Source organism: Aquarana catesbeiana, linkage group LG08 (assembly GCF_042186555.1).
Source record: "Aquarana catesbeiana isolate 2022-GZ linkage group LG08, ASM4218655v1, whole genome shotgun sequence".
Lineage (NCBI taxonomy): Eukaryota > Metazoa > Chordata > Amphibia > Anura > Ranidae > Aquarana > Aquarana catesbeiana.
The window spans coordinates 255,897,329-256,000,032 of record NC_133331.1 but is presented as its reverse complement, the minus strand read 5'-3'; the positions used below and the strand labels follow the sequence as shown (position 1 = coordinate 256,000,032).

At 41.6% G+C, this 102,704-nt stretch overlaps 1 protein-coding gene across 4 annotated transcripts; it reads left to right on the top strand.

Annotated features, from left to right (window-relative positions):
• Nucleotides 1-23,763: 23,763 nt before the first annotated feature.
• On the top strand, nt 23,764-92,753 carry LOC141106341 (membrane-spanning 4-domains subfamily A member 4A-like). 4 transcript variants are annotated; one of them, XM_073597036.1, is made up of 7 exons: nt 23,764-24,125; nt 45,230-45,343; nt 68,869-68,925; nt 69,713-69,820; nt 72,632-72,754; nt 90,930-91,040; nt 91,311-92,753. In XM_073597036.1, exons 1-6 carry the CDS (start codon nt 24,000-24,002, stop codon nt 91,032-91,034), a joined length of 633 nt encoding a protein of 210 aa, XP_073453137.1. In that variant the 5' UTR covers nt 23,764-23,999; the 3' UTR covers nt 91,035-91,040; nt 91,311-92,753. The 4 variants fall into 4 exon arrangements, with proteins under 4 accessions (XP_073453137.1, XP_073453136.1, XP_073453138.1 ...); XM_073597035.1 differs by having other exon boundaries at nt 90,930-92,753; XM_073597037.1 differs by lacking the exons at nt 90,930-91,040; nt 91,311-92,753 and adding an exon at nt 75,822-84,856 and having other exon boundaries at nt 45,260-45,343.
• Nucleotides 92,754-102,704: the final 9,951 nt, after the last annotated feature.

The window sequence follows — 102,704 nt, the reverse complement described above, 5'->3', positions numbered from 1 at the left end:
AATGCAGATGTGTCACACACACCCCCCTCTATGATATCTTACAATACGGTATGATTTTACTGTGGAAATTTAAAGATACTGAGCCCCAAATACCAACCCATTGGCTACATAGTGATATAATTGCAAATTGGGTTCAAAACCAATTCTCCCATTGGATCAATACGTTTACAATGCAGATGTATCATACACTCCCCTCTCTATGATATCTTACAATATGGTTAAATTTTACTGTGGAAATTTAAAGATACAGAGCCCCAAATATCAACCCATTGGCTATATAGTGACATTTTTCCAATACTTCTAAATGGGTTAAAAAAAAATTCTCCCATTGGACCAATGCGTTTACAATGCAGATGTGTCATACACACCCCCCTCTATGATATCTTACAATACGGTATGAATTTACTGTGGAAATTTAAAGATACAGAGCCCCAAATACCAACCCATTGGCTACATAGTGACATTTTTCCAATACTTCTAAATGGGTTCAAAAAAAATTCTCCCATTGGACCAATACGTTTACAATGCAGATGTGTCATACACACCCCCCTCTATGATATCTTACAATACGGTATGATTTTACTGTGGAAATTTAAAGATACAGAGCCCCAAATACCAACCCATTGGCTATATAGTGACATTTTGAAAATACTTCTAAATGGGTTAAAAAAAAATTCTCCCATTGGACCAATACGTTTACAATGCAGATGTGTCATACACACCCCCCTCTATGATATCTTACAATACGGTTAAATTTTACTGTGGAAATTTAAAGATACAGAGCCCCAAATACCAACCCATTGGTTACATAGTGACATTTTTGCAATATTGCAAATTGGGTTCAAAAAAATTTCACCTATTGGACCAATACGTTTACAATGTAGATGTGTCATACACACCCCCCTCTATGATATATTACAATACGGTAAAATTTTACTGTGAAAATTTAAAGATACAGAGCCCCAAATATCAACCCATTGGCTACATAGTGACATTTTTCCAATACTTCTAAATGGGTTAAAAAAAAAAATTTCCCATTGGACCAATACGTTTACAATGCAGATGTGTCATACACACCCCCCCTCTATGATATCTTACAATACGGTATGATTTTACTGTGGAAATTTAAAGATACAGAGCCCAAAATGCCAACCCATTGGCTACATAGTGACATAATTGCAATATTTCAAATTGGGTTAAAAAAAAATGTTTCCCATTGGACCAATACGTTTACAATGCAGATGTGTCATACACACCCCTCTCTATGATATCTTACAATACGGTATGATTTTACTGTGGAAATTTAAAGATACAGAGCCCAAAATGCCAACCCATTGGCTACATAGTGACATAATTGCAATATTTCAAATTGGGTTCAAAAAAATGTTTCCCATTGGACCAATACGTTTACAATGCAGATGTGTCATACACACCCCTCTCTATGATATCTTACAATACGGTAACATTTTACTGTGGAAATTTAAAGATACAGAGCCCCAAATACCAAACCATTGGCTACATAGTGACATTTTTGCAATATTTCAAATTGGGTTCAAAACCAATTCTCCCATTGGACCAATACGTTTACAATGCAGATGTGTCATACACACCCCCCTCTATGATATCTTACAATATGGTATGATTTTACTGTGGAAATTTAAAGATACAGAGCCCCAAATATCCACCCATTGGTTATATAGTGACATTTTTCCAATACTTCTAAATGGGTTAAAAAAAAATTCTTCCATTGGACCAATACGTTTACAATGCAGATGTGTCATACACACCCCTCTCTATGATATCTTACAATACAGTTAAATTTTACTGTGGAAATTTAAAGATACAGAGCCCCAAATACCAAACCATTGGCTACATAGTGACATTTTTGCAATATTTCAAATTGGGTTCAAAACCAATTCTCCCATTGGACCAATACGTTTACAATGCAGATATAAACACCCAAATATCTGTACATTGGCTAGTTACAATCAATATATGCCCTAAATATTAGCCCATTCATCGAAATTGATGTTTTCATAATTATATATCTATATATATATCTATATATATAGATATATATATAGATATATATATAGATATATATATAAAGAGTCCAAAGGGTTGCTGCACTTAAAAACTTTCGGTTGCTTTATTTAATGTAGTCACATTAAAAAATTACAAAGCAAGTACGTCCAGACGTAATCATGACATTAAATGCCGATATAATGCATATATGGATGGATTACGTTTCGGGCTAGTATGCTTGCTCCCTTCCTAAGATCCGTCAGAGCATATCTAACAGGTTTACTGCAATCAATCCTTTAAATACAAATTAGTGGTATACATCACATGTGGAAATAATATGGTTGATTGATTCAGTTCATAGTATATTCATCACCTATGCAGATACGTGTTTTTTACACCATAGACACAAGATCTAACAATTAGCGGCCAATATCCTTATCTCATCATTCTTATTCTCCAAATGTGTTATATGAACCTATGAAAAATACATACATAGATAGAATGAGCATACCCATATACAGACCTCCCTATTTCGAAACACATTTCTATGTTTTTTTCATTTTTATTATCACTTATAAATCAATACTGTTAAATAAACAAATAAAGATCCAAATCAACATTTAAACCATATGGAGCAATAGTATTTAGAAAATGTATCCAGTAAACTTCTCTTTTTCTCAGGGTTATTTCACGGTTACCCCCCCCTCCTATTTTTCTCTATTCCCTCTAGGACCATATACTTTAATTGTGATGCATTATGTCCATATTCCACAAAATGTCTGGCTAATGGTAGTTTTGTTAGTTTGTCACGTATTGAATATTTGTGTCTTGCTATCCTGTCTTTTACTTTTTGTGTAGTTTCTCCAACATACACTAAACCGCATGGGCACTTAATGGCATATATAACATATGATGATTGGCAAGTGTAATACCCACGTATAGGGTTATTGAATCCCCTATGTGGATGTGCAAAAACTTTTCCTTTTATCATGGAGTTGCATTGTATGCATGACAAACAGGGATACGATCCAAGGTTTTTTTGTCCTAAAAAAGTTGGTTTAATAAATTTGGATGTGGGTTGGTCCGATTTTATTAATTAGTCGGTCCCGTATTGTTCTACCTTTCCTATATGAGGACATGGGGGGATTCCAGAATTCCTGTATCATCGGATAACTAGTTCTTAAAAGGTTCCAATGTTTTTTAACTATCTTAGAGATGTTTTTAGAAAAAGGGTGGTGTTGCATAATAAAGGAAATTCTCTTTGTTTCTCTATGGGTTGTTACATTATGGTCAGTATTGAGAGATTCCGTATCAACTAAGGTTCGGGGGTATCTTCTATTGATGAGTTTATTTTTCATTTCTTTGAGTCTCTGGTCACCACACAGGGGATCACTCACGATCCGCTGTACCCTCAGCATTTGACTTTTTGGAATAGACGAGAAAACATCAGGGGGATGAAAGCTGTTAAAGTGTAATAACTGGTTACGATCTGTGGGTTTCACATACAGATCAGTACTAATCTGTGTGTTACTCAACTTCAATGTAGTGTCTAGAAAAGAAATCCTGTCTTTACCAATTTCAAAATTAAATTTCAGGCCAGGTATTAAATAGTTAATATATTTATCGAACAGAAATAGGCTCTCCATGTTGTCATCCCATATAGCGAAAATATCGTCCACAAATCTATACCAACAATGGCAATGTTGGAGAAATAGTTAATTCACATAAATAAAAGAGGCTTCTATCATATTCATAAATGCATTCGCATATGGGGGTGCAACATTTGAGCCCATCGCTGCCCCATTTAGTTGCAAAAAATGAGTATCCTTGAAGAGAAAATAGTTTTCCTCAAGGACAATTCTCAACAGTTCTAGAAGGAACAAGATCTGTTCAGCTTTATAGATACCTGATTGGGTTAACAGTCGTTGACATGTGTTAGATGCAACTGTTAAATAAGTTGATTTATGTTTGTATTGCTTTGTCAAATTATTGCTTCATATAGGAATTAAGAAACAGAGTCAGAAATCCGTGTATCAGTTCTTGAGCATAATGGACTGCTGCCTTTACTTCTTTCAAAGGCCTTTTATACAAACAATAGCATTAGCACAACCCCCCCACACAGGGCAAGGGTAAACAACAACAGGAGTCACCTGGGCTACAAACACAAGCTTCAACACCATGGCAATACAGTTACAAGAAAACAAAAGCAGCTACAATTGAGTTCAACAGCCAAAAAGTTACATTTAAAAACAGATTTACATGTAGGCATCATATTAAGTGAGAACTCTAAATTAAATCCCTGACCTTATCAATTTCCCCCTTTGACATCATCCTCTCCTTCCCCCTGGGTCCTCATGAATAAGTTCTAGTCAGTTTTTCCCCAGAGTCCTTTCCCTGACCGCGAGTTGTCAGAGGGGTAGAACCCATCTCCCTAGGTATTACCAACATCTTAAAATTCAAGAAGAGGAGTTTTATAGGAGTAGGGTGATGTCAATACACATTTATCGGTATGCCCTGTCTATTCTCCTAATTTTCCTATTTATTTTCCTGTATACACATATATTCGTGATTGTACCTGTGTCCTTTAACAGTGTAATTACCTACATCATAATACTTATTCATCTCATATCCTGAATCATTTGCTACTTTAGGATCATCTACAACCCATTTAAAATTTGCTGTTTCCTCTACCTCTATTACATTAATACCAGGAGTCCATGCATGTATTTGTAAAACAACAATCTGCAACAAACAATATGTAAGTAGATATTTCATCATGTTGTTTTCTCGGGTTGTTTCTTGCAGTGTGATGCGTGTATCCAGGTAGGCTTTCCTTCCAGCTTTACTGAAGTGGCTGTGGTCAGAAGCCTGTGTTTCTTTACATATACATAATCCCCTGGTAGCAGCGTATGTGTACCTGTTATTGAATTAGGGTCTGGAAGAGAAGAATACACACTTTTGTGGATCTTAGTTAGACGTTGTTGTAATTGTATTACATATGCAGTCAAACTATCACATTGCAATTGCATACTCTGTGGAAAGTATAAACCTAATCTAGGTGCACTACCAAAAAGTATTTCGTATGGGGATAATCCCGTTTTCCCTGTAGGGGTGTACCTTATAGAGAATAAAGCCAAAGGCAAACATTCAGGCCATGGCTTGTTTAACTCCTGCATGGCTTTTTGTATTTTTAACTTTATTGTCCCATTTACTCTCTCCACCGATCCCGAACTCTGTGGGTGGTAAGGGGTGTGAAAACTTTGTTGAACCCCTAACATGGTCATTACATTCTGCATGATTTCTCCTGTAAAGTGTGTTCCCCTATCTGATTCTATGGTTTCAGGAAGACCAAACCTAGGTATTAACTCAGTGATCAGTTTCTTAGCTGTGGCTTTTGCTGTAGCTGTTTTTACTGGATAACTTTCAGGCCAACCTGAGAATAAATCGATACACACGAGAACAAATTCAAAGGGGCCGCTCTTGGGCATTTGTATGTAGTCAATTTGCAGTCTCTGGAAGGGGTATTGGGCCCGGACCTGGTGTTTTCGTGGGGTTTTTACTCTCTGTCCTGGATTATTCAGGAGACAGATTTGGCAGGCTGCACAGTAGTTTCTCGCAGTACTACTGAATCCAGGGGCGAGCCATCCTTGGTTCACAATCCTATACATGGAATTGGAACTGACGTGTGTGGGTAGGTGAACTGCCGCTGCCATTGCTGGGTACAGAGAGGCAGGCAGGCATATTTTGCCCCCTTCCCTCCATACATTGTCAAGGTCTGGTGCTGCTCCCATTCTGACCCACTTATCTTTCTCGCTCTCCCCTGCTTGCTCCTGTAATTTACTCAGCTGCTGCCATGTTGGTTCTGGGATACTCACCTCTACCGCTGCTAAGGTCTCAGGGCTTCCTTCCCCTAGAGCTGCCTGTTTTGCAGTCAAATCTGCAAATGCATTTCCTTTTGCCTCAATTGTTTTTGCGCTCGTGTGTGCCGCTATCTTCATGATGGCCACTCGTTTAACCTTTTGAAGATTGTTCAGGACTCTCTTAATCCCTTCTCCATGTTTTACAGGTGTACCTGCTGCTGTCAGATAACCTCTAGCCTTCCATATATGGCCATAATCGTGCGCTACGCCATAAGCGTAGGCAGAGTCAGTGTAAATATTCCCTTCTCGTCCTTTTAAGTATTCTAGGGCTTGTTCTAAAGCTTTTAATTCTGCTTCTTGTGCTGACATGTGGGCTAGTAAGGGCTATGCTTAAATCACCTGTGTATCAGTCACTACGGCATACCCTGTGTGATATTTACCCTTGTCATCAGCAAACCTACTGCCATCTATGTACAAAGTGTGCTCAGCGTTTAAAATTGGTGTATCTGTAACATGTGGGAATCCCATTGTCTCCTGTTCCATGAGCTGAAAACAATCGTGCTCATTTACTTCCTTAAACAAAAGAGTGTTTAGGTACCTCATTTCCTTTCTCACTAGTACTATTAGCACTATTATTCCCCCTTGCCAAATCTGGTGACTGAAGAGGCAAAAAGGTGGCCAAATTTAAAGTTGTACAGCGCTGAAAAGTGACATTTGGAGGTAAAAGTAAAGTACACTGTAACCTTAATTGCCTAGCCATTGAAATGTGTTTGGGCTGTACCTGAGACAAGATTGCATGTATGTCATGTGTGGTGTGTACTACAACTGGATTGTCTAGAACAATCTCTGATGACTTATCTATGATAATTGACACTGCAGCTACCGCCCGTACACAGGACGGTGAACCTCTGGACACTGGATCTAATGCTGCTGAAAAGTAAGCGATTGGTCTTTGTTTTACATGTGCCTGTGTCAGAACACCTGTGGCGTGTCCAGTGATCTCAGCAATGTACAGATTAAATATCTTAGTATAATCTAAAGTGATAAACGACTCATAAGCTATTTCTGTAAGCATATACGGTACAATTTTCAAACAATCGTATAATGGCTGCATCAAAGCGCTAGCATGTGGTATCCATTGTCTACAATATGACACAATATCTAAAAACATACGCAATTGTTTGAAATTCCGTGGGGGTAACATTCCTTTTATCACTTGAACCCTCTCCTCAGTGGGATGTCTTGTACCTTGTGATATACAATGTCCCAAAAAGATAACCTTTTCCTGACACACTTGCAACTTTTTCTTATTAACCTTGCAACCTTTTTCTGCCAAAAATCGCAACAAATTAAGGGTGGTGTGCAAGCTTTCAGTCTTTCACTTATCTGTGGAATTAATCCTTCCATAAACTGTCTATTGAAGGCTCGGATCGTGACTGGCAGCTCTAAATCCATTCTCTCATCTGCCATCATACTTTCCATAGACAAGTAAAATTCTGATACAGTCTGTCCTGGCATTTGTTTCATGGGTGATATTGACCCCCTCTCTTGTTGTTTTGCCTGACAGAAAGCTTCTAATCTAGCAATAAAAGGAGCCCTTGAGTCTATGTGTCTGTCTGTCTCCAGTATTGCCATCCCCCTCAGCTCGGTCTGCAGGTCAGTCATAAACTGGTTAAACAGGGTCAGAGTCATTTTATGTCTGCATAAATCCTCCCCATCCTGCCAGGTTGCTTCATGTGTATTCATTAACTGTGTCACAAATCTACAGAAAACAGCTGGCTTTACTATAATGCATGTATCAATGCGTACGGGAGCTACAGTTTCTGAATGAAATTCTTATACTCCACAAACCTGAAAAAAAAAAAAAAAAAAAAAAAAAAACATTCTCTACCCTTAAGTACAGGATATATCTTGTGTGGTTTACGTTCTATGTCAGTATATGGGGGTGGGATGGTTGAACTAAGATTATTTAAAATTTCAACATTTTTTGTTCTTCTATCTTTCATGTCCCAACCATTACAATCTGGATTATATTTCCACCCCTCTTTTTTTTTTCTCTATTTGAAACCTTAATTAAGCATTGAATCTGACGCATCCATTGCTTCTCTAACACCTCCCCTTGTCTGTCCCTTTTTATCTCATTCCATACATCCGGGTCTAAACCCGCTGCTCCTTTCACCTTAAATTTACGAAGGACATCCTTTAAGTCCCGTGCTTCATCTTTTCCACAGATGTTTTTAATTATCTGTGGCACCGTATAGTGCACCACAATTCCCTGACGGGGTTTTGTGTTCCTCTGGCCCATTCTGACAGTCCAGCCTAGGTGGCGTGTGGGACACTTAGTGTACAATATAAAACACTTAACCAAGTTACACTAGTTCCTCGTTGCCTTTTCCTCCTAGGATGCCAGAATACTAAAAACCTCTCCTAAATGAGATTCTTGAAACCGAATTACTTTATATGCTAGTCAACTGACAAAATATTGTGATCAGACTGACGACTACAACATATACAAGCATTCCTTGAAGTGACCAGGTATCCGACTAGATCTCCGGGCTTTTGGAGATCTTATTCCCTCCTCGTATCTGGGAATCCCTCTCATACACTCTTATCCCTGCTTTATGGAGCAGACAGGGCTTATACGTTCAACCCGTCTATGGTCTATGAGTTAGATGTGAGGTTAAGCATAAGCGTCAGACCCCAAAGCTCACAAGCCCTCAAGTTCCCAATCGTGTGAGGTAAGGTGCATTCTGTTGCTTAGTTCGGCAATCCCCTTCTAACTCATACCATCCTTGACAAGGCTCATTCACTTTCTCAACAAGACAGACAAGACAAACACAGATAACAAAAACAAACAAATAATTCCAGCAATATAAACTAAAATATGCAGTAATTCTAGACTCACCACTACAGAGGCTGGTGTTTTAAAACCAGGAGAACCGTAACTGACAGAACGGATAGGCACAAATCAGGGGAGCACAGAATATAAGAAAAATAAAGCTTTTTCTTACCTGGCCAGGTTTTGATCTGTGGTTCCCGGAATGCCTATTCCTTTTTGTTCCGTCAGCCACGTTCGTCCACCTCTTGTAGTATCATCGGTGAGTCCCTGTTTGGGCGCCAAAATGTTAGATGCAACTGTTAAATAAGTTGCTTTATGTTTATATTGCTTTGTCAAATTATTGCTTCATATAGGAATTAAGACACAGAGTCAGAAATCCGTGTATCAGTTCTTGAGCATAATGGACTGCTGCCTTTACTTCTTTCAAAGGCCTTTTATACAAACAATAGCATTAGCACAACCCCCCCACACAGGGCAAGGGTAAACAACAACAGGAGTCACCTGGGCTACGAACACAAGCTTCAACACCATGGCAATACAGTTACAAGAAAACAAAAGCAGCTACAATTGAGTTCAACAGCCAAAAAGTTACATTTAAAAACAGATTTACATGTAGGCATCATATTAAGTGAGAACTCTAAATTAAATCCCTGACCTTATCACATGCCTCTATTCCCAAACTATGAGGGATGATAGTAAACAGACTGGAGACATCCCATGATATCAGGACGGAATCTGGTGACAACTTAATATCCTGAATTTTAGTCAAGAAATCTGTAGTGTCTTTCATATACGATTTGATATTTAACAATGATGGTGTTAGACATTTGTCCAAATATTGTGCTAAACGGGTTGTCACAGATTCCATACCCGATACAATGGGACGTCCCGGGGTTTTTTTTGGGTCTTTATGGATTTTTGGTAACATATATAATACTGGTGTAACCGGATATTCACACACCAAAAATTCCATAGTTTCGTCATCAATAATTTTATCCTTAACCGCATTCATAAGGATTTTTTTGATTCTTTTTTGTACTCTAAAGACTGGACTAGAATCAAGTTTTCTATATGTAAGGGTGTCACCAAGATGTTTCATCACTTCATTTTCATACATGGGGGTGTCCATTACCACAATAGCTCCCCCCTTGTCAGCCGGTTTGATGGTGATATCGTGCCGGGCTGACAAGGAGTTTAATGCTGTAATCTCATCTTTATTCAAATTATGGGGTATATGATCTCTTTTATTCCTATCACACAAGAATTTCTTTATGTCATTTTCCACTTTGTCTATATACACCTCCACTGCAGCACATGATGTAGGGGGTACTTTAGTGCTTTTCAATTTTAAACCCATATTTTTAATTGATAATGTAAGTGATTCCTTATATGTGGTAATCGACACACCTGATAAATGTGCTTTAAATCTTAATTGTCTGTAAAATCTATACAAATCCTGCTTAAGTACAAAATCATCCATTCTTCCTTTAGAGCAAAAGCCCAAACCCTTATTTAATACACTAAGTTCGGCTTCAGACAAAATAATGGAAGAAATGTTATGTACCAGGTTTTCTTCTAGTGTCTCTGTCGGTTCTGCCGTCTGGTAGTTACACCTCCCGTTGCGTCTTTTCTTGATTCTCCGGCCGCCCCTCCTGGTCCGGGTTCAGTCATGTTTGCTGGTAAAAAAGGAGTAGTGGATGCGTTGTTTGATGATCCAGTAGATGTGATAGATGAGTTGGAGCTAGCGAATTGTTTGCGCTGTATTTTCCTATGTCCTTTTGGGTGATGGTATATGGGATCCATCCAGTTATAGACACGATCACTTTTGTAGTCTTCCCGGTCCCGCTCAAGTTTTGTACGTTTGCGAAGCTGGACATTAGTATGAAATTTCTCCAATTTATCTTTGTTAGTTTTCTTAAATTCCATTAGTTCCTCCTAATTTGAACATTGTTGTAGTTGTTCTTCTAATTGGACAATCTCCTGCTGTACAAGAGTTCTTTCTTGTTGCAAAAATTGTACAGTTAATGTCATGATATCAAAGGAACATTTATTTAGAATTTGTGCAAACTTGGTTTTGAAGTCAATATTTTGTGAAAATAAAGTTGGAATTAAATGAACTCTTAATCCTCTGAGGATCATTTGCATCTTATAGTATTCGCTAGTGTTACCTCGTGTAGTTCCATTGTAATAGCTCTCTGTGTAAGCTTCTCCATTTTCTTGATTAGTTGTATTGGGGATGACTGGGTCAGGAAATCTCTGGATCCCATAGTGTCTGTGAAGATCCTTGAGGCCTCAGTTTCAGAGAAAGAGTATAAGCCACTCGTTGCCATCCTTGTGATGATTCCACACAAAATAGCTGGTGCTCGTTCTCAAGGGAAGAATATATTCAAATCATAGAGGAGAGCCGCACCCAGCTTACGATTCACTGCCAGCAATCAGGTCTTCCCATCGACCTTATATATAGAAAAAGAGTCCAAAGGGTTGCTGCACTTAAAAACAGGAATTCTGGAATCCCCCCATGTCCTCATATAGGAAAGGTAGAACAATACGGGACCGACTAATATAATCGGACCAACCCACATCCACATTTATTAAACCAACTTTTTTAGGACAAAAAAACCTTGGATCGTATCCCTGTTTGTCATGCATACAATGCAACTCCATGATAAAAGGAAAAGTTTTTGCACATCCACATAGGGGCTTCAATAACCCTATACGTGGGTATTACACTTGCCAATCATCATATGTCATATATGCCATTAAGTGCCCATGCGGTTTAGTGTATGTTGGAGAAACTACACAAAAAAGACAAGATAGCAAGACACAAATATTCAATACGTGACAAACTAACACGACTACCATTAGCGAGACATTTCGTGGAATATGGACATAATGCATCACAATTAAAGTATATGGTCCTAGAGGGAATAGAGAAAAATAGGAGGGGGGGTAACCATGAAATAACCCTAAGAAAAAGAGAAGTTTATTGGATACATTTTCTAAATACTATTGCTCCATATGGTTTAAATGTTGATTTGGATCTTTATTTGTTTATTTAACAGTATTGATTTATAAGTGATAATAAAAATGAAAAAAACATAGAAATGTGTTTCAAAATAGGGAGGTCTGTATATGGGTATGCTCATTCTATCTATGTATGTATTTTTCATAGGTTCATATAACACATTTGGAGAATAAGAATGATAAGATAAGGATATCGGCCGCTAATTGTTAGATCTTGTGTCTATGGTGTAAAAAACACGTATCTGCATAGGTGATGAATATACTATGAATTGAATCAATCAACCATATTATTTCCACATGTGATGTATACCACTAATTTGTATTTAAAGGATTGATTGCAGTAAACCTGTTAGATATGCTCTGACGGATCTTAGGAAGGGCGCAAGCATACTAGCCCGAAACGTAATCCATCCATATATGCATTATATCGGCATTTAATGTCATGATTACGTCTGGACGTACTTGCTTTGTAATTTTTCCATGTGACTACAATATATGTATATATTATATATATATACATACATACACACACATACATACATACATATATATATATATATATATATATATATATATATATATATATATATATATATATATATATATATATATAGCCAATGTACAGATATTTGGGTGTTTATATCTGCATTGTAAACGTATTGGTCCAATGGGAGAATTGGTTTTGAACCCAATTTGAAATATTGCAAAAATGTCACTATGTAGCCAATGGGTTGGTATTTGGGGCTCTGTATCTTTACATTTCCACAGTAAAATCATACCGTATTGTAAGATATCATAGAGGGGGGTGTGTATGACACATCTGCATTGTAAACGTATTGGTCCAATGGGAGAATTGGTTTTGAACCCAATTTGAAATATTGCAATTATGTCACTTTGGGGGGTCATTTACTATAGCGCCAAAAAATTCTCCTGCAGTACCAAAAAATAACTCTCAAAAAAGGCCAGGAAGACTTCAACTCTCAGAAAGTCAGCGCTAATGCAAATGGAAAGCAGCGCTATTGCGGCAATAATGCCTGTCAGATCACATATGCTGGAATAGTGGAAGTCAGTGGGGCTCGAACCTGCAAAATCCAAAGTTCTCACTGAAGGCTTATATGCAAGTTCTTTGCCATAAAAAGTGTTTGGGGACCCGGGTTCTGCCCCAGGGGACATGGATCAATGCCAATTTTTTTTTAAAAACGGCCATTTTTTCGGGAGCAGTGATTTTAATAATGCTTTGAGTGAAACAATAAAAGTGTAATATTCCTTTAAATTTCGTACCTGGGGGGTGTCTATAGTATGCCTGTAAAGGGGCGCATGTTTCCCGAGTTTAGAACAGTCTGACAGCAAAATGACATTTGAAAGGAAAAAAAGTTATTTAAAACTACTCGCGGCTATACTGAATTGCCGGCTCGACAATACACATAAAAGTTCATTGATAAAAACTGCATGGGAATTCCCCAAAGGGGAACCCCGAACCAAAATTTTAAAAAAAATGACGTGGGGGTCCCCCTAAATTCCATACCAGGCCCTTCAGGTCTGGTATGGATATTAAGGGGAACCCCGGCCAAAATTTAAAAAAAAATTGGCGTGGGATCCCCCTCAAAATCTATACCAGACCCTTCAGGTCTGGTATCGATTTTAAGGGGAACCCCGCGCCAAAATTTAAAATAAAATGGCGTGGGGTACCCCCAAAAATCCATACCAGACCCTTATCCGAGCACGCAACCTGGCAGGCCGCAGGAAAAGAGGGGGGGACGAGAGAGCGCCCCCCCCCCCTCCTGAACCGTACCAGGCCACATGCCCTCAACATTGGGAGGGTGCTTTGGGGGAAGCCCCCCAAAGCACCTTGTCCCCATGTTGATGAGAACAAGGGCCTCATCCCCACAACCCTGGCCCGGTGGTTGTGGGGGTCTGCGGGCAGGGGGCTTATCGGAATCTGGAAGCCCCCTTTAACAAGGGGACCCCCAGATCCCGGCCCTCCCCCCACGTGTGAAATGGTAAGGGGATACAAAAGTACCCCTACCATTTCACCAAAAAAATGTCAAAAATGTTAAAAATGACAAGAGACAGTTTTTGACAATTCTTTTATTTAAATGCTTCTTCTTTCTTCTATTTTCTATCTTCTTTCATCTATCTTCCTTCGGTTTCTTCCTCCATCTTCTTCTTCTTCTGGTTCTTGTTCTTCTGGTTCTTCTTGTTCTTCTGGTTCTTCATCCGGTCTTCTCGTCCGGCATCTTCCTCAGCTGCGCCGTCTTCACTTCATCTTCTTTCCTCGGGCCGCTCCGCATCCACGATTGGATGGGAGGCTCCCGCTGTGTGACGCTTCTCCTCTTCTGACAGTTCTTAAATAACAGAGGGCGGGTGACCCCGCCCACCTCTGACGCAGGGCGGGTGACCCCGCCCCCCTCTGACGTCACGGGGAATGCCACAGGGAAGTCCCCGTGCGTCAGAGGAGGGCGGGGTCACCCACCCTGCGTCAGAGGGGGGCGGGGTCACCCGCCCTCTGTTATTTAAGAACTGTCAGAAGAGGAGAAGCGTCACACAGCGGGAGCCTCCCATCCAATCGTGGATGTGGAGCGGCCCGAGGAAAGAAGATGAAGTGAAGACGGCGCCGCTGAGGAAGATGCCGGACAAGAAGATTGGATGAAGAACCAGAAGAACAAGAAGAACCAGAAGAACAAGAAGATGGAGGAAGAAACCGAAGAAAGATAGAAGAAAGAAGACAGAACATAGAAGAAAGAAGAAGCATTTAAATAAAGGAATTGTCAAAAACTGTCTCTTGTCATTTTTAACATTTTTGAAATTTTTTTGGTGAAATGGTGGGGGTAATTTTGTATCCCCTTACCATTTCACACAGGGGGGAGGGCCAGGATCTGGGGGCCCCCTTGTTAAAGGGGGCTTCCAGATTCCGATAAGCCCCCTGCCCGCAGACCCCCACAACCACCGGGCCAGGGTTGTGGGGATGAGGCCCTTGTCCTCATCAACATGGGGACAAGGTGCTTTGGGGGGCTACCCCCAAAGCACCCTCCCAATGTTGAGGGCATGTGGCCTGGTACGGTTCAGGAGGGGCGCTCTCTCGTCCCCCCCTCTTTTCCTGCGGCCTGCCAGGTTGCGTGCTCGGATAAGGGTCTGGTATGGATTTTTGGGGGTACCCCACGCCATTTATTTTTTAAATTTTGGCGCGGGGTTCCCCTTAAAATCGATACCAGACCTGAAGGGTCTGGTATCGATTTTGAGGGGGACCCCATGCCAATTTTTTTTTTTTTTAATTTTGGCCGGGGTTCCCCTTAATATCCATACCAGACCTGAAGGGCCTGGTATGGAATTTAGGGGGACCCCCACGTCATTTTTTTTTAAATTTTGGTTCGGGGTTCCCCTGTGGGGAATTCCCATGCCGTTTTTATCAATGAACTTTTATGTGTATTGTCGGGCTGGTGTTCTGCCGAGAAAGGACCCCCCTCTACTGCGCAGGCGCAGCGCCTGCGCAGTAGGAGCCGGCTGAATTAGCCGAAGCGAAATAGAGAAGAAATCAGCTGTACACGGCGCCTGTAAGAGGGTCCCCCGCGGGCTCGCTTCGCTCGCCACGCTTCGGGCACGGCCTTGCTTTGCTCGGCACTTTTTTATTCCCCCTCTAGGTCCACTTGGATGGTGGGGCTTCAGCCTGGACCCAGGGCGCAGGCGCCATGTACAGATGATTGAAGATTTTCATCTTTGGCTATTTTCGGCGGCTGCTAGTCGTTGGTACTGCGCAAGCGCAGCACTTGCGCAGTACAGGGGGGACCTTATCCGCCGAGGGAACTTTCTCGGCAAGACACCGGCGATTCAGTATAGCCGCGAGTAGTTTTAAATTACTTTTTTCCTTTGAAATGTCATTTTGCTGTCAGACTGTACTAAACACGGGAAACATGCGCCCCTTTACAGGCATACTATAGACACCCCCCAGGTACGAAATTTAAAGGAACATTACACTTTTATTGTTTCACTTTAAGCATTATTAAAATCACTGCTCCAGAAAAAACTGCCATTTTTAAAACTTTTTTGCATTGATACATGTCCTCTGGGGCAGGACCCAGGTCCCTAAACACTTTTTATGACAATACCATGCATATAAGCCTTTAAAATTAGCACTTTTGATTATTCATGTTCCTGTCCCATAGACTTTAACCACTTGCCTACCAGGCCAATTCTGATATTTCTCTCTTACATGTAAAAATCATAATTTTTTGGCTAGAAAATTACATAGAACCCCCAAATTTAGCAGAGACCCTAGAGAATACAATGGCGGTCATTGCAACTTTTTATCTAGCACGGTATTTGCGCAGCAATTTTTCGGGCAAAAAAAACAGTTTTGGGCTTTAAAAAAAAAAAACAAGAAAGTTAGCCCAATGTTTTTGCATAATGTGAAAGATGAAGTTACGCCAAGTAAATAGATACCCAACATGTCACGCTTCAAAATTGCACACGCTCGTGGAATGGCGCCAAACTTCGCTATTTGAAAATCCCCTTAGGCGACGCTTTAAAATTTTTTACTGGTTACATGTTTTGAGTTACAGAGGAGGTCCAGGACCAAAATTATTGCTCTCGCTCTAACGTTCGCGGCGACACCTCACATGTGTGGTTTGAACAACATTTTCATATGTGGGCGGGACTTATGTATGCGTTCGCTTCTGCATGCGAGCTCACAGGGACAGGGGCACTTTAAAAGTTTTTTTTTTTTTTATTGTTAATTTTACGTTTTTTATTTTAGCTTGACACTTTTTTTCCAAAAAAAATTTTTTTGATCACTTTTGTTTCTATTACAAGGAATGTAAACATCCCTTGTAATAGGAATAAGCATGACAGGTGCTCTTTACAGTGAGATGTGGGGTAAATAAGACCCCACATCTCACCTCTAGGCTTAGAAGCCTGAAAAAAAAAACAAAAAACAAAAAAAACGATCTCTGCTTCCCAGCCGAAGCGGCGCCATTTTTTTTTTAATACAGAGGCCGGGCGTGACGTCATAACATCACGCCCGGCCTCCGAACGATCATAGAGATTCCGGCGACCATCTGGTCCACCAGAAATCTCTATGCTAAACATCCGGGGCTGGCGGATCCTGTGACCGACTCACCGATCGTAGCGGCAAGTCGGTACAAGCACCGGAGCGTGGCGGGAGGGGGGGGGGACGTCCACTCTCGCCTCCTGTTAGAATGATCAAGCAGTGGAACAGCCACTATGATCATTCTTATGGTGTGCAGATTCGCAGGCTCTAAAAGACGATATCTGGATGATGTCTGTAGCTACAGGCATCACTCAGATATCCCTGCTCAAAGCCGAGGACATCATTTGGCGTACGGCGGGCGGGAAGCGGTTTTAATGGTGTTCGCACAAATTTATTTGTCTGTTCGCATGTTCTGCTGTGAACCGAACAGGGGGGATGTTCGGCCCATCCCTAGTTCTCATTAAGAATCATGGGGGTACAACTTGTCAAGCAACTCGGAAGTCCAAATTTGCCCAACTGTGAAACAAGTCATATATATTTTAATAGAAAGGAGCTCTCATTTATACTTGCATTTACATCAGCAAAGTGATGCGTGCACATGGACCAGAAGCAAATGTGTGGGGATGCCAAACAAATCAATGAACCCCACCCACACCAAATCTAACTACCAAATCCACCCCCACATTGACTAAGCACAAGTACATATCATACCCTTATCCGGAAAATGAGCCGCACCTCCTCTTTGCTAAAGAGGGACCTCGCCATGTCCACCTAGATGGAGATCTTGACCAGCACAGGGACTTCTAGGTGATTACAATGATTTATTTCTGGGTCAGAAGGCGAAACTACACTCTTTTAATCGCTGCTGCAAATATTTGATCGCAACCACTATTAGAATTTTATTATTTTTGTTTATTTTCAGATATGCAAATTTGTATTTCTACTTATGATATTTAAAGGCGTTCAATAAGAAATGGTGTCCCTGGGTTAGCAGCAGGAGGAAATCGTTCAGCTGAAATCACACACTTTCATTCCCGCACGTCAGTCCTGACTGCAGGGGCAATTTCAGAGACATCTGTGCAGGTTTCTGCACTGATATCAATACAAATTACACACCAATTAAAACAGTGCAATTGTCACCGCTTTGACATGTCAAATCGCACCAATGTGAACTAAAGCTGACACAAACACTGCCTATCCACCAGCTGAATTCATTACCTGCAATTCTCCACAGCCATTATATATAAAGATTCTACCTTTATCATTTACTTGCAGGTGTGCAGGAGCCTAGGTTTACATTGGAGCAATTTGTCATGCAATTTGAGAGATCAAATCGCATGACTATTGGCAGCAATGGCACTGTTCCAATCGATGCAACATTTTTTTTTGTGGCACCACACCAATTTCCTAAAGTAGTTCCTGCACTACTTTTGCCGATTTCTGGTGCGACTTCAATAGACATTTGTGTATGAAGCCACACGGATGTATCAAGTAGCACCTAAAATCATGCTGACCTTGCTACTTTGAAATCGTGCTACTTCAAGTGAAGTAGTGTGATTTCAAAGTAGCATCAATGTGAACCAGGGCAAAGAGATTCGTTTTTTGGTGCACAAATACATATTGAAATAAAATATAAGAGATATTGCACGTTCCCGAAACCACCACCCACAAACTAAAGAGAAGAAAGTAGAAGAAAAAAAAAAAAAAACACACCACAACAAGGCTGAATAATGTACTTTTATTTTACCAGCAGAAAAACAAAAAATTACATTTACTAGCTTCAAAAAATTTTGGACAGGATATATGGTGCTACATTTAGCAATGGGATTTTAAGGGCCCTGCTCATAGGAGCTTACAATCTAAAATTAGACAAAACCTTAGAGTGGACACAGCTTTAATTTCTGTGTATAATGGGCAACACATCACATTGTTATCTGCAAGATTATAGAAACATACTTAACAGTCATTCTTACAAAGCATTCCAACATAATATTGCAAAAGACTTATTCAAAACACCCACCACCAGCCCACAATCCACACATACATACATTGGTGACCATGTTCTGCTGGAAGTTGCATTTCGGTGTACACAATTAAACGAGATAAAAAAAGAGTAGGTCAACAGATGCTTCCAAACGATGTTTGCATGATCAGGCAGGAACAATACACACACAACATTGACAGCATGGCCACATAAACCCACTTTTGATTGAAAAAAATGCACAAGAATTTCATCAAATCTCCCAATAGCATTCCTTCTCCCCCACAAATCACAGCAAAAAACCTGACCTTCTCCGGCCAAACGAACCCCCTACTGCAGGCCTTTATATAAGAGAGGTTGTATTGTTAGCACACTGACACACCCAATAGAAGTACACGCCCACCAGTATCTTTCAATCTGTCTCTTCATGTATGTCTAAAGTGATTGCACCTGATGGGCAGGAACACATAATAGTGTTCGCAACTCTGTTAGCCCTTGGCTATGTGCATCAAATCTCCAACTACAGGACAAAGATCAAAGTCCATTTGCATCCACATAAACAAAGCAATAGTTTTCTAAGCATATGTACCCGTGCAGTGTAAACCCTAAAATTTGAATTGTCCAAGTCCCTGGGCATGATTAGTGCTAATAAACATTAACATCAGTCCCTGGCTGCAATGAGCTTCCAATATAAAGTCCAAAATTAATGTTCTTACATTAGAACCTATTTCGACAGGAGACAAATAAGTTGCCAGCATGTCTTTAGATTGTGGTGAGAAACCCACACAGGGAGAACCTATAAACTTCAACACAAGCATTAGCATGTTGGGGAATTGAACCAACATCCCAGGTGCTACTAGACAGAACTGCTACCCACTAAGCCACCAGGCATCCCCACACATGTTCTCTGCATCTCTGTGGTGTGAACCAGCCCTAAGTCCATAGCCATGCTCAGTGTCACAAGCAATATACAATATATTGGCCTAAGTATTGGGACGCCTGCCTTTAAACGCACATGAACTGTAATGGCATCCCAGTATTAGTATTGTGTTCAAAACTCATTTGGCCCACCCTTTGCAGCTATAACAGCTTCAACTCTTCTTGTCCACAAGGTTTAGGAGTGTGTCTATGGGAATGTTTGACCATTCTTCCAAGTGCATTTGTGAGGTCAGGCACTGATGTTGGACGAGAAGGCCTGACCTACAGTCTCCTCTCTAATTCATCCCCAAGGTGTTCTGTTGTGTTGAGGTCAGGACTCTGTGCAGGCCAGTCAAGTTCCTCCACCCCCAAATCACTCATCCATGTCTTTATGGACCTTGCTTTGTGCACTGGTCCAAATGATTTGGTGGAGGGGTAATTATGATGTGGGGTTGTTTTTCAGGGGTTGGGCTTGGCCTCTTAGTTCCAGTGAACTCTTAAGGCATCAGCATACCAAGACATTTTGGACAATTTCATGCTCCCAACTTTGTGTGAACAGTTTGGGGAAAGCCCCTTCCTGTTCCAACATGTTTGCACACCAGTGCACAAAGCAAGGTCCATAAAGACATGGATGAGCAAGTTTGGGGTGGGGAAACTTGACTGGCCTGCACAGAGTCCTGGCCTCAACCCGATAGAACACCCTTTGGCTGAATTAGAGTAGAGACTGCGAGCCAGGCCTTCTCATCCAACATCAGTGCCTGGCCTCACAAATGCACTTCTGGAAGAATGATCAAACATTCCCATAGGCAGACTAAACCTTGTGGACAGCCTTCCCAGAAGCTGTTCTAGCTGCAAAGGGTGGGCCAAATCAAATTTTAACCCTACGGACTAAGACTGGGCTGCCATTAAAGTTCATGTGTGTGTAAAGGCAGGTGTCCCAATACTTTTGGCTAAATAGTGTATCTGGAAAAGACTTACAATGGTGGTGGAACCCTCCTGCACATAACCACTACATTTAGACATAATTATAGGACCTGGGAGATGAGACAACTTCTCTACATGAAGTAACATGGTTGGGATTTGAACCCAGAGCCTCAGAGATACTAAGCAGAAGTTCTAACCTCTAAGCCACAGAGCTGCCACATGTGGGACCCTCCTACACATAACTACACATAAATACACATAAAAACACATAAATACTGCATTTCTTTGGACATACAAGTGATGGAATTACATCACTTGTATGTCCAAAGAGTGAGAGTAGAATATTACCCTCAATTTTTTGGGAATTACATTTTGATTTCTGATGTTGGTACACATATCACATGTTTTGGGCTCAAATTATGAATATTTGGAAATAATAAAAAGCACAAAAAATTGTGATTCATTTTAAATTTTCATCAGCAATGGTATTGTTTGTGGATTATAAAGACTCCTGTGTGAGTTTGGGGTAAAGATTGTTGTGAGATGAAGAATAACAAGTGAAAGTGACAGAGAAAAATATATTTTACCAAAACATCAAAACATTCCACATTGTAGCATTCTTAAAAACAAAATATTTTAAGTAGAAGCAACAATGTTGCAAAGGAATATTTATTTCACAGAAAGATACATTTCATCTCAACATTAAAAGGTTTTTTTTGTGAAAGTTAGAATTGTTCCATTAGAATCAATGACTGAAACTTCATTTGGACTAAATTAGAGCAGATTTTAACTCCCAAAAAATGTTCTCTAATTAGCTCTCATTTTGGTATTTACTATACCTCCAGGTAAAAAAGACACTGGAGATAAAATGAGAGTTATATTCAGGTCTGAGCATGCTCAGTTGTGTTGGCACCTAGTTGTCCAAAACGGGGAATTTTTCACTTTTCAGACTTTTAAAGATATTTCAGTGTAGAAATCACTTTTTCACACAGTTTAAAAGCAGATAATCTTTAAATAATATACAGCATATTTCAGTACCATTTAGACAATTATATCATGCTCTAAACATTATTTCCATGTGCAATTCTCTAGGTTTTAGCAGAGTAAGTGTTTGGGCACTATTTAGATTCAGGAAGCTATAGTAAATTCGATTTTGGGAGAATTTTCTCACCAGCGCTATAGTGAATACCGTTTTAGCGCGAATTAGCTATTATAAATTGCCGCGAATTAGCGCTAATTCGCGGCAATTTGCGCGAATTAGCAACCATAGCGCTATAGTAAATGACCCCCTATGTAACCAATGGGTTGGTATTTGGGGCTCTGTATCTTTAAATTTCCACAGTAAATTCATACCGTATTGTAAGATATCATAGAGGGGGGTGTGTATGACACATCTGCATTGTAAACGTATTGGTCCAATGGGAGAATTTTTTTTTTTAACCCAATTTGAAATATTGCAAAAATGTCACTTTGTAACCAATGGGTTGGTATTTGGGGCTCTGTATCTTTAACCACTTCCCGCCCGCCCTATAGCGGATTGACGTCCGGGAAGTGGTTCTGTTATCCTGACTGGACGTCATATGACGTCCAGCAGGATAACATGCCGCAGCGCGCCCCCGGGGGCGCGCATCGCGGCGATCGGTGGAGTGGTGTGTCAGTCTGACACACCGCTACACTGATCTTGGTAAAAAGCCTCCGGCGGAGGCTCTTTACCACGTGATCAGCCGTGTCCAATCACGGCTGATCACGCTGTCAATAGGAAGAGCCGTTGATCGGCTCTTCCTCACTCGCGTCTGACAGACGCAAGTAGAGGAGAGCCGATCGGCGGCTCTCCTGGCAGGGGGGGTCTGCGCTGATTGTTTATCAGTGCAGCCCCCCTGCAGATCACCACACTGGACCACCAGGGATCGCCACTAGGACCAGCAGGGAAGGGGCAACATGTGGATGGCCAGGTATGTACCCCATGGCCATCCACATGTGCCCAGTGTGCCAAATCTGTGCCAATCAGTGCCCACAAATGGGCACTGATTGGCACAATTATGTTGCAGTGATGCCCAGCAATGCCACCCTTAGGGGCATCACTGCAAATAAGCAATGCCATCAGTGCCACCCATCAGTGTCCATTCATGCCACCTGTCAGTACCCATCCGTGCCCATCTATCAATGCCCATCCGTGCCCATCTGTGCCAACTATCAGTGCCACCCATAAGTAACCATCAATGCCACCTATGAGTGCCCATCAGTGCCACCTATGAGTGCCCATCAGTGCCGCATACCAGTGCCACCTATCAGTGCCCATCAGTGCCACCTATCAGTGCCCATCAGTGCCACCTATCAGTGCCCATCAGTGCCGCCTATCAGTGCCCATCATCAGTGCCCGTCAGTGCCACCTCATCAGTGCCACCTCATCGGTGCCACCTCATCTGTGCCCATCAGTGCCACCATATCAGTGCCAGTCAGTGCAGCCATATCAGTGCCCGTCATTGAAGAAGAAAACGTATTTATTTACAAAAAGTTTTAACAGAAACAAAGAAAAACGTGTTTTTTTTCAAAATTTTCGATCTTTATTTATTTGTTGCGCCAAAAATAAAAACCGCAGAGGTGATCAAATACCACCAAAAGAAAGCTCTATTTGTGGGAACAAAATGATAAAAAATTTGTTTGGGTACAGTGTAGCATGACCGCGCAATTGTCATTCAAACTGCGACAGCGCTGAAAGCTGAAAATTGGTCTGGGCGGGAAGGTGTCTAAGTGCCTGGTATTGAAGTGGTTAAATATACACAGTATAATCTTACCGTATTGTAAATGTTAGAGAGGGTGATGTATGTGTGACAACTCTGTGTGATTACACAGTGTAATCATTATTTTATAGATTACATTACGTTATATTTAGTTTTTCTGTGTTGAATATCCAACCAAAAAAACTTGTCTGATAGCATGACCACTGATTTTCAGCTGTCTGACAAGGGGAGAGACGTTCTCCCAGCTAAACAGGGACAAGCTTCTCACATGGAGGGAAAGTTAGCCTCCAGCTTCTCCCAGCGGCTGCAGTATCTTGAAGTGACGCAGAGTGAGGTGGTCTGTCCCCGGGGCTTCCTCTGTCAAACCCTCTGCAGGCTCTCACTGCTCGGTCCGACCATCCCTCCTCAGCTCCCACACACCAGCCCCCGTCAGCAGGCCCCTCCCCATGCTCTGACGTGTCACGTCAGCATCCTCCCCTCCATGGCACGTTCCTCAGGAAGGGTTTTCTCGTGGATACATGAACTTTGCGCTGGACTTTCTATTTGTGCGATACATCTATTAAAGTCCTGTTCAAACACAATCAGCAGAGCTGACAAAAGTTTATATGTTGCAGAGCTGGAACAATTAACAATAATGATGTCATCGCCCTTCCTCCTCTGCTCATTGCTAATGCTTAAATTGTAGCTGCTCAATGTTTGAGAAATGGCTGTACCCTATATACCCTTTCATCACGATTCACCATGGAACTCGGGTCCTGTCACCCCCCACGTCCATCAAGGATCAGCTTCTCATCGCACATTCTTGAAAGTGAAACCAAGGGCTATCGGGGTGAGTGTCTATGGACTGCTTTAAAAGGGAGTGGTTTCTGGGAATCATGATCAAAAGATAGAATGGATAGAAGAATGATCCGGTGTCTTATCGAATTCAGTCCCCTATCATATAGTGTCCTCCCTGTACTGCGCAGGCGCAGTACGGAGGACAAAAGAGACGCCGAAAGTCTCCGAAGTTCAACAGCTGATCGTCAGCTGTACACGGCGCCTGCGCATTTATTCTTACCCTATGTCCAGGATCATTCCCTACTATCCAAGTGGACATAGAGTTAGAATAAATATTTGCCGAGCGCAGCGAGGCCGTGCCCGAAGCGTGGCGAGCGAAGCGAGCCCGCGAGGGGCCCTCTTACACTGCCATCGCTAACAGGTGCCCGAGCGCCGTGTACAGCTGATGGTCAGCTGATCAACTTCGGGCATTTTCGGCATCTCCTGCTCCTCCGTACTGCGCAGGCACTGCGCCTGCGCAGTACGAGGCGGACACTATTTGATACGAGGACACTATATGGCAGAACACCGGGACTGTGCAGGACTTTTGTGTTTTGGTGTATATGGCTGACTTTATTCTATGGATTTGCATTATTGCATTTATGCATCGTTTTTGGCACATTGCAGTCAGGAAAACAATACACAAAAGTAAATAAATTCAGTAACAATCTGAAATAAGCAGATTATAACCCACTGTGTAAGGAGTTTTTGGAAGTTTTAAATAAATATATACATATATACACATATTATATATATATATATATATATATATATATATATATATATATATATATATATAGCTTTCTTAGATCTAACAATCTTAAATAATCTCAAAAGTGTGTCTAAAACAAATCCATTACAACGGTGGTAGGTCGGATCGCAAGGTTTCTCGTGTAATAAGAATTTTCCTTTGCCAATTACTAATGAAGACTTAGGGCCCATTAACACTATCGCACTGTGGTAGTGAATTTTACTGTGTATCAGTGCAAGACGTGGCAATACATTAGTGTGGTGCATTTGTTAGCATGTGAGTTTTGTATGTTATGATTTTTATATAACTACTTTTGCCAAGTGTTAGCATGACGTTATTGCTTTCACATGTGGGCAGGGGCGGACTGATAACTCATGGGGCCCCCGGGCAATCAGAGATTATGGGGCCACACAGTATACACACACACACAATATACAATCACACAGTATACACATACATGTATACACAGACAGATGTAAAAAAAAATACAGATTTATACATACTGTCCCTGGTTTTACTGAGGCTGGCAACCCTGATGGGGCCCCCTAGTGGCCCAGGGCCCTCGGGCAGTGCCCGAGTGGCTCAATGGTCAGTCCGCCCCTGCATGTGGGTTACCTCCCCTCATGGCCAAAGGTCAAACTATTTCACCAGATCCCACACAGGAGGGACCCTCCCACTTAAAAGGGCAAACCATACAGCCATTGCTCCAACCATCTGAAAGAACCTCCATCCCCTGCCACCCCCTCCTCCTTTTCTGAGCTGGCTGCTCCTCTTTTTTCCTTAAGAGCCCTTGCACACTGGGGCGGTTTGCAGGCGCTATTGCGCTAATAATAGCGCCTGCAAACCGCCCCGAAAGTGCCGCTGCTTTCATTCCAGTGTGAAAGCCCCGAGGGCTTGCACACTGGAGCGATGCGCTGGCAGGACGGTAAAAAAAGTCCTGCCAGCAGCATCTTCGGAGCGGTGAAGGAGCGGTGTGTATACCGCTCCTTCACCGCTCCTGCCCATTGAAATGAATGGGACGGCGCGGCTATACCGCCGGCAAAGCGCCTCTGCAGAGGCGCTTTGCGGTGGTATTTAACCCTTTCTCGGCCGCTAGCGGGGGGGTAAAACCCCCCTGCTAGCGGCCGCATACCGACGGTAAAACGCCGCTAATAATAGCGGCGTTTTACCGCCGACGCCGCCCCCCGCCCCAGTGTGCAAGGGCTCTTACTTCTAAAGCTGGCCATACGCCTATAGATTATCTGCAGATTTTCTATGGTTAGATAGAAAATGTGCAACAGATCTCTCCATGTTCGCTAAACTGTGTGGATGGAGGAATCTCCCACTTTTTCCATCTAACCATAGAAAATCTGCAGATAATCTATAGGTGTATGGCCAGCCTTAGATAGCTCCCAACTGTCCCTGATTTTAAAGCGGGGTTCCACCCAAATTTTGAACATTATCTCTATGCATTCTCTTCCTTGCCTAGATGCTGACATGCTGTGTAAAAAAATGTAAATCGCTGTAATTACCTTTTTTTTTTTTTTTTTCTTCCTGGTTTTCCTCCCATGGGAGTAGGCGTGTTTCTAGCCTCTCCCAGACCTCCCACAGTCCCCTGGGAGCTAGCCTCAGGCTTCCCAGCATGCATTGTGCAACAGCGTCATCACAACATCTCAGTGAATGCTGGGAGCACAGCATTCACCGCATCCAGGAAATACATGCTTGTGGGCTTCAAATGCCCACAATGAAGATGGAAACCGCCTTCAGTGAATTTTATAAGTTATTCTTTACAACGAAATCGGACACAGACGGACTTATTACACAGAACATGTGAGTAGATAATCATGAGAAGAAAAGTTTGTGAATGAACGCCAAAAAAAAAAAACGATAGATAGGTGGACCCCCGCTTTAAGGAACTGTCCCTCATTCAGAACAAAGTCCCTCGGCCCGTCTTTCCTCCTCATTTGTCCCTCATTTTGGTCTGATCTATATAGTTATATATAAAATGCACTACTTATCTATCAAAAAGTGGTTGACAGTGCTAAACCTTTCATCCAATTTCTAAATTCCTTCATTTGTAAATCCCAAAAGCCAATATAAAGGAATAATAGTGATAAGAAAACACTTGGGTTTAACAATTTACTTTTGTATAATTCTCCTTTTAAAGGGTCGTGGCATGGGCTTAAACTTGTGGCATGGGCTTAAACTTCCCTCTCCATTCCCATTTAGAGTGGGTGAACGGTTCGGGCCGAGCAAAAGTTCAGCCCAAACATCGCCTTGAATTTGGATTTAAATTTGTAGGACATTCGGCGGACGCCCTGCACTGCGCACTGCACAGTGCATTTTGAGCCTTGATTGGGCAAAGCTTTGCCCAATCAGGGCGCAGTAATTAGCTAGATGTTAAGGAGCGGGATAGGGAAGCTGGCTGTGGCACCCTTAACAACCAATGAGTCAGCAGATGTCAATGGGCTTTCTCCGCTGACAGCTGAATAAAAAAAAAAACATTGCTGGCAATAAAAAAGTAAAAAAAAAAAAAACGGTGTGGGGTCCCCCCAACATCAATATCAGACCCTTATCCAAACATGCAGTCCGGCAGGCCAGGAAAGGGGGGGGGGGGATGAGCAAGCGACCCCCCTCCTGAACCATACCAGGCCACATGCCCTCAACATGGGGGGTGCTTTGGGGCAGGGGGCTCTGCCCCCCCAACCACCGCAGAGCACCATGTCCCCATGTTGATGGGGACAAGGGTCTCTTCCCAACAACACTGGGCAGTGGTTGTGGGGGTCTGCGGGTGGGGCGTTTATTGGAATCTGGAAGCACCCTTTAACAAGAGGGCCCCCAGATCCTGGGCCCTCTATGTGAATGAGTGTGGCCTAACCATTCACAAAAAAAGTGTCAAAAAGTAATGAAAACACAGAGACAGTTTTTGACAATTCCTTTATCAAGAAAAAACAAAAAAAAACAAAACTGTTCTTATATAGGTAAGGGGCGGAGTCACCTGGCGACACCACCCTCTTGTGATGTCACCGACTGTTGCATGCTGGGTTGGTGACGTCACAAGGGGACAGTGCCCCCTGTACACAGACCCCCACAACCACAGGCCTGGGTTGTCAGGAAGAGGCCATTGTCCCCATCAACACGGGACAAGGTGCTTTGGGGGACGGGGCAAAGCACCCACCCCCATGTTGAGGGCATGTAGCCTGGTAAGGTTCAAGAGGGGGGCACTCTCTCGTCCCCCACTTTCTAAACTGCCAGGCTGCATGCTTGGATATGGATCTGGTATGGATTTCGGGGGGACTCCATGCTGTTTTCTTTTAAATGTTGGCATGGGGTTCCCCTTAAAATCCATACCAGATCTGAAGGGCCTGGTATAGATTGGGGAAGGACCCCCACGCCATCTTTTTTTTTTTTACATTTTTCTATTGTCGGCAATGGTATTGTATTGCTGGCAATTTAAATGTCAGACCCTCTCCCTCCCCACCAGTACAACCTCCCTGTTAAACTTACTCACTAGGCGCAACACAGAGCCCAAATCCTGCAGCAGTGAAAATTCCTTTCTTTGGTTGTGTTATGTGACTTGAGCAGAGGAGGAGCCTTCCTTGACTCTCCAAATGAATGTGCAGCAGCAGCTCATTCATATGCAAATCCCACCACATGGTTCAATTATATGCAAATCCTACAGTGGCTCTTTCATTTGCAAATCCCAGAACTATTTGCATATGAGCTGTGGGCACAGTGTAAAAAGAGCAAAGCCTCTGTACAAGGGACCATCTGGGACCTTTCTGGGACTCCAGATAGGCCCATGGCTGTCTAAAAAAGTTCTGCACACAGTGTTTTTCATAGCAAGTCAATTTCAGCTTAGGTGTTTAGGTGATTATCAATGGCAGCCTTTGTTTTGCTCTCTATAAAGGGTTTCTTTAAGACTAGTAAACAACGCTTCACAATAAATATGCACATTCCCTGCATTTGGAACCATAATTTTCATATTATCTGCAATCATCATATGAGTGATTTGCATGCTGTACCCTTGCATAGGATCCAACTGCCTGCACAATCTTGTGTCAGAAGTGTAAAAAATGCTGGAATGTTTGGGTCCTTCTGCCCTTCCAAATTGTCAGGAAGCCAATAGTCATGCACATGTGCTGGCACACAGACAAAGGACTCTTGCGAGCAACCGTGTTGCACTCATACGTCGGCCCATCTGCATGCAGACGTGTGTGCCAGCAGGCACATCTGGGCTCCTTGGGTGCAAACACATGCACATCCACATACAATCCTGGGAATGGCACCAAGTCACTTTTTTTTCCTAAATATATTTTATTGTTGTGAATATATAACAATTTGAACACACTCCATGTGAACCCACAGAATTGACAAAAGCTGTACCTTACAAGGGCTCACTAGGTACCAGTTCACAATGCTATGAGATGATCATCTTCCCAGGACAAGGGAGGATCATGGCAACCAAGAGCATGGGGATGAGTGGATGAGCTCACAAAGGATCACTAACAGGCATCAAGGGCCGAATCCACAGCAGCAGATGGGTCCTCGAGCCATCGGACTCACACTTGAATTTTTTCTTACTGCCCCAATTTTCATAAGTGTCCCAGTAGAGAGGGAGATTCAAGATAACCAGGCATTTTCAGAAGACAATAGAAGGGGAGAAGCCTTCTTCCAGTGCATAGAGATTGATTTCCTAGCATAGAGTAGAATAATAGTAATAGGCCTAGAAGTGTCATGTTTTTGGCATTGGGGTGAGGTGAATTTTAGAGAATGTGCTAATGATGTCAAGAGTATCCAGCCAAAAGCTGAGAAATGAACGGGCTGGTTCAGGAAATGTGATATGTAACAAAACGTCCCACACCTCGCTTGAGTGCTTTCATCATATACCGCTTCCTCCCAGTCTGAATATAGATATCAGATATTCCAACCGCTGACAACAACAAAGGCAATACTTGTTTGGTTGCTGAACATGAACTGATTTATTTGAGATGACACACAAATATATACAGCAGAATGACAAAACAAACTGTAACCAGAAATCTAATTAACATGAGCTAGTTATCTAATCATTTACCCAGACCTGGTGACTCAGAGATATGACCTTTCAGGGTAGACTTGCCGTCTCCTCACTCACAACTTACAATACACAAAAGTATAAACACATCCCCGAATAGTTTGCTAGGAGACAAAGGTGTGTTAATGAACACAATAAACTATTGGGTGAAAGACCCAGGCTTTCCAGATCTCATTAATCAGCATTCCTTTCACATACATCTGTCCACTGAGTCCCAAGCTGGCAGAGACCATCATGGCCTCCTTAATAATGTCATTTTGCATTACATAACAGACTATCTTCCTTAATGCTTGTAGCTCCCTCAAATGCCAGGTCCCATAGTCAGTGGGCAAGAGGCTAGCATTCAGTCCCCTCCAAATGCCTCTGTCCCGGGTGAGTCTGTCACATTTCTCCACCATCAAAAGGTCTACTAACAAGGACCCAGACCTCCACCTGGTCTGGACATGTGTTAGTCGGGCAGAGTGAACTCGCATAGTCAGTCCGCATGATCTCCATTCTTGGCTGCAAGGAATAGTTGACATCAGTAGGTGTGGGGCAGAGGGGCCAGCGCTTCAGCTGTTTGGTTGTTAACATTCCGCGGCTCAGTCTGCTGCTGGGCAGAGGGGCCGATCACCCCAGCTTCCTGAAGCTGTAGAGACACTGTAGGTGCCAGGCAGAGGCCAGCGGTGCTCTGCCCTGTTGCCAGTAATTCAGCTGGGAGTAGAAGCTTTACTACATCAGCTTGTCACTGGAGAAAGGGGCCGACTGTCCCAGCTTCCTGGAACTCCACAGTTGTTGCCGGTGCTGGGCAGAGTTTGGTAGCACGTTGCCCTGTTGCCAGGACTTCTGCTGGGGACTCTACAACCTCCGCTCCGGCTAACCGCTGGGGCAGGAGGCTGGCTTCCTCCACTCCCAAACTGTGTAGCTGCCATTGGGGAGGTGAGCCAGCTGCTCCCTCTTCTATTCCCTAATCTGGCTGCTGGGACGACATGTCTGTAGTACTGTCTCCCACGTGCACGCATCTTTGCTGGGGAGGAAAGACCACTTCTGACTGACTACTGGGGAGGAATGATGAACACCTCCTCTTTCTTCTCCCTCTGTATCCTGATCTGCTGCTGGGAAGTGACCGCCACCTTCTCACCCTAATCGGGCGTACACACGGTCGGACTTTGTTCGGACATTCTGACAACAAAATCCTAGGATTTTTTCCGACGGATGTTGGCTCAAACTTGTTTTGCCTACACACGGTCGCACAAAGTTTTCGGAATTTCCGATCGGCAACCACGTGGTCACGTACACCACGTACAACGAGACTAGAAAAGGCCGGTTCAGAACCAAGCGCGGCACCCTTTGGGCTCCTTTTGCTAATCTCGTGTTAGTAAAAGTTTGGTGAGAGACGATTCGCCCTTTTTTTTTAGACTCGTGGCTTTCAGATCATTTTCTGCCGTTCAGTTTGTGCTTGTGGGTTTGTATCTGCTCTTCAGTGCGTGCAAGCAAGTTCCGCGTGACTTTAGGTAGTCATTGTATTCTTGTTCGTTCGTTACTGTTTTTCAGGTCGCTCTTCACAGGCCTTGCTGCTCTTCAGTGCGTTCTGTTACTTCGTTCTGAGCAGCCGACCGTTTTCTAGCCATGTTTCGTATGCGTACTCCTCGTAGAGTTCGTGCTGTGCGGGGGCTTGGTGTTGGGGTCCTGACCTTGACACAAGTCCAGTCCATGAACAGGGTGGGGAGGAGTTCATGGACCAAGAATTGGTTGCTTCAGCGTGACCAGTTCTCTCATATGCCTTTGCTCCGTGAGATCCGTGAGAATAATCCTGATGATTTCAGGAACTTTCTCAGGATGACGGACCCCGTGTTTCACCGTTTGTTGGCTTCGCTGACCCCCTATATCAGCAGGCAGGATACCTGCATGAGGCAAGCCATCACTGCGGAGCAGAGGTTGGTCGCTACCTTGCGGTATTTGGCCACAGGGAAAAGTCTGCAGGACTTGAAGTTCTCGACAGGCATCTCCCCCCAGGCTCTGGGGATCATCATCCCACAGACCTGTTCTGCCATCATACAGGTCCTGCAGAAGGAGTATATGAAGGTAAGATTTTTATCCTTTTATATCACATTTTATTGTCTTTAATGTTTGCTAATATATTGTATTTATTTCCTCATTCCCTAATTACCATGATTGTAATATGCTGTGAATGTCCCCTTTGTTCTCATGCCTGCTGGATTTGTATGTAATTATTATTTTAGGTCCTTCATACATATTTGCCCTTCAATAACCTCCCCAGCATGGTGTCTCTTGGCCCCATATTCACCTCATGTAGTCACTTAACAATGTATTTTATCAGCTCCATAGTAGTGCTTTACCCCAAACACCCCCTAAAATGTTTCTAAATGTAATTTTTGATTTAAATTCAGGCAGAGTGGCAGAGGCTTTTTTTTGTGGTGTCCCCAAATAATTTTTAGTAACCCTCCCTCCCCCCAACTGCTAGGTTAGCTGATCCCAATTCTCTATCCTCAATCATCTATCTGCTGACTTTGCCAAACCCATACACACTATACCCATCTCTTTAGTGGTCAGATTTATGGATGAATTCCCCAAAGCATGTAGTGCAAGGGCCCGCCTGTATACTTTCCAATGGTACTGTTTAAAGTTCTTGTATCCTATTATTATCTTGATAGGTAATAGCAGAATGTCCAAATGTCCTCAAATGTGTACAGTGTGTATTTATATCTTTGTATTATGACACTTCTTACCTGTCCAGTGGGCTGCCAATAGTGTAACTAAGGAGGGGCTGTTCCAAGTAATACCCTGTATTTAGGCATTCATCTCTCAATGAAGTGAAGAGGGTTACCTGTCCAAGAGTCCCCCCCCCTATAATGTTAGAAATGGCCCATGAGAGGGGGGGGAGTGGGAATATGATAGGTGTACTTTATACTTTGGCCTTGTTAAATTCCCCTTAATAAATGCTATCTGGAGGTTGCCCAAGAATGTTTGTGTCTAATCTGCTTGCCATGTTTCTGTGAAAAAATAGTAATGTTTATTGTTTTTTCCTCGACAGTTTCCTTCCACGCCACAGGAATGGCAGACTGTGGCCTCCCACTTTGCCCAGCGGTGGGACTTTCCTAACTGCGGAGGGGCAATTGATGGGAAACACGTCCACATCGTCCCACCACCTAACTCGGGGTCGTACTATTATAATTACAAGGGGTTTAATAGTATAGTGATGTTGGCAGTGGTGTCGGCTAATTACGACTTCTTGTATGTGGACGTGGGGAAGAATGGCCGGATGTCCGATGGTGGAGTCATCGCCCAGACGGAGTTCTACAGGCGTCTCCAGAATGGCAGCTTGGACTTGCCAGCTCCACAGGACAATGTGGAAGGTCTCCCATTTGTGTTCGTTGCTGATGAAGCGTTTGCGCTGGGGGACCACCTGATGCGGCCATTCCCGATGAGGACCCTCACCCCGGAACAGAGGGTTTGTAATTACCGGCTGGCCAGAGCCCGAAGAGTGGTGGAGAACACATTTGGAATCCTGGCCAGCCGGTTCCGCCTATTTCTGACACCTATCCATATGGCAGAGTATAAACTGAACTATATAATACTGGCGTGCTGTGTTCTCCATAATTTTTTAAGAAAACATTCTGCCAACTATGCTGGCTCAGTTGGGCCTGAGGCCGGAATGATGCATCAAACCACACTGACGGCGCTTGAAAGTGGCCGTCCTGGCTTGCCCTCCCTGAGTGCCCGTGATGTCCGGTTATGCTACCTGGAGTTCTTTGCGGGTAGGGGGGCTATCAATATGCCAGACAATCTGTGAAGCCTTTTTATAATAAAAAAAAAAAAATTCTTGGTGGACATTTACTGCTTGTGTTTGTTTTAGCTGACCCTGACAGAAATGTGTGGAGTCCAGAAAATGGCGTGATTGTGTAACCTTATTATACAAAGCACTGTTGGCTGTTATTTACTAAATGCAAAAACACATTTCACTACAAGTGCACTTGCAAATGCACTGAAACTGCACTTGTAGTGCAAAGAGGATTTGCCCTTAGGAAATAACCCCCATTTTCTCATAAAACAACAATTACATCACCCCAAAAACATTGTAGCGTTGAGACAATAATCCACACTTTCTTGATGAACAATCTTTTTAATACCTGCACAATCACATGTGCATTTACCCAAGGTTTTTCTGACAAACCAACATGTTTGTTGTATAATTTTTGTGGTGGCATTATACAAAATCAAAATGTGCATTTTATAGAAAACAGGCCTGTGTAAAACCAACAAGAAAGACACAAATCTTGATCTTACAAAGTTCACATTAGGTAAAACCTGAAGGCTATATCAGACATCAGTATTTAGGAACTGTGTTTGATATAGCGTTCAGATGGGGGGGAAATCACCCCTGGAAAAGCCAAATTTGGAAGATGCACACCAATTTAATAATGTCAACATGTGCTAGCTGCCATCACGGGGGATCAAGGGATGTGTTTTGGGGGAGAAACCCCTTCCTCACCGCTACTTTATTATTGAGGAAGGGGTTGCACCCCCAAAACGCGTCCATTGATCTCCCGTGATGGCAGATAGCACATGTTGACACACTGTGTGCATCCTCCAAATTTGGCTTTGGGAAAAATCACAAAAACATTTAGCACATTGTAGCACACAAAAGAAGAAAGTGATTTGGAGGGGTTTTAAACTCGCCCCAAAACATCAATGATGTTTTTATATTTTGGAATAACATCATTGATGTTTTGCTTGATGATTTCCAATTGTAAATTACACCCCATGATCTCCCCGATCAGGATCTGGGCACTTTCGGATGTGAAAGGATCTTCATCCACAACCTCACGATGACCTAAAAAGAGAGGAACCCCAAAATAATTTTTGTTTACAAAAAATGCCGCCATCCATCTCTTATCTGAGCCTGTGGTCGCAGACACTCACCTGTTGTGGTGACTAGTTCCACCACGTCTTCATCCTCCTGCACAGCTTGTGTTGGGGGGATTTCACCTTCTTCCAGAGGTGGGGGGTCTCTGGTCTCCTCGGATGAGGGGTGTCCTCCGAGTCTTTTCTCCCCTATGTAAAACAAAAATGGTATAATTAGCACACAGATATTTGATGGCAGAACTATAAATAGGAAACATTGCTTGGAAGTGGGGTACAATTGTCTATTTTAGCAGAGTTCCAAGATGTAATTTTTTAAATGCCCTTTGTCAAGCTGCAATACCTTACCTGTTTGGTACAAGCTTCCCAGATGGAGACCCCCCTATAGTATACACTGGAGCACCTGTGTGGCCCCCCTAATAAAAATGGTGTTCTTGTGTCCCACACTAGTGCTCCAGTGTCCAGATGTGAAAACAGCTGCTCAGTGTCCTCTCCTTACACACAATCTAGTTTGCATTTCATTCTAGTAACAAAGCCATCTACACAACCCAATTCTTTGAAGACAAGTATAGGGCCTCAAAATGCTGGCCAAATGCATATGGGCTAAACAATGGTATTTTATAGTCCGAAAGAAAAATGTGTGATCCGAACGAATAATGTGCCCATGAACATGAAAGTTGCCATTTTAAACTGTACAACAGTTCCTAAAAGCACATGGAGCAGCACGAACGTAATAAACATAAAGAATAGGAACACAGCACAACTACTTACTTTTTTGCAGCACTCTCCGGATCTTTCTGTACTGCTCATGTTCTCGTAATTTCAGGTCCGACCACCGCTTCCTGAGCTGATCTTTCGATCGTCGTACCCCAAATTTCCGATGCAGACTCCTGACCACTTTCGCCATGATCTTGGCCTTTCGGACATTGGGGTTGGGGTAAGGCCCATACTTTCCATCATAGTCGGCCTTCTTCAGGATGTCCACCATCTCCAACATCTCCCTAAAGGACATATTTGAGTCCTTCAATCTCCTTCTGGATCGGGACGTTTCAGGCTCCGGCCTTTCCTCCTCCTCCTCCTCCTCGTTGCTACAATTAGCACGCACCTGCTGTCTATCCGCCATATGCTCTTCCCCCACTGCGCCGAACGAAAAGGGGCGGGGAATAGACTAGAAAGAACGTCAGGGGCGGGCCGAGTTATACGCATGCGCAGTGTGTATAAAGCGTAACACACGTTTGTCTTACGTACGATCTGTGAGTAGAGGAAGGAGCATCGGAGACGCCGATCGTGCTAACGAAGGTAGGATCTAAACTTGGGCCTATACTGCTTCGAAATGGAAGCCTATATTGTAACAAGATTAGGGGAGTTTGGCCTGACATTAGGGTTTGTCTTGTGTTGTGTCTTGCAGAGAAAATGGATGGGTTCAACGACCACAATTTCCTGCCCCTGTTCATAGACAAGTACAGGGAGCTGCCCTGTCTGTGGCAGGTCAGACACCCCCATTATAACCACAAACAGAAGAGGCAGGCAGCGCTGGAGAAACTGCTGGAGTTGGTGACGCCGGTGGTCCCCACAGCAACCATCCCTTATTTAAAAGCTAAAATTGGTGGCCTGAGGAGCACATATCTGAGGGAGCGCAAGAAGGTCACAGATTCCCAGAGATCCGGAGCTGCAGCAGATGACGTTTATGTTCCCTGGCTGTGGTACTATGAGAGACTGTGATTTCTGTCAGACCACACTGAAGTCAGGGAATCACTCTCCACTCTTCCTTCCACTCTTCCTTCCACCCCAGCTGAGGCTTCCGATGTCCAACCTGGGCCTTCCAGCCAGGAAGAAGTGGAGGAGCCCAGCTTGAGTCAGGTATAGCATTGTTCTACTGATTTCTGGTCAATAAATAAATGATGTTTATTAGATGTTATTATTGATCACTAATTGCTGATTTAATAAAGTGTTTTACATATCAATAGACAGTAGTGGGCACCCAAAATTGGGACATGAATGAAAACTGCTGGGCTCAGAAGGATAGTCTGTTATATTTGTTAACATTCAATTTGCAGCAGTCAGGAGGTGAAAATTGTGTGTGATTGATGAAAAAAATACTAAAACTATGTCCCTTTTTCATACACAGGAAGACCTCAGCCAGGAGGAGGTTGTGGAATGTGGCAGTCAGGAGGAGGCGGGGATTAGTGGCAGCCAGGAGGAGGTGGGGCTAAGTGTCAGCCAAGAGAAGCCTGGGACCAGTCGCAGCCTGACTGAGTCTCAGGTTCCTCCCCTCCGCCTGCCACATAAACGAGCCAGGAAGATGACTCCCAGTCCTGTGCAGGATTCAGCATACAGGCTGATCCAGGAGGCTTCTGCATCCCTCCGAGCCTTCCCCAGTCCTGAAAAGGCCTTTGCCTGCATGGCTGCCACCAAATTGCAGGGCATGCAGGAGGGCCAACGCAGGCTCTCTGAGGACCTTATTTATAAAGTCCTACGTAAGGGGGTGAGTGGGGAACTAACACCCAAGACGGATGTCATTGAGATCGATGATCCTCCTCCTCCTCCTCCTCCTCCTCCTCCTGCTGCCACAACTCCACCACCACAGCCACAGCCTGGAAGGAAGCGTGGAAGGAAGACCAAAGAATGATGACCCTGGGTTCAGTCTGATCTGACAGAAGATGCAGTCTCTCGTATGACCACAGCCTGGGGACACAGATGTCATCTGCTGCTTTCCGGATCTCTGGGACTTCAGGACCACACTGCCCTCCCTTAGATATGGACTCCTCAGGCCACCAATTTTGCGTTTAAATAATTGATGTCTGCCCTGGGGGCCCAAGGCTTCACCCACTTCTGCAGTTTCTCCAGCGTTGCCTCCCTCTTTGTTTAGTTGTGACCCCTTAATAAAATTTTTTAGGTAAATTCTACTCTCCTGTGTGTGTTTTCATCCAAAAAGGACAGTTTGTTGGTGACGATTCAGGTACATTTCCAAAGTACAATGTGAAATTAACAAGGGACAACAACACCAAACAATCTCCTACAGATTAAATAGAACAACATATCAATGGTGTTGTGGTAACTTGTCACAAAAAAACACATACAAACATTTTCGGGAGTACAAATCAAAATCACCAAAAAAAAAAAAAAAAAAAAAGAGAAACACAAAAAAAAATCAACATTAAATCCAAAAAAAAAAAAAAAAAAAATGTTGTCAGATGTGAGAAATCAAAATATATTGAGGGAATCCAGATAAATAGTAACGAAATAAGTTTGTGAGAAGTGTGTGTGAATATGAGCATCAAAACTACTTAATTCTTGTCACATTATAAAGAAGAAGAGAGTGCGCTATATTAAACCATTTTTAACATTGCAGCGTGACGAAAGTGCTGTATCCATTGCGAGCGCTAAGTTTACCAGAACGAGCTGTCCCGTCTCGGAATTTCTTCTGAGCATGCGTGGCACTTTGTGCGTCGGAACAGGCCACACACGGTCGGAATTGACGCGATCGGATTTTGTTGTCGGAAAATTTTATCTCCTGCTGTCCAGCTTTGTGTGTCGGAAAATCCGATGGAAAATGTCCGATGGTGCCCACACACGGTCGGAATTTCCGACAACACGCTCCGATCGGACATTTTCCATCGGAAAATCCGACCGTGTGTACGGGGCATAAGCCTGCGGAACTGCCACAGATGTGGGGCAGAGGTCTTGGACCCTCTGTCCAGTGGACAGCGCATCAGCTGGTTACGTTCCTTGTTACTCCACAGATACTGCTGTTGGTGCTGGGCAAAGCTCAGTGAAGTTTGACCCTGATACCAGCTCTTCTGCTGGAGGCTCACCAGGTTGTTCTTCCTCAGCAGAAAAGTCTATCAAATCTCCTATATCTGCAACTGATGTCTGGTGATAGAGGTTCACCATCTCCTGTACGTGGAACCCAGAAGATGCTATCGGTGCTGGGCAGAGGTTAGCAGAGCTCTGCCCTGTTGTCAGCACTTCAGCTTTGGGGATGGCAATCTCCAGATTTTCCACTGCCGATTCTCTGGCATGCTGCTGGACACATTCCTCCATCCAACCTTGTCTTGTGCAGAAACAGGTTCGTCAAGGTCAGTCAGCACTTGCTGCATCCGCCATAAGACCTCTGCGTCCATAGCTGCAGGGGTTTGGCAAAGCACACTGTTACTATGCCACCTTGCCGACTCTTCAGCCAGGATTTCAGAGCTATCTGATGGTATTTCCTGATAGTCCCAGGCAAAGGGAGCCCAGCCCTGGTGCTGAGCAGAGTCTAGCAGCCATCTGTAGGCGATCTCCAGCTCCCATTCCTGAACGGCCAGAAACGCTATATCTTCCAGTGCACTTACGAGACGTTCAGTAGCTCTTCTCTGAAATCCATGATTTCGTCCAACCGCCACTCCAAATCACTCCCAAAGTTAGGTTCCCCTGTCAGCTTCACATACAACAGTCCCAGGCTGCCGTAGCCAAAGACTTCTGTTGGACTGTCATCCGCTACCCAAGGGCATGCTTGGGATACATGCCACCAGAGGGCTCTGTAGCCCTTATCTAGCCGCATCTCTGCCCAGACCAGCCTGCTTAATTCAACTGTTTGGTCCTTGTGCGGTTTTTCTCCCAAAAACAGCACCCGAAATCCAAACTGCGACCAGTACCTTTCCTGGATGGAGGGGAGAACTTTTCCTTTGTGGTGCTGCTCACTGGCTAGCGTTTCCTTCCAGAGTTCGCAGCGGATAGAATCATACCATCCCAGCAGGACCTGCTCTGATACTGGTACTCTGTGCTGTATCTGCATCTCTCTCAAACTACTTCCAAATTCCTCTTCCATGGCGGCTGGTATCTGTACATCTCCTCTCCTCTCCTGCTATCCCGACCTTGGATCCAGGTGGATGTTTGGATGTCCCAGACTGCAGGAAGTGTCCTACTGCTTGCCACCAATGTAACGAAACATCCCACACTCCGCTTGAGTGCTTTCGTCATATACCACTTCCTCCCAGTCTGAATATAGATATCAGATATTCCAACCGCTGACAACAACAAACAAGGCAATACTCGTTTGGTTGCTGAACATGAACTGATTTATTTGAGATGGCACACAAATATATATAGCAGGATGACAATACAAACTGTAACCAGAAACCTAATTAACATGACATAGTTATCTAATCATTTACCCAGACCTGGTGACTCAGAGATATGACCTTTCAGGGTAGACCTGCCGTCTCCTCACTCACAGCTTACAATACACAAAAGTATAAACACATCCCCGAATAGTTTGCTAGGAGACAAAGGTGTGTTAATGAGCACAATAAACTATTGGTGAAAGACCCGGGCTTTTCAGATCTCATTAATCAGCATTCCTTTCCCATACATGTGTCCACTGAGTCCCAAGCTGGCAGAGACCATCATGGCCTCTTTAATAATGTCCTTTTACATTACATAACAGAATACCTTCCTAAATGCTTGTAGCTCCCTCAAATGCCAGGACCCATAGTCAGTAGGCAAGAGGCTAGCATTAAGTCCCCTCCAAAAGCCTCTGTCCCAGGTAAGTCAGTCACATGATAAAAACCTCCAACTGGGTGACCCCATCTCGAACAGGCTGGTGATGTCCTTAACTTATGGAGTCTGCGAGGAGTGAATTATGCCCTTTGGAAAATTTTAAATTGAATTACTCTGTCTCTAAACCAGCTGACGGAAGGATACATCCCTTATATTGGTCCAGTCCTCCTTGTCTTATTCTGGTATATCACCCTGCCATTTTCTCTGTAGGCCAGAAAGATCTAAAAGAGTACTGAAAACAACACGTTGGAACAGGGATGGTGCTGGTTTAGAGAGTTGGTCCTTGCGCACTAAGTTTGCCAATGATGAAGAGCCTATTGTCAGTCCCTGATGTGGAAACTGGCTGTTGAAGGCATGGGAGAGTTGCAGATATCCACAGTATATCGGTAGTAGGTAGACAGATTGTGATCAAAAGGAATCAATCGCTCATTTTCAATAATGTGAGGTCAGAGAGCATTTAAAAATGGGAAAGGGAACAATTGTTCTGAAGCGGAGTGGAGGGAGAGAAGGTATGAGGGGGTTGCCTTTCCCACCTATTAACCGGGCTCTAACGGTGGTTTTCATCAGGGGGCTGAGATGATAAGGGGCCCCAGGACACCAAAATAATAAATTCCGGAGAGCTTCCAGTGAGTGTAGGATGGCTGCCTCTAGTAATGTAGAGAAGTTACTTAGGTTGGCCATTAGCCACCAGCTGGGTGGCTTTGAAGTATTTAAAGAAGTCCAGCATGACCAGTCCCTCCGGTAGGGTCAGCCTGGTTAGCATTGAGAGTTTATAATGCAAGGCCTGGGAATCCGACTCTTAGAAACTATGGTCGAATATCAAATTTTCGGGTAAATGCAACCAAGTCGGAAGTAATGGAAGTCGTAGAAGATAAAGAAGGGGATAAGGCCTACCAAAAGAGTCTACCATTTAAACGGGGGATAAAAGAATTGAACTATTTAGGAGTCAAAATATCATCAACAAAAGAGACAATGTTCCAAGCCAATTACATGACCCTCCTTAATGAGATTGGGGCTGAGTTAAACAGATTTCCGCGGAACGGACTTTCATGGGGAAGCAGAATAAACTTACTTAAAATGTCAATTCTCCCCAAAATCACATACAAAATCCAAATGCTCCCAATTGCAATTTCACAGAGTTTTTTGAACAAAATGCACACACTGTTTCTAAAGTTCATATGGAGGGGGAAGAAGCCACGAGTAAAGTATGCACAATTAGTGAATGTTAAGAGGAGGGGGGGTTGGGGGGCACCAGATATTAAAAAATACTACACAGGAAAAAAAAAAAGGCCTGGGAATCCCACAAAAATGTGAGCAACAATTGGTGAAGTTATTTAAAAAAGACTTAAGGATCCAGGTAGGTGGATTTCAAAATAGGTGTATACATTTTGGTAGAATCTTAATTTTTATTAAATTGATGCAGCCAAGCAGAGATAAAAGCTAATTTTTCCACACCTTCAATCTGTTCTTAACTTCTAATAACACAGGAAGTAAATTCAGTTCCACATAGGATTTAACATTTTGGGATACTACTATGCCAATATATGTAAAAGATTGAACCCACTGTAGCTGCACACTCAGAAGGGCCAAGGCTGGAGTCAATAAGAAAAAGAAGTGATTTATGGCAGTTAATTTTGAGGACAGAAACCCATGAAAAACTTTAGAAAACATTCAGGACTCCTTGCAAAGAGCATCGTTCAGATAGAGTAAGCGGTTGTTTGCTTTTAATATGACTCTCTCCCTCAACTAACCAACCTGGAGTCCATGGATATCAGAGGAGGTACAAAGGGCTCCAGCTGTTGGTTTTATGGCTATGGCAATTCTTCAACCTACTGTCAGGAACCATGAATCAGGCTGAGACAGAAGTCCAGTAAAAATCACACTATTTAATTAAATGGTAAAATGATATAAACAGAGCAAATGTAATCAAAACATAGCCAGAGTTCAGTAACCAGGACGGGTAGTCAGAACAAGCCAGAGAAACAGGAGTCCATAGATCAGCGAAGTACGGTGCAGCAAACTTGAACCAGAAGGGAAGTCAGCCAAGCAAAAGTCTTTCACAGGAAAACACAGCAGAGTCCAGATATGTTGACCAAGGCGAAGGCACAGAAGATCTGATCCATGCAGTTTAAATAGCTAGCAGAGCTAGCTGACAAACAGGAATTGAAGACCAGGTGAGTCACTGTGGAATAAAGAGTGCTGGCAATTAACCGACAGCTGAGCACACAGCTCTGAGAAGGAGGGGCTGAGCCCAGCCCTGACAATATACTTAGGAGGGAAGTGGCTTAAGGGCGGAGTAGGAAGCTATCAAAATTGAAGGGAAGAAAATGATCTACCCAGGGTTGCAAAGTATTTCAAATTTAGTGACTATCGAGGAGTATGGCTTTGATCTTAGCGTGGATCATCGCTCTAGTGATGCTATGTTTAGTTTCCAAAGTGCTCAGATGGGGGGTTTTCCAGGCCTTTGTGATCATTTACTTCGCAGCTGTGGTGACTTGCAGAAGTAATTTGAATTGGGGGCAGGTCTAGAGGTTTTTATTAAGTAGGCCAATTGAGAGGTCAAGGTCAAGGGTACTGTCGACTAGAGTAGAAATAATGTGGAAGATTTCGGTCCAAAATGTTTGGGCTAGGGGGCAGCTCCACCAAATGTGGAGGTGCGTGCCATGTTCAGGACAGCCTTGAAAACAATTAGAGGAGTAGGATGGGAGGTATTTCGATATCAGGGCAGGGACTAAGTACCAGCGCATTAGTACCTTATAGCTGGTTTCAGAGGCTACTATATTCTGGGAAGATTTAGTGGCTAGCCAAATGTCGGACCAGTCTTTCGTCTCAAGATGGAGGTCGAGATCGGCTTCCCATTGTGCTGCATAGCAAAGGGAGGTGTGTCTGGGGGGATCTAATAGCTGGGTGTAGATGAGAGAGATTAGGCCCCTGAGCGTGATTACAGATGTGTTTGAAAGCTGGTCTGGGAGGGAGGTGTTGGTGCGCAAGCAAGGGATAAAGAAGTACTTGAGTTGGAGGTAATGGAAAATAGTTAGGAATGCCATGGGACTTGCTGAGTGTAGGGAACGGTTTGAAGGAATCAGAGGTAGTAAATGAGTAGGCTCAGATAATATTAGTGGACGACCAGCTATGGAAGGTAGAAGGTGAGGACCATGCTGGATAGAAAGCAGGGTTGTGGAAATAGGACAAGAGGGGGTTATGCGGGGATTGGAATCCGAATTTGGCTTTGAGGTTGTCCCAAATTCGTAGCGAGTGGCGTGTAGTAGGGTTCTTTACTGTCTTGCGATCACATGGGCGAAGCCACTGAGAGAGGGTCACAGTCCATGGATTCGAAGGCAACCCAAAGGGGTATTTCCTGGGTAGCGTGGTATTTTGGTAATTGGCCAGCTGGGCCGCCTGGTAGTATTTGGCGAAGTGAGGGAGACCTAGCCCGCCTTGGAGCTTGGGGAGATATAGGACTGATTTGGGTACTCGAGGTCTGGTTTTGCCCCAGATATAGCCAAGAGCTCTACGTTGCACGATTCTGAGGAAGTGTGAGGGGATGGGCAGAACCCGGAATAAGTAAAGGATCTTCGGGAGACATTTTGGTAGCGTTAATACATCCTAACTATGTTAAAGGCAGTGTAGATCAGGAGGACATAAGGCTGGTGAGGTGAGATAGCATGGGGGGGGGGGGGGGGGGGGTAGTTGGCAGAATAGAGGGCTGCGGGGTTTGCTGTCAGTTTAATGTCTAGATATAAGTTAAAGTGGGGGGGGGGGGAGCCAGGGTCTTATAGATATCTGGCTGGCAGTAGGAGCCGTTGTATATAATTAATCAAAATTATGCTTTGTGCTGGTGCATTGTTTTACAAAGACAATTAAAACCACATATCTAAATAGGTAAAAGTGAAAGTATACAAATGACATAGGAACTATATTATAAAAAGAATTATACATGTAACAATGAAAATAATATATAAAAATGTAAATATAAAGATACAGGGCTTTTTTTCAGCGGGAACGTAGGGGAACGCAGTTCCGGCACCTCTGGTACTGAATGTATGTACTGGCTGGGGGGTGCTGGAGGGTACTTTGCTGGCTGCTGGGTGATCTGTTATCTCTGGAGGGGATCTATTGTTGCAGGGGGGCTATTGTTGCTGGGAGGGATCCACTATTGGGAGAGGAGTCTATTGATGCTGGCTGCTGGGAGATCTATTAGTGCTGGGGTGGATCTAGTTTGTTGGGGGCAAGTATTGCTTTTGGCGGAAGGTCTATTGTTGTGGAGGGGATCTATTGTTTGGGGGGGGGGCTATTGCTGCTGACTGCAGGGAATCCATTTTACGGCTTTCCTTGTTATTAACAAATTCCATACAAATTATGTAGCACCACAAAATTATACTTGGTTCTGTATTTTCCAAAAGGGGTGATACTGGGAGGTGGGTAGGGGGTGAAACCAAGGGACAGTACCAGGAGGTGGGTAGGGGATGGAACCAAGGGACAGTGCTCAGAGGTGGGTAGGCTCAGAAGCGGGGAGTACCTGCACCTAGTCTCCGAGAAAAAAAAACCCTGTATATATATATACAGTATATGCATATCTTGGTATGGGGGCTTTAATCAGAACCAAACAGAGTAAACAAATTAAATTGCAGCATTTCCAAATGAGAATTTCATCAGAGTATATGGGTGTGAGCCAGCTTCAGCTCATTGATTATCTTGCGTTAGTGTTGGACTATTATGAACTTTATATGAACTGTTATAAACTGGGAAACATTGCCTTTGCGCCTACTATGAACTTTATATGAACTGTTATAAACTGAGAAACATTGCCTTTGCGCCTACCATTACCTCCCTTTATCTAAACTGTGACAATGCCTTTGCAGGCATTACTAATTCAGTGTATGTGTTTTTCTTTCTTATTCCACAGGTTTCACAAATTACTTTGGGTATCTTTCAGATTGCCCTGGGCATCAGCTGTGCAATATTCTCACCTTCCTGCTATTCATCGTCCATTGGATATAACTTCTGGGGACCACTATCTGTACGTACAGTATGTAATCTTTGTCACAACTGCCCCAGTTACACTCATTTGTCACACTCTCAGCCATATTGTCAATGAAGATAACCATCCCTTATTTATTATACAAACAAAAACAGTTGCTATAATGGAATGTCAACCAACCTGTTAAATCCCATCAGGACCTTGTTTATTATACACACATACTGATTAACTTTTATTATAAGATCACATCTCTTTTGGTGAGTCATCCCAAGGAAGGGGTGGATGCACATAGGTATTGGAAGGCATGGTCATTGTGATTTATTTTGGCACTTTTGAGTAATCACACCAATTGTCTTATACCAATGGTTGCTAAGGCCTACAGCTAGGATTGAACCCAATTTACTGAATTATTCACTGTGGACTATTTAGGTACTGTATGTGGACAAATTTATAGGATTCATTGCTTGCCAAGGAATACTGTCAATGTGCTTTGTACTAGTTTATGTTTACTTATTGTATTTTTGTTGCACTTTTTTATTGTTTTTTCTATTCCAGTTTTCATGATATTTGTAGTAATACATATTCATTAATATTAAGAATTTTTTTAGAAAGTTAATAAGCACTTACCGTATAAGGTTACAAGTATACGGGAGGCGCATGCGTAAAGCCGTCTAAGCAGGACATGTCCGCTTAGTGCTCCGTACCGACCGGGACACGATAGCCGGAAAATACCGAGTCTCACCAGTCTACGACCCTCTTACGGTGACTGACACATTCCTGCACATGCTGATAGGATGTACAGCGCGAGGAAAGCTAAGCTGGAAACGCTGAAAGCCCAGAATACACTGGCTAAACCCGCAGCTAAAATGGCCGTGACGTCATCTCCTCACATCAGACAGCCTCATACACAGCTGCAGCTCCGGTCTCCTTTTTCCAAAAAGAACGGTGAGCCTATTTCTGACGCTGGGATGACCCACCATCACTCTACAGAATATTTCAAATGGCTCTGATCTGTTAAACCAATTTGAAAGGGTCCTACATAGAGCCTAATGCCGCGTACACACGATCGGAAATGCCGCCAGCAAAACTCAGATGAGAGCTTTTTGACAGAAAATGTGACCGTGTATATGCTCCATCTGTCTTTTGCTGGCGGAATTCCAGCCAGCAAAAGATTGAGAGCATGTTCTCTATTTTTTGGTCCAGAAAAGTTCCTATCCGAAAATGCGATAGTCTGTATGCAATTCGGACGCGAACAAAATCACGCATGCTCGGAAACAATTCGACGCATGCACGGAATATGGATTGAAGACCAATAATCATAGCCTTTATCCTTTAAACATTCTCCAATGACTTCCCTAAACCTATTGACACTAAATGTTCAAGGTCTCAACTCTCCTCCAAAACGTACTAAATCCTTTTCCAAACTCTCAGCACATGTGGTCTGCTTACAGGAGATGCAGTTTACGACTCAGTCCTTTTTTTAGCTGCAAATACCCACAGGTTTATACTGCATCAGCAGCCACTAAGCAAAGGGGAGTCTTGATTGCTTTCCATCATACTACACCATTTACTCTACTAAAAGAACTCAAGGACCCTGAGGGCAGATACCTTATAATATTTGGTCTTCTGTTAGATGATCAAGTTACTATTGTTTCTTACTATGCCCCTAATAAAAATCCTTTATCGTTCCTCTCCCATTTGTTTTCAGTAGTAGAATCCCACAAACGTGGCACACTCATACTTCTTGGTGATTCAAACCTAATACCATACCCATTTCTTGACAAATCTCTAGCTCTAACAACAGCTTTCCTATCAGAGGCTTCTTAATCAATATCCTCTTCTAGACACATGGCGAGAAAATAACCCTGCAAGACGACGATTTACACATTATTCCCATCCTTACAAACAGTTTTCCCGTATAGATCATCTTTTTGTGAATGTTAGTATCTCAGCACTCATTCTTAATTCAATTATTGTACCATGTTCTTGGTCAGACCATAATGCGGTCAACCCTTTCCTCCCTGGTCCCATGATCTAACCTCCATACTTGGTACATAAATGATAGTCTGTTGACAAATCCTGTATATCGACAAGAAATAGAAACTGCCATACAAGAGTATCTTATAAATAACAGTATCACTGATACAGACCCCCTGACCCACTGGGAAGTCCTCAAGCCATATATCAGAGGGGTCTGCATCAGCCAAGCCTCCAACAATCGTAAGATAAAACGACAACTTCACAAACGTTTCGAAGAGGCATTTTAGCTTCGGAGGACTTGCAAATTACACCCTCTCCATCAAATAAATTGATTTATGACAAAGCACGTTTAGAACTGGATCTTTTTTTGACGGAATCGGCAGAAATAATTATCCATAAATCTAAACATTCCTTCTATATGAAGGCAAACAAACCAGACACATTCCTAGCCCTAGCACTTCGAAAGGTTGATCATACCTCGAAACCTATTCAATTAAAACTAACAAAAGATAATTATACCAGTAACCCACTCAAAATTCTACACGAATTCCGTAAAAAATTTAATATACTATACAAAGACACAAATTTCTTTGATCAATCTCGTTTGACTAAGCTGTTATCCTCTATTAACCTTCCTTCTCTTTCTCACCAAGAGACCATGGACAAACCTATCCCAGTATTGGAAATCCAGACCGCAATAAAGTCACTGAAGCCCAGTAAACGTCCAGGTACGGATGGCTTTTCCGCTACCTAATTTTACCCCCTCTTATGATTGAAGCCTTCAACTCTCTACTCACAGGTCAATCCTTTCGTACAGAATCTTTCACCGCTTCCATCTCCATGATCCCTAAACCAAATATAGATGACACCTCATGGTCAAATTACAGACCGATATCTATACTTAATTTAGATATCAACATATTGGCTTAAATTCTAGCAACCCAATTTAATCCCATTATAGGACCAAACTGGATTTATCCCTTTTAGATAATATGGTGACAATATTCGCCGAGCTACACTTTTAGCCCATGCAGCTTGCTCTTGCCACATCCCTACCCCTTTCCTCTCATTAGATATGCGAAAAGCTTTTGACTTGCTATCTTGGCCCTATCTACATACAATCGTTCAATGGGGATTTGGAACGTGCTTCCTACGATGGATTGATACCTTATATCAGCACCAACAAAGGCTTATCTATCTTACTCAGGATACCGTTCTGACCCCTTTGTTATTAGACATGTGCACAACCGAAATTTTTCGTTTCATTCGTTTATTATTTTTTTTTGTTTTTCGGGTCATTCGTTATGATCGCGATTCGTAAATGCGTTCATTCGTACATTCGTTCATTCGTAATTCGAACATTCGTTCATTCGTACATTTGTACATTTTTACATTTGTACATTCGTAAATTCATACATTCGTAAAATCGTACATTTGTAAATTAGAAAATTCGGAAATTTGTAAATTCGAAGTTTGAAAATCCAAAAACCCGAAAATTCAAAAATCTGAAATAGTAACTAACTATTAAATTATAGGTATTGTAATTTCCTTTCAAACTTGATTGTCAGTGAACGTAACAAATACAAATTTAACCGAAGTTACGAATTATCCAAAACGAATGCTGCATCTAAACAAATGGAACAGAACAAATTTATAATCAATAATAATAATAATAAAACGTTGTTATTATTATTATTGTTATTTATTATTATTAATTCATTACGTTCCATTCCGTTTTTTTTGATCATTCATAACTTCGGATAAATTTGTACGTGTTACGTTCACTAACAGCCAAATTTAAAAGGAAATTACAATACCTATAAATTAAAAGTTACTAGTAATTACTAATAGTTAAGTTATTATTAGTTAACTATTATTTCAGATTTCCGAATTTTCGAATTTACAAATTTAAGAATTCACTAATTTACTAATGTACGAATGTAAATTGCGAATGTACGAATGCCCGAATTTACGAATGTCCAATTTTATCGAATTTACGAATATTATAAAATTCGTTAAACGGGTTTTCGTTAATTCGGATATTCCTGGATTAACGAATTCGGAACGAAACGAATTGCACATGCCTATTTGTTATTGAGAGAGGTACCAGACAGGGATGCCCCCACTCCCCCCTCCTCTTTGCCCTAGCCATCGAAACCCTAGCACGACTCATTCGTTCCAACCGAAACATTAAAGGTCTGGAACTTGGAGGCCATCATCACAAGTTATGCTTGTTTTCAGATGTCCTGATATTTCTGACTTCGCCCCTGTTCTCAGCACCACCTCTCATTAAAATTCTCTCCAAATTCGGACAACTATCGGACCTAAGCATACATTTTTTTCATAAATCTAAAGCTCTAAACATTTCATTATCACCCACTCTTCAAACTAAACTACATGACTCTCTCCCGTTTGTACGGTCGACTACACATATTTCCTATCTAGGTATCAACTTTACAGCAAACCCGGCTGATCTCTACACTGTTAATTACCCACCAATGCTTACACAACTTACTAAACTCTTAACAAATTGGTCTTCCCTACCTTTGGCATGGATGAGTAGACTTTTATAAACTAGTAAACTTTTATACCTATTTAGAGTGCTACCTATAATGATCCCTTCACATTTCCTACGCATATTACAACGCAAAACCATTCCATTCATTTGACAAAAGGAAAGTATCCCCTAAGTGGACTTTAAAGGCACTAACATGGTTGATAGAAAAAGTATAATTTATTAAACATGATAAACAAAGTAAAAACAGAATATATTGGAATGGTTACAGCTACTGTGTACAAGGTACCAAATCACCACAAAGACTGACTGTAAAATTCTCGTGTTTCACTTGACGAGTTTCAGAATATCAATGTCTCTTTCTTCAGGGGTGTTATAAGGAGGTCAATCATATATCTACAATATAGTGGTTACACGAGGTCAAAAAAGATATATAGAAATATAATAAACAACACTGTATCACATGTATGTTTAAATCACATATATATTATGTAGACTCACGTATATTATGGAGGTATCACAAGTGAAACATTCCAACAGAGCTATTTAAAAACAAAGAACATAGGCGGAACTGTGTCTCTGAAATTCGTTTAAAGTGACTGGTCTTCACAGCAGGCATTGGTGTTACACCAAAGAGAATGGAATTTTGAATAAAGCCGGGGCTACCATGGGGAGCATTAGACAGCTGACAACACTGAAGCCAATAGAGGGCGTCGCCCTGTAAGGGTAATAAAAATGTAATATAAGGCATGATAAGTGACGTTGTTAAACTAACTTGTGTAAGGTTTTTACTATATAAGTATTAAGAGTATGAAAAAAAAAAATATGAAAAAAAATGTGAAAAATACATATACATATCCTACCTGTACCCAGTAGGAGGAGATTATTGATGCAAAGATGGTATAAAACTATGCAGCTGGTGTGTACTGAAAAATAATAGATGCATGACAGAGGGTCAGTTCTATGAGTGTACATACGAGTGTCTAGATTGGATTTAATATAAATATAATAATTTTTCTTTGTTTCATTATATTACATTATATTTGAGTCTCTCATACAAGATAAAATGTATTCCATATTGCATGTAAATAATAGGATTAATATGTATCTGCACACGTCCCAACCGCGCATGCGTGACGTCAGCGCGACGGAATGACGCCATGCACCCGCGGCCCACCAACACAGAAGCTTCACCGGCGGACAGCACATGGCCCCCCCCCCCCCCCGGAGTAACAAGATGGCGGCCAGGTGAGAAAAACATTGTCTGTATCCTCCATAGGGGCCCGCCACGGGTTACCAGATCTGGATGGCTATGTGTGCTGGGCGTTTCAACAGTCCAACCACCAGGGGCCACCCGGCATGATCAAAATTATATTTGTATAGACGCCAATTACTTGTTCAATCAGTGTGGGAAAGAACAGCAGAGGACATGGAATTGTTACCATAGCCCTCTAGTGGCCAAAAATGAAAACACATAATAATAAAGAAATTGCAGGCAATTAGGGAGAACACAGGAAGCCACTGACAAAAAATGACCATATAATCACAGGAAGATGCATGTACTAAGATCTAGAACCCTTAAATAGGCAATAAGGTTAATATCATAAATGTACATGGAGTTCAATACTATGTTAGGCTGGATTCACACCTATGCATTTTTTGTGCATTTTGCAGATTTGCACTACAGAACGTGTCCCATAGGAAACCATGTTAAAAGGACTGTGGTGCAAATCTGCATAATGCAAAAAGCACTAAAAATGCGTAGGTGTGAATCCAGCCTTAATACACACAAAATATACTGATTAATTGAATAAAAGAAGTAAGTAAAATGGGATAAACAATGGGAGTGAGTGTATGTACGCAGAAATGTGTAATCGCATTTGCATGAAAGTGAATAGCCTTCAAAGCTGGTTCTAAAAGGCAGATACACGGTACAAGTTGGTCTATGTAAGCCAGGGGTGTCCAAACATTTTTCAAAGAGGGCCAGAATTGATGAAGTAAACATTCTTTCAACAATTAAAATTCGGTCTAAATGTGTTCGTTCGAGCACTAATACACTGCCCAGCAAGAATTCTCTTGCCTTTGTGGCTGTGTGTGAGTAAAGAGATGAGCTCGGGCATATTATTTGGATATACCGTATTTATTGGAGTATAACACGCACCTTCACTTTAAGAGGGAAGTTTCAGGAAAACAAAATTTAATTTTAAATGAAGAACTGTGAAGCAAAATAAGGGTCAGTGCCCATCTGCAGCCTCACAAGTGCCATGAATGCAGCCCCACCATTGCCATGAATGCAGTCCCACCATTGCCATGAATGCAGTCCCACCATTGCCATGAATGCAGCACCCACCATTGCCAGGAATGCAGCACCCACCATTGCCAGGAATGCAGCACCCACCATTGCCAGGAATGCAGCACCCACCATTGCCAGGAATGCAGCACCCACCATTGCCAGGAATGCAGCACCCACCATTGCCAGGAATGCAGCACCCACCATTGCCATGAATGCAGCACCCACCATTGACAGGAATGCAGCACCCACCATTGCCAGGAATGCAGTACCCACCATTGCCAGGAATGCAGTACCCACCATTGCCAGGAATGCAGCATCCACCATTGCCATGAATGCAGCACCCACCTTTGCCAGGAATGCAGACTCGCCATTTCCATCAGTGCAGCCTGATTGATGCTCATCCATCTACAGCCTTGGAGGGGACAGGGAGGGGGGCGGGACGAGCGCCAAAAGATTACATACGGGAAAAACTCCTGCTTTCTCGGCGGCCTCTTTAAAACAAAGTCCGGCCACCTTTGATGGAGAGAACAGTCATCCAATGGCAGCATAGAAGACGGACTTCCTATTACAGAGGCTGCCATGTAAACAGGAAATTCTCCTGTGTGTATGGCACTCGTCCTGTCTCCTCCCTGTCCCCTTCAAGGCCGCCAGTATATATATCGTTTGTGGCCCTGGCGGTGGGAGATCGTTGGGGGCCACAAAAGATATATACAAATAACCAGGCGGGCCATTCAAAATCAGAACGCGGGCCGCGATTGGCCCATGGGCCGGACTCTGGACATGCCTGATGTAAGCACATATATGTGGGGCTGGTTATTGAGCATTTGGAGGTGTATATATTATATATATTATATTATATTTCTCCAATCCTTCTGAAGAGAAGCCTTCCAAGAAGGGCTTAAAACAGATGGTAGTGTAGCTTTAAAGTGATTGTAAAGGTATTTTTTTTTTTTAAATAAACATATCATACTTTTTGCACAGAGTGGCCCCTAACCTGTTCTTTTGGGGTCCCCCGGCGGCTCTCGCGGCTCCTCCTCACATCTGATAACCCCCTCGGAGAATCGCTTCCCCGCGGGTGTTACCTTGCGGGCGCCCTCCCGAGTCCAGCATTTGGCCCCCCCGGCGCTCGCGTCATTGGATTTGATTGACAGCAGCGGGAGCCAATGGCTGCACTGCTATCAATTTATCCAATCAAGAGCCAAGAAGCCCCGGGCAGAGAGACAGCACGTCCCCGCCAGTCAAGTTCGAGGGCTCAGGTAAGTAAAATTGGGGGGGGGGGCTGGTCACTAACAGGTGTTTTTTCACCTTAATGCATAGGATGCATTAAGGTGAAAAAACACGAACCTTTACAACCCCTTTAAGATTATGTATCCAGCACAGCTCCATTTGGAGGAGGGTTTTGTTCCAATCCCCTCCTCTGAAGCTGGGATGGATACGATCTAATATGAGAATTTTGATTTTTGGGAATTTACCTTCATGTTTAGGTATGTCGACCTAGGGGCAACTCGGGGTTGCTGGCTTGCATACTTTTTTACGTCTCTGCTTGCTCCAGTGGTGGTAATATACAACTGCATTATATATATATATTTACAAGCCTAAAGCTTTTTGTCACGGTGGATAGTACTGACTCTAACGGAGGATAAATGATATGGGAATTATATACCCTAATATCACACTAAGCCTAACGATAGGGCTGATTAATGAATTTGAGAGTTACCTATATAGACAGAGTGATTAGTTTTGTTTACTCAGTCACAGACTAATTATGTTTGCGTGTGCAGATACATATTAATTCTATTATTTACATGCAATATGGAATACATTTTATCTTGTATGAGAGACTCAAATATAATGTAATATAATGAAACAAAGAAAAATGATTATATTTATATAAAATCAAATCTAGACACTCATACGTACACTCATAGAACTGACCCTTTGTCATGCATCTATTATTTTTCAGTACACACTAGCTGCATAGTTTTATACTATCTTTGCATCAATAATCTGCTCCTACTGGGTACAGGTAGGATATGTATATATATTTTTTCAAATTTTTTTTTCATATATTTTCTTTCATACTCTTAATACTTATATAGTAAAAACCTTAATCCAAGTTAGTTTAACAACATCACTTATCATGCCTTATATTACATTTGTATTACCCTTACTTACAGGGTGACGCCCTCCATTGGCTTCAGTGTTGTCAGCTGTCCAATGCTCTCCATGTTAGCCCGGCTTTATTCAAATTCCATTCTGTTTGGTTTAACACCAATGCATGCTGTGAAGACCAGTCACTTTAAACAGGCAAATTTCGGAGACACAGTTTCGCCTTTTGTTCTTTGTTTTTAAATAGCTCTATTGGAATGTTTCACTTGTGATACCTCCACAACATACTTGAGTCTACATAATATATATGTGATTTAAACATACATGTGATACAGTGTTGTTTAATATATATATTTTTTGACCTTTTGTAACCACTATATTGTAGATATATGATTGTCCTCCTCATAACACCCCTGAAGAAAGAGACATTGATACTCTAAAACTGTCAGGGCTGGGCTCAGCCAGGGCCGGATTTCCCACAAGGCCACCGAGGCCAGGCCTCGGGGCGGCAGTGGTGCAGGGGCGGTGCCGCTCCTGCGGCGACTTCCAAGATTGCCCAGGATTGTCCCTTAATTATGATCTTTGTCCCGTGTCCCGGGCACCTTCATTCCAGGACAATACAGTGTCCCGGAATAAAAAGAAAAATAAATGGTCCGCCTTCACAACTCTGATTTAGATACGCTCATCTTCAGCAGAACTGGTTGCTAGGCTAGGGCTGCCCCACTTCTAGTAACCAGTGACGTCGGCTGAGACACGTGGGCAGTGCACCTTATGGCTGAGCAGCGCACCTCCGACTCTGAGACGAGTCCACCCACCTCCTCTCTCCTTCTCTGGCCAGCAGCAGAGAGAGAGGGACCAGCCAGGCACACCAGAGTGACGAGTCACCAGGATCCAGCCTGTGCCCACTGCCCAGTCAGTGCCAGTGAGTCCCGGGGAGCCACCTCCGCTGCCACCGCCGACTACTCCCAAGTCCCGCAGCCGCTACAGGGGAGCACATTGCCAGCAGCCCGACTTCTCCAGTCCAGTTCTCCTCCTGAGCCTCCTCCCGCCCAGTTTTGAGGACCGCGAGTTTTGAGCCGCCACTGCGCCAAACTTCCAGGACCAGCTTAGTGTTTGTTCATGTGGCAGCAAATATCATTCATGACAGTGATACAGCAACTTGCTTGCAAATTCTTGTTTAGTCACAATTCAATTATTAACCACTTAAGCCCCGGACCATTTTGCTGGCCAAAGACCAGAGCACATTTTGCGATTCGGCACTGCGTCGCTTTAACTGACAATTGCGCGGTCGTGTGACATGGCTCCCAGACAAAATTGACGTCCTTTTTTTCTCCCACAAATAGAGCTTTCTTTTGGTGGTATTTGATCACCTCTGCGGTTTTTATTTTTTGCGCTATAAACAAAAATAGAGCGACAATTTTGAAAAAAAAAACGCATTATTTTTTACTTTTTGCTATAATAAATATCCCCAAAAAATATATAAAAATGTTTTTTTCCCTCAGTTTAGGCCAATACATATTCTTATACATATTTTTGGTAAAAAAAAAATCACAATAAGCGTTCATTGATTGGTTTGCGCAAAAGTTATAGCGTCCACAAAATATTGATAAAGGTGAAGCTTCAATTTCAGAGCTCTACAAAACATTCAAAGCAGAAAAATTGCAGGTTATTTACCCTAATATTGATATAGCAATGCGTATTTATCTTTGCACTCTGGTTACTAACTGTTCAGCAGAACAATCTTTTTCATGTCTGAAACGAGTAAAGAACTATTTACGATCATCTTTAGGTCAAGAAAGACTGAACAGTTTAGCTTTACTTGCCATTGAGTCAGAACTTTTAAATACTTTGTCCACCAAAGATATTATCGATGAGTTTGCCAAAAGAAAAGTTAGAACTAAAAAATTGTAGGGAGTTTCTTACTGCTATAACCTTTAACAGGCATTTTCTGCATTACAGAGTATTTTGAGTCTGTACAATTAAAGCCAGTTATTTTCAGTGTTCTCGTGTGTGGAGATATGTTTTTAACTGATCTATTGTAGCAGTCATCGATAAAGGATGAGAATGGTGGTGTGTGTGTGGGGGGGGGCAGCATTGAAGGACCCGGCCTTGGGGCGGCAAAGGGAGTAAATCCGGGCCTGGGCTCAGCCCTTCCTTCTCTGCAGGAACCAAAGAAGAGCACACACCTCTCCAGGCAAATCTTCAGGTGCAGATGGATGACAGGTGCAGACCCCGGCTCACCACCGTCCAATGCGAATAAAGTAAAGAAATGGTCGCACTCTGAATTTCCAAAAAACTTGCTTGATGCACCTTAATTGTCACAAGTGTATCAGACAAACACAGGACAAGCAGTTGACGTGTTTCACAAGCGATAGCTTGCTTGTTCACAACAAAAGTAGCATACACTAAGCAGGCTGTTTAAGGAGCATACACTAATCAGGCACACCCAAAATCACCTGCTTAGGATTACGCTAAATGCAAAAAACATTTCAGCTGACATGTTAAAAACATTACAATGTTTAAAATGGGTGTATATATATATATATATATATATATATAACAAAATATAGGGGATGGCGCTGTGTAAATATGAGTTTTTTAAGTGCCAAGTGCTTTGGTGCGTAGTACAATCCTACCTCAATACCAAAAATATAAAAAATAAATATAAAATAAATTAAAAGTTGTGAATTGACCAAGAATTAATCAATATTGTGGGGTGATAAATCCTTAATGGAATTGCAAGTAATTATAATCCCATACATTAAGCAAACTCAATCCTAATATTGTCTAAATTGTGGAGCATGTGTAAACAAAATCCATTAAAAATGCAAAGTGACAAGTATCGAATCTAAACTAGTTGGTTATCAGACCACGGTGCAACCCACACAGTGCAATAATGTGCAAATACCGTTGAAAATTGAAACAATCTAAAAAATGTGTATCAAAAAAAATTTTTCACAAAAAATTAATAATAAAAGATATTAAAAAAAAAAAAAAATATATATATATAGTCCCAACTGCTGTATAGTACAAAAGTTCATAATGGTGATACAATTGCAGTGTAATAAATCTTGTAGCGTATTTCCCAGAAGATTCTTTTTTGACAATGGAGACCCATGCAATAATTTTTGGCAATTACCCCCAATGTGATTGCACTCACCGGAGCTCCCTGCCCCTGCAGGGGTATGAGCGTGTGATGTTAATCCTCAGCCTTTAATCGCTCCAATCTCACCGGTGCCAGTATTCTTCCACTCAGCCCAATCCAGGAGAACCACTTGTTGAGGAGGGGAGGGGGACTCACTGCCCTTTGCTGTAGCACAGATCCCAGCCAGGCATCCACTTTCATATGTTTAGATAAAAAATAAAGATTCCTTCATAGCGTAACTTTGTTTCTAATTAATATTTTATTTGTGTATTACAGTCCAATGACTGAATACACTCAACCAAATATAAACGAATAAAATGGTAGTAAATCCACAGGGAAGGAGCTCACAGGCTCACACGGTCCGGGGACGCAGCACTGCTGAAAAAACTACCGCTTGCGTTCCACCGGCCTAGTTTCCGGAACCACGGTGTGCGGAAGTGACGTACATGCCAAGATAGTTCCGCCTTATGCGTTTCGTCATACGAACGTCATCGGAGGCGCTGCCATCTTGGCACTCCCAACGTCTTTTATTCAAGGTGTAGTCATCGCTGCGGCCAATCACCTCCCGGATGTTCAATCACAATCCGGCGGTGTAAATTAGCATTTCTGTTGCTAGGTAGAATTGAATATAGACCAAATGGGTGAACGGGGGAGGACATCCCAAGATCATGTTAAATCCCCATAAAGGCCCTCTGGTGGTATAAAAAAGAAACTGTTTTATGCAGCAGCAGCAACGACAAACTCCTTACAATCCAGCTAATAATTAACAACAATTAATATCATAATCTCTATTGCAATAAAATGACTGTAAAAAACTCCTCACGGACAATGTGCATATTAATAATCCCAAGAGAAATAGAATAAGTATATATGCAGAAAAATGGAAACAATAAAATAATTGAAAAAAATGAAAAAATAAAAATAAAATTAAAAATTTATTCCATTAAATACAAATATTAAAAATAAATAAAAAATAAAAAATAATTATATATACATGCAAACACTGACAGACTTCAAAAAAGCAGAAATTGATAAAAACAAAAATGTCCATAAACAAGATATCCATGAGAAAAATTGTCATATTACTCATAAATAAATCAAAACAACATAAAAAGAAAAAAGAAGAAAAACACACAAAACAAAGAAAACTTCTACATTCTCAAACCATCTATTGAGTCTAAATGCATATGTATACAAGATAAGTATATATTATAAGTGTAAACTTTTTCAGAAGGGCATAAGAGGTGAGCTGCTTTAATGCTGTCCCACAAAAAATATATATGTATGTGGGCTTGAGACAAAAACAAAATCGATCAAGCCCAAACACAGATGTACTTAAAAAATGGTACTCAAACAAAAAAATACATAAAATTTGTTTGTTCTGGATGTTTTACGATATCTGTTGACACACAATTTCTTCACCTTTGATGGAGATTGGTTCCTTTAGAGGTTTGGTGCAGCCATGGAAGCCAAGTTCTCACCATCACTGGCCAATCTATATATGGGGTGGTGGGAGCGCCACCATATATATGGTGTCAATAATGGGTTCAGGTCATCGATTAAAATGCTTTATCGCAACAAACCAAACTATAACTGGCATTGAAGTAGGAGGTATTACACACAAATTATGTATATTTGCAGACGATATATTACTTTTTTCTATCATCACCACAGGTCTCTGGTCCTAACTTAATACCGGCTCTTGATGGATTTGCAGCCCTATCCGGCCTTATGATTAATCCTAAGAAATGCCTAGTGCTTAATATTTCACTCACAAACATGGAATTGATCCCGGCTAGGGCTGCACTCCCATTCACATGGGCAGAAAAATCAATCCCATATCTTGGAATTCATTTAACAGCATCTCATTCTGACTTATTCTCAACCAATTATCCTCCTGTATTAAGACAGATCACAAATCTAATAAAACAATGGTCGCAACTTCCTTTATCCTGGATAGGGAAGATTAATGCAATCAAAATGACTATTCTACCCAAATTGCTTTATCTATTCAGAGTCCTCCCTATTCCAATTCCTTCCTATTTTTTGAGAATAGTACAAAAAAGAGCAACTTCATTTATATGGGGCTCTTCTAAACCACGTATACCTATACACACACTACATCTTCCCAAAAATAAAGGAGGCCTGGGATACCCTAATTTTACTAACTACTACAGAGCAGCACATTTGGCCAGTCTGTCCAAATACCATGCAAAACAGGAAATCCCATTATGGGTATTTATAGAGGCTTCAGAAAATGACCCTCTATTAATATCAAATTTATTATGGCTTGATCCTAAAGACCGCTTTAAAATTCATAATCCCATAACTAAACACTTCTTATCTCTCTGGGATAAACTAAAAACCAAATATCAGTTACAATCTCCACACAATCCTCTCCTTTCTTTTATCAGAAATCCGGCCTTTTATCCGGCATGGATCTACCCAAATTCTTTTAAAGCTTGAACAACATCAGGCATTCAGACACTAAATGACTTCATAGCATCTAAATCATTCCTTTCATTCTCATCGCTTAGAGAAAAATATGATCTACCAAACTCTGAGATATTTAGATATCTCCAAATCAAAAATTTCTATACACCATTATCCCAATTATCCATTTTTGAATCAATCTGTGCAAAAGATCCATTTGCTAAAGGTACAATTTCATCACTTTATAATCAATTATATGGAGTAGCAAATCTTAATAGACCCTCTTACGTTCAGAGGTGGGAGGAGGACCTGGGACGAACTTTAGAAGACACGGACTGGTCTAACATATGGCTCACATCTAAGTCATCTTCACCCAACATCTTAGCACTGGAGACAAATTATAAAGTCCTAACTCGCTGGTACCTTGCACCCGCTAGAGTGGCAAAATATTCACCTAATACCTCAGCTCTTTGTTTTCGAGGATGCCTAGAAATAGGCACATATTTACACATATGGTGGACGTGCCCAGTAATCCAAACCTTCTGGAAGGAAGTCTTCGTGATTGCATCTAAAATATTTAAAAAAATAATACAACCAGATCCATATTTAACTTTACTTAATCTAAAACCGGAATGGTTAACACTCTCTCAATTCAAACTTATGATCCAACTAATAATGGCTGCAAAACAAACAGTGGCCAAGGCATGGAAATCTCCTACATTGGTACTAGCAGAAACAATTCACAGAATGAATAATACAATGTCCCATGCTAAGATGGTAGCCATTGATCAAAATCAAATTCCAAAATTTGAAAAACTTTGGCATCCTTGGATAAAACAACAGTTCCTGTCAAACTTCAATGACTCTGTCCTGTTGCCATGGTAACAGATTAAATGACTTACAGAGACACCCATTCTAAGGCTTCAAAGAGAACTAAAAAGAATAATAAACTGACGAGCGGGACAACCTTGTGGACCATACCTCTACCTTTCAACCCTTTTTCTTCTTTCTCTTTCCTTTTCTCTACCTTACGATTAAAGCTCATTATCAGAATTTATTTGACCTATATACACTCTACTTGTAAACAATATGTATAGTAGGTATAAATCATTTAAATACCTACAAAAGTAACTAAGGAAATGATATATATCTTTAATTTAGGTTTACGTGAACCCAATGTTTAATATTTGAAATTTCATGATATTTACCTATATAAACCCTACTGTAAAACAATGAGCTTACTTTATAGATCCTTGTAAACTTACTTTATGTATATTTATAACATTGTATACTCAATAAACTTCTTTTGACAAGGAAAATGCTTTATCGCTATATAGATGACCTGATCTTTATTGTGGACAGAAAACTTGGCTCCCTGGAACAATTTTTGCTGTTCTTAAACTCGAACGACAGAAACCTACAATTCACAGAACAGAACGATCAAAAAGAGATCGACTTTTTGGATATACACTTGTGTGGCTTTGATAACAGAATTCATACTAGTTTGTTTAGAAAACCCATGTCTGGGAATACTTTACTTATGGCTCAATCGGGGAACCCCAGACATACTGGGGTATCCCGGTTGGCCAGTTTTTGAGGCTACTCAAGATATGTAGCAATCAATCATCCTATAATAGAGCAGTAAAAATGCTCTATTTCCGTTTTCTTCAAAGGGGATACCCTGGTTATATGTTCGATAGAGCCTGTGCGATCGCTGAGTCCAAAGACAGATCAGATCTTCTAAGTCAGTGGTTCTCAACTCCAGTCCTCGGGACCCACCAACAGGCCAGATTTTTAGTATTACCTTGGGGAGTTGCAGACTAGAATACAGCAATCACTGAGCAGCAAGTGATATCACCTGTGATGTATTTCAGCTATCTTGCAAACCTGGCCTGTTGGTGGGCCCTGAGGACTGGAGTTGAGAACCACTGTTCTAAGTGAATCAGGACATAAAGGCTGGGATAAAAATAAAAAGAAACAATTTTTCAATAAGCAAAGACCCACCTTTAGTACACCGTTCAGTAAAGAATTCCAAGACATTAGAAACATCGTGCATCGATATTTGCCCATTCTTTTTGAGGACAATGTCTGTGCAGACCTTCTTAAGGGCGGCATTAATTTTATTTTAAGGTGTGCACCCACTCTGGGAAATTCATTGTCTTCCAGCTTTTTTGATCTTGCCACAATTAGGTCCACTACGTGGTTACATTTTAAGGGCAACTATGGATGTGGGACTACAGGATGTCAGTGTTGCAAACATATCATTAAGGGAGACACAGTATGCTCTTTTTCCGAGTCAAAAAACACATCTAATAAAATCTTTTTTCAATTGTAACACACGGTACGTCATATACATTGTTACATGCAAATCTTGCAATGTACAATATATTGGGCGTGCAACAAGAAGACTCAGGGACAGGTTCCAAGAACATCTGTATAGTATCGACAAAAATCTGCCGACCAATGTCGGCCGACACTTTAACAAGTACCACAGTGGCAGTAGTGCCACTGTGGGGGTACAGATTTTGGAGAAAGTCCAGACACCCAAAAGAGGAGGAGACATCTTTAAAATCCTTTGGAAAAAGGAGTTTTTTTGGAGATTTCATTTTAATACCAGAAAGCCTTTCGTAATGAACCATGAGTGGGACATCTCACGCTTTCATAATTAACCATTTAACCAGGATCGTGTTATATATATTTTGGGCATGCGTTTGTGTTTACATCTGTATCCATATATATATATATAAACAGGTTTTGGATCGTTTTTCTCGCCATTTTTGATTTTTTTCATCCTCTTATACATGTCTATTTGTCATTTATACTCTGTTCCCATTAGGACTCATAGATAATTTATTATCATGCAAAAGCAACTTTGTTTCTTGTTGTATTTTTTTTGTTTGAGTACTATTTTTTTAAGTACATCTGTGTTTGGGCTTGGTAGATTTTGTCTCAAGCCCACATGCATATTTTTTTTTTGTGGGACAGCATTACAGCAGCTCGCCCCTTATGCCCTTCTGAACAAGTTTACACTTATAATATATACTTATCTTATATACATATGCATTTAGACTCAATAGATGGTTTGAGAATGTATATATACAATCATCTTTTTCAGGCATTCGAAGGCTGGACATAAATACATTGATTTTTCTTTGTTTTGTGTGTTTTTCTTCTTTTTTCTTTTTCTGTTGTTTGGATTTATTTATGGGTAATATGACATTTTGTCTCATGGATATCTTGTTTATGGACATTTTTGTTTTTATCCCTTTTTATCCCTTTTTGAGGTCTGTTAGTGTTTGCAGGTATATATACATTTTAAACGTTGTAATGTTTTTAACACGTCAGCTGAAATGTTTTTTGCATTTAGCGTAATCCTAAGCAGGTGGTTTTGGGTGTGCCTGATTAGGGTATACTCCTTAAGACCCCATTCACACAGGGGCAACACGACTTGCAGGTCGCCTCAGCGAGGCGACCTGCAAACGACTTCCGCGGCGACTTGCAAAACGACTTCTGTATAGAAGTCTATGCAAGTCGCCCCCAAAGTCGTACAGGAACCTTTTTCTAATTCGGAGTGACTTGCGTCGCTCCGATTAGAACGGTTCCATAGTACAGAACGGGAGGCGACTTGTCAGGCGACTAGGTCGCCTGACAAGTCGTCCCTGTGTGAATGGGCTCTAAACAGCCTGCTTAGTGTATGCTACTTTTGTTGTGAACAAGCAAGCTATCGCTTGTGAAACATGTCAACTGCTTGTCCTGTGTTTGTCTGATACATTTGTGACAATAAAGGTACATCAAGCAAGTTTTTTGGAAATTCAGAGTACGACCATTTATTTACTACCTTCCTTCTCTGAGCTGGCCGCTTAGCTGTCAGCTAATTGCCAGCTCCTATCTCTACACAGTTACTCAGCTGTTGATGATATCCTGCTCGTCAGTCCTGCCTACTTAAGCCGTCCAGCCCAGAGGATCTCTGCCTTCGCCTTAGTCAATATCACAGAGACGCTCTCCTGCATTCCTGTTAAAAGACTTGCTTGGCTGACATCCCTTCTGACTCCAGATCATGCTTGGTGTTTAACTACGCTCATCTCCAGGTCCCTGACGTTTGGCTTATCTGACTATCTGTTCCGGTTCCTGAACTCTGGCTATGTTTTGACTACGTTTGTTCTATTTACTTTTATTATTAAACAAGTGTGATTTAACTGTACGTCTGTCTCGGTCTGATGTCATGGTTTCTGACAGAAACGCGTCAGATGAATCACGAGAATTTTACAGTCAATCTTTGTGGTGATTAGGTACCTTGTACACAGTAACTGTAACTATTCCAATATATTCTGTTTTTACTTTGTTTATCATGTTTAATAAATTATACTTTTTCTATCAACCATGTTAGTGCCTTTAAAGTCCACTTAGGGGATACTTTCCTTTTGTCTAGTTAGTTTGGATGTGGCAGCTTATAGGGACATTTGCACTGATATAAATCATTATTCAATTCATTTGGGACAAACTTAAACCTTGTTTACCAAAATCCACTTTATATTCCTCCCGTACCCAAGGAGGTCTTAGTGTACCAGATTTCACCAAATACTATTATGCAGCTCAATTAGCACAGCTGCCCAAATATCATGCCAGAAAGGAAACTCCGCTATGGGTGGCACTGGAGTCAGTCAACTGTCATCCTCTATCCACAGCAAATTTACTATGGTTAACTCCTGCACAGCGGAAGACAATCACAAATCCTATCACCAAACATAGTCTTTCCATCTGGGACAGATTGAAAACCAGATTTGGACTACAACCTAAACATATAACCTCCTCCTTTCCTTTCTACATAACCCTTCCTTCTACCCAGCCTGGTCCTCTCTGACTTCTTTCTCAGTGTGGTTAAATGCAGGTTTGATCTGAGCCCACCATTTCTTCAAATCCACAAATATCCTACCTTTCCCAGCCTTACGCGAAGCACATGCTCTTCCATCCACAGAAACCTTTCGATACCTCCAGATTAAAATGTTTAAATCACAATACACCCCCAGACTCAAAACCCCCCGACTTCACGGCCTTTGAAAATACTTGCAAATCTGACCTCCACAGACGTGGACTTATTTCTGACATATATATCCAATTACTCTCTCACGTAACCTCTTCACCTCCTACCTACACAAACAAATGGAAAACTGATCTTCATCTCCAACCAAATGAACTACATTGGGTTCAAATCTGGCAAGCGACCAAATCAGCCACATCAAATATAGTGGCTCTTGAAACAAATTATAAAGTACTAACCAGATGGTACCTGGTTCCAACTAAAATATCTAAATTCTTCCCTCAATATCCCTCCCACTGTTTCGGAGGATGTACTGCCCCAGGCCCACATGTACATATCTGGTGGGAATGTCCAATAGTACGCTGCTTTTGGGTAGAAATTGTCAAAATTCTCTCCACCATGTTCAACGTAACCTTAACACCTGATCCATCCGTGGCACTCCTGAACAGTAAACCACAAACCATAACCCACCGTCAATTCAAATTTCTACTTTTTATAAACACGGCGGCTAAACAAACTATAGCAAAAGCGTGGAAATCTGACTCAGTTTGCATAGTGTCAGTCAAACAGAGTCACACAATCGATGATACGTGCAAAAACCGAAGCAATTCTGCTTGGTTAAGTTAAATCCTTATGGAACCCTTGGATTAAACATTACTTACCCCCAGGCCTTGACAGCTCTCTACTACTTCCCTGAGAGTATATAATGCCCGCCTAACTACAATGTTCAACCTTCACCTGGTTCTCTAAACCATTGGTCCCCCTTGGCATCTTCTCCCTTCCCCCTTCCATTTCCCTATCCCCACACCTAATTTATTCTTTTTTTCTCCATACACCTAATTTACTAACTAAGGCAGGTGAAGTTTAGAATGGTTGGGATTCTTGACGTATACACCAGATAATGCCAAGCCAAAATGTAGGAACTTGGCCCTGGAATTGCCAAATATATTCCTCCAACTATCCTACAACACCGTGACTTCCTATCTCTTTAGTGACTCGCTCCCCTTTATACTCTTAATTGATGATTTAGTCACATTGCTTTGTTTAATTTTTCAATGTTAACTATTGTCAATAGCTGAAATGAAGCTATGATTTTGGCACTTAATGATATATTGTATCTACAAATAACTCTATGTGTTAATTATTGTTATTTACTTTTCAAAGGAGAAGCTTTTCTGACAGCCTATGCCTATTCCTATTGTATACCTATTAATACTTTTTTAATAGAATTTTGTTGTAACCTATAAAATTCAATAAAATATTTGAAAAAGGAAAAAGGTTACAAATACACTTACAAGTACAAGTACACTTAAAGCCATGTTTACAATAAATCATCTGCTTGCCTCTACCTACACTGTCAGGGTCAGAATGGGCAACATAAAGTCTTATCATTTTACCTTTTATTTATTTTTTGCTGAGGTTAATTTTCCTGTATTGGCCCACTTATGAGTAAATTACATAGCAGAGGCAAGAGGGTTAGTTGGCTTGTTGATAAGAGTCAAAAGGCTCTGCATTTGTTGGCTCCTGACTTTTTCACCAAAACAGCTCAGCTGTAGCTGTGCATATAAAAGGGTATCTTATACTGTACAGAAGAAGTGGAGATTACAAAGAAAGGCGACATTTCAAAAAAATTCCAGGTACACCTTTTTTGCTGTGCATCTAGCAAGCCATTGCAGATTCGAGAATGTACTTTCATTATGGGTTGGGGCATTCATTTAAAATGAGCGTGGTTCTTCAAGTGGCATACTGTTAACCTACTGTATGTGATTGTAGGTCCTCACCTTGTAAAACAATCCATTCAGTTTAAAATAGAAATGAAAGGCAAAGCATTTGTGTATACCTATATAAACATTATAAATACTTTTTTTTTCACACTTTTTATGTAGCACCCTCTAGTGTGCTACGAGTGTCAGAGTAGGTAAACCATAGTCTGACTTAGGGCCAAGTCATGAAATCTGGGTCAGGTTTTACTGGCGTTCAGGGCTGGATGACTCATGCAGGCAGCTCTCTGGTGCCACCCCCTGGTTCTGGAAAGTTGGAAAACATTCTGGAAGCTGGAGGGTGGAGGGTTGTCCTGCATACTTAGAAGAGCTTAGCAATTCCCCAGGTGGTGGGCCTAGCAGGGGATTAAGTGAGCCCTTAAATATGGATGAATCATGCCAGCAGGGGAGTCGGGTGGAAGATGGAGTGCTGAAGGGACTGTCGGTTGCCCTTGAGGTGAACCCCCTAGTTTGGGGGGGGGTGCTCTGACTCGGCCTGGGGCTCAGGTGCTGGCCTGGGAGGATCCTGACAACAGGAGAAGCTTGGAAGGAGTCTTCCCTGAGAGGCAGTGGGAGAAAGAAAGACAGTATTGTTAGCAGAGTATTGAAATTATGCGCTGGAAGCTTCTTGGATACAGCAAACGGCTTTACTTTTATGGAGAATATCTTTATCGTCGAACAGGAAGAGAATACAAACAAGTGCACTGAACATAGACAAAATGTACATCCTGTGATTACATTACCATAGAATACACACTATAATACTGCAGTGCCACCTGCTGCATAGATAGGTATAATGCATACAGTATATAGTTCACAGTACTTTACATTACATGCTGCTGTTCTTCTCAACAGCATAGGCTTTGTCAAATTATATTCAGCTACTTATGGATATAATTATGATGTTCCTTCAACAAAGGCTTGGTGAGTGCATCAGCAGTCATTTCCTCTGACGGGCAGTATTGAATGTCAATAACACCTTGCTCTTGATTGTCCCTCAGTAGGTGATACTCGACGTTGATGTGTTTGGTAAAAGGACTGACCCTTTCTGATTGCGTAAGCTTTATTCATTCCTGGTTGTCTTCAAAATTGGCAATTGGTTTTGATATGTCTATACCAATGTCCACAATTTGCTGCTGCAATGTACTCTGCTTCAGTTGAAGATAGAGCGACAGTTGCTTGCTTTCGACTAGACCAACTTATGGTTCCTTCCCTATACTGGAAGATTAATCCACTTGTGGATTTATGGGCGGTGTAGTCACTGGCCCAATCAGCATCCACATACCTGACCAGTGTTGGATTTGATGTTGTTGGTAACTGTAACTTCATCTGAATTGTTTCTTTGAGGTACTGCATCACCCTTTTTACTGCGTTCCAGTCACGCTGACAGGGAGCTGAAACTTTCCTGCATAGTATGCCCGCTATGTCTGGTCTTGTCACAGTGGCAACATATAGCAGCCTACCGATTGCTCTGCAATACATGTCATTGTTGGGTAGCAAGTTTTCTGCTTCATTGCTCTTTTGATAGCCTGGTTCCATAAGAGTTTTTACTTCCTTTGCATCTTACATATGGAATTGTTCCAAGATTTCTGAGATTTTCTAAAATTGGTTGAGAAGATAACTTCCATCTTTTTCTCTCTCTCTCTATTTGGATTCCCAGATAGTAGCTAATGTCCCCTATCTCTTTGATTTCAAAATGTTCTTTCAGCTTGTGAACTATCTGATTGTAATTCCCTTCTTGTTCAAAACAAGTTATAATGTCATCAACATAGATAAGGATGTATAGCCATCTGTCTCCTTGATTCCTGCAGTAAACAGGGGTCTGCTTTACTTCTTGAGAATCCCTCTTTAGTAAGCTTTTTGTTCACTTTTTCATTCCACATCCTTGCAGATTGTTTAAGACCGCAGATGCTCTTCTGAAGTTTACACACAGGGTTGTCTCCTTGCTCAAACCCTGGTGGTTGCTCCATGTAGAGATCTTCCTTAATGTCACCATATAGGAAAGCAGATTTAATGCCTAGGTGTTTGACTCACATGCCTTTCCCGGCTGCAATGCTAAGAAGCACTCTGATGGTGGAGTGTTTTTTACGACGGGAACAAATGTTTCACCGTAATCTTCACCGAATTTCTGGAAGTAAGCCTTGGCAACTAGTCTGGCTTTGTACTTGTGGATAATCCCTTCTGCGTCTGACTTTATTAATATTATTAATAAATTAATAATAATATTATTATATTGATGGTAAAATAAAAAAACTCTAATATGATAGATATTCTGTCTTGTTTTTTTCCAGTTCATTTTTGCTGGATGTATAACAATCACTGCCACCACCAGAACATCCCTTGATCTTGTGAGTACTTCTATCGCTTTCGTCATAGAATTTCAGTGAAAGTACTGAGTTATGGAATAGACAGATTTACCTGATCCTTACAGATGCAGGTAAAGTGATCCATCAGTGGATTCTTTGGACCCCTTTACCTGTTTACTATAGCACGAGGAGCACCGGCTCTCTACCTCCGGTCAGACTGGTTCACTTTTCTGTCTTACCATGCAAAGGGGTCTAAAATTACTTAAGGGGCTATTTATAATATTGTAAAATATGCCCTAAAAAGCTTTAGAAATGCTAGAATATAACAGATTATCATTTTAATAACCTCTGTAGTAATGATAGTTTAGCAAATTTGTTAGGAAGGAGGGAGGAGTTAGGTTCCTCCTCTGAGTCATTCAATAGGGTGTGCAATCTGGTCCATTTTGATCTCATAGAATCTATAAACATATACCTCAATATTCAAGACAGGAAAATTGTTGGTCATTAGAATATGGCGCTTCCTGGTAGCAGGGGGTAAATATGAAATACCCATAAATAGTATTTCACATTTTCTTGATTAAAAAGATTTCCCCATACTTGGTCCCCAAGGGCTTTAAAAGAGCAGCAGGAGAGCTGGGCAAAAGTAAGCATCAGCAAGTGGAGAGTTGTTCTTTCAAGAGAGCCTATCACTTTTTATTTTTTATTATAAATGTTCAATTTTATTTAAATATACGGCTACCTTACACTACTGTTTCTAGGGGGTTTCCTAGACTATAGAAACAATTGATTTATTTTCTCTCATTAGTCATCTTTCTGTCTCTTTGCACAGGTAAAAGGTTCAATTGCTTTGAATATCTCCAATGTATTCATAGCAGTCACAGGAATAACACTCAGCAGTTTTGATGTTTCTCTGATCCCTCATCCTTATACAAGTATGGTAAGAACATTTTTTTTTAGAGCAATTATTAAAATAATATTGCATCATACTAGTCTATAAGCCACTACAGGAGCTGACCTAAGCATTGTCAGGAAGTATCCCTTCTTGTACTGTGTACTATATGGTTTTCACTTGGAAATCAGAACCCCCAGCCCCATGTCAGTGGATAGTTAAAACCAAATAACAGAAAGGATGGGAGGGAACAGAAATGGGGGGGAGGGTCTCCTTAATAGTAGGGATGGGATAAACTTACCTGTGTTTGGTTCAAGCAGGTTCTTAGAACTATGACTACATTTCTGGTGCCAAATTTGAAATCCACTGAAGTCAGTGGGAGCTGAATGTTAGTAAACAGTAATGGCCATTTTCTAGGTTAATGGGTAAAGGGGTGGGGGATCCTTGTGACACCATTGATTAAATATGGAACTGTCCTTGTTTGGTAACTGATATCAGTCATTTGTTTATGTTAGCGTGAATGCTTAAGCATGTTATGGGAGTAGGGATGAGCTTCGAGTTCGAGTCGAACGCAAGTTCGACTCGAACATCGGGTGTTCGCCCAACAGTGAATTTTATGGGGCGTTTGCAGCAAATTTGAGTGCCCCATAATGCACTGCAAGACCGCAGTGCATTGCTGTATGATGATTGGCCAAAGCATACACCTGACCTGCATGCTTTGGCCAATCACAGCACGTTCCTCAACGAGAGCCATAATTGGCCAAAGGCAGGGTGCCTTTGGCCAATCATGGCTCAGGGGGACTAAGTCCACGCCCCACACTATATAAGGCTGCTTACACAGCGCCCATATAGTGTGTTATAGTGGACAGAGATAGAGAGATTGAGCTAGATAGATAGCTAGATAGATAAAAGTATTTAGTCAGCCACAATTGTGCAAAATCTCCCACTTAAAATGATGAGAGAGGTCTGTAATTGTCATCATAGGTATACCTCAACTATGACAGACAAAATGTAGAAACAAACCCAGACAATCACATTGCCTCTCTCATCTTTTTAAGTGGGAGAACTTGCACAATTGGTGGCTGACTAAGTGCCGATTCACACTGCTGCGCTGCGAATTTGTCCTGTGTGAGGTGCGATTTTACCACGAATTTACCGCGATTTTAACGTGATTTTACCGCGAATTTCAGGAGTTGGTCATAGCTGCGATTGATGTTCTAGCCAATGGAATCATAATGGAAAAAGAAAAAAGGTGTTAACTTCCTGTGTATTTCCTGGTTTTTGTGGAGAGTAGTGTGGTGGAATTCGCACATATCTGAACCAACAATGTGATTCCAGAACGATTTACATTGATGTCTATGGAGGCTAAATTCGCAACGCAGTAAACTCGCACAAGACCCTTTTTTTTATCGCATCGCATTCGTAGGGGAATCGCAACGCATGTATGTGACTGACGGTCATTGAAAACAATGACTTTATGGATGACATGCAAATTTAGAATGTTTTTGACGCATCACATTCGTTATGAACTCGCATTAGTGTGAACCGGCACTTAATACTTTTTCGCCCCACTGTATATATACAGTCAGACTAGTGTGTGTGTGTATATATATATAGATATGTATATCTATATATAGATATATAGATATATATATCTATATATAGATATATATTTATATATACACAATCTGCATTCAGTGTAGCCTATATATACAGTGCATTCGGCGGTGTACAGTAGATAATACAGTGCAGGCAGTGTACACAGTATATAATACAGTGTGTACAGTTTCAAATACACTTCAGGCGGTGTACACAGTATATAGTGTAGTGTGGTGTTAAAAAAAAAAAAAAAATACCCATCATGTCCGGAAGGCCTCCAAAGAGAGGCAGACGCTCACAGGCCACTTGAAGAGGGCAAGCAGCCTCTGAAATAATATTTAACAGCAGGGACCGTTCCTGCACCCAACAAGAGTAACTGTGAGGGGTTACAGTGTTCTGGCACCACCAACACCTAAGGCCCAATGTTTCTGCCCCTGTTTAACAGGGGCATGTAATTAGAATTTTTGAAACAATATTTAACAGCAGGGACCGTTCCTGCGCCCAACAAGAGTAGCTGTGAGAGGTTACCGTGTTCTGCCACCACCAACACCTAAGGTTCAATTTTTCAGCAGAGTATATAGTGCAGTCCGTATAGTATATGTACTGCAGTTCAGAGTATATAGTGCCCTCAGTGTAATATATATATTACAGTGCAGGGTATATAGTTACATAGTAGGTGAGGTTGAAAAAAGACACAAGTCCATCAAGTCCAACCTATGTGTGTGATTATATGTCAGTATTACATTATATATCCCTGTATGTTGCGGTCATTCAGGTGCTTATCTAATAGTTTCTTGAAGCTATCAATGCTCCCCGCTGAGACCACCGCCTGTGGAAGGGAATTCCACATCCTTGCCGCTCTTACAGTAAAGAACCCGCTACGTAGTTTAAGGTTAAACCTCTTTTCTTCTAGTGCAGTGTACAATATATAATATAGTGTATTGAAGTGATTAAGGGGAGCCCTATGACAGAATTAAGAAAAAAACGGTATGGGTTCCCCCCATCCATACCAGGCCCTTTGGGTCTGGTATGGATGGGGGGGGCCCACGCCACTTAAAAAAAAAAAAATTGGCATGGAGTTAACCTTAATATCCATACCAGACCCAAAGGATCTGGTATGGACTGGGGGGGGGGGAAGACCCATGCTGTTTTTTATATGACTTTTTTTTTTGGTATATCGATAGGATCTGGCAATACATTACACTTGTGAGGAATTTTTAATTACATTTTTTTTGTTTCTCTGTGCTTATGTGTTTACAGGGGAGCATTATAGCAATTCTTGCACTTCTCCTTACTACAAATGTGCTGCAGCTTATTCTGGCTATAACCGTGTTTATTGCAGGATGTTGTTCTCTGCGTCACGCTTCCATAGGTTCATCACAGGTAAGAGCTTTTAAGGTATAAGAGTATGTTCAGCACACTGTAGATCCTATAATAAATCTGGGGTATTCAGACAAGTTTGTCAATATAACGTTTTACCTTTTTCTTTTTCCCCTCTACCTCGTTGATCCCTGAGAGCTTATCTGTAATTCTGAACTCTTCAAAATTTTAAACATGTAGTTTACATCAAAGCAAGCATCCATGTAGGCATTCAATACTTTCCAATCATGCACCCATACTACATGGAAATACAAGGAGCTCAGCTCGAGGGATTCCAGGGTGCCCTCATTCACACATTAAAAATGCAGTCTTCTTTCTTGTCTTCTCATATTTTAAATTTCCAGCTGTGTTGGAAATTGCACATTTCAGACAGTTGATCAATGGCCATGACTTCAAAATTTTAAACATTATTAACAACCTTGTTTTAATGCCAGTTTTAAGGAGGAGGGGCCAGAAATGTCATAGATCGCTGTGCTGTGATATTTCCCGGAAGTGGGAGCGGGTACCTGTCAAAACCAGGTACCCGCTCCCCCTCCCCCCAAAAAGTGCCAAATGTGGCAGTGGAGGGTGCGAACAAGTGTAGCTTCCCCTTTTGGGTGGAGTTCTGCTTTAACCACTTAAAGACCGCCCACCACATATGTACTGCGGCAGGGCAGCTCTAGTGCTCAAAACAACGTACCTGTATGTTGTTTCGTGGAATAGATACTGTGGGCGCGTGTGCGTCCGTTGCACAGAGGGGGAGCCAATCTGTGATCACTCCACAGAGAGGCAGAACGGGGATCTGCCTATGTAAACAAGGCACATCTCCGTTCGGACAGAGAAGTACACAGATATCTTCACTCCACAGAGAGGCAGAACGGGGATCTGCCTATGCAAACAAGGCACATCTCCGTTCTGACAGAGAAGTACACAGAGATCTTCTGTTCCTAGTAATCAGGAACAGCAATCTCTATGTTCTTCCTGTCAGTCCATCCCCCACACAGTTAGAAAACACTAGCAGGGAACACTTAACCCTTTGATTGCCCCTGATGTTAACCCCTTCCCTGCCAGTGTCATTTATACAGTAATCAGTGCATTTTTTTTAGCACTGAACACTGTGTTGGTGTCACTGGTACCCAAAAAGTGTCACTTAGGGTCAGATTTGTCTGCCGCAATGTCACAGTGCCTCTAAAAATCGCTGATCTCCGCCATTACTAGTAAAAACAATAAAAAAAAAATAAAAGCCCATAAACCTATCACATAGTTTGTAGATGCTATAACCTTTGCGCAAACCAATCAATAAACGCTTATTGGGATTTTTTTTTACCAAAAACATGTAGAAGAATACATATTGGCCTAAATTGATGAAGAAATTAGTTTTTTTACATTTTTTTGGGATATGTATTATAACAGAAAGTAAAAAAGATATATAATTTTTTCAAAATTGTCTGTCTTCTTTTGTTTATAGCGCAAAAAAAAAAAAAAAAAAGGCAGGAAGTGATCAAATGCCACCAAAAGAAAGCTCTATTTGTGGGGAAAAAAAGGACATCAATTTTGTTTGGGTACAGTGTTGCACGCCCGCGTAATTGTCAGTTAAAGTAACGCAGTGCCGTATCGCAAAAAATTGCCTGGTCATTAAGGGGGTAAAACCTTCCGGGGCTGAAAGTGGTTAATTCACTCATTCTTTGCATCCCTCCCCCTTTAAAGGGGTAAGCATGGTCATCACCAGTACTCAAGTATACTTTGATATTCAAACAATGATCAGTTGGTATTAAGGCTCCTAATCAATACAATATTCACCACACCATCGTAACAAGACGAAATGGATCTATAGAGTCATGTTTTTTATTGTAAATTATGAGACCATTATCCGCATGTTGCAGCAGAAATCCTTAATCAAAAACACAGTTTCCAGTTTTCAGTTATCCTGTTTTTGGTGATTTGATGCCCCCGAAACATAATTTCCCTGTTCTTGCCTTTGTGGAGCTCAACCTGGTGTTATGCACTGTATATTCAGAGCTTTCTCTGCACACCACTGTTATAGCAGTTGTGTGGACTCTCATTTGACAACTCTCATCAACAAGTCATTTAAACTGCTGACCTACCAAACACTTAATGCTTTTTGTTTTTGCCACCACTCTGTAAATCCTAGAGTGACCAACATTTTTACCATTAAACAATTTTCAGATCTTAGCAAACCCCTGCTAAAAAAAGTGATTATACCTACAGCTGACAATACATGATCAGTAAGCCATTAAAAAATAATAAGAACAGTTAAAAGAGCGGATCATTTTTAAATAACGCCCTGCTCTGTTGTAAAAAATATATTTAAAAGTAATAAAAAAAAAGGAATGCAGACAGAAAATTGTATTGTCCCCTTTAGAATGGGTGTCAGTGGAAATTTAATAGGAGAATGAGGTCCATCCACCACCATTTTGGGATCTGAACCATTGACCAACAAGAGCCTTGTCTGGGGATCTTCAGCAACAAGTGTTTGACAGGTCTTCCTTGATAAAAGGCTGATATCAGACACCAACAGTTTGGGATGCTGGACTCTATTCCCTTACCTCCTATCCCACTGAGCCACAATCTAAACTCTAAAATTCTCTGTCTGCATTTATTTTTATAATTATTTCTGCATAGCATTACATTTCCATTTAACTTAGTATAGTGCTGTCTTACATTGGGAGTCAAAATGAAAATGAGAGACAGGATATAGAAAATGAGAAGGTGCACAAAGTTATCCTTTCACTTTAGGCGTTACTTAAATGTTTTTGTGTTAAAGTTCAGTTTACGGTTTAACTTACAAAGTAAACTTTTTTTTCTGGAGAGAAATATGGAGCACTGAGGTTAGGGTTCAAACAGGGGTTAGCATTTAGGGTCACGTTTGGGATCAGGGATTGGTGACAGGTCTGGCTGATTATTGTTCTTACTTAAATTTTTCCATATTTTATTTGGCCCTACACTACATTACAAATGTGGTCAAGTTAAACTTCAAAATTTTGAGATGTAACATTTAGAAAGCATTGATAATATCACTTCATATAATGCCTAATAAAATAAACTACATATTCTTTTGTGTCTTTTTTAGGTGTTTGTGATCCCAGCAGATTTTCCCCCTCATTCTCCACTTCCACCTCCATATTCTCTAGAGCCTCCTGTTTATGCTGACCCTCCCCCTAGTTACTCCAGCATCAGCTGAGCGACTGTACATTATGGATCAATTGATGGAACAATGAGCATGCACCCATGACAATAGGAAAATGATGGCAATTTACTATACAGTTTATGTGTATGTTTCTTATCACTGGCCCTGGATATAATTTTTTATTGGCATTAATGCTTGTGGAATACTTTGGCCATACAACGGGTTCTAAGATCCTCTTTTACTATTCAGTTGATTCCTCTCTTTACCAAGGTACCAATATCACAATATTACATGAACCTTTCTGTGTTTCTCCTGCACGTGGCAATGTTCATTAATAAACAAGACTCTGGTGTGGAGAGATTTGGGATATTATATCTCGCAGAACAGGTTCTCAGCAACTTATCCCTATGATTTAGAGAATGATTATAGCCAAAAAGCACAAAAGACCTTGTTTCTGTCACTCTGCAGTTATTGGGAAGTTGCCAACAGCAACATCAATTATTGAGGTGCATTTGTGGACGTACACTTTTGGGCCACATCATGTTTAACTGTTTTGGAATCTTTGTGTTATATATAGCAGCTGTATTTATACCCCAATCTTTTGTTAAAAGTTTTGAGTAGTGCAGTAGTGCAAAATACCATCTTGCTGATTTTGTTACTAGTTTGTAGGCAGGGGCAAGTCAACAATGGTACAATATTCAGTTTTTCTAGCTAACATTAGCCATTTTCAGAGACTAAAGAGTCCCTGTACCCCAAGTCCTGGTAACGCAACAACTGGCGTAGTAAAGGACAAACAACTTCAGCTCCTCCTCTAGAAGATCCAGAGACCTACTACTTACAGGTCCCCAGGTATAGGCCACCACCACAGGAATAAAGTGAGTCCACTCCAGATGGTCTTTTTATTTTCTTTACTAAATGACAATGGAAGTCAAACATCTTCAGTGCAAGTAACATCTTCAATATAAATCACTATCAACCAACATGTTCCAACATACAATTCCAGTGATGCCCCATCTTGTCCTACTTCAGGGGTGCCTCACACTTCTCCTGTCTCCCTTGCTGAGCCCACAAAGGAGAAGGATCTTCAGGGCAAACCCCAGCCAGAAAAAGACCCTTTCCTGAAAAGCTTACATCTACCTTTATGTTTCACGCACCACAAGTTTCAACAGGATTTGACACTATTGGAAATTGTCAAATCTTTGTCTCCTGTTTCCTCCTCTCCTTTTCAGTAAACCTTAAAATTTCTAAAACAACTTTAAACTTTTAGCTAGATGGTATGTAATGCCAACAAGAGCCCACAAATTCTAGCCAGGAATATCACCTCTCTGTTGGAGAGGCTTTGAACTTTAAGGGACACCTGTACACATTTGGTGGAACGGACTATGTTCAGGAAAGAGATTGTTAATAATATTTATAGTATAACAGGAACAAGTGTGTCCATGGATCCATGGACATGCCTGTTCTACAACATAGACACTCTGGTAACACAGCATAAGAGGACACTAATCCCTCACTTCTTAAATGCAGCTTTTCCCGAAATACTGGTGTTCACAAGAGATTCCAACAATGATAGAATGGATCACAAAAGGTAGATTATTTTGTTATTTTATGCTTGATGGAAGAATTATTGCACCTGCGCAAAGATTCTTTTCATATTTTTTTTAAACTTGGGGGAGGGAGACCATTGTCATTTTAGGAATCAGAGGCTTATATGGATTTAATAAATTAACCACTTCAGCCCCGGAAGAATTTACCCCCTTCCTGAGCAGAGCACTTTTTGTGATACGGCACTGCGTCAATTTAACTGACAATTGCGCGGTCGTGCGACGTTGTACTGAAACAAAATTGACGTCCTTTTTTCCCCACAAATAGAGCTTTCTTTTGGTGGTATTTGATCAACTCTGCAGTTTTTATTTTTTGTGCTATAAACAAAAAAAGTGACAATTTTGAAAAAAAGCAATATTTTATATTATATATTATATTATATAAAAAATAAATTTTTTCCTCAGTTTAGGCCGATATGTATTCTTCTACATATTTTTGGTAAAATAAAATCGCAATAAGCGTATATTGATTGGTTTGCGCAAAAGTTATAGCGTCTACAAAATAGGGAATAGATTTATGACATTTTTATTATTAATTTTTTTATTAGTAATGGCGGTGATCTGCGATTTTTATCATGACTGCGACATTATGACAGACACATCGGACAATTTTGATACTATTTTGGGACCGTTGTCATTTATACAGCGATCAGTGCTATAAAAATGCACTGATTACTGTATAAATGACACTGGCAGGGAAGGGGTTAAAAACTAGGGGGCGATCAAGGGGTTAAGTGTGTCCTAGGGAGTGATTCTAACTGTGGGGGGATGGGCTACCTAGGACATGACAGTGATCACTGCTCCTGATGACAGGGAGCAGTAGATCTCTGTCATGTCACTAGGCAGAGTGGGGAAATGCCTTGTTTACATAGGCATCTCCCCATTCTGCCGCTCCATGACACGACCGCCCACAATGCTGCTTCTTGAAGGGGACATACCTGTATGCCCATTTGTGCAGCCATGTCATTGTGCTGACGTATATCGTCGTGCACTGGTCGGCAAACGGTTAAAAATCCTGGGCATTTTAGTGGTATATCATAAGCAGTACAGCGCTCTACTTCTTACTATCCTAAGAATGGGGATAGAGATACTGGGGTTTATTTACTAAAGCTAGAGAAGGCAAAATTAGTCACATACAGTATCTGCAGAGAAACCAATCAGCTTCTAGGTTTTTTGCTAAATCTTAGTTAAACAAGCTGAGGTTAGAAGCTGATTGGCTTCTCTAAAGAATTGGCTTCTCTGAAGAATTGTGAGTAATTTAGCAATTTTTGTTCAGTTGATCCAATAGAATTTTTATGAAGGTGTGATAGATACAGTCCCTGAGAGACTAGAACAGGAGACTTTAGGCCCTGTTCAAAATATACAACTAAAGGTGCAGGGAACAAGAACAATAAATATCCCACAGTGTTATTAACCATAAATTAATTAGTTTAAAAGCATAGTAAACTATGTAGTAGTGTGTGTGTATATATATATATATATATATATATATATATATATGTATGTATGTAGTATATATACATATATGTGTGTATACATTCCATACATATCTCTGCTATATAAACAAATGAATTTATCTTTATTAGTCGTCCACCTTAATTATTGTCTAAGTATGGGGAATCAGCTACTACCCCCCCTCTTCCCTTTTCCTCTACCACCACCTAATAATTAATTTTAAAATCCCCAATCATCCAACAATTCTTTAATTTAAATCAATTGATTTTACTATCAGTTTCATTTATTATTCCTGGTATTAATTTGTGTTATTATGTTATATATACAGTATATACAGATTTTCAGATTCTCACTAAATGTATGTTTCTGTATAATTATGTCTTATAATCATATTCTCATATAGATTTAATCCAATACTGTTCATTTTTTATCAATTTTTATATGGGTAATAATGTTGCTGTTTATTGTGTATTGTGTGTTTGTGATTGTACATCATTGCTTTTTAACCTTGCTTTTTAGTTTAGCGTCAGTTAGTGGGAGTTTAGTGCACCATATTTTAAATATTGTTTGTATACTCATTTTTATATTTCTCAGTAAATGTTTGTACGCTTCCCATTGTTTATCACATGCTATAACTCACATCTTTGTGGACATTATTATATATAGGTTCATTGTAAATATTATCTTTTTACCCATAGTAGTGACCTAATCCATTCCCCACCTCTCACCCCTAGATTATCTCTTGCCATTAACATGGCAGAGTACCTGGGCGAGGACTGGGAGAATCTCATGTCCAAAACAGCTAAGGACTTTGATACCAAGGAACTTATTGAATCAGAGATCAAATTTGCTTTTCTCAATCTTACTCATATTGTGGAAAAAAAGGCCTCATTATTCTGGCATATTAAGTCCTTTTGGACTTCGGGTACAGATCTTCCCGTCATTCGAGAAGATCGAACCAGAATTCAAGATGGCTTGGGAGAAAGTTCTCAAACGATGCTCTGTTGAATTAATGACTGTTGATTCAGGAGTATCGCAAGATAATGTTAGAACTTGACACAAAAATTGATGCTTTAAACATTCAATCAACAACATTTAAAATACATACCCTCCATGATCAATTAGAAAAACAACATAGAGAACGGTTTGAGAAGTATAATAAAGACATTCTTACCAAATAAAAAGACAAAAAATTATTCCGTGATAAAAAGGCTTTCCAGGAAGAACGTGCATATAGATGGAGTGATAGTTATAGCGCATCCAACTTGAGCAACATATATGCTTGTGCTCCCTATCGCACCAACAATAAAACCAAGATACCTCAAACACCTAAATTCCCTACTATTTCTCAACCTGCACTAGCACCTACTAATGCACATAGACGTCAGAAACTTAGCCATCCAGTTAACATCTCGAACGACAACATTTCTGACACAGATGACTCCCCATCTCCTCACACCAGAGAATATTCTAACAAATCCAAGTCCTGCCATGCTCATACTAAAACATCTCATCAATCCAATACTTCCACATCCATTTCACTGACTGGCTCATCTCACCAAAGCGATTTTTTAGATCGCATGTGAACACAAACCGAGAAACACCAGGAGAATCTACACAACTAACTACACAAACTCAAAAAGACTCACCCATGCACCAATCACTAAATATCATCAACCTGTCTGATCATGTTCTCCCTGTTGATGAAATAAGAGTTTTGGAAAAGGGCCTCACATTTTGCCCAGTAGCACATATAGATACATTTGAGGCGATCAAAGATGTGCATCTGTTTGTGCGTAATCTTCTACTTAAATCCTTATACACCAAAAAACAATCCGGTGAAAGCACCATTCACACTACTATGGAAGTAGAGGCAATTGAGAGCCTTATAACATTATTGGAAGAAAATGAACCTGGAGAACTTATAGATTCTCTTGATCTGGACACTATTTTGGCAGAAGTTGATGATAGTATTTCTATGCCACTTCCACAAGAAGAGGAAATCAAGTCTTTATCCTACTCCAAGTTCAAATCCCAATGCTGCTTTATTTTTAAAGTTGGTCTCAAGAAATATACGCAATTTGAGGATCTCTCCTCACCAACATGATAATCTTACTCATAATGAACAACAAGCATTGCAATCATTAAGTGAAAACTCAGTTATTACAATCAAAAGGTGGAAATATTGTGATACAAAATAATACTGATTATGTGGAAATGTGTAACAAAATATTAAATAACCCTCAATGGTACAGATCTATACCAAAATCCATGATTGATGGTTTTATATGCTAGTCGACCAGGCCTACCACCACAATGTTATTGATAAAACACACTTGGGAATATATTAGGATGGGCTTCTTCAGGGAGGCAACGTTTTATGCACTCCCAAAAATACACAAGAACACTTAGCAGCCACCAGAGAGACCAATCGTTTCAGGTAGAGGCAGTCTTACAGACAACCTCAGCAAATTTGTCGACAGGCTTTTACAACCCCTGGTTGAAGCCCTTCCATCACACATTAAGGACACCATTCATTTGCTCCAGATTCTGGATGCCCTCCATGTCGATGGCGACACTTTTTTGGTCGCCATCGATGTGGAGGCCCTATATAGTTCAATTCCACACGACTTGGGTCTTTCAGTTATACATATGTTACTTCATTCATATAGGTATCCTGACTCATTGGTTGAGTTTACTGTATCATCCCTTGAGTTTCTATGAAAACATAACTATTTTTCTTTCAATGGCTCCCACTACCTCCAGGTACAGGGTGTTGCCATGGGTACATGTTGTGCCTCGGCATACGCTAATCTGTACCTGGGGGAGTGGGAGAGGTTGCTATTTTCTGATGGCGCAGCTTGTGCCTTTGCCAGGCATATCGTGGCCTAGTATTGTTACATAGATGACATTATCATGCTATGGGATGGCCCCAGTGCAATTCTTTTTGAATTTTTAGAACATATTAATTCAAGCAATACATTCAATCTCAAATTCACTATGACCTATGATGCATGTAGGATCTCTTTTCTAGATTTGACAATCATTAAACACCCAGATGGCTCTCTTCAAAGCGAGCTTTATAGAAAACCCACAGCGGGCAATACCATTCTGGAAGCCTCCAGCTTACACCCTAAACCTTTGTTGGCATCTATTCCATTCTGACAATATATCAGAGCTAGACGTAATTGTTCTAGTGATGACTTGTTCGAGAAGGAAGCTCTCACACTCAGAACAAGACTACGAGCTTGTGGCTATTCAAATAGGGTTCTGAAAAAAGCATACAAAAAAGCAAAAAACAAAGTTCAAAGGAACCTTCTTTTTTTATAAAAAACAAAGTAAAGAATCTGTACCTACACGGTCATTACAAAATGCTGTCAGCAACATAGACAGATAAAGGCCATTTTACAAAAATACTGGCATTTACTGAGTATGGATACCATAATAGCACCATTTGTCCCTACTCAACCATTGATTACTTACCGCAGAGCTTTTTCACTACGTGACAAACTAGTCCTTAGTGAATATAAAACCAGTAAAAAAGACAGTGTTAAACTCATAGGGACATTCAGATGTGGCAATTGTAATTATTGCCAGTATATGAACACCGGAAAGAATGTAGACATACCAAATGGGTAAAAACTAAGACCTAGATACTTTGTCAATTGCTGCACTGCAGGGGTAGTTTGCTTGCTGCAGTGTGAATGCAATTGCTACTATATGGGAAAAAGCAAACTCGAATTTTGGCAAAGAATTTACAGACACATTGTTAGTATTAAAAAGAAGGACCCTGGTCTTCCTCTTGGCAGACATAGCCATACAGTGCATTGTAACCGCACTGCAAGGCACTTGATCATATTCTAAACAACCCAAGAGGAGGAGACTTGAACAAGCAACTTTTACAAAGTGAATTGAGGTGGATGTTTCGTCTGAATGCAACTGTATCTCCAGGCCTCAATGAGGCGTTCAATTTCAAACTGTACTTGGAGGGCTTTCAGTCGGGCAATATGTGAGTTAGACTTATAGAAGTAAATACCTTGATGTCTCTGGTTCCCCTTTAGGTATAGATAATACTCTATACACTTTTTATTTTTGTTACAGCCTCTTTGCACATGTATATATGTATGATAACTTTGTATGTATATATATCTTAGTGCATTTTGTTATCATCCCAATTGGTACTGCCATGATTATGGACTGATTTGTATTGCTATGATTATGCATTATTGATCTGATGCCTTTGTCTTTTAGATTGTTCAAACTCTAAGTTCTGCCATGGGACTCTGGCCGTGCTTATTTGCGGGCCTTCCGCTGCTGACCACTGGGTGTCACTGTCTCTTCCGGGTCCCCATGCGGCTCTTTACCGACTCCCCATACTGAGTCACCTGGGGGCTGCTACCATTGGCGGCGCCGGCGGGTGTTTGGCGATTGGGGGTGTTGTCCGCTGTTTGGCTCGTGGGAGACCCCCCGAGAGGCGGTCGTCATTCCGGCCACGCCCTATGGGCAGGCCAGCACTGCTTCGTCTGAGAATACCACATCACACCACCACACCTACCTCATAGCGCGTTGTGTGTTGATCCCAGCCTCAGCTGACTTTGGTTGCTTATTAGCAATCACAGTCAGCTGTACTTACCTGCCTCTATATAATCCATTCCTCTAGCTTGGACAGTCACTTTGATTGTGTCATAGGTGTGCGCAGCCTATTGCATTAGGGTGTGCACCTCAAAGCTCAAACTCAAATGTGAGCGTGACATATTTACCAGCCTCTTCCCCACTCTTCATCCTGAAACAATGGGGGGATGGGGGGGGTAAAGGGGGACCAGGGCAGCAGAAAGAAGAGGGACAGGGGGAGTGAAGGGGTGGCATATATTGGTACCCGATCCCACCCCTGATGTCCAGGTTCTGGGGGTCGGCGAGGAGGGATTGCGGTTTACCTTTTATCTTCCCGCGATCAACAGGTAGATCGCGACTGACAGGTTGCCAGCCCCATGATTAGGGTGTGCCCAGGCACACCTGGCACACCCCTTGTGCACGCCTATGGATTGTGTTATGCTGCAGGATTTACTTTCAAACAGGCAAACAGTCCAGAGGTATGTCACTAGCAACATTGAATACTATTGGGATTATAGATCTGTCTGTCTTCTTACTAGATATTGATTGATCTATCTACCCATTTTTTACTATCATGGTTAGCTATATTTAGCTAACCTTTTATATATCTCTATATATTCTAGTACATTCATACATATAGTGCTAAGTATTGCACTAACACCGCCTTGGCGTTTGTTTCTTGTTTAAATTTAGAGACACATACATCAATCAACTGCAGTATATACTCAGTTGTAGCTGGTCTGCTGTGGTTGGTTTTTACCTCCCCTGTATTCTTGCAGTGGACTTCACTGCCCAGTCTCCTATGCCGTGCCACTGTGGCTGATTCAATTGCCCCTGATTACCATCTTGGAGCTGTCTTTGGCTGTCTGCGGGCCCAGGAGGAGTACAGATAAAATTCCATCTCCCTATGTGTCTAGCATCGGTTGACCTGCCTGTGTAGGTATGATAACCCATTGTCCTATTGTTATGAACTATGTTTTAGCATGTTGACCGATGTTGAAAGTGTGATTCCAATGAGAATTCTATTTTGACTTATATTGTTATCTTTATATACCAATTTCTATTATATTTATATTATAGAAAAACAAACAATACAACACGATTGAGAAAAGACGTCATTGTCTGAAACATGTCAGGCGTCATTTACAGCATAAACCCCTGCTAGCCTAAACCTTTGTACAGGGCAGCTAAGTTTCATGCCTATTCATGTATACTTAGTATAACATTGATATCAACATTTTTATATGTTAATCTTTTTGATATTGTAATTATATATTGTGAATACTTAATAAATACTTTTTTATTCTACACTTGGTCTGTCATTCAAAATCCTGAGGGGTTATACTGTGCCGTGTGCACCAGGTTTTCTTTTGTTTGATATATTGGATTGGACGGACCAAGTGTTTATGCACACACTGCCAATCCTTGCTTTATTGATTTATTTCTGCACCCAGAGGCCCCTTCCCTCCTTGTGTCTTTTCAGTGTACTGAAACATGGTTTCTGTTCCCCCCTGATGGCAGCCCTAAGTGTGGGATCCCCCAATACCATCTGATATGGTCCTTGGACTTTTTAAACCAAAAGATTATCTTATTTTTGCATAGATTACTATGCTTTTCATTTATGGTTAATAACACTGTGGGAAATTTATTGTTCTAGTCCCCTGCGCCTTTACTTGTATATTGTGTTGTTTGAAACTGGTGTGCTGCACACCAGATTTTACATTCCCGCAGTGTTTAACATATCCAGGCTTTGCCTGTTCTAATTTTGTTCTGTTACCATACCATTCCTAGTTGTCTTTTCTCCTTTCCCTTCCCAGCACTCCATCCCTCCCTTCCCTCTCCCCTGTCCTTGTTCACAGCCCATGCAGGGGTGTGCAATAGCAAAACTCATATAATATTTATAGCAGCATTTTATAACATTTCTATATTTTCTTTTTGCGTTGTTCATGTGTTATCCTCATCTATCATGGATTGAATCTCCATTATAGATAGCCAAAGATATGTGGTTTTAGACCAATTATATTCTATGCTATCATCTGTCACATTTTCAGATGATGCTAAACTTACGGAAGAATACACCACAGTCTCTGTGGTAAATTTAAACATTAGAAAGAATAATCCATACCACAAATCAACAGTGGTGGGACAAATTTTCTACAACAATATATTGATCTCACCCAAGATCTCACCCAGAGGCCTGAGAGTCATGAAAGATTGTCCCATTTTTTGAATGATGATGGCACAAAAGAATGGGCCAATATTGCCGAGTTTTGCACGGCTAAATGGATGGGAATACTTATTTTTCATAGAAGCAATAGGTTTGATAAACTTAACCATCAAGTAAAAACAATAGCAGAAGAAATCCTTGGCCACAAAGTACCCATTCCCTCCACTTGGTATAAAAGAACTATTCCAATTTGGCTGCTACATCATCAATACCCTTAGCCCCTACCCATATTTATCAGCATTCCTCAAATTTTTCTAGACCATCTTGTTCCTCACTTGTCAACCGTCCTTTCCTTCCTCTGATGAACCTACAACCCTTTAGTCCCATCACCTCCAATAGATACCAGAGGCTAGATCCACCACCTTCAGCTTTCTGTTCCTCATAGTTATCTCGTAATAACCACAATGCTCTCAAAATTAATTACTATAATAAAAACAAGAAAAATACTACTGATAAGAGTAGTGATCTAATCACTGCTCTCAATCAGTTCTATAATAGACCATCCTCATCTCACAACGTTAGGAATACACAGGACCTGACCTTTAGACCCAGATCTTCTCAGCACGTACACTCTACTTCCCTTAAGCCTCATATACTACCCAACAATGGCCCCCTTGTTTCCAATTGCTCTAGAGATCCTTTTACCATAGCAACAGTTCCCCCTACCAGTCTTAATACAGCTGACTGGCCTATCCTTTCATCAGTTACTCCTATAGGCAATACATCATCTAAATCCATGGAGCACACGTATCACAACACCATATCATCAGGTCCCTTTAATTACTTGGCCTTAACAATTCGCACTGCATCCCCCTCACAGATCTTCCAACTGCTCCTTTTTTAGTGCCCAGTCCTCCTTCAGCATCATCATCCAGAAAAAGAAAACTCACAGGAGAGGCTGTAGAGGAGGACAAACCAGAAAACACTCAAAACTAGTGATGGCGAATGGTTCGGTGCGAGCATAAGTTCGGGCCGACTTTGGTTGTTCAGATGTTCGGGCGAACACTGAAATATATGCGGTGTTCGGGGCAAATTCGAAAGCTGCCGGAACACCATTAAAGTCTATGGGACACTAACATGAAAAATCAAAAGTGTTCATTTTAAAAGGGTTATATGCAAGTTATTGTCATAAAAAGTGTTTGGGGACCCGGGTCCTGCCCCAGGGGACATGTATCAATGCACGTTTTTTTTTTAAACGGATGTTTTTTTCGGGAGCAGTGATTTTTTTAATGCTTAAAGTGAAACAATAAAAATAAAATATACCTTTAAATATCATGCCTGGGGGGTGTCTATAGTATGCCTGTAAAGTGATGCATTTTTCCCGTGTTTAGAACAGTACCGCAGTAAAATGACATTTCTAAAGGAAAAATTGTCATTTAAAACTGATCGCAGGTGTAATGAATTGTCGGGTCTCGGCAATATAGATAAAACTCATTGAAAAAAATGGCATGGGTTCCCCCTAGTCCATTACCAGGCCCTTTAGGTCTAGTATGAATATTAAGGGGAACCCCGATCCAAAAATGTAAAAAAAAAAATTGCATCTGGGTCTCCCCAAAATCCATAACAGGCACTTCAGGTCTGGTATGGATTTTAAGGGGAAGCCTCTGCCAAAATTTAAAAAAAAAATGGCGTAGGGGCCCCCCCAAAATCCATACCCTTTTCCGAGCACACAACCTGGCAGGCCACAGGAACCATACCAGGCCATATGCCCTCAACATGGGGAGGGTGCTTTGGGGTCTGACCCCAAAGCACCTTGTCCCCATGTTGATGGGGGCAGGGGCCTCATCCCCACAACCTTTGCCCGGTGGTTGTGGGGGTATGCAGGCAGGGGGCTCATCGGAATCTGGAAGCAGCCTTTAACAAGGGGACCCCCAGATCATTGCCCCCCCTATGTGAATTGGTAACGGGGTACATTGTACCCCTACCATTTCACAAAAAAAGTGTCAAACATGGTAAAATAGACAAGAGACAGCTTGGGACAAGTCCTTTATTAAAAGTTAAAAAATAAAAATGTCCAGCGAAAAATGTCTTTTAAGGGTGAGATTACGTATGTATCTGTTTAAATCTTTGAAAAGGAGAAAGGGATTGGGTTTGCTGATTGGGGCAAAGTTAAGTCCATGACTGAAGAGAGATATATCTGCAATAAAGAGAATATGTGAATAAACATTAAATATTTTATCGTTTTTGGTGCTTCTGGGCGTTTTGAGTGAGGATGAGCCGAATTGATAGTTTAGATATACTATCCACTGAGGATGAGTCATTAAGACTACTTAACATTTGGCCACATAACCTCCTATAGTTCATTCTTCCCAAATCTATTTTTTACCCAGCACATTCTAAAGGTCCATATTTGGAAAGCTTTTATAGAATGGTTTATGCAGACTTATTGAAACTCTGCAACTCCACCTCTACTTCCACACCTAACAATCTCTCTCCATCTGAAATCAAGGCCCTTGACCAGGTAATGCACACACAAGATGTCACCATTAAATCTGCGGACAAGGGGGGAGGAATTGTCCCTCAGAACAGGACGGTTTATGTGGAAGAAGCAAATATACTCCTTTCAGATAAAGCAACATATGTCAAACTCAACAAGGACCCCACAGCTGACTTTGCCAAGGAAGCTGACATATTGATTTCGACTGCATTCAAGGATGGCATCATTTCAAAAATGTAGTTCCTTTTTACAAAAGGCATTCTACCAAATACCATACTTTTATCATCTTTCTAAGATTTATAAAAATCTAGACCATACCCCAAGGTAGACCCATTGTAGCAGTAATGGACAGCGTCACCACAGGTTTTAGCTTATATATAGATCAATTCTTACAACCCAATGTACATCAACTGCAATCATATACAGTGCGTTGCAAAAGTATTCACCCCCTTGGTGTTTTTCGTGTTTTGTTGCCTCACAACCTGGAATTAACATGGGTTGTTTGAGCATTTGCATCATTTAATTTACAGAACATGCCCACAACTTTAAAGATGTTTTTTTTTTTTATTGTGAAGCAAACAACAAATAGGACAAAATAACAGAAAAAGTCAATGTGCATAACTATTCACCCCCCTAAAGTCAATACTTTGTAGAGCCACCTTTTGCGGCTATCACAGCTCTAAGTCACTTTGGATAAGTTTCTATGAGCTTGCCACATCTTACCACTGGGATTTGTGCCCATTCCTCCTTGCAAAACTGCTCCAGTTCCTTCAAGTTGGATGATTTGCACTTGTGAACAGCAATCTTTAAGTCTGACCACAGATTTTCTATTGGATTGAGGTCTGGGCTTTGACTAGGCCATTCCAACACATTTACATGATTCCCCTTAAACCACTCAAGTGTTGCTTTAGCAGTATGTTTGGGGTCATTGTCCTGCTGGAAGGTGAACCTCTGTCCTAGCCTCAAATCACACACAGAGTGGTACAGGTTTTGCTCAAGAATATGCCTGTATTTAGCACCATCCATCTTTCCCTCAACTTTGACCAGTTTCCCAGTCCCGACTGCTGAAAAACATCCCTACAGCATGATGCTGCCACCACCATGTTTCACTGTGGGGATCGTGTTCTTTGGGTGATTTTATGTGTTGGGTTTGTGCCAAACATAGCGTTTTCTTTGATGGCCAAAAAGTTCAATTTTAGTCTCATCAGACCAGAGCACCTTCCTCAATACATTTTGGGAGTCTCCCACATGCCTTTTCGCAAACTCAAAACGTGCCATTTTGTTTTTTGCTGAAAGCAATATCTTTCTTCTGGCCACTCTGCCATAAAGCCCAACTCTATGGAGCGTACGCCTTATTGTCGTCCTATGTACAGATAATCCAGTCTCTGCTGTGGAACTCTGCAGCACCTCCAGGGTTACCTTAGGTCTCTGTGCTGCCTCTCTGATTAATGCCCTCCTTTCCCGGTCCGTGAGTTTTGGTGTGCGGCTGTTTCTTGGCAGGTTTGCTGTTCTGCCATGTTCTTTCCATTTGGTTATGATAGATTTGATGGTGCTCTTAGGGATCATCAAAGATTTGGATATTTTTTTATAATCTAACCCTGACGTGTACTTCTCAACACCATTGTCCCTTACTTGTTTGGAGAGTTCCTTGGTCTTCATGGCAGTGTTTGGTTAGTGGTGCCTCTTGCTTAGCTGTTTCATCCTCTGGGGCCTTTCAAAAAGGTGTGTATATGTAATGACAGATCATGTGACACTTAGATTGCACACAGGTGGACATCATTTCAAAAATTATGTGACTTCTGAATGTAATTGGTTGCACCAGAGCTTTTTATGGGCTTCATAACAAAGGGGGTGAATACATACGCACATGCCAATTATCAGTTTTGTGTTTCTGAAAAATAGTTTTATGTATATATTTTTCTAATTTAACTTCACCAACTATTGTATTCTGATCCATCACATATATAGTTCAGATTAAAAAAACATTGAACTAAAGGCTGTAATGTAACAAAATAGGTAAAAAGCCAAGGGGGGTGAATACTTTTGCAAGGCACTGTATTCGTGATGATATGCACCTACTGGAACTTCTATCCCCCTACAGGTGGGAGCCAACTTATGTGTGGCTCTCACTTGATGCTTGGGCGGCGCTCTGTGGCTACAGAGAGAAGATACAGCTGTTCTCCCTTCTGTCACTGTGTCTGCGTGTGCGCTGGACATCCCGCTGGCTCTCTGCTCCCATTGGTTACAGTGCCTGGGAGGTTAAACGCGTGCACAGTTCCATCTGGCTTGGCAGAGGATCGTCATATCTGGCTGACATCACTGCCGGAATATACATACAAATAGACGCCCTGGGCTAGCGTCTTTCACAGCTGTTTCTGCTATCTGTGCGGCGCGGTTGCCAAGAGGAAACTCTGCTAGGAACCTAGTGTGTAAGGTAACCGCTTTGAATTGTGAAGGGAACTGACTCCTAAACAGCCAAAAATAATTCCATTGATTAGATGTACTTTTCTTGTTACTCTGCAGGGACCAATGTTTATGTGACAATAGGCATGGATACAATGGGAGGATTCCCTACATTGAACAAGCCAGCATTTTAATAGCAGTCCTGTTTACCATCTTTTACCCTAAAGACCACTTTCTAATTGTTGACAGTGGCATAGAATTACCCTATAGGTAAGGAATTAGAAGTATAATTTCTCTGATGATGTTTCCTACAGATTAAACCTATACGGTTCCTGAAGTGTTACTCGCCTCTGAATTGTTGTGAATCTCTACCATCATTACTCTCTGCCTCATCCCTTCTTTTTCTTTTTTACCTATGATTAAATGTAAGTACCATTATAATCATAGTTTTAGGGATAAGACCCCCCCCCCTTTGAACCTATAACTTGTTTTTTGTCAAAATTCTCCAGTGGCTCTATGTCATGTCTGTTCCCACAGTCCCCTATGTTGTACCTCCAAGGGAGTGGTTTGATTGTTTGTAGATATTATGTGGCTATACTGAACTCACTGGGGCAATAATAATATTATATGCTAATGTTGATTAAATATATAAGATTGTGATGCACTTAATTGTAAAAAACTTTTTTTGTTCATAGAACTCGCCTTAGCTCCTGAAGAAGCGTTTCCTTACGCGTAACATGTAGAGCAGAGTTGAGCACCTTATGACACTCTACCTCATCAAGCTCTATCATTCCAAGAGTGATCAGTCCGGCCCTCCAGGGTTCGACCTTATTGTTTATAGGTGGTGTGCCTTTCATGCTCATAGGCTATTTTATATGAATGAAATATATGAGAAATCTATGTAATTGTTTTGATTTTAAATTTGTAATAAATATCAATTTCTTATAAAGAATGTGTTATGCCTAAAAAGTCCATCATCCAAAACCGTTTTTCTTATCCTTTAACATGACGCTTTCCATATATACGATATAGGTATAGACATATGGTTAGTTGTACTTATACCAGTCAACATACCAGCTGGTGGAGCTTTGGGATCTGACGTCACCACATACCAGCTGGCTAGCCTCTGCCGCGGCTGTGTTGCTCGTTTGAAATTTTCCGCTCTGCTATATGCTTTTACGATGTCAGCCATCCATCACTTGGAATAAAGGATTTTAATAAACTGTTGCACTATGAAGTGCCTTCTTTCCTCTCTTTAAATTTCTCATCATACACTACGAGTGATCCCTTTAGAACAAAGTTCATAAGGAGAACACTGCAGCTCGCTGCACCAGCATTACAGCGCTCAGAACGGCTTGAAGAGGAAGGAATCCTGCTGGAAGTCTTAAATCAGCTGTTCCTGTCTGTAAGATCTGACACATCCAAGCCCTAAAGATCTCTGTAATAGGGGTCCTACATATCTGGTAAGCAGCCTTTTCTACTATTGCTTGGCTTATGAAAGTATGTGATGAAGACAGTATCCCTCATCTGACTGAAGGACTTTGTCTCAGTAAAGGTTTATACCTTTGGGTGTCATCTAATAAGGACGCTAACTAGCCCCCGGATGGATTTTGCACTTAATTGATTTTCATTGATTTTAATTTTTCACTTTTTCACTAACTTTTTATTTTCAGCTTGTAATTAAGGTTGATGTTCACATGTTGACCTTTTATAAGTGTGTTTGTCACAGGTAGCGCACTTGATTCCATTTACACATATAAACAAATTAATTTATCTTTATTAGTCGTCCACCTTAATTATTGTCTAAGTATGGGGAATCAGCTACTACCCCCTCTACCACCACCTAATAATTCATTTTATAATCCCTAATCATCCAACAATTCATTAATTTAAATCAGTTGATTTTACTATCAGCTTAATGTATTATTCTTGGTATTAATTTGTGTCATTATATTATATATACAGTTTTTCAGATTCTCTCACTAAATGTATGTTTCTGTATAATTATGTCTTATAATCATGTTCTCATATTGATTTAATCCAATACTGTTCATTTTTTATCAATGTTTATATGGGTAATAATGCTGCTGTTTATTGTGTATTGTGTGTTTGTGATTATACAACATATTGCTTTTTAACCTTGCTTTTTAACCCATTTTTCTTAAAAAGTACTATTCATCAAATACCGTATTTATTAACGTAAAACTCGCACCTTTTCCGCTGAAAATAGGGGGCAAATCACGGGTGCGTGTTATACGCCGATAGTTTAACTCAGAGGGGAAGGAGGGGGGACGAGCGCCGCCAGAATTCACGAGCCATCATCTCCTGTTTACTCGGCTCTCACTCGGCTCTAATTCGTCTCTCACTCGGTTCTCGCGTCACACACACAGTCCCGCCTCCGTCACTGGCATTGGACCAGTGTTCTGTCTAACACAGGAGCTGGTCCAATGCCGATGGAGGAGGCGGGACTGTGTATGTGACTGCCGACTGAGAGCTGAGTAAACAGGAGATGACGGCTCGGTGGTTTCCTTCACTGCCCTGATGAGTGATGGTGAGGCATTAATCAGGCAGCTGCATTGATGAGAGATGGGCTGCAGATGGGCCCAATCATATACAACAGCAGGGAAAGTCTGTCCCGATCTGAAGAGCAACCCCCAATGGAACTTACTAATCTGTACCAGTCCCGCCAAACAGACAAGTAGGCCGCCGATGTACCCTCACTGACCGAACGCTGCACTAGGGCACCAGCTATTCTCCACAGATGTGCGGGACAAGGAATCGACCTCTGCTCTGCCGCCGGCGCCAGCTTCCGGAACCTGTCCCACTGAAAACGAGAAAGGCATCAGCAATGGAATTCTCTACTCCTGGGACATTAACAGCTTTCACAAAACCCTGTTTTAAACTGAGGAAAAAAGCTACAAAAAAGCTTAAAACCCCCCGAAAAACACCAGTAATTCGATACACTCAGGTGTGAATGAAGCCTAGGCTGGATACACACTACAGTATACAATTTTCTTTAGATTTTTACCTTTAGCTTTATCAAAACCATATAATCCAAGGTCAAATCACTTTCAATTTGTATGAAGTCAGGCCGGCCTTGCACTACATAGTTGAAAGTAAATCTAAAGGAATTTGATCAAAGTTGTATGGTGTGTATCCAGCTTTAAGGCCCGCACACACGATATGAAAATCGGAAGTAAAATTTCTTCCGAACGAACGATCGGCCAATTTTCGGATAGTCATTATGGTGCTTTTGACAGCCGATTCTGATTTTTTTGTACGACAAAAGCTGGATGTGCAGACTATAACATTTTTGTCGGATATGAACACAACGTCTGATTTTCGTTTAATTAGTATGGTAAGATTATTAGTACTCGTAAGCAAGACTACACATGCTCAGAAACAAAAGAATACATATAAAACTATTCAGCACATTGCGTCACTTCTGAAGTTGAATTCTGTCATACAAGAATTTTTGTACGGTGAGTAACCTCTTCATTTCGACATGAGACTAGCATGCAACAAAAAACGGATAAGTGTTTGTCCGATAATCTGATCGTGTGTACGAGGCTTTAGAGTATCCTGAGGAGTGAGGTGGGTGGAACAGGTATACTGGCAATTAACCGCTTGCCGACCAGCCGCCGTCATTTTACTGCGGCAGGTCAGCGCGATCCCGCGAACCATTGTAGCGATACGTCGGCTCGCGGGATCGGGATAGCTGGTGGCATGCATGTGCCTGCTGCACTGCAGGGGTGAAGACGCTCGTGGCCGACGGTCACGATGACCGCCGGCCACGAGCGATCGCGAGCATGAGAGGCAGAATAGGGAAGTGTGTGTGTAAACACACAAATCCCTGTTCTGTTCTGAGAGGAGTGACAGATCGTGTGTTCCTATTAGCTAGGAACCACGATCCGTCACTTCCTCTAGTCAGTCCCCTCCCCCTTCAGTTAGAAAGACATAGCAGGGAACACAGTTAACCCCTTGATCAAATGAATGTGGTAGTGTCCCTCGCGCTATAAGGAATAAAGGAATGTGTCTCAATCTAAATAAAATAAATAAGTGAATAAAGCGATAAAAATAAGTGAGCGTGAGTATTATGTGATGATGTCTCTCAAGACTGCCGCAAAGTCAAAAAGTGTTCACACTACACTTCAACAAACTGAAAACCTGTGGGAGGACTTCGCGCTTCAAATCTATCACATAAAAAAGGTGTCAGTATAACAACCTACAAAGGTGCAGCTAAAGTGGCTATAAACATATATATCAATGTGAGTGAACACAACAGTGAATAAACACACATAAAAATGATCAAACAAATCCAAATGTGTTGGTGACACACATGATCTTCATAAGTGAAAAGTTCATATTGTCCTCTTCTAAAAAGCAAAAATCCTATATGGCTGTAGCTGGGATCAGGTATGGGGGACAAAGAAGACAGTCTATAAATGAGGGGTCCGGTATATCCGGGCTCTCTAACCTCTCACCTTAAAGAAGGGGGATAAAGGCATCAGGTGTCTGCTGCAATCAGTCCTGTAAAGTGTAGTGCATAAGGTAATCCGGGTGTTGTGCCTCTAATGATAAGATAATCTTCCCGGCGTGCAGATGCCTATAGGAACAGAGAGGGGGAGAGAGAGGAGGGGGGTGCCCACCTTGGGCTCCACCGGTCCGGTGGAAAAGGTAAAGAGGGAAAAGAGAGAAGTCTCCAATAGTGTAGTAAATTTGACCAAAGTAGTGTTTATTAAGAATAAGGGTGGTCTCTTACATTTAAAACATGATAAACAGGCATAAAAACAAGAGAGAAAGCTGGAGCGGCGTCCGAGGCGCCTCCTTACTAACTTCCGGTTACGTATTAGTCTCTGCCAGACACCTAGTGTTAACCCCTTCCCTGCCAGTGACATTTTTACAGTAATCAATGCATTTTTATAGCACCGATTGCTATCACTGGTCCCAAAAATGTGTCAAAATTGTCCGACGTGTCCGCCATAATGTCGTAGTCCCGATAAAAGTCGAAGATCGCCGCCATTACTAGTAGAAAAAAAAAAAATTAATAATAAAAATGCCATAAAAGTATCCCCTATTTTGTAGATGCTATAACTTTTGCGCAAACCAGTCAATATACGCTTATTGAGATTTTTTTCAAACCAAAAATATGTAGAAGAATACATATCGGCCTGAACTGAGGAAAACAATTGTGTTTTTTTATATTTTTGGGGGATATTTATCATAGCAAAAAGTAAAAAATATTTTGTTTTTTTCAAAACTGTCGCTCTTTTTTTGTTTATAGCGCAAAAAATAAAAACTGCAGAGGTGATCTAATACCACCAAAAGAAAGCTCTATTTGTGGGAAAAAAAGGACGTCAATTTTGCTTGGGTGCAACGTCACATGACCGCGCAATTGTCAGTTAAAGCAACGCAGTGCCGAATCGCAAAAAGTGCTCTGGTCAGGAAGGGGGTAAGATCTTCCAGGGCTGAAGCGGTTAAATACCCTTTATTTCTTTATATACATAAATATGTAAATGGAGAGAGGGCAGTCATTTTTGCTTATTACAAATACAGATTCTACTTCCTCCTTTTCAAGTATTAAAACTGCAGTGTGTGCTGTGCTAAGGGTTTTAAAATGTGCAGGCTCAGAGGTTCAGGCTCTTTTTTAAAACAATGATTTAATAGTTTTGACTTTTTTTTTTGTTTTGTGTATGTATTGAAATGTTTTAGGCTACATTCACGCTGTTCAGTTTTAAAAATGCATATGCATTTTCGTTGAGTTTTGCACCTGTGAAAAAAAGACCTACAACTCAAAGACTGCACTAAAAACGCAACCGTGGGTGAGTTTTTTTTTTATGAGTTTTTGATGCGGTTTCCATTCATTTCAATGGGGAGGTGCGATTTTTTTTTTTTTTTTTCCGCACCAAAAATGCAACAAGCAGAATTTTACAAAACCAGACCTGCAACTGATCAGTGTGATAAGGTCTATAGGATTTCGTGGTCATGCGTGGAAAACAAATCAGTGTGAAAGCAGCTTTAGCTCAGGTTCACATTGAGGGCGGGTTTGAGTTCAGATGGACTCGCATGATTAAGGCCCACCCCCTGCCAATACCGATTGGCGATTGTTCAGGGCTCACATACAAGCTGCCTGCCACTCCAGTTACCTTTTCTAGAACATTGTCCTCAGAAACGGGGGAGGCGTCTCAGAACTGATGTGCAGGTGGTCACACCCACTCCTACTCTGACCACTCCCAGCCCCCAGATGAAAACAGACAGGCCTAGCGCGCAGCATAAGCCTACCTAAATTTACCTGTGCTGGAAAACCTATTAAAATAAAGGTTATTAGCACCTACCTATGGGTAGAGGGTGCTACATGTATTTCACATGTCAATGTACGAGTATGGTAAACTTGAGCATGGCTGCATCAACATGCAAATTACCACCTATTTAATGGATGCACTCTGTGCTTTGTAATTGCATTTGCATGTATTGTACAAAATATTATGAACAATTATAAATGAAAAGAATGCAAAAAAAAAAAAAATGCACATCAACACGTGTTAAACTGAAATTCTGTGAATGAGGTTTCTAAGCCATAACTAATGGCGATTTCTAAGAATCCTCTCTGAATGCGCTTTGGTTTTTTTTTTCTGGTGAACCTGAACTTTCAGGCACATTGGTTGGAGTTTATGGGGCTAGTAGGTAAATTGTTGTTGAAGAATGGCATGGAAATCAATACCATAGGTAACTTGTGCCAATGCTAAAATCATTTTAAAATACTGTGAGAAATGGTCCTATTCTTCCAGATGACACAGAAAAAATACAAATTCTTTAAATGACAGGCTGGGAATAACTTAAAGATGTAAGTTTATTACGGAACAGCAGTACATATGGCTACTGCCAAAGCACTGCTGACTTCAATTCCACTTATTTCTTCATTCACATCTAGTAGGGACACACAGCGACATCGGCGGAGCTTGTGTGCGTCATCATAGACTGGGTGCCTGAACCCAGAATAGGTAGCCAGCTCACGACCACTGAGGTGGACCAGGATGGAGGTGTGGGACACAACCTGTAACACCGGATTGCAACAGGACAATGCTGGTTCTCCTGGGCAAGTGAGTAAGAAATAAAGACAAGCAGGTAAAAAATAAAAATTTCAGGGGGAAGATTGAAGTTTCACTTTAATCTACAAACTCAGTATCTGTTTTTTAAAGCAATCGTTATCTTTTTAGATCCTGATTTTATTTGCTGTGATTTCCATGCATATATTTAAAATAAACTGCTTGGCCTCTAAGCGTGCACCACTTATATGCCTTGGGGCCCACACACACAGCTGTAATGAATTAACTTTATGCAGGATCTTGGGTGCATAATCAGTAAGTGATTAAATCAGCTGCTGAAAGTGCCTAAGAACTGAGAATTTAAAGGCAGGATCATGATATTTTATTAAAAGCTGCAAATTTAAAATTAATGAAAATTATATTAAAGCGGTTGCATACCAGCAGGAAAAAAAAGACAAGGCAAGGTAAGGCAAAGGCATAATGAGCTAGTATGCAGCGCATACTAGCTCATGACTGTAGGATAACAGATGTAATTAACATGCCCTTCTGCCACCACTAAAAACCCTTACCCCAATAATTCAGACCACACCGATATTGGAGTATAAAAGGCCGTAGCAGCCTATTTTATTTAAACAAATATACCTTAGAATATCAACACTATGGATATAAAACATATCCAACATAAAACAGCAAAACAACAACATCTGTTAAACAACCTGTCTAATTTCTCAAGCGTTGGTCTGAGCAATATCTTCATAATCATCAGTGTCCAATAACAAAAACTTACCCTGCGGTCCCATCAAATTTTGTCACATAGGCCTCAAGCCGACAAGCTGGCTCAGAGACTACCAATGACCGCAGAGCCCCATTATCACTTCCCGGTTAACCTCCATTAACCGGGAACCACCATCATGAGCCATATCAACGCTGGCTCCCAAAAAAACTCTTACTTTTTGCCATCTTTTTTCTCTTGCCCAGACCAACGCCCGCCCCTGCCACGACGTATCTGCGACCATCACCTGTAAAAGAAACAATACAATACCCTACATCCTAATAATACTTTACCAATATAAGGGAGGGTGGGCGGGAACTTTCTTCAGGAAAACTGTTACTCCCCCCAGGGCGGGATGAACTTATAAAGACCCTCCTAGTGCCTCCCCCTCGGTTAACTAATATACACTCCCCCTCTGTGTTAACTCCACTGCTGCCACAGTCATGTACTCCCTCCACCTATGCATTACATGCTGTGTTCCGGTCCTTTCTTGACTGTAGGATAACAGATGTAATTAACATGCCCTTCTGCCACCACTAAAAACCCTTACCCCAATAATTCAGACCACACCGATATTGGAGTATAAAAGGCCGTAGCAGCCTATTTTATTTAAACAAATATACCTTAGAATATCAACACTATGGATATAAAACATATCCAACATAAAACAGCAAAACAACAACATCTGTTAAACAACCTGTCTAATTTCTCAAGCGTTGGTCTGAGCAATATCTTCATAATCATCAGTGTCCAATAACAAAAACTTACCCTGCGGTCCCATCAAATTTTGTCACATAGGCCTCAAGCCGACAAGCTGGCTCAGAGACTACCAATGACCGCAGAGCCCCATTATCACTTCCCGGTTAACCTCCATTAACCGGGAACCACCATCATGAGCCATATCAACGCTGGCTCCCAAAAAAACTCTTACTTTTTGCCATCTTTTTTCTCTTGCCCAGACCAACGCCCGCCACAGCACACGAGAATAAAACCTTATTCTTGTGTGCCCCTCCACACCCGAAGTGCTCGCTGTATGCCATCTTGTAAACCTAAAGCCCACAAGTCTATACCCACTTCGTTCAAGTGAACCCCATCAGACCTTAAATACCTCCAGGTTTCAAACTCAAGTTCAAGGTGTCTCACCGTTAAACCACCATTATTAATCACAAACTTGCTCACTTCTCTGTTTATTTTTCTCCGTGCCCTGTTCACACCTTCTACCGACCTAGCCATCCTCCATGATGTCTGCGCCACCATGTCGGACCAGACAATCACCATCTTAGGAAAAGCTTCCTTCAACTGCCAAACGTCCTACTTTATGTCCCGTTTTAATGTCTACCATGGCCCTAACGCACAAGTCATTGCCGCCTAAATGAATAACTAATACGTCCGGCGGCCTATCTCGTTGTGCATACCGATGAACCTCAGCAACCAACCTTCCCCACAACATGCCGGGGAACCCCAACCACTTGATACATGCCTCCCGTTTGCTGAAACCCAATTGCCTACCCTCAAAAACGTGCATCACCTCTCCGTGCCCCCCAGGACACGTAAGAATGGCCCATGATCCAGACCATCCTCAGCAACGAATCTGAAACAGAAGAAAAGAAAAACAACCGAACAATAAAAAACTCCTATATTCCACCTTCTTTACCACATCCCCATAACAGTGATCCCATAACCGAGATCCCATAACAGAGATCCCATAACAGAGATCCCATAACAGAGATCCCATAACAGAGATCCCATAACAGTGATCCCATAACAGAGATCCCAAAACAGTGATCCCATAACAGAGATCCCAGAACAGTGATCCCATAACAGAGATCCCATAACAGTGATCCCATAACAGAGATCCCAAAACAGTGATCCCATAACAGAGATCCCAGAACAGTGATCCCATAACAGAGATACCATAACAGAGATACCATAACAGTGATCCCATAACAGAGATCCCATAACGGTGCATGCATACCGTTTCTGACTGCTTCCGTAGCTGCTCCTATCCTAAACGAATAGGACGAGAAATCATTCTCATCCAGGCCCAAACCCCGTATGCATTTTGTAAAAAACTGCCGCAAATTGAAATCTAGATAAAAATTCACCACTTAAATGTACCAAAAAAAGGGGCCCGGTCGTTCTGAACGAACTTTTAAAAAATTCCCGAACTGCTTCTACCGGGCATAATTGTGATCCCTTCACTGGGTAAACTTGCACCAGTCTTTAGAGTACGCTGCCCATGTAGACCCACTCACCGACTTCCTTATCCATCCCGCGATGAGGCCAATGTTATCCCCCACAGCCATTCGGGACAAGGTACTCCTTGCTGCTCCGCTCCGGCGCCAACTCCCGAAACCTATCCCACTGAAAGTGATACAACGCATCAGCTATCACATTTTCCACCCCTGGTAAGTGTACCGCATGAATGAAAATATTCAACTGCAGACAGCGCAATACTAAGTGTTGCAATAACCTGATCACTGGCGTGGATGATGCCGTAATCCCATTGATAACTTGCACCACCCCCAAATTGTCCCCATGGAAACGCACCTTCAGATCCCTGAATGATGTTCCCCACAGCTCCACTGCCAGCACTACCGGAAACAACTCCAGCAGCACCAGATTCTTCGTGAATCCTGCCTCCACCCATGCTTGGAGCCATGGTCCTGCACTCCATTGTCCCTGAAAAAATGCCCCAAAACCTGTGGAACCTGCGGCATCCGTGAATAGTTCCAGGTCAAAGTTGCTGACTGGACCAGACATCCACAGTGCCCTACCGTTAAAAGCTTCCAAAACATATACCACACTCTCAAATCTGCCCTGTGCGTTTCTCTTAATCGCACGAAATGTCACGGTGATTCTATTCCACTCGTGCTAGACGCAAGCCTGCGACTAAACACCCTCCCCATCGGTAATATGCGGCGTGCAAAATTCAGCTTGCCCAATACTGACTGTAGTGTCCTTAACTGCACTTTCTTTAAACCCAAAAGCCCTGCAATTTCTCTCTTCAGATCTTCCCGCTTATCGTCCGGCAGCCTGCATTCCATTGCGTCCGAATCTATGACAATGCCCAAAAAACTGGATGACCGTTCACGGTCCCTCCGTCTTATCAGCAGCCAATGGAATGCCAAATCTATCTGCGATGTGCTCCAGCGTGGCTAACAGCACCACACAAATCCTGGAGGCCGCCGGACCTATACAAAGAAAAATCGTCTGGGTGTTGAATAACAGAATTCACCCCCGACACATCCCGCACAACCCATTCCACGATGGAGCTAAAGTGTTCAAATATTGCGCACGATATTGAGCAGCCCATGGGTAAGCAATTGTCCACGTAGAATTCATTGTTCCAATGACAACCTAGTAGCCTAAAACTATCCTGGTGCACCGGCAGTAGTCTGAAAGCAGATTCCACATCCGCTTTCGCCATCAGGGCCCCCTAACCGTAACGACGGACCCATCCCACTGCCGCGTCGAATGAAGTATAGGTCACGGAGCACGCCCCCTGATCCATAGCATCGATCACTGACCCCCCTTTTTGGGAAAGATAGGTGATGAATTAGCCTAAATTTACCTGGTACCTTTTTTTTTTTTTTTTTTTTTTTTGGTACCACCCCCAGCTGCGAGACCACCAGATCGTCAAACGGCGCTGCTGGAAATGGGCCACCCATCCGCCCCAATGCAACTTCCTTCCTTAGTTTCTCCAAAACACATCCGGATGTTGCATTGCTGACCGCAAATTGCGTGGAACCGGTGGAATTACCGTCAACTCGCATGGGATCTTAAAGCCAACCGAAAAAACCTACCTCCAACAATTGAGCTGCTGCCCTGTCCGGATACCTACCTAGAAACGGTCGCATCCTTTCCACCTTCACTGGGGTCCTCCCTTTTGTTTGCAGTCTCTCCTGTACGTGCTTTTCCCTGCTTGGAACCTCTGGACCCGGGGTGAGATCCCCCCGCCCTGAACACTCGTGTTTATCCTTACATGCGACTCCAACCTGCATGTCCCGGTGTTGTATAGCCAACAAACCCCTTTTCTATTTCCGACCGAATGTCCCTGGGACGAAGGTCCACCGCCCCCCCCCTGAAAAAACTGATTGGGGGCCCTCACCGTCGTCATCAATTTCATCCAGAGGCTGATGTCCTTGTGATCCCAACGCGGAGCCGGCCTGACCACCCTCCGTTGTCAGAATTGTTCGTCATACCTCAACCATGCTGTTCCCCCATAAACTCTGTACGCCTCACCAAATAGCATCTTGATAACAAAAACA

What these genes read in the sequence shown, in the direction of transcription:
- LOC141106341 (XM_073597034.1), top strand. Translation starts at nt 24,000, where the DNA reads ATGGCTGTACCCTATATACCCTTTCATCACGATTCACCATGGAACTCG. An exon ending in CTCATCCTTATACAAGTATG is followed by an intron (nt 69,821 to 72,631) that starts GTAAGAACATTT and finishes ATGTGTTTACAG; the next exon opens with GGGAGCATTATAGCAATTCT. An exon ending in CTTCCATAGGTTCATCACAG is followed by an intron (nt 72,755 to 75,821) that starts GTAAGAGCTTTT and finishes TGTCTTTTTTAG; the next exon opens with GTGTTTGTGATCCCAGCAGA.